We start from the raw sequence: 144179 nt of genomic DNA on the forward strand, positions 1-144179 counted from the left end.
TAGTTCTCATCTATCTCTAGGGCCTTGATGAAGGGTTCCATGTGGTGAAGAGAGAACTTCTTTGCTTTGAATGGTGGGACGCTTTGACGCTGGAACTTCGTTGCCTTCCTGAATGCTGTGCTGAGGTTCTCCGGTACATCGAGACAGGATCGATGGGTGGAAGAATAAGTGTATCAAAGTCCTCGTTTGACATCATATACGTGAATGCTTCATTATCCTCTTGAAAGGTGATGCAAGTTCCAATCAATTTGCCATCCAAGATTTGATCTCTGTATCAAGAAAATATGATTCCACCATCATCTTCAGATCTAGAGGCTTCTTGTTCTGGAGATCGTTAGCCGTTGTGTCTCCCTCGTGCATGGAGATCTGTGTGGAGACTTGCGTGGAGACCTTCGTGGAGACCTGCGTGGAGATCTTCGTGGAGATCTGCATGGAGACCTTCGTGGTGATCTGCGTGGAGACCTGCGCGCAGGCGACTGATTCAGATAACTATCCTCCCTGGAGTCTTGAGACGTATCTCTGTGCCTTCGTAAAGGTGTAGATTCTCTTCTATGGTGGTATGTAGGGTGCCTGCACGCAGGCTCCTGATGGCTGTCTGTATCTGAGGAGGAGGCTCTCATGAAGATGTCGTGGAACATCGTCGAGTGTGTGATCCTTCACGTAAGGTTTCCTCCTTCATGCAGGTTACTATCTTTAACGGGATGCGATATGCAGGCTGCTTGTCCTTCATGAAGGCTCGTCGTAGATGGGGCCTTCGTCACAGCTCTCCTGCAAGAACCTCCGTTCCATCAGGTCCAACATCTGCTGAGTAAACTGCTGCATGAAGATGCCGGGTTGAAACTCTCGCGACGATGACTGCTGCAATGAGGACGACGCATCTGGGAGAGTACTGAGGCTGCTCCCAAGGACTGCTGCACTTGTTAAGATCTGCCATCTCTATCTGATGTCTGCGTTGATAGAACGTCCGACTGCGCTGAGAGATGACTGCTGATGTTACTGTAGACGAAGACCTCGTCTTCTTCTTCACTGCTACTTCAGGAATGAGGATGCGTTGCTCGTCGTATACGTCTACTTCCGTCTGAAGGGATGATCTCTGCGGCGAAGGACCCTCGTCTTGTGTGCTGCCCCATGGGAAGACTTCCAGAATCTTATCTGCAGACGACTTGTTCTTCTGAGAAGACGATGTCCTAGTCTTCTTAGACTGCGACGTGGTTATAGTTGATGTTGACGACCTCTTCCTGGAGCCGGAGCTACCATCAGCCACAGCAACATGCTCCGTAGTAGCAACCGGTAAAGCACTGGAATGGTGAATGTCAGCTGACAGCAATAAACGGTTATCAGCACAATCACTCGGTTTAGACATGACTTGTAAAGCCGTCTGAACCTGTCCTTGGCACGTCTAAGAATGGAATATAAATATTTATTAAATTCAATTTCAGATAAATGCTGACAAAGTTGACAGCGAAAGCTTGAAGAACATGTAGAAATACAATTAGGACATAATAAATGCGGATCAGCAACCGACAAACGGTATCTGCAACGAATGCAAGATTTCATAAAATTGTAAACAAGATGAAAAATCATAAACAACGTGAATAAACAGATAATTTAGACCAAATTTTCAAATCATATTGCTGGTATATCAACCCTAAATGCCGTATACAGCAAATTTAGTGGTAAAGGCCTAAATATAAAAGGATATAACGCCGTATAGGGGACCCAGGCGCTCCCACAACCGTCCTCTAGGCGAAGAAGGACAGAGTGAAGAGCATGTGGGGTCATGTGGCGGATTTCCCGCCAAAACATGTAAACGGAGATAACACTGGGTGAGTGATTTTACGTCCGCTTTTTTTAAGAGAGCTTCAAAAAGGGGATTGAAGTGTTCCGCTATGATTTGCAAGAAGGAGACAAGCAATTAAGCAGGAGTCAGGATAAGGAAAAATTGTATTTATTGTCAGAAAAAGTCACTTTCTTAATGGGTTATATTTCAAAAAGAAAATTAATCTGTCTATTTTCACTAATAAACCAGTTTTTTAATGGACTACACTTTGTGAAAAACAAGTGTTTGAGAGTCTGCAAGGACTATAGAAAATAGGTGACATTTCAGTTAACAACAACCACATACCAGGTTATCAGCATCTGAAGCTGTCACTCTGAGAGCCACGTCTCCAAATGGCCTGGTCTCCAGAATGGTCTCTTCATAGGTGACGGGGTTGAAGATGGGTGGGTTCAGGTTCCGGTTGATGGTGAGTTCAACAAGGACAATGTCGTACAGTTTGGGAATGCCATTGTCCTCAGCTCGAACATAAATCTGTAAGGTTGCACATCATAATACAGTCAGTCAAAATAGAATGCAAATATGTGAAATGCATAATACCTCTTGAAATAAAAATGATTAAATTTTATAGTGTTCAAAATAAGGATACTCCTACAGATCTCAACTAAGTCTTGAAGCATAAGCACACATCCTGCAGCTGCAACTCATCCAGCACAGTTTCATAGAGACAATTGGAGATGGAGCCTTATATTGAAGCTTGATTATCCCAATAATCTAAAGAACTAAAGAACCCACATCTGCAAACTGTGAATGAAATCTGATGCCTGTATGATTTATTCCATGTCTTCATGTAAATGGATAGAAGGTTAACAAATACCTTATAATTTGTCTCTGAGGCACTGTTGATAGCAGCAGGGTTTGTTGGTTGGATATTTCCTGACCCATCAATTGTAAACAGAGTCAGAGCATTTGCTGGACCCTCGATGGAATATGAGATCTGGTTGAATTCCGTCTGTGAAGGAAACATGGCATATGACGTATGACAGGATAAACCTAATTTGGACAAAACTCACATAGTAGGAAAACATTACGAGACTTGAAGAAGTGATATATAAGTATTCCAGGTAAATTCTTTTCTTCCATCTTTAATATCTTTATTTGTATTAGTTTCAATATAATTTTGTCTCATCGATATAATTTAAGTGGACAAACACAGTGAATTATCTCAGAATTAATACATATAATGAAATTTTACCTAATGATTTTATTAAAACGGTTCATCATAACCTATCATAGTTGTCAAAGGATAAGTCTTTCATCATGGCAATGCAAAACAGCTATTTGGTGCCTAACTCTGAGGGTGTGGGTTCGAACCCCGGATGGGACTCAACCCAACAAAAGTACTAGAATCTATACTTTACTAAGAAAGTGTAATCCCAAATATAACATATGTTACATTTGACCACTTGCTAAATGGCATTATGTAATCATAGCTTTCGGCCGTAAGCCGTGCCAATTTACACTTATCAGAGTGGTACACAAAGACGGAAGTCTAGACTACCCGTTGTCCGACTTCTATTTTTGTGAAGTCGCGGTAGCTGGGCGGGTTAGGCGGCTGACTTTGTGTGCTGGCGATTAGGTGCCTGTCTCTGAGGGGGTAGATTCAAATCCTGGATGGGACTCAACCCAACTATAATCATTACTTTACTAAAACACTGTAATCGAAAAAAATATCATAGGTTACATATGACCTCTTTTCTTAAAGGCATTGTGTAATCTTATCAGTAGTTGCTAAATAATCATAGTGATTTTTACTTACAGAAGGGTCATCATCAACTGCCCTGACAGAGATGACCGTGCCACTGCCCAGGCCCTGAGCTACTGTAATGGAGTAGGGATCCTGGATAAACCGAGGGGCGTTGTTGTTTCTGAACACTGATATTGTCACAGAGGCATTGATTGCAGCAGTGAGAGGAGGGCTGCCTTGATCTCGAGCGATCACAACAAACTGAAACAAACAAGTTCAGATTCTTCAAAAGCCTATAATGCAACATAAGTATGTAGGGGTATGACTTTGAGGACAATTCTCTGTGATCTCATTTAATTATACCAAGATTAATGGAAAGGAACACCAGAATAATAACATGATGGTCCACAAATACAACTCACATCAAACTGACTTCTTCTGTTTGTATCGGAAGTAAGTGGACGCCTTGGGCGAATATCACCAGTGGAACTAACAATCTCAAAGTAATAGAGTTGAACAGCATTTCCTACAAGCTCATACGTCACTTCATTGTTGGGGGGCTGAAATGTAAGAAGTGATGTTTGTAATGCTGTTTAAAACTAGATGAAGCAATGTTTCAACTGTTAACACATTTGTGAGACACCTTTGTGATTTGGATGATTTCAAGGGAGGAAATCAATACCTGGGCATCTCTATCTGTGGCTGTGACACTCAGGATATTCTCAAGCACTGGGGCAGTCTCTGGGATGTTGGTAGCATACCTTGCAGAACTCCATACTGGGCGTTCAAAATTTCGTGTAATCTTTAAGTACAGCAAAGCTGTGGAACTCCAGGGAGGGGAGCTGCCATCTTGTACCTCAATACGGACCTGAATTCGTTAGAAGCACAATGAGACAAAACAAATATTAACTCCAAATAATATTCAGCTATTTTCCCTTCTTTAGAACACCGATCTCAGCAGCAATTGTCAGTGAAGTTATACATAACCTTGACCTACAATACAAAACCTGGATACTGGAACACTGACTACAAACGGAAACCCTGTCATTCTTTATGCACTTTGAAATCCCGTTTACAAGAAATGGCAACGCAATCTGCCTTCCAAGCTGACCAAAACAGAGCATGAGGTGTACAGGTTAGGTGACGAAATACTAGTTCCTACAGCTCTTTCAGCTTGACCTGAGCTTCGCTACATATGCATGACCCGGATGATCAAATGGCACAAACGGCAGGTCGAGTTAACGTCATTAAACAGGGGAGCAGTGAATGTTATTAATGTTGCTGCTCGCTGCCTAAACGCCCGAATCGGAAACATTGAACCATATGTAGCTTCTTTTTTAAGTTTAAAGAAAGTTAGGACATTGCTGGCGATTTCTCGACACTGAGATGTCAAAAGGCGACCTTGTCTCGGCTGTTCGGACATGTTGACAATAAACTGTCAAAGCTGTACCCCTTCACAGTAATAGACCCAACCAGTTGTGACACGGTCACGCAATGCATTAGCATTCACTTGATCAGGTCAAGCTGAACAGGCTGTACTTACAGTGAAGTCAACGATGGATGTGTTTGTCAGGCTGGTTTTCAAAGAAACTATTCCTGTGTCCTTTTCTATTCCAAAATACGATGCAGCAGAACCATCGCCGGTGATGCTGTACGTCAGGCTTCCAAAGTTACACTGTAATGTTTAAAAAGGCATACTCAGCAGAGTCATGTCAGCCTAAATACAAGAGTACCTATCAGGTATATGATGGCGTGTACAGTCATGATAACAGCTAAATATTTTGCTCTCCAAATGGAATCTTTCTGATTCTAGTCAAGGCAGTATTCTTAATATTCTTTTGACTATAATGAGGAACAGAATTCATCGGAACGCTGATGAACCGAGTATTGCCTTTATGAAACTAGAGCAGAACAATCATGTCATTCTACTCTCGACTAAAAACTTTCGCCCTGACATGATACAAACCAAAGTGTCCTTATCCGAAGCGCTCAGTGTTGCGACGCTGGCGTCTATAGGCAATGTTTCTGGTATGGTCTGTTGCACCTCGGAATTAATGAAGACTGGGGCATAGAGGTTGTCTCCAGCTGGAATGGAAGACGTACGGTAAAGACTCATATATTTTATCAATACTGCCATAATCACTTGTCAGGTCTCATCGGTGTGTTATGTATACATACACCAATACATCATACCCACATTTCCACAGCTGTTCTTCTTGACAAGTAAGTCCATGTCAGCAACTGACATCATCACAGTAACCTAACCATGATTAAACGGCGAGGTTCTTTACTTTGTGTGGGGAGAAATATGAACCAAGGCCTACTTATGTACAAGGGATCGTTGAAAGGAATACTTACGTTTACAAGGCTGTAACGAAGCACTGATTAAAATTTCAGATTCTTTACTTTGTTTTAGAAATACGAACAAAGGCCTACTTATGTACAAGGGATCGTTGAAAGGAATACTTACGTTTACTAGGCTGTAACGAAGCACTAATTAAACGGTGAGATTATTTACTCTGTTTTAGAAATACGAACATAGGCCTACTTATGTACAAGGGATCGTTGAAAAGAATACGTACGGTTACAAGGCGGAGGGGTGACTTGTGTCGTCAGCTTTACGTAGACCAGCAGCACACAGGTCAGTTTGGTCAAAGTCGGAACTGGCGGCCTTGCAGCCATCACGTGAATCTGTTTGGGAGCTAAGTGAAGTGATAACTTTCAATATTCAGACCATGAGAAGACAGCTTGTCACATGCCAAGCAATAATGGTAAATATTCAGCATCGGAGCGAATGCATGGTACCTTTCTTCAGATTGTATGCTTCAGTGCCTGACACAATGTGTTCCATGTCAAGGATAACAATAACACTTCATTTCATTTGATTATATCCCTGGTATAATTTCATTTTTCATAGTTTGCATTTCTAATTTGAATACCTATGGCATCGGGATATGACAGACATGTTTTATGTCGTAAGCATATGCAAAGTATAAATGCTTCAGTAATTGATAAATCACACCTGTTGTTAAACTATTCACGTGTAAGTCATTATGGTAGTATTGGCGCATTCCACGGTAACACGCTATTATCAGATAGCATACTGACTGACTGACAGAGTTTGGTTTTACGCCGCTTTTAGCAATATTCCAGCAACATCACGGCGGGGGACACCAGAAATGGGCTTCACAAAATTGTACCCATGTGGGGATTCGAACCCGGGTCTTCGGCGTGACGAGCCAACGCTTTAACCACTAGGCAACCCCACCACCCCATCAAATAGCATACAATGCATGTTGATCATTTGAAATCCAAATAACCAACAGGTGCTGCTTGTATTCGTTCGGACTAATGCTCTTCTTATAATGCAAGCCCATATAGATACCATGACGACACAAATATATTTTCGAACTAGCATTTTGACTGTCATGTCAGGTGTTTTTTTCAAAATCAAATACCTTATATTCAATTATGTATAGGAATATGTATACTTCGTTGTTGCTAGGGGGCATGTAGGACATATTATGTTCGCTACATATGAAGAAGATGTTTAGAGTTTCAGTGCTAACGAATGAACGGGCAGACCGACAGACGAAAACCCATTTTTAGCCTCTTACAGACGATATGAAGACTACATGTAGGTAAATTATGTATTTACCATAGGAAATCACGCTTGACCTATAATCTCTATACAAGGCAATCGATATGGCAAACAGTCTTCTGGTGTATGACGAGACTCATTCGTCATTCTGAACACTCACAAACTTGTGTATTTTGAAGTGACACATATACACTGTTTAATCTTAATCTTAATTCAAACGTACAATTTCTCACCTTCACGCCAACGCCCAGGTAGAGGTGCACACAGCTAACATGAGTGAATGTTGGGGGTCTATGTGGTGGTGGCTTGTCCTATCAGGATGTATAATATTATCTTTCAATTCAATGGGGAGCGGTTATATAGTCGCTCTTGAAGAACCGGTTTGGTATTGTAATGGGATTGAATGACCGTCATTGAATGAGGGGTTAGCTGGAGGGTTGGGGGTGCACATTCCACAAGTACAGTAGAGTGTGGAAACAAAAACAACACAGTTTGTTGTTTTCTCAACGTGACTGCCTATTCAGCCTTCAGCCAAATAGTCGTGCAAGACAGTTAAAAACACATGGAAAAAGGTATCAGTATCAGAGTGACAGCTACTGTTAGGCCGTAGCGCAGCGCTCCAAGCGCGCAAGGGGGCGCAACTCCAGGAATGTTCCCCATTGAAAGTTCAGAATAGAGTGTTTAACTGTTACATTAAGGACTTTTCAATTACCAGACAATAATATTATCATCAACAGTTTACTGTTTTGTTTTCGTTGGCATTTACATGATAGTTATGTATCGCGAATGGTTGAATTAAGTGTCTGGCCTAAGAAATGATATAGTCAATCATTTATTCAATAGAAAGGCCATACGCCAACGTATAATACATTTCAAACAACTTTTTGTCGGGACATTTTGATACACTCTATATGAATTTACATATCGAGCTGTAATTTCCTCTGTAGAAGTGATTCCTTGATAAACATAGCACAATTGTGAAGTATAAATGATGAACAGAAACCCAACAAATTTATATATTTCTGAACACTGACATTTGTGCAATAATAACGAGGGAGATATTTTAATCTTATGCTTTTGTATAAGGGGCATATAAGGAGGAAATGATATTCATCTTCAATTTCCTGTAATTCACACACTTGACAGATCCTTTCTTCAGGCAGCAACCCTTCCCATCTTCTTGTGTTGATTTTTAGCTGTAATTCGGATGAACGTGAAAGAAACAATAATCTTCTTAATTCTTTATTTTTGACAGTTGATAGATAAACCTCTGTATTTAGAACGAATTTAAAATCTTTGTAATAGGTAATTTTTCTTGATGTTGATAACGCCTCTCTCCATTCTTGTTGATAGTAATCTTTAATCCTTTGTTTAAATGTATTCATGAAGTTTGGAATATCGCCGACATCCTGTGACATCCAAACGAATCCAAAACCGGACTGCAAAAGAAATTCTCTTATATGACTGGCCCATGTTCTTCTGTTGCTTGAATCCAGATTAAACATCATGGTATGAACCTGTTTCGGGTGTCTGTTTAACGGTAGCCGTAGTATCATGCACCAGTATTTAATACATCTTGTGAGGTAGTCGACGTACAATGCATAGCGTCCACAGCCGCCTAGAGCCGCAACGTTAGGGACGTGGTTTCCGTGGTTCCTTGGATGCTGGTACATCAATAGCCTTGCTCCATGATAACTTCGATGAAAACATCAGACCTAGATAATTGTAATAAGAAGAGATCTTTACGTCAACTTCGCCGTATTTCCATTTTTCTGCTCCTTTAACTATACCTCCATTTCTGAGTTTACCTTTAGTCCCCACTTGAAAGAAAAATTCTTTATGACGTCAATCTTCCGTTGCATTCCTATTACTGTATCATCAAAAATACACACATCATCGGCAAACAATAATAAAAGAATTTCCAAAAGGTCTTGTCCAACAAATATCCCTTCTCAGTTCCGAATCCTGTATCATGTGTTCCAAGTCCACAACGTATAACGAGAACAGGATCGGACTTAGATGGCAGCCTTGTCTCACTCCACTCACTCTGTCAAAATAGTCAGTAATAGATGAATTAGTCATCTTAACAGCAGATTTTACTTTTTGAATATATATCCTGTAAAATATTAAAGAATTTTCCGTTCTTCAGTATCATACACCATAACAACTTTCTGTTCACACAGTCAAATGCCTTGCGAAAATCTACACAGAGACAATAGAATCGTCCTTTACGTTTCGATAGGTATTTCTGTGCTAAACCCTGGAGACAAAACATGTAATCCACTGTACTGTAACCTGACTGAAATCCAGCCTGTGATTCTGGAATCTTCTGATATATTTCACAAAATGCTTGTAAACGTTTATTCAATATATGCGTAAATAACTTTCCCAATATGTCCATCAAGGAAGTTCCTCTGTAATTATTTACATCTTGAGTGTTTCCTTTCTTGTGGAGAGGTTTAATGAGTGCTTGTAACCATTTATCTGGAAACGTTCCTGAATGCAATATTCTATTAAAAAGTACTGACAGGTATCGGAGTAGTATAGTTTTGCAACTCTTGATCATTTCCGGGAGTATCCGGTCAGGTCCAGCTGATTTTCTGTCCTTTAAACTTGACATTGCTTGTAATATCTCCTCGTCGGTTATATCATTATTCAAAATGCTATTCACCTCCTCATCATTGCAAACCTCACACAATAAATCATCATGGTTCTTCCCAAACTCTTCGCAGAATTCCAGATTTTCATTTTCAAGTTTCTGTCAAATTGAGAATGCGTTTGAAATAATCTTCCGCATCCAATGCTGAAATAGTTTCTGCTATTTTTGTTTTCTTCTTTGTGATCAGTTTTAACTGTTTCCAGAAGTGTTTGGAGTCATCAAGTTGTGAAGTAAGCATACGTAATTGATCTTCAGTCTCTTCAGTTTTCCTATCTCTGCATAACTTCCAATAATTATTCCATAAGTGTCTAAATTCTGCCAAATCACTGTCCGACCAGTAATCCGCACTTTATCTAAAGCCCTGTATTTAATTTGTTTCATCATTATACATTCTTCATCATACCACGTCTTGGTTAAGGATGGTTTAGATCGATTGGTTCTATAAGGTTCCACACATATCGGCTGAGAACGTTAATATATAGCACAACTTATCTGAAGCAACGTTGATGTTCGTGTTAACATCTCCTGTGAATTGTACAATGTCATAATCTACCATTCTCTCATGCACTGTACCAATATATATGTCTGTTGATCCTCCATATCAACATTTGACATTTTCGAATTTTCACCCTTTCCATCAATTAAATCTGGTTTTGATATGTTCATAGAACATTGGATTGGTAAATGATCGGATTCACAGCGTGTTAGAACACTGAAATCAATAGCGAATTTAAACAATTCTGAAGTGCAAAGACACCTCCCCTGAATAGCACGTGAAATCACCCAGTGGGTCACCGATGCTTCTCCCATTCATCGTGTGTAAACAGAAGGTTTTACATAGTAAGGTCAATTCCATATGTATTTGTCACACAATCTTTGCTATCTCTTGGTATATTAAACATATCTTCGACGTAGTCCATATCTTCAAGTGATGGTATATGGTCTGAACTGTCATTTTCTATGTAATCTTGTATATTTCCACATCTAGCATTCAGATCTCACAAAATTATCATTGATGGACTACTGACAGATGTGTCTGATAAAAAAGGATAAAAAGCAGCTTTCTAGGAAATCAATTCCTTTTTGCGGTCTGGTATCACTTTTCACTGATGAATTGAGGTGGTGTATATGCACAAATCCAAGAAGTATATGCTGTGATGTGTCCATAAAATCTTTAGCAATGAGAAGAAATATGCAATCAGAGAACTCCAAATATACTTCCATGACTGCTTTGTGAATCTTGTTACTGACACAAACTGCACCTCCTCCACGATTATTATAATCTCTATAGTTGGTATACCTTTTATGACTCGGAAAACAACTTTCAATATCAACATCATTACAATAATTCCTAATCTCAACAAAACCAAACACATCAAATTTCTTACAAAATGTTACAAAATCAGTATCTGCCAATTTCGGTTTCAAACCACACACATTCCACATAATGAAATTTAATGTCTTATGATGTTATTCCTGGGCCTGGCCAACTTGCTAGACGGCAGGTTCGATGACACCAGGTTTCAGGCCTTGTTTTATTGTAACAAGGGAGTCAGTAGTGACGTCATACGTATATATGTTGTCTTCCACAAACAGTTTGTCATAACGCAAGTCCGACAGACGATCACCTTCCCTTGATTTAATCATGTATGGTACAAGGAACTTTCTTTTCTGTCGCACAATAGTAGAAAAATCCTCACTAACGATAATCTGTGTCCCCCTTCAGTTCCTTGGCTGCTTTCAGTATATCATACTTATCACTATCATTGGTAAGTTTCACTATGATGCTCTTCCCCCGCATCACTCTGTGAGCTCGCTGGATGTGGTTGTCTGCGTCGTCCATGTCCATCTTGTCCCTCAGCGCTGACCGCACAATCTTCTCACAGTCACCCCAGGATTCTTTACCCTGGGCTCTGGGGACTCCATAAAATTTCAAGCTATTTCTTCTGCTTTGATTTTCAATATAATCAAGTTTGTCCTCTAACTTGTCCACAACTTGTCTGAGTGCAAGGTTTTCTGCTTCCAAACTATGACAGCGTTCATTTACATCTGAAAGCTGGTCACACACCTTGGTCAATGTTGACTCCATATACACTATCTTCTCTGTCATAGTTACATGCGAAGCCTGCAGATTATCCATTTTGTTGACATATTTTTAAGCTCATCGAGAATAGTTTGCATATTTTTGCCATTCACCTGTGTAGTTAATTTCAACTGTTTATCACCTCCTTTACCACCACTATTTGCTCTGGTCTGTACTCGCTCCTCTGTATCAGGGCCGGGATTCGGCTCCACACCCGCTCGTAACAGCAGCGCAAGCAACAAGAGATAGCCATATTGTGATTCCTGTATTTTATGGATGACATTGACGGTAACATTAGGAAAAGTCTCTGATATACATTGCATGTTTAACAAGGTAACCACAAACCACAAGAATCAATCTCGAAGGAACCAGTACGCCAGAGTTAAGCAGTGTTGCTTGATCTGCAACAAATGGAAGGGTGTCATATAACTTTTCCTAATGCCCTCTGCAACAAGGGAACACGAATTATTGATGTCAAATGTAAATTGGTAGACACAAGGAGGACGAGAAGCACTTGTAAAAAATTCGCGAATTGCCAGTTGACAGTTTAGCGCGCGCACACACAGACACACACTCATATATATGTTGCTATTGGGGACGATTTGACAGTCCTGGAGGCAGATGTCGCGTGATCTACCTGTGTAGAGGAATATCCTCAGTTGTCCCAGTATGTACATGCCAAGTAGCATACCCATGAGTCAGATACCACATACGGTACAAGTTACATCGAACATTTAGTCGCTGAACCACGAACATTAGATCACGGATACTTTCTGACACCGTGAATATTGTAGCCTGGATCAAACAACCTCTGAAAAAGAGTCGTATGACCTCTTTGAAAATGTATTGGTGATTACGATTCTCGTAGATACAGAGACTGGATTGTATAGTTGCTGACCCCAGAAATACATCTCTCTTTTAAGGGTCTTTGGACAATACATCACTTTTTTAAGAATCTTTGAAGACCAGCAAAGAAGAGGAGCCTTATGATTCGTATCGAAAGTCGCATACTGACCTTACTTGTTTTCTGGTATGTCACTCATACCAAGTTCTTTGATCAAACAGTATTAATGAAGTAATGTCCACATATGACGGTAATGTTAGGATGGAGTGACTTTTAAAATAGAAATCTTGGTAGAAACACTTGGAAGCATTTCTGATGTCTAATTCCTGCTGCTGAATCCTGTCGATACTGTTGTGTCTCCCCAACATGAACCAGTTCACTAAGGGTCCATTCGATTCCATAGATGATTGTTTAAATTTGACACGTTTTTATAAAGGTTTTGTGCAAAATGTCTTAGGTGCAAAGTCAGATTTGAATTCAGGATCAGTTATGAAAATAGGACAAATATTACAGTTTGTGTGCCAAATGAACAAATACCGCATTTAGGAATGTGTTCTTCACATTGGTTTACTGATATATTTCTCACTGAAACATTTTCAGATATAATGCTTTAAAACAAGGCTTACCACATAAATGACATCAGGATGTGGGTTGAGAGTCAGGTTAGCCCGAGCTGTGATGGCATGTGTGACATTATTTAGATCAAAGTAGGTTTGTCCAGGTTCGTACCCCTCAAGTTGGCAAACAATGGTTCCCTGTGTATAAAAGATTCAAATGATGGAAACAGTATATAATGCAAACATTCACATATTAAATCATACTGTAGCAAATCAGATTACTAAGTACATAAGTAAATCGAATGTGCATTTCACAGGAAAGTGGAACACACTTTGAATTAACTAGACAAAATATACATTAAGCAACTTCGGTACAAACAGTTGAAATGTTAAGTCATGACTGATTTGTGAACATACCACGCGATCAGGATCATTGACGGAGAGCGAGAGTACACGAGTTCCAACAGGCTGTGTGACTGGGATTCTAGTTTCATATGGTGTATTGCTGAACACAGGTGGGCCACTGTTCTTTGTCACTGTTATCCTCACAATAGCATCACCAGTTTTTCCACGACCGTCAGAAACTTGCACTGGGATCTGTAATGAGCATTAATGTGAGGCTGGATGGAAGCATTTCATTTGTTAAATTATCCTTAATTATTTTTAACAGATCGTTTCAATCAATGACAAGCTTTCCAACATCAAAAGACCATGTAACTCCTGTTTGTATATAACTGAACTGGACCTGACCAACAAGTGATTGATATTTGACTGACTGACTGACTGAGTTGGGTTTTACGCCGCTTTTAGCAATATTCCAGCAACATCACGGCGGGGGGACACCAGAAATGGGCTTCACACATTGTACCCATGTGGGGATTCGAACCCGGGTCTTCAGCGTGACGAGCCAACGCTTTAACCACTAGGCTACCCAACCGCCCCGACTGATATTTGAAGCATATCAGGTTACCATAACTTGCACTGGGATCTGTAATGAGCAAATTCAAATGGTAAAAGACCTGGACTGTGTACTTTAAAAAAGTAATAAAACAACAAAATCATAATGTTCAAGTTAACATGAACTTTCCTCACTCATGTGAGGCTGGATCGAAGCATTTCATTTGTTAAATTATCCTTAATTATTTTAAACACATCACTTCAATCAATCACAAGCTTTCCAAAATTAAAAGTCGAGGTAACTCATGCTTGTTTATAACTGAACTGGACCTGACCAACAAGCGATTGATAATTGAAGCACATAGCATAATCGGTGGTTACGATGATGAGTCTGATCAAATGATCGTATTAGTTGTCTCTTAAGGCAAGAGTTACTTAGGTAACTTGGGACCAGTTACATTCTGGAATTTACACAATAATGAAATCTGATAATATTCCTAATAAAATCCTCATACATCAAAACATGACTCTCTAAACATGACAAAAAGTCAAACAGATTCATCACCTAACCAAGAGTTTCTAACATCATCCTACCTCAAATGATGTGCGGTCAGTCGATCTCAAGTCTTTCAGCAACACAACACCAGTTGTTGGGTTCACATAGTAAAAGCTCTTGTCTGTGTTGGTACCTTGGTTGCTGAAGGTTACAGAATCCTAGAAGAAACAATACCACATTGTAACACTTCTAACTTTCACAGGTTCTTTTCTCAGGTGATTTAACTAAATTTAATAAAATCTGCAGACATTTCTAAATCTCCGAGTCAAACTCACCCCATCTGGGTCCTGTCCAGAGAGTTGAAGAACGATGCTGCCCGGGAGGCTTGATGCACTCGATTTGGCGTTGAAACATCGAATTTTCATCTCGGGATGTACCGGGGCCACGTCAGGTAGACTTGCCGCAAGGCTTGTTTTTTAAGCCAAGCTTTAGCGACGTCACAACTTTGGCGAGTTCAGGGATGGCGCCCACAAAGCTTCCAGTATTCGGCGGGCTGTAGTAACTTTTCTCCATATTTGATTATTGTTTCATTATTATTTAATACGTGTGTGTCTGTATGAGTAAGTCGTGACGCCATCATCGGCAATCCTCTTTTCGTGTCCACAGGCGACAGTGACATCTTGTTGATTCTCAGACCGTATATTGTGTGTTTGTCACTTCTCAGCATGTTCATTTGGTGTTTGAAGGTCCGTGTCTCGAACAGGGCCTCTTTGAATCGATCGTGCCTGATATGTTGTTTCACCACATATTTCTTTACGCCTTTCACCTTTCTGATTTCGGTGGCGGCAGCTTTCTTGATCGAATACATTTTGGGTCTCATGCCGACATATTCCGCGATCAGCATGCCTGTGCAGTCGTCCTTCATCTTTCCAAGCACCTTTTTGTTCACTTGACTGTACAGCAGATGGTCTTTGGGATAATCGCTCATGTTGTACAGGTGCATGTGTTTCGCCATGTCCTCGTACACGTCCTCGGTGCAGATTTCAGCGAAACCGTGTCCGTGTACAGCACCTCGCACCGATCACAGTACAGGCCGGTTGAATTTGATCTGGCTTTTGTTCATGTGCAGCGCTGCAAAGTGCCCGGAGAATATTTTGCTTTGGTTAAAAGCTGGGCTGGCTATCAGTTTCCTGATTTTTTCTTTCTCCTGAGCTCAGACCAGCCTCACGTCGACTCGCGTTCGCAGATATTCCATACTTTTGGCGAACACCAAGTTGTTCATGAGTTTGTAGAAAAGTTTTGGTGGCCAGTTTTTGCAAACCCGTGTTCATTCGGATGTACGGCACGAGTTTTTGTATGTCGGCCAGTTTGACTTTTTCGCCCATCAAGTGTCACTGGTAGTCAGACAGCCAGACTCGGTTCACCGCCAACCTCTCGGGAACCAGCGGGTACCTGTTGTGTTGCCGATGCAACTCGGCGGGATAATCCAAGTCGACTTCAAGTATGTAGCCGACGTTCGAATCCGGAGCGATGCTCGTGACATCAATTGCCACCATGTTGGTCACCCACTCGAATCAGCCAGTGGGAAAAGGTTGGCTCATGCCCCAGCCGTACAGGTTGTTGGCGTAGAGGTAGAGTATGTGTTTGGTCGTAGCTGTCCAGTGCTTGTTGTTGGCTTTGACAGAGTGCCTGATGGACATCGAAATCCCGCCTCGCAAACCTTGTTCGATGAACAGGTGCATGTCATAGTTGGTCAGCAGTTCCAATTCCATGCCAGACTTTTCCAACATGGCACCCCAGGAGAGACCGGGATTGGTGTAATACCAGGCGGGATCCAGGTCGTATTGTTTCAGGCAGTTTTTTCTCAATGTTTCAAAGACGTCGGCGAGCAGCAGCGCGTCCGTTTTCAAGCAGATATCATGGTAGTGGCCTAAAGTCTTGCAGCCCAGTTTGTCCCACATGTTTATCAGGTGCGAGTAATCATCCTTGCTGATGCCGAGTCGGTCAAGTGACTGTAAAAACTGTCCATGGAAGGTAATTGCGTTTCGTCGAGCCTGGTTATGTAGAACACTTCGGGGTCATTCACCAGGTTCTCCAGCGAGGAGAGCAAGAACTGATAGTCTGTCTAGAGAGAATGATATGTATTTGTCCATGTTGTTCGGGATGCATTTATTCTGCCTTGCATTTTAGAGATGGCTTGCATGATGAGGTGTGATTCGTTTCCGCGAAGGTTGTGCAGCACCTCGGGGATGGGTATGATTTTGGGATTGATTTTCAGTTTCAAGTTGCACTCTTAATCCCGACGTAGTGATATTTTTCGTTTTTATGTGTCAGGAACATGTTGAGCCTGCGGCGCACGTTTTTCGTCATGTCGCTTATTCTGTGCACGATGGTTTTATTCCCTTCGTGGCCGAACATGTTGATAGCTAAATCGTTTGGGGTTTTTTTCAACTTTGGCGATCTGCAAGATTGGCGTGTGTTTGTCTATGCCGTCCCATTTGAGACCGTCGTCTGTGGGATAGTTTGAAGGTCGAAGGCAGTTGCCGGGAATAAGAGAGATAGCAACGACCACCTCAAACAATCATCGTGTTCAGGTTTGACGTTGGTCATGGCCTGTTTTTTCTTGAAGTACGGGGGCAAGTCCAGGTACGAGTCGCCTTTGAGTGGTACGTAGTTTGCTATGTCCAAATAAATGGTTGTTATGCTGCCCACCGCCCACCCGGAATCCATGTGCATGAATCGTCAGGTTGGAGCATGACTTCCTGCTTCCTTCTGTTTAACTTGCAACCCCCCTGATTGACTATTAAGGTACAAAAGCGAATTTCTGACCCCCATTCTGTTTTAATTTTTTGCTCCATATCTCTTGTGAAATGAGTATCTTGGATGCAATAAATATGTCCATTTTTCTCTTTATAATTTCTAAACACATCTATTCTTTTGTTTTCATTATTTAACCCTTGACAATTTAAACATAATATTCTTACTCTATCTACCATTGCGAAGTATTTATATATTTCTTCCCCGTGACTTTACTTAGTCTATGTACAAAGTTATGACCCAATTTTCTTTTGTAAACATGACAGAGAGTGAAAAACAAAGTGATTCTATAAGTGTAAAACATGAAACAAAACAAAGGAAAGAACGCTTCTTCCGATACCAACCTTAGTGGTAGCATCCCGGGCTTTTCAGCCAACCCACAGTATATTTATTGACTAAAGATAAACTTCTTTAACAATTCTAAAAACAATGTTAAGGAATTAAACAAAGTATGCACGAGGACTATACTTTAACAAGCATTATTTACAACCTGTGTTGTTTGTGTCCTCATAATCCGGCAAGAATCCTAATCACAAGATTTCACATAACGTTTTGTATCCATCGAACGCGCCATTGTTAACCCTTATGCCTTCAATACGAATGGTGAAACACGTGGATAGGTGTGCACGAGGGATACGGAGTGTTTGTGATACTACCTGTTGATTAACTACATTTGAATAGTTCCATAAAAAACAGTTTACAGGCATTATGGGGGAAAAGCTTAGATAAGCTAAATAGAATTTTAGATTCTAAATGCTGTGTTTTACTGTGCAGAAACAAAAACATACCTTTATAACTATTTTGCGGCGTCGCCATTTTCATAGTAAACCAGTATCGTCACGAAAACAGTAATGTTTTAATATTGGAAATATGAAAAACCAACAAATGATTTGTTGTTATGATTAGAATTAATCGTATTTTTTTCATGCTGAAGTGGGGTTGTGAGGTTCCTCCAGAACAACCCCAATCCCTACAACACGTAACGTAGTAGTGCTTCGGATACCAACCTTATTGGTAGCATCGGCCAGCCTACAGTATATTAACCAACAGCACACTGTGTCTACGATTATATGGAGAGTGTTATGAAATTTACCAAAATATTCAAGAGGACAACAGGTGAAAAAACGCGTTACTTACAGTTAAATATGTGTTGTTTGTGTCCTCATAATCCGACATGAATCCCAGTCACAATCCCAGTCACAATCACAAGATTTCACATTACGTTTTGTGTACATCGAGCGCAACGCAGTGTTAACCCTTATGTCTCCAATGTGGGTGATCGAAAACACTTGGTTACACGTGCACGAGGGACAAGGAGTGTTTATGATACTACCTACCGGATAACTACATATGAACAGTTCAATAAAAAAAGGAAGTTTATATTCATTTCGGGGAAAAAACTAAATTAAACAAACATTTAGATTCTGAATGCTATGTTTTACTGTTCTAAGGTAAAAACAATACCTTTGGAAGTATTTAGCGGCGTCACCAGTTTCCTCGTAAACCATTATCGTCACGTAAACAGTATTGTCTCAATACTGGAAATATGAAAACAAAACATTTGATTTGTTGTTATGATTGGAGTTACTCATACTTTTTCCATGCTGAAGCGGGATCGTGAGGTTCCTTAACCTCTAGAACAACCTCGATCCCAGCAACAAGCACACGGGTCCAGAGCTTCTTCTCCTCACGTATCTCGTTTGCTTGGCGACTTAAAATGTCTCGACGTTTCTTCATCATCAGTGGTAAGTCGGACTGTATGCTTATCCCAGTACCTTTGAGCATCTTCCGTGCCTCGAAAATGTCGTCCCTGTCCGACATCTTAATAAATGTTGCTATGATACTCGGTAGCGCAGTTGGACAATGTTGACGTTGATAGTCGGATTTAGACAATCTGTGTACTGTTTTCAAGAGAATGTTGTCGGCGCATTGTTTTTAAAACTTTAGCTGGTCTGTGAGAAAGGTCCTCAAAACATCCTCAGTATTTACCTGAGGCGTCTCCGGTAGGCCATAGAATAAGAGATTTGGCTTCCTGTCATGGATACCTTTAATACACACCGTCGTTCTAGAAGAGAGAAAGCACGTTCAATATCCCCCATTTCTGTCCGACTTCAAAACTGCTCTGTGAACCGCGACGTCGTGTTCCACGTTGTCAAGTTTAATCCTCATATCTGTGAGCTCCTCTTTGACATCACTGATGGAGGTTTGCAGGTCTGTTTTCATTTCAAACATGAATTCCTTTAGTCTTTTTTGGACGCTCTGACTATCTCCTCCATCATGTCTGTGTTCGCTGTGGAGTTTGTTTTCTGTCAGTATAGGTACAAATATTGAAAATTATTTGTCTTTTTACTCAATACTGAAGAATATCAACCATGCAATAAGGCTGTAGATGGTTTTGTTATTTTTTTCAATTCATAAGTTGAAGATTGATTGGATTGCTATTGGGTTAGCGAGAGCTTCGTGCTAACACGTCTTAACTGTACTCATGCACAACCGGAAGTCCTCATCAACCAACCCTAACTGGTTGTATTACTTGTACAAACAGACCCGTAAACCCCATTGGCTTCTACATGTATCTCTTGTCACTGGCTTCTACTTGTAATCCCTTGTCATCACACTGTTACTGTACATCCCAATTCACGTCCTTGTTGTTTTAGTGAATTACTGAACAGCAAAAGAAACGCAAGTCTGGCTTTTTGTTAAGTTTTTGAATAGAAGACAACCAAAATCATGTCTAATCATTTATTCTATAGAAAACACTGTCAATTTAACAGCTTAAAGTTGCTGTTGACATTGAATTGCAATAAGTTCAAATTGATCACAGTCCGTCAAATGGAGATACCCCTGAACGCGAAAAGTGACAGTCTCTTTAGTAGCGCGTATAATCACCTTGAGCTTGTACACAAGCCGTGCAACGTGGCCTCATTGAGGTCACTTGAGTCTGAAAGGATGCCTGAGGCAACTGGTTCCGCCCAAACTCCAATCTCTATTCCAACTGTGCAAGTGTGAGTGGCTGTCTACCTGTCCCAATCCTCCATCCAATTTCGTCCCAGAATGTTCAATGGGAGCCATATCCGGGAAAGAGACGGCCTTGGCAAAATGTTAATGTTGTTCTGAGCCAGACAATCCATCGACACCCTTGCTGGCGTTGTTGACGTGCCAAAATTGGCCCCACACATATGGCCTTCGGCAGTGGATTCCGAAGACGACGCCTTATCATATCGCTGGACACTGCTCCCCTTGACCCAAAAACTAAGGCTGCTGTTACTGTTGCTGCTTGAGTTCGGTTCCTTAGATGAGTGACCCGGATGAACCGATCTTGCGTATGAGTTGTCACTCGTTGCAGTCCGGTACAGGGACGATCAGCAGCAACCCCGGTTTGCTGATGACTGACTGACTGACTGAGTTTGGTTTTACGCCGCTTTTAGCAATATTCCAGCAACATCACGGCGGGGGACACCAGAAATTGGTTTCACACATTGTACCCGTGTGGGGATTCGAACCCAGGTCTTCGGCGTGACGAGCCAACGCTTTAACGACTAGGTTACCCCACCGCCCCGTTTGCTGATGACGTTGAGCAAGTCGTGTTATGGTCGTAAAATGATTGCCCAATTGTCTAGCGACAGCGGTTGCAGAGCTACCTACGTGCAATTTTCCAATGGCCATTCCCCCTCTGCTCAGTCGTTAGTCTAGGCGTCGTTTGTTTGGCGTGTACACCTCCAAGGGTCAATGCTGAACTGTTTTTTCATAAAGGATACCTCAGAGTGAAATGCTTTCCATCCAAAACCGTCGATGCACGTGCTAAAATTATGGTTTTGCTGCACTGTGGTTGTGTTTGTGCCACCAAGATTGTTGATCCAGGAGGTGTTGCTTCAGTTGGTTTGCTACAACACGCTCTATCAATTTGGAAATGAATGGCAGATTTGAAACTGGACGATAGTTCTTAAAGACATTTGGTTCCAATATTGGGACCTGAGCCCGTGCCACCATCCCCTATGCTCCCTAGTCACAAGCATAGGGAGAATAAACTCAAGATAATTGAAAGCTCAAAAATGCCTGGCTGGGATGGACTTTTGACTGAAGTTACTTTTTCAGATTTGAAAAATATAAACTCTCTACATAGTTCTGGATGACATGTGAGTGGTACTGTAACCCTCTTAGAAAACATCCAACTACATCCTTTTTAGAGAAAGATGAAAGGATGCGGTTCAGGGAGATAGTCTTGAAACTACTAAAAATGGAGTGCATTGCAAACAAAGTCTACATTTATAAGCTTTTAAATGTCTTGTAAAGATGACATTTACGTGACATTTACAATTAGTAAAGATGAGGTGTACAAGATTTTGTAAACATTCGCAAAGGGAGATAACTGGTGTGTGAAAGTTTACAATCTAATACTTTCTGTACATTGGTTTAAAGATTTGTGCTATTTGTTGATCCTACTCTCCTACTCTCCTCCAATAGTCCGCAACTTGCTCAATTACCTGTTGTTGTTGTTTCTGCTGCTGCTGCTGCTAATGTTAATGTACTGCTTGGCATACATACAATGCATATATACTTCTCATCATCTAGTGTAGTAACCTTCATCTTTATAATGATGTAAGAATAAACGTGGTAACGCCCCTTTGTGTATCAAAAAGAAAGTATTATTTGTAAAGTCGTAATTTACTAATGCCGATCAAACGATTGGCGTCGTGTTCTCAATGTTTGTTTTTTACATTTTCTAAACATGTTCAGTTTGCTTCATATGGGGTGTGACTATAGAGACAGACGTATTTTAAATTGATGCATAAAAAGATGAATGTGTAGACGTCGTTTCAAGCCGTTTTATGCCCGCAGTAAATAGCAGGCAACTCCAGATTTAAACATTCTTCTTGAACTATTGTGATGTAAGTAGTAATAATTCCTGGGCATTAGAGATGACATGGGCTTGCTTATTGGGAATTTAATGCTTTTCCTGAACTTGAATACCCGACAAAGGTTCCCATTTAGCATTTCTCGTGTCTTGAGTAAAAAACTCAACATTGTAAATTAAGGCAGATGTGGCAAATGTATAACATGCATTCTAATATGCGCATATAGTGCAGCAAGCGGAGTACCGCATTATATAGACTTGGTTTCTAGTTAATCACAGAGGACTGCGAATAGAAAGCCACTTACATTAAACATTATCCCAACTTATAAAAATGTATGCAAGTTTATGTAACTCGTAAACATCAGACATTAGAGACATACAAATACAATTTGGGTAATGTTTGTGTCGCTTTTGTTGTTGCTCATAAGGCTGAACCGTAATGAATAGGATCGCCACAATAGTCCCGGTGAGATGTGCAGTCTATTTTTCTCTATTGTTCAACAGTTTACAAAGTCGAGGTCATCCAGCCCTACCAGAAGGACACGCAACAAACCTTGTCCTCGGCCCAAAGCAAGAACAGTGCATACCATATAAAATCTCTCAGCAGCAGTAAAAGTGTCAGCCAAAATTCAGTATGACACCTACCACCCTCCAAAAATTCTTGCCGCTTTGGAACTAGCTACAGACTGTCCAGGCTACTAACAACAAACAACGTTCACCCCACTGCTTGGCTCCCACAGCCCACGTCTAAGATATGAGGACGTAGGTTACAAGTATCCATATTGAGATGAACAGTATTAATTGCATGACCAATGAAACTGGTACAAATTATATATTTACTGTACACAAACAAAAGGGCAGGGTTCAAAGCACGCACTTGAACATGGACATTGGAATGATACACACTGTTGATATACATAGACATACTATATGACGTTCAAGAGAGAAGATATATATTTCCTTTGAATGAACATATTAAATATGTAGCTGATACAACAACTTGTTAATTACTTGTCTATCCTGATAACCCCGTACGTCTTTCCCGTACTGTTAGTAATTGTTTTTTTGTAACTGTCAAAGAGCTTTGGATATTTATAGGATAACCTTTTGATAGCAAATAGGGCTTTGGTTGCTTTCGCACCAAGTGTCTCCGTTCAATTAGTCCATGCCAGTCGAGTTGATAACAGTAATCCGCCAAGATAATTATAATATGTTGAGCATTTTATATGTGATCCTTGTAAATACCATTTACCACAATTTCTTAAGAAGTCTCCTTTCAGAAAGACAAGGATTTCGGTTTTGTTCATGTAAAATAGTAGTTGTGTAGAATGTCAATTTTCCTAAGCCGCTGAGCCACTGTGCTGACAAACTGCATGGCTATTACTCCACTGGTCTAATGGAGGGTGACATGATATGTTCCACATGTCCAAGATATGCAGTGTGGATGATAAGGTCTAGTATGTCATCAAAGGATCAAAAGCCGGATAGTACACCACTGAAATATATGCAAACATTGTAGGAAACACATGTTTCGAGGTGTTTCCTAATTAGTAGTTATACTAACGTATAAACTTGGTTCCTAGCTAATCACAGAGGACGACGAATAGAAAAACACTTACTTTAAACTTGTATTGAATGTATTGAAAGACAATATGTATACTATCTCTCCACGCGTCAAATGCAGTTGCATTGATACGGCCTGTTCCTGCAGTTCTCATGTATACATATGCCACATGTAAGAAACACTGTGTATATCAACAATATGAAGTCAAATAGAACAAAAGATGCGTGAAATAGTCTAAACACTCCTCCTGACACAAACATTGAAGAGGCATTGACACAGGGGATCCTTGTGAAAAGGAGAAACTGAAAGAAGTAGTGATATAATCTTTCCTAAATTTACTCAAATTTACAAGCTTTGTAAATATCATCTTTACGAAATGTGTATTGTTTGTAAATATGAACTTTACAATATTTTGTAAATGTTTGTAAATCACTATTTTGTTTCCTGTGTTGTCCATATGGGCTCCCTATCCTATATTTTATGTAAACAGTTGATGCCCGGGATTTGCTAGGGGAAAACCGTTCATCCCATGATCTCTTTGATTAGACCAATGGAGATTCAGTACTCTGAATGTTTGGATGAGATAGTCTAAGGGTTGAAATCTCTCTGATTATTGATCCAATTCTTCTGAGAAGGGCGTAATCTTCCTTAACATGTGATACCATGAAGGGAAGTGAGATAGAGACATCCACCAATAGCTCCAAGTGGGAAGGGAGGATACTGTATTAAACACGTGAAGAGTCTTCTATATCGAGCCTCTGGTTTGGGGAGCAGAGACTTCTGAGATGAAGTAGGAATCTGGCCACACTGTAAACACTGTAGAAATTGCACGGTGCGTGAAGAAACCCGATAAGATATATCAGGAAGATCGTATTCCGCTGCAATTGTGATCTGTCTCAATCTGGTGCCAAAATTGTCTTGCAAGTTGTACACTTGACAATTAAAGCTGTACGTCCGGTGAATAGACAGGGTGACATTCATATTCCAAATAAAAAGTCTTGGAAGAGGCTTGGTTTAAGATCTTGATATGTATTATCATCCTCATCTTCACATGGGAACAAGGAACATTAGAGAGTAAAAGCCCTTCCTGACATCTGTCTCTGGAAGTACCTCTAAAGACTTCTTTTCTGGTAGGTTCCGAAAGGCTAGATATGCTGCAAGGAGTTTGTTTCCTTTCACACAGAATAATTTCAGCCTGGATGTTTTGCTGTTGGAGGAATAGGGTCAGAAACATGGAACAATGAGCACGCAGATTATCAGTTTGAAAGATAACAGTTTGTCCAAACACGTTGTGCAGACTTTACGTTTATTCATACTAACAGTTGTAGCGTTATTGATTATGTCATTGGATGAATTTATGGGGAAATACTATCTTTTGACATCCTCTCAAAACCTGTTTCTGAACACCTGCAAATTTTATTTTCATTACAGACCACCCGGGGTTTTGCTAATCTTGCTGATAATAGCACTGTTACTACAGATTCATGCTTCACCAAGTACAGGGGTTAACATGTTTACTGACGTACTATAGATGTCAGCAGATAGTATGAAGCGGGTACTTATATCGTAGCCGCAAGGCACAGACTTGGTTTAACAATACGTGTGAATCTTTAAAACACAAGCGTTCTCATTTCTTGAACAAATTTTGTTGTAAATACAAAGATCAGGCTTATCTGGTAGCTTTTGTAACAAGTGGAAAGGCATACAAATCGGCTAGTAAGAACTCCAAGCGCAATCAAGATGATAAAAAACTACTTGATTTGAATGATGCTATGGGTGATCCTGAACGTTCCGGCAAAAACTAAAAAGCCTAACTGGTCGTGTTTCATCATTGAGTATATCCCCAGAGACTTGGTCTAGCTATTTTAGAGACTTGTTTTCTGAAAACCTGAATCAGTGAAATACATGCCAGTATTACCAAACTTAACGTAAATATAGTGGCTGGGAATGATTACATAACTGACGATATGTTTAAATCTTCAGGAAATATTCTCCTACCTTTTCTGGAAACATTATTCAATTCTCTTTATGATAAAGGCGAGTTCCCTATGTCCTGGTCGAAAGCTATTATTGTCCCATGTTATAAAATTGGAGATAAAACCTTACCTGGAAATTAACGTGCTATATCACTTGTCAGTGTTTGTTTGTTTTCTTGCAAACAATATACCAATGATTTAAGCAACAGACTTGTATTCTGGACAGAGTGCTGTGTTAGAATGAAAGAGCAGGCTGGCTTCAGAACAGTATACTCTACCATTGATAATATCTTTACCTTACAGGCTCTTATCAGTAAATATTTCTCAAAGGGTGGAAAACATTTTGATTCTATCAACAGACAAATATTTGGTGTTTATTAAAAAAGAACGGACTTGAATCAAACATTGATAAAGTGCCTGTGTACATCGGATAATGTAAACACAGAAGGTTTTCAATGTCCTCTTGGGGTACGGCAAGGTTATGTTCTTAGGCCGTTTCTGTTCTCATTTTTCATTAATCAATTGGTCAATTCTACAGCATGTTGCGACATGTATAATGGGTGAGTGGTACGAGCACGTTTACGTTTACAGTGCATGGTGTATAAACGTAAACGTGCTTGTACCACTCACCCATTATAACCGTTTTTGCTTTTACTACGGGCCTCTCAGCAAATGTACTGTAAGTCCCCATGGTCCCTAGTATGGTGATCTACCTTGAGTTGTTGGCAGTCTATAGACTGTTTTCATATTGTATCGTCTTCTATAGTTAAAATGTTTTAAGTGTAATTTTTAGTTTTTTAAATTTGCATCTGTGATAAACTAGCTGTTTTACTGTCTTTCGCTGACAGACTTTTATAATTAATATGTAATTATAATAAATATATACTGAACCGCAAAAGAAATGCAAGTTACTATTTTCAAAACATACGTTCCAAATGCATTCCTTTTAGGACAACAAAGTATACCATGATAGAGCCAAGCATTCGAAGATGGTTTTGCCGTTGTTATTCTTGACCATATTGCCCAAACGCAATCATTTTCATGTTTTTCGTGTTTTTTGCATGAAGTTTTTGTGTTTCACATAAAAATGCGTGCATTTCACTCCAATTTGAAGCTGTATAAGGCAGGTCATTCAAAAAACACCATAGAACACAAAATTGACTGTGACAACGCGGAGAAAACATGTCACGTCTAACTGAACAGCAACGAGGAATCGCAGTTGGAATGTTGCAGACCGGATCCACACCAACTGCAGTGGCCAGGCACTTCAGATGTCACGTGACAACAATCACAAGACTATCCGCAAGGTATCGTCAAACCGGTAATGTTCGAGACCGACCACGTTCAGGACGTCCCAGGGTAACAACGCCAGCGCAAGATCGTCACATCCGGGTTACTAATCTGCGTAACCGACAGCAACGAGCAACACAGACAGCTGCAACCATTTAAGGGCCACAACGTCACATCTCTGCAGACACTGTTCGTCGTCGTTTGAGGGCAGCAGGGATCAGATGTCGCCGTCCTTACGTCGGACCGATTCTGACGCAACGTCACCGCCAAAATCGTTTACAGTGGGCGCGACAACACCAGCGTTGGCGACGTCAACAATGGCAACAAGTGTTGTTTTCTGATGAGTCCACATTCAACTTGTCCCACGCCGATGGCCGATTACGTGTATGGAGGCGACGTAATGAACGTTACGCCAACTGTTGTGTTGTGGAAGCTGACTGCTGGGGAGGTAAAAGTCTCATGGTATGGGGTGGCTTCAGCTACCACCACAGAACACGTTTACACGTGTTTCGTCAACGTGTGACTGCAGTAGTCTACAGAGAGGTCCTTCAACACCACGTTGTACCGCTATTCCAGGCCCACCCTCAGCTCCAGACGTTCCAGCAGGATAATACTCGTCCTCACACTGCACGAGTCTATATGGATTTTCTCAGAGGGAACAACATTGCTGTACTGCCCTGGCCCTCTCTGTCCCCGGATATGGCACCAATCGAGCATGTGTTGGATGAAATTGGTAGACGGATACAGACAGCTGCTCAACCTCAAAACCTTAGAGATTTGGAAGCCAGATTGGTCAGGGAATGGAATCAAATTCCCCAAGCCCTCTTTCAGACACTTGTTGACTCGATGAGACGTCGTTGTGCTGCCTGCATTGCAGCCAATGGAGGTCACACGCGCTACTGATTGACACACTGTTTCGTGACGTTTTTGGTGTGTGAGGGTGGAGTGATAACATATGCTTTTACAATAAACCTGGGTGTTGTTTTCACCAGAGATCACGACTCATTTCTTTAACAATCACTTGTCTGTTGTTTTTTCGTAGTGTTAAGATTGTTTGTTCCACAGATTCAGAAATTTTGACATTTCTATATTAACTTTCGTTTCTTAATATAGTCACAATATGGCTGAATACTGCCGATGTGACTTAAAACTTTAAGTCACTCACTCACACACTCACTACGGGTTCTCTCTGGCCTACAGTTCAGAAAATATAAGAATGAAAGAACTTTGTGCAGATGCTACCCATGCCATTATGGACCCAACCCTAAAACCTTTATGCTGGACGTCTCCAAACAGGATTCTTTCGGCAATTGAATTCGACAGTGAACCTCGATTCGTCAGGAAACGTGACATTATCCCAGCATCGACCATCCCAGTGCTGACGTTCCGATCCCTGAACCATTGGCGTCTCTGATTCAAATGGCTGGCATATAACTTGTGGGATATCACGTGGCCGTAATGTACGGAGTGCCATCTGCGCAGACGATTTCGCACACCGTCTGGACATGTAATTTGTTGCAAACGGCATCTTTTCTTAGTGGCAGTTGATGATCAACCGTCGAATGATCAATGCTCTCTGAATGCCAATGGTAAATTTGGCACACAATCTCTTGCAAAAGCTGTCAGATGTTACGTAGTTCAGGACTGAAACAATGTTGTGTTTGAAAATGTTCTTGCCATATAAATCACTTTCATTGTCACAAAAACAAAAAACCAAAAAGTATCGATGGTCATGACGTCAATCACTGGATTGTCTGTCAGACTCCATTATTTGCACACTGCCATAATAAAACTGAGATGTTACTGAGTGTGGAATTACACCAAACAACAAGATATATATCTGACAAAATAAACGAGCCGACAGGCAGCTGGCGACCTTGACATCACCTGCTGCAAATGAATTGCACCGCTGAAAACTGCGGAATCTGAAAAATGCTTCTCTTTTCAGATATCAAATAGCTGATGAATGAGACGTTAATGTTCCAGTAAGATGGGCCGTTATGAAAGAATGTGTCTTTGGTGCGGCGTGTATTCGCAAAAAAACAGAATGTCCCAAAGATATACCGTGCAGTAAACTTGGACAAAGCACTGTGACTATGTGTCCTAGTCCACCCAGCTGTGAATGATGGGAAAGCCAAATTAAGTTGGTGCGCCTAGCTGCTGCAAGAGTTATATGATCCCCAGGGAGTTGATAATACGATGTGCCGTTGAGTTTGACATCCAATGATAGGGGGAAAAACAACAGAAGCGCTTTAAGAATGCATGTAGAAGGGATGGACTATAGCGTTATATAAATACCTGTGTTGCTCGGTAACCTCTCGTCAGTCATATAATCATCAGCAGTCACAACTTCCGGTTTTCTAGCATGTCAACTGACGCTCAATACGCTCAAGTGAGCTACGAAGCAGCATACGTGTGACGTCAGTCAATACGTCGATAAGGAGATGGACATGTACATGACGCACATTTTGGCATCTGCATATTGACACGTGCAAATATATTCATCAATCCCTGTAAAATATTCTCCCGCCAGGATGTTTGTTGACACTGCCATCACCATTGATCCTGTTAGGAAGTACGTCGTCATATGAGCGAAATATTCTCACGCACGACGTTAAACCCAATTTCACCTCACCTCACCTGTTAGGGTGTGATCTGTGTATTGTCGCTATTGGAGAGGTATATTAAACGTTGAAATGAGGTGGATAATGGTTGTATCATCATGGATGAAAGAGTTTCAGTCGGAGTAAACACTCTATCTCCTCTATTCTATATTGCCTGAAGCATTGAACTCGGCCATTTAGAACAAATACATACATATAATTAACGGTGATTCAATCCTCGTGTTCGCGAATCCTGCCCAACTGGTGTTACTAGTCATATGCTCTTGTAAAAGAAGATTAACTGTTCACCTGTAAAAACACGGGTACAAGTTAAGTAGGGAATTGCATCGATAATTATTTGGTCACAAATGTTTCTGACATCCGTGAATGTTGTAACCAGGATCAAATAACCTCTGAGAAGGAGATGTATGAGTTCATTGCACACTTCCTTGATTGTATTGGTGATTCGTGGAGACATTCGTGACCAACTCGTGTTATTCCGGGACAAGCCGAATAGCGACTCGTGCCCCTCTGGAAGAATTTCATATTGGCGCATGAACATCAGAACTACTTTGAACAAGAACAATAACTCTATTCCTGTTTGATTCCAATGGTACTTAATATCACCGAAGCACTCGTACATTGTATAGCTGTTTTTGTTTGTACTTATATTATTGATTTTAAAGAATTAAACCTCTTTGATACAGATGCCTTGAATGGCATTTTAGAAGATGATATTTGATGAACATAGAGATTTTTTCTGGGTTACATCTTCTTTTTATTCTCGAGTACAACGTTTCAGGGCTTGGTCTGGCCCCATCATCAGGTAAAACTGAACAGTAACTGTTAACTCTGGCCGTGACGTCACAATGCTATGACGACGCAATACATGTGGTGGTCAATAGATACAGATGACATGGCTAATAGAATACATGTTATTATTAATATAAAGATGTCGTTTACTGCAAAATTAATGAATCAATTTAGAACTGTGCAGATACTTATACAAAATTGTTGATTGATTTAGAAATGTATAGAATGTAAAGTAATAGCAGTGTATACATAGAAATTATGCTTTATACATGGGAACAGTGACGAGGGTAGGGTATTGTCTTATTGTTTTATGTACCATGCATTTGGGAGGTAGACACCCTGATCCCTGTTTATTGCTGGTTTTGTGCGTTTGATGAAGATAGCTTCAATCAACTTGAATTTCCGCCAGTCACTGATGTTTTTTGCGAGGACTTCAGTTTCCCAGTCAATTTCATGATCGGGATTATTCATAATGTCTACCTCCCAAATGCATGGTACATAAAACAATAAGACAATACCCTACCCTCGTCACTGTTCCCTTGTATAAAGCATAATTTCTATGTATACACTGCTATTACTTTACATTCTATACATTTATAAATACGTCTCTGTACATTTCTAAATCAATCAACAATTTTGTATAAGTATCTGCACAGTTCTAAATTGATCCATTAATTTTGCAGTAAACGACATATTATATATTCATAATAACATGTATTCTATTAGCCATGTCATCTGTATCTATTGACCACCACATGTATTGCGTCGTCATAGCGTTGTGACGTCATAAGCATTGTGACGTCACGGCCAGAGTTAACAGTTACTGTTCAGTTTTACCTGATGATGGGGCCAGAACAAGCCCTGAAACGTTGTACTCGAGAATAAAAAGAAGATGTAACCCAGAAGAAATCTCTATGCTTTTGATACAGCTAAAAGAAGGGGAAAAACATATTTGTTGAAGACATATTGTAACCTTAATATTACCAGCTCTTCAACTTATATTTCCAAATATAAATTTCTAAATACGGTCTAAAAATCACAAATGGGATTTGTTTTATTGAACATGCAAATGAAATCATCTTTTTTTCAGCTACAGTAAATCCAAGAGCAGATACTCAAAAATGACTTTATAAAATTCATCTCAAAATGAGCATTCATGTAATACTTCAGGTGGAACTTTTGAAAGAGAACGACCCCCCCCCCCTCAAAAGTCAGACTAACGATAAAGATTAAATTAGTTATATATAGATGTAATAGTATTGTTTTTAAAGTAGCGATTTATAATTATATTTCCTAAAATGTTAGAAGCGCACGTACTATCTCCAAAACAAACCCGCAAGATCATCAGAAGTACACTCAAATGAACCCATAAGATCCGTTATGCAAACAAACGCACATGTATGTATTTCAATTTTTCACCACCCATTATTAAAGACTGCCAGAGGCAACACAATTTTTGTTAGCTAAGCTCTTTGTACTTTCAATGTGATGATAGAGGGGCGGTGGGGTAGCCTAATGGTTAAAGCGTTCGCTCGTCACGCCGAAGACCCGGGTTCGAATCCCCACATGAGTACAATGTGTGAAGCCCATTTCTGGTGTCCCCTGTCGTGATGTTGCTGGAATATTGCTAAAAGCGGCGTAAAACTAGTCAGCCAGTCAGTCAGACAATATGATGATATACATTTTTCATCATTTCTTAAACAATGACACAGTGCCACAAACGATTTAAGTACTCGGGATTATATTTACCAATGCGCCAAAATCATTACTCGTGTTCTGATTGGCTTGACGCACAAACATCGAGACGGGGACGAGTGGAGACGAATGTCGAGGAGAAAGAGGTTAGGTTGAAGGACCAGCAATACATCTCTCTTTCAAGGAGCTTTGGAATCCTGTACAAAAGAGTCATGGGCATAACACCTAAGGAGTTGTATCGAAAGTTAACAGTATTGATGTACAGTTTTGTCAGATTTCTTCCTCAGCTGGATACTGACCTGGCATGTTACGACGTGTGATCAAACAATATTAATGAAGTGAGGCTTACATATAACTGTTATGTTAGGATGGAGTGATTTTCAGAGTTGAATGCAGTTGAAAAAGTTGGATGCATTTCTGCCGATGTCCGATCATGTCGATAATTCCTGTTGTGTCTCTCCAGCGTGAAACATGACTTTTTTAAGTTTGACACATTTTCAAAATGTTTTGTGAAAATTTGTTTTGCTGAAAACTTAAGTAGAATACAGGATCAGTTATGAAAGTAGGACAAACATTGCCACGTGTGTGCCAAGTGAACAAATACCGCATTGAAATTGGTTGAAAAGGAAATCAAATCTTGTTGAATGCAATGACTATATTCTGAATGAATTTTTTGTATATTATAGAAGTTGGGTTTATGTTGAACATTATATGAAATCCGAGGTCACTATACATTGAATTCGACAGTTACGAGGGTGACATGTGTGTTCTAGGGTTATGGTAATGGTATTCCTGAGATTAAATAGCTGTCATCAATATAGGAATTACCTGATATTTACAGACAACAAGCAATAACATAACTACAATTGTTTATTTTGTTACAACTTTGTTCATTCATTTTTGTGATGACCAATGTACAATAGATCTGAGTTTGTACATAGTCATTGTCATCTCTTTCGTGGCGACCTCTAAACAAACAAATCTGGACTAGACAAACACGTGACTGAAGGCATGAGCAACTACACACTTTGACAGACACATGATGAGTCAGGTCACACAATCAGCAAGGCCATGTGATCAGTTAGGTCACATGATCACCAAGGCCACATGATCAACTAGGTCACGTGAACAGCCAGGCTACATGTTCAGCCAGGCCACATGATCAACTAGGTCACATGATCAGCCAGGTCATGTACAAATTCAATCCGCTTCTCTTAAGTCGACTTTTATGTCAAGTGTTTGATGCAAGGGACGCTGCATGGAGAGTGGGCACTTTGAATATTGGTAAGGCCTCCAGCTTTTTCAGGAAACAGGTATGCCGAATCCTTTCGATGCGTCACGGCTGTCCTGCACAAAATAGAAAACATAGTGTAAAACGTTTCATGAAGTATCAAAAACATTAAAGTTGAGACTGAAAGATTTAAGCTCTGAATTATTCCCGACAATCATCCATGAAAGTAATATTGCATCATGCATATTCATCTTGGTTGCGAGTGTCCCGCTCAGTATTCCGAACATTCTATTCTAGATAAATGTATTTCAAAATGTTCTCAAGCCTTGATTGTTGGGACTTACTCTTGAGTATAATACATCTTTAAGAAATAAAAACATTTTTTTCTTAAGCAAAGAAGTGATATCAACACACTGCACAACAACCGCTTACCAGGTTATCAGCATCTGAAGCTGTCACTCTGACAACCACGTGTCAAATTGGCCTGGTCTCGAGAATGGTCTCTTCACAGGTGACGGGGTTGAAGATGGGTGGGTTCAGGTTCCGGTTGATGGTGAGTTCAACAAGTTCCTCATTCGACATAAATCAGTAATTGTTTCCATAGTTCTTATATATACGCAGGAGACTGCAGAACAGATATTTTAAAACAATAACTCTCGTCACTAGAAAGTTTAAATGTATTTGCTTTGCATGTCATTTTCAGATTGGTTACTGACTGAACTACAGTTACCTGACAGAACAAGCATTACATAAGCTTGATTTACCCCAATACTGTATATACATGTCTGTATCATAAATCGTAACTATACTAGGCACATAAAGAAACTGTGCATACACAAATTTAAAATCTAAATTTATCAAACCTGTGTAGACACATAAGGATTCAAACACAGAGATTAGTGACATGTATCCAACATGCATGCACGTGCCATGTTCCGTGACGTCAGTGGGTTCGTCCTTGAGACGTGCAATACGTTGTTGCACGTGCATTCCGGGAAAGAGAAACAGAGCAAATGAATGCCACACAATACTGTCACTTTGGAAAGCTCAACCCCTGCCCTTGCGATCGTTCAAAAAATTAAACGGCTATTGAACATAGCATGCCAAGGCTCACGTCTGCACAATGTCATGAGGCCATCGGGATGGTCCGTGGGGGAATGTCTCAACGACAAGTGGCTGCACAGTTCCACTGCCACCGGAACATAATTTCTGCACTGGTGAGACGCTACCAGAACACAAATGACGTCATCGATCGGCCACGTTCTGGACGTCCACGTGTAACAACGCCAAGACAGGACAGATGGATAAGGGTGACCCATCTTCGCCACAGGTTTCAGACTGCAGTGATGACTGCCCGAACCATCCCAGGACTTCGCCGTATACACCCCAACACAGTTCGACAACGTTTACGTCATCTCGGGATCAGACCACGACGTCCCGCCATACGGCCTATCCTGACACAACGTCATCGACAAGCTCGCCGAATGTGGTGCCGAAATCATGTCCGCTGTTTTGGTGGAGAAATGTTGTTTTTACAGATGAGTCCAGGTTTAACATTTCCCATAGTGATGGACGTCAACGTGCCTATAGACGCGTGGGAGAACGTTATGCACAGGCCTGTGTCTTGGAGAGGAATCGCTTTGGTGGTGGTTCCGTGATGATTTGGGGTGGAATAACAGCACGCCAAAGAACTCCTTTGGTAATTGTTCAGGGCAACTTAACTGGTGTGGGCTACATGGATCAGATTCTTCGACCTGTGGCAATTCCTTTTCTGCAACGTCATGGCCCTGGGTTAACATTCTAACAGGACAATTCCCGCCCTCATACGGCAAGTGTTGCTATGGATTTCTTGCAACACCACAACGTTGACTTACTGCCTTGGCCTGCAAATTCACCGGATCTCTCCCCGATAGAGTATGTTTGGGACGAGATGGATCGACGTCTACGCCGTCTTCCTCATCCGCCAGATAACGTCCTTGACCTTGCAACAGAACTTGAGAGAATCTGGCATGACATCCAACAAGCCTTCCTTGCACGTTTGACAGGCTCTATGCGTCGTCGATGCACTACTGTTCTCAATGCCGATGGTGGACATACCCGTTATTGAGCTTGTGACACGGTCGTTTGACCCCTGTCCCGCTTGTGGACTCGTGATGTCATTGTGATTTACTTTTCAATTGCAATTCTCCCGACTTGTTATGGTCTCATGATCCTTCCATTAAAGTTTATATGTGCCTTTGACATTTTTATCGTACTTATCAACTGGGATAATATTTTTACAATGCACAGTTTCTTTATGTGGCTAGTATATGTATATATGTGACAAATAGCTGTCTGTTTTAACATTTGGTGTTATGACTTTTCTATATGTAAATAATACTGTAATGAAGATATAACTCCTTTATACTTTGTAATTAAAGTGCGTATGTACGCATATTTGGTATGGTCGCTATATGCCTGAAACAATGCCGATGCAACGTAAAACATCAACTAAAATCAACTCAATATATATGTCAATAACCCTTGCTTCTTAATAGTATTTAAACTAACAAAAGAAATGTACTATACGCTCTTCCTTGTTGATGTAATGTACGTCTTTAGTTTCATCATATTGGGATATATGATACCCAACTTATACGTTCCAACTCACCTTGATATTTGATGAGTAGACTCTTTGACTTAGACGCCATTACAAGTACTTATACCAGTAGGGGGCGTTATTTCCATTGTTTCCGTGTGTTTTTGCATATCCTTGGCTCACATTTATGCTTACCTGTGAGATTTTATTGACTTACCTGACACATGGATATTGTACCAGAAAAGGTTTAATGCAATTAATTGAAGAAAAAACTAGTATGAACAAAATTATAGTTTGTGTCTCTCTATAAAGAAATGCTAGTATCTGTAAATTGAGAAAATGCTTGGATTAGTAATTAACAACAAAACAATGATCTGTGAAACATTCAAACTGTGTCAAAAGCTACAATGGATACTGATATCAACCCACTCAAGCTGGCAGAATGAGTTTTGGATGTCGTTTTACTTGATGATGAACGGGTATAAAAAAGGGGATGTGGAGAATCCCAGGACTCCCTAGCTTCAGGATCACTGAGTTTTGTTTAAAGTGCAGTGTACATGTAAAACAATGATGAAGCAGAAGATTTGTCCAGGAACGCTAGGATTAATTTAAAAACAGTGAAAATGTTAACAATATAGATAGGCAGAATTAGTGTTTGGTGTCGTTTCACCTGATGATGAACGGGTATAGGGGATATGGAGAAACTCAGGAGTCCTTCATTCAGGATCACTTAGGTAGTTAAATGTGCCGTGTATAAATTAAGAAGTGACCAAGCGCATGATTTGTTCAGGAGCAGTAGGATTGGTATAAAAAAGTGAAAATGTAAAACTGACAGTAAACAATGCAAAAGCCACATTGATCAAGCGCAGAATTCGTTCAGGATCACAAGTGTTAGGTAAAAGTACATAGTATATGTAAAAAAGAAAGCAATTCAACCTCATAATTCGTAGTTGACAGCGCAGTGCTTCCTTCATTGATCCTTGTTTTGTCATAGCCTACATACACATAATATCATTCCGCCAGTGCAGACATTAATGTATGACTGCACTAACAGTCTATGGCAGGGCACACATCGCGTAAAACAAAACTACTGTAAAAAGTATCGTAAATGATAGTGCTGAAAATTTTTGTTTTCCTGAAAATAAATGTGTATTTGTTATTCACATCATAATATTATTGTTGCGCAAGAGAAATACGAACGATACATGTGTTAAAAACAAAAAGGTAAATATATATCCGCACTCACACACTTCCATCCAATTCATTCATTGACATGTACCGGACCAGAGGAACGGGGAGGGACATGAAAATGAACTTCAAAAGTCGTACTGCACATGGTAAAGGTCTATCCCGTATAGGAGATATTCAAACAACAAAAAATAATTTCATAATCATTAGAAAGCAATATTAAAGCGTCTGCATAACAATATGTTCAGCTAGAATGCAAATATAGACAAATATATACAGGATATATTTGGCAATTTATTTGGCGTTGAGACTTTCATCTTCATGGAAATCCGCCATATAACCCAATAGGTACACATTTAAATCAGATAGTATTGAGCATTGAAGTATTTTTAATACTGACTGTATAAATTACACTTTTGAACATTAATCCCGAAAACCCTTGAGGCGATTACTCCAGTACTCAAACGATATATAGTATGACCAGAAATTATTGAGAATTTTAGGAATATGTTTAATTGGATTTCTAGTATAAACAACCATGACCAGCTATCAAGTGCTTGGTTTCATTCAAGAGAGACAACTCCGTTTATCCTTTTTCATTAGTTTTTGAAGAGTTATCCCCCTTTGTTTACTTGCTAGCAGACGACATTTTCAGTGATCCTCAGTATGGATGATTTAGAGAAGAGGAAGTATTATAACAAGGACATCAGATCAGCTAAAGTGATTTCAAGTAGAACAGGCATCCCTTTGTCCTCTGTTTATCGTGTTTTGAAAAATATTGCAAATGGATATGGCATTGAGCACTAGGGAGGCGCAGGTAGGCCCAGAAAATTGACTGTCAGTGACAGGAGGCGGCTTGGTATTCTTGTTTCTAAAAACAAATAAAGGAGTTTAGAAAACTTAAGGCTGGATATGATTGATAGAGGAACTGTGGCTGTCTGTAAGGAGACAATTAGAACTGAGCTGCATGCAATGGGTTGGCAGAAAAGTCGAGAAATTCCATCACCGATCATGAAACCTAAACAAAAGGAGCGAAGGTTGAACTGGTGCTTACAGCATAGAAATTTTAACTGGGACAATGTGATTTTCTCAGATGAAAGTTCTGTGTGGCTGTATCCTAATACACTGAAATTCTGGACCAAACAAACTGAAAAACCTTTGTATCAGCGCCCAAAGTAAAGTCCAAAATTTAACGTGTGGGGTTGCATATCTGTGTTAAGGGCAACGCCCCTCTGTGTATTTGAACGGAATATGAACAGTGAGCGGTACACAGATATTCTCGAGGGGCATTTACTTCCATCTGCTCACGTGTTTGGATTTTCCAGCAGGACAACGACCCAAAACATCGTTAAAAGCATTCACAGGCCTGGTTCCGGACCCAAAATATGACATTATTAGATTGGCCAAGCTATAGCCCTGACCTAAATCCAATAGAAAATGTTTGGGGACTTGAAAGTCAGGAAAGTGTCAATAAGAAAAATCTGACAAATATTGCTGAAATGAAAGAAGATGTGGTCTGATATTGGGACAGCATGGACCATGACTTTCTAACTTCTTTGATCAGTAGTATGCCCCGCCGCATTCCTGCCCATGGTGACTTGACAAAATACTAACTGTTCACCTGTCTTTGAATCTGGAGTTATGTTCGGCTAATATTCACATTTAATACGTGAGTAATGAGTGAAAAAAATATAAAAAATTACAATCTTAAATTCTCAATAATTTCTGGTTGTACTGTTCATCAAGTGATGTAAGTCTTACTGTTTCCACCCCAGTACGGTAGCAGAGGTTCCTGGCAACAGAGGAATGCTGTGGGTGACATGGAATTGGTATCATTGGGTGGCCGCAGCGTTGAATTTCTGTCCACGGTGATTTCAACTTTGGCAGGCGGATTAGCCCTTAGTCCGCCTCCATCTACTGCATCAACAACAATCTGGAGAAAATGAAAAACATAAAATTGCTATAATGCTGCCTTTAACCTTACAGCTGTTTTTTGTTGTTGCAAATTCCACGAACTGATGGGTATCAGCTAGTTATGTACCTGGCAAGCATGGAAATGGTGGTTCCTTTACAGTAGCATATATGTGGAGGCGATGCAATTCAGTTGGTTAATATTGTTTATGAAGCAATTCCCAGGTATATTAACTAACATACCATAACCGACCACGAAGAGGTGATATGGATCCTTGAATACATGATCTCTTAATCATACACTGATATTCAGAATTTGTGACATGATATTTATTTCTCACACTCCTGGGCCTAGACTTTCGAAGCTCTCTTAGCGCTAAGATAGTCGTAAGTGCCATACATTAGCATTAACTGACGAATGTCTTAGCGCTAAGAGAGCTTCGAAAATCTAGGCCCTGTTTCTTCCAGCTTTTCATCCATGTTGAATGATTCAACTCACCGCGTATACTCCAGTGTAGCTTGTGTCCGATTCCAGAAAGCACCTGAGGCTGACTGCGCCAGTGTTCAAGTCCACCATGAAGTACAGCCGTCCAGAAGTACTTGAAAGAAGGTTGTTGACCTCATACTGCACAGTGTTGTACGGGGCCTGGGTGCAGAAAGAGATGGAAATGTAAATACCTCCAATGTGCACATTTACATATTGATGTCTATGTCACAACACAAATGGTAACAAAGAAAATTCTTACTTCTACACTCACGAATCAATGTGTAGTTATGACATTATCTGTGAAGGAAAGCAAATTGCATTCAATGCCTACTTGGATCATGGCTAAACATTCGAATGTCAAGGTGAAGGTCATCTTTCCTCAATATCCTGTATGGTCTCCGTGAAAGTCCAGGACAACCTGGCATCGTCGCAAGATGGAACCAATCAGATCTGTGACATGTGAAATGTTCATCCACGCTTCATTCAGTGTTTGTGCCAACTGTTGTAGGTTCTGTCTCGGTTGTTGACGTGATCGCAGAGTCTGATCAAAGGCATCCCATAAACATTCTATGGGGTGCAGATATGGAGACCTTGGGGTCATGGCAGTACTTGGATGTTGTGTTCCTCAAAAAGACGTTCGTCTTGCCGTGTGAGGTCGGGCGTTGTCGTGTTGAAAACTGACATTTGTCTGTTGCATAATGGGAAGGATTTGTGGCCGAATAATTTCATCTGTTAACGTTGTGACGTAAATTGCACTGCACGTGTACCAGGTGGGAGATGGCGGTCCACATCTTTACATTCCACCAACTAAACCTGTATGTAGTTGCGAGCATAATGTTCCTAACGAGGTCTGTAAACACGAAATTCGTACTCGTCACTGGTCCAAATCACTCCCGATGCATGCTGACAAAGGAAATTTATATTTAGCATTTATTGTTGATGAAAATCAGCAAAACTCCAATGAGATGTTTCTAAATTTTACACTTGTGTGGGTGCCACTCATACATTCTCCATCTTTAGTGTTCGGCGACCTGATCTTCTCTGTTTGCTCTGTGTAGATTCAACGTTTGGTAGAAAGTGACAATATCTGTACAGAAACATCGAATGGACTTGTGCCAGGTACTAATGCAAATGACGCTCATTAAGAGCATTTGGAATGGTCTTCCCGAATCCATCTGAGATGTATGTCCGATGAGTCTGCGAAGGACACCCCTGCCAATCTTACTTTCAATATGATCCCCATTAGTTTTCCCAGTCTCATGACTGGCACCAAAATGAAGATACTCTAAAACCAGATGCCCTTTCTGACTATCCGCATGTTTCCCATTGCACAATGTAGAGTCATAGGGAAACTGAACAAAGCTGATATAGCTTGTCATACAGTTTCAGAACCGCTAAAATTTTCTAAACCGTTGAAAACAGCGAACAACGACCCCGACCCTGACTGGCGTGTCTTCGTCTGACTAGTGGCACACGTGTCTTAGCTCTGCGACTGTACCTCGAGCTTGATGTCGTCGGTTACGATCCATGCGATGTTTAGGTAAGTGAGTATATACATATTGTTATGCACTTGTTCCACAATATTCACAAAATATGAACATGGAAATGGAATCTGGACATTCGGCGTGACCACCAGACTGACACATTGTCCAATGCGAAGGTTCAGAAAGAGTTGCAAGTTACACTTGTGTGTGTTGTAGAAAAATCCTCCGATGCCAATATACTATCCAGATCCTGGCATTCCAAATGACCTTGCAAAATTAAACTATTGTCAGAAAAAATCAGTTTCTGTACAAGTCATATTTCAACATGATGGGTTTTACGTTAATATAAACAAGAGATCGCGAGTCTGCAAGGATTATCAGTGTAGTGTTATAGGTTACAACTACCACATACCAGGTTATCAGCATCTGAAGCTGTCACTCTGAGAACCACGTCTCCAATTGGCCAGGTCTCCAGAATGGTCTCTTCATAGGTGACGGGGTTGAAGATGGGTGGGTTCAGGTTCCGGTTGATGGTGAGTTCAACAAGGGCAATGTCGTATAGTCTGGGACTGCCATTGTCCTCAGCTCGAACATAAATCTGTAAGGTTGCACATCATAATACAGTCAGCCAAAATAATGCAAATATGTGAAATGCATAATACCTCTTGAAATATAACTGTTGACTTTTAAAAGTGTTCAAACAAGGATAATCCTACAGAATTTATGTAAGTCACAGTGCATTAGCAGACTTCTTACAGCAAGACTGACTGACTCATGGTTTTACACCGCTTTTAGCAATATTCCAACAAAATCACGGCGGGGGACACCAGAAATGGGCTTCACACATTTGTATCAAAGGGAGCATTCGAAACCGGGCGTTCGGCGTGACGAACAAACGCTTTAACCACTAGCATACCCTACCGCCCCTCTTACAATAAGGACCGCCTCCGTGGTGTAGTGGTTAGAGCGTCCGCCCGAAGGGCGGAAGGTCGCGGGTTCGATCCCCGATCGCGTCATACCAAAAGATGTTAAAATATGGTACTTGTTGGTCCATGCCTGGCGCTCGGCATTAATGGGTACAACAAGGACTGGTCGGCTTGGAGTCAGCATAATGTGTCTGAGTGGGATATTCATGCTTCACTGCGGCATGGTATCTCAGTGGGCTAGCACTATATAACCAGCTTAAGTCTGGGCTAGTACAAGCAGCCGCACATACACATACACACGCATGCACGCTGTCATATGAGCGAAATATTCTCAAGCACGACGTTAAACCCAATTTCACCTCTTACACTGACTGACGGAGTTTGGTTTTACGCCGCTTTTAGCAATATTCCAGCAACATCACGGCGGGGATTCGAACCCGTGTCTTCGGCGTGACGAGCCAACGCTTTAACCACTAGGCTACCCCACCGCCCTCACCTCTTACAAAAAGAGGTAGTGTGTTATTGAAGCCAAGACCCTCAGTGTTCGACAGCTGCAACCTATGAAATGAGTCTGACACCTGTTTGATATATAACATGTTTCTATCTACAAATACATGGATAGACGTTTTCACAAATACCTTATAATTTGTCTCTGAGGCACTGTTGATAGCTGCAGGGTTTGTTGCCTGAATATTGCCTAACCCATCAATTGTAAACAGAGCCAGAGCATTTGCTGGACCCTTAATGGAATATGAGATCTGGTTGAATTCCGTCTGTGAAGAAAATATGGAATATGTGTGACAGCGTAAATCTCTTTTGACAAAACTTAGATGTACGAAAGCATTATTATTTCAGCTGCATAGTGATGGGATTTCTTTTAGAAAGTTAATATTGATTTATAACTAAATGAGGGGAATTCTTCTCTTCTTTTTTAATCAATATCACTTAGAATACAGGCCTGTCAAAATAAAAGAATTTTTCCCAGAGAAAACATAACCAAACATTTCTCAATAATCCTATGGCCGAGCTTCATCACAGAATAGCACTGTTGCCTATCAAAGCAAGTCAGTAGCGCTTAATATCCAGGCAATTTCCTGCTCAGTGGCGCTTTACAGAAAAATTACACAATGATAAAAAACAGTGATGCCTAAAAAGACAGTAAAAGCTAAGATGATGAAGGGGTGTGATTCAAAGCTGAAGTATTGTCTGAATAGGTGTGTTTTAAGTTTTCTTTGGAATGAATCCCTCGATTTTGCACTTTTCAGTTCAGCTGGAAGTTCATTCCACAACGCTGGGGCTGCAACTGTAAAACACCCTTCCCCCATTTTAGTGGTGGTTCTGGGGATGGCAAGATCATTCAAAGCACTGCTGGATCGAAGAGTTCTATTTGAAGTTTTGTATGAAATTAGGCGTCTTAGATACTGGGGAGCAGTGGGATCATTCAGGACTGAATATGTAAGAAAAAGCAGCTTATAGGTGACTCGTTGCTGTACAGGAAGCCAATGTAGCTCCCGCAGGATTGGTGTGATTTCACAGTGCTTCCTGGAACCCGTGATGAGCTTGATGTTTGAGCTTGATGTTCCATAAAGCAGCGAGTTACAGTAATCAAGGCGGGATGTGATACTAGCTTGCACAAGAGTTTTCAGACAGTCCACAGTCAGATATTTCTTGATGTTGCTGATATTGTAGAGACAGAAAGAGATAGAGCGATAGAGGGATCTCACGTGGGGTTGAAAAGATAAGGATGGATCAAACATCACACCGACATTCCGTATAGATGAGCTGGGACTGACAGAGCCGTCGCCAATGGTGATGCTGAGGGGTGGGACTTTCAGTCGTTGTTGCATAATCATGAATTCGTTTTTTTCGTCATTCATTTTCAGAAAATTGGACTTAACCCAGGAGCGCACCTCTGCGATACAGATCTCTAGCTGGGTTTTCCGATCAATTAATTGGGATGCTTTTGCAGTGATGTACACTTGGCTGTCATCTGCGTAAGTTTGAAAGGAATGGAATGGCTCCTGATGACGTTACCGAGGGGAAGTGTGTACACAGTAAACAACATGGGTCCCAGAACCGAGCCTTGCGGGACACCGAATTGCATCTTGGACACAGGTGATCGATGGCCATCGACTTGCACTTGCAGATGACGATTTCCTAAGTATGATCGGAACCACTAAAGAGCGGTACCCGTAATGCCTAGTGTGTGCTCCATCCTCCGAAGAAGGATATTGTGGTCCACTGTATCAAAAGCAGGGACATGTCCAATAACACCAGCAGTAACAGTTCTTGGTTGTCTAGGCTTTTGGCAATGTCATTTTGCACACACAGAAGGGCGGTCTCAGTGCTGTGTTTCTGTTTGTAAGCAGACTGAAATACTTCCAGCAGTTCATTGTCTTTAAGATGTTGTTGAAGCCTGGATGCAATGATGTTTTCGAGGACTTTAGATAGGAAAGGGAGATTAGAAATAGGTCTGTAATTCATCATTACAGTGCTATCTAGAGACGGCTTCTTTAAAAGCGGAGTTACCAGAGCCAACTTGAACTTGTCAGGCACAACACCGTCGCGGAAGCAGGAGTTAAGAAGGTAGGTAACAGCTGGGGCCAGAGAATCACAGCAGGATTTAAACAGTGATGTCGGCACGGTGTCAAGAGCACAGGACTTTGTAGGTGATTTCCTGATGATGTTTGAACACTCAGACACTGTAAGGGGACGGAAACGACAAAGCTCGGTGCCAGTGAACTGGTGGTCATGATCCAGTGCCGTGAAATCCGAGGATGATAAAGAGAGAGATTCCCGAAGGGTTTGGACTTTATTCAGAAAAAAGGAAGCGAAGTTGCCGGCCCTTACATCACACTCAGCAGCGGAAGGAAAGGATATGTGACAACGAGGCTTTAGTAACTTGTTTGCAATTTTGAAAAGTTCTTTTGGAATGTGTTTATTGTCAGTTATTTTAGTGTTGATGTCACTTCTTTTGGCCTCTCTGATATGATCTGTGGGTTTGTTTCTTTTCTGTTTGTAGATTTGACGACTGATCTCAAGTCTATCGTTCCTCCATCTCATCTCTGCCTTGCGCTTTTCATGCTTAGCAGCCTGGATTTCCGGAGACATCCACTTTGTGTTAGGCCTCATAACAACTCGCTTCTTGGTTAAAGCAGCTTGAATGTCTAACAGTGAAGTAACGATGGAATCAAACTCATCAACCATAACATTTACAGATTGACAACATGCTATTTTTCCACCGACATTAGAGTCGGCAACATCAACATCAAACTGGGCAATATCAACTTGTGTTAGTTTCCTGTATATAATATCTTTGTAGACAGTGTTTGGTCTCTCACACGTCAAAGCAACAAAGAGAGAATGGTGATCGGATATCATGTGATCTTCTGTCCACACTGAACGTATCAGATCATCTGTTTCCTTAGTGATTATCATATTATCAGTTTCAGTCCAAAAGCATACAGCATTTCCATGAATTGCACTGCCTGCTTGTTTGTAGTATCATCAACATGAATGTTAAAATCTCCTGCTATCATCATTTGACCACTGCAGTTTGAAGCAGATTCTAACAGATCAGAGAAATCTGTTATGAATGTAGAGAAAGTAATGTTGTTTTTAGATGTAGGAGGTGGTCTGTACACAGCCACAACACGTACCATTTCATAGTTATTGGTAAAAGAGTTACATCCAAAGCCTGGAAACTTTTATAACGATGAGACGTAACTTTTTGGGAATAGAGATAGCTTTTGTAGACGATGGCGACTCCACCGCCAGATCGCCCTTTCCGGTTGAAAGTTTCCATGTTAAAACCCTAGGGCAAGAGTTCATTGATACATGCTCATTAATTGTGGTGATTCCACTTACAGAAAGGTCATCATCAACTGCCCTGACAGAGATGACCGTGCCACTGCCCAGGCCCTGAGATACTGTAATGGAGTAGGGATCCTGGATGAACCGAGGGGCGTTGTTGTTTCTGAACACTGATATTGTCACAGAGGCATTGAATGCAGCAGTGAGAGGAGGGCTGCCTTTATCTCGAGCGATCACAACAAACTGAAACAAACAAGTTCAGGCTCTTCAAAAGCCTATGCAATATAAGTATGTGGGGATATGACTTTGAGATCTTTGTGATCTCACTTAATCATACCAAGAATAATTGTAAGGAAAACTAGAAAAAAAATCATGATGGTACACAAAAACAACTCACATTAAACTGACTTCTTCTTTTTGTATCGGAAGTAAGTGGACGCCTCGGGCGGATATCACCAGTGGAACTGACAATCTCAAAGTAATAGAGTTGTACAGCATCTCCTACAAGCTCATACGTCACTTCATTGTTGGGGGGCTGAAATGTAAGATGTGATGTTTGTAATGATGTTCAAAACTAGATGAAGCAATGTTTCAACTGTTAACACATTTGTGAAACACCTGAGTGATTTGGATGTTTACAAGGGAGGTAATCAATACCTGGGCATCGCTATCTCTTGCTGTAAGACGCAGGATATTCTCAAGCACTGGGGTTGTCTCCGGGATCTCGATGGTATACGCTGCAGAACTCCACACTGGACGTTGAAAATTTCTTGTAACTGTTACATACAGCAGTGCTATGGCAGACCGCGGAGGGGTTCCGCCATCTTGTGCCACAACACGGACCTGGAATCAATCACAGTGAGACCACAGAACTAACAAGAAAGCCATCCCTTCTTCATGTCTTCTGCAAGCAAGTAAATACCTTCATACAAATTCATTATTTTCGCAATCGAGCTATTAATATGTATCACCAGGAATGGCAATCACGTTTGAATAATAGCACACGCTATGATTGTTATAGGACATTTAAAACTTTACTACAACCAGAAAAATATTTATCTGTACTTAGATGCAACGATTTAAGGTATACGTTTATAAAATTCAGACTAGGTTTGCTAAATTTAATGGTAAATGAAGGAAGAAAAATGTCCATCGAGAGGAATAAAAGAATCTGTCCATTATGCAAAGAAGCAGTAGAAAACGAAATTCACTTCACCTTTATCTGTAAATCTTATGCTGACATTAGAAAGAAATATATACCGGAGTATTACCTGTCAAAAAACCCCGATGTAGCTTTTAAATCACTATTATGTTCTTGCAATGAACAAAATATTAGAAATCTGTCATTGTTTATAAAACACTCCAGTAAGTTAAGAGATGAATTGTTGAAACATTAGTTACAACTTACTTGTAAAAAATACTTATGTACAACTCTGTAAACTGTATATGGGCCGGAGGCCTTGAATACAATAAAATTCTTGTCTTGTCTTGTCTTGTCTTGTCTACAAAGTCTTTTCATACTTATCCAAACACCATATACTCTCAATGAATGCTGCTACTCCATACTTACTGTGAAGTCATTGATGGGTGTGTTTGTCAGGCTAGTTCTCACTGACACAATTCCACTGTTCTGATTTATTTGGAAATAAGTATCAGCTGTGACATCTCCAATAATGCTGTATCTCAGAGTACCAAAGTTTCCCTGTAATGTCAAACGAAAAGCAACCTTTAAACAGTATTTGATTTTTGACTTGCAATCTTTTACCTCTACTGAGAAGCACTTTCAAAACTTGATCATTGGTTTACTTTCTACATATAACATTGACAATTGTAGCCATTTATTTGGACCAAATCATGTCTCTCTTCATCTGATACTCTGGTGTTGAAACTTTACTTTACAGAGATAACATAATCTTCAAGTATCCTCATGTTATGGGTTTCGGGACACTTAAGAACACACATTGCTTTCATGATCATAGCACAAACAATTATAGACAATTTATCTTAAAAACAATCCTTCAACAGAGTATTTACAATGTCTGTCACTATATAGCCAAAGTTAACACTGTTGTCCAATACTCCAATGATATACAAGAATTCATAACTTATTAATGATGTTTGTCTTAATAATATTCTAATAATACCACTCAACTCAGTCGATCAACATATACCATCATATAGTGGTTAGTTTGTAATGAAATGGATCTAGTCATTTGAACATTGGTTTACTAAATTCCATCGTCTATTGTTCACACCATCAGCCAATGAATAAAGTTCCTGGAAATACAACTACCTGTGAGTCAGCATCTGCAGCTGTGACTGTTTCCACAAACTGGCCTATTGTTGTGTTTTCAGGTATGACCCTGTTGTACTCTCTTGTGAAAAAGATGGGTGGGTTGGCATTGCGTATCACATTGATGGTGACAAAGACTGGGTTTGGATTTGCTGGCCTGCTGGTTGGAAGGCCTTGGTCACGGACATCAACGATCATCTGAAACAAAGGAAGGTGATTACTTCTGTACCATACACTTGCACCATTCATCACCAGCAGACATGATTTTTGTATATAAGTACTGTGTTGTAGCATTGAGTACACAGTAGTTGTGAAGGACAAACATCGTTGTTAGACACGTCATTATAATCAAGTAGCCACTTAATAAAGACTTTTAGGGCTATGTAGCTCCAGATAGCTTGAAGCAGAACTCACATTAAATCTGCTAATGGCTTGGTTTTCGGCAGGAGATCTAATAAGGTAGATTTCACCTCGATTGTTGACAGCAAAGAACTGCTGAGCAGTGGCATCCCCAGTTATACTGTAAGACAGCTCATTGTGAGGGGGCTGTAAAACAAAATGCATTCAACGAGAAATTGTCAGGTACAGATGAATAACAACAGAATCATAACATGATCGCATAATAAACAAGGTGCTGAATAATAAAATGAAAGAATGTAAACAGTTTTATTCTCTACCTGTCTGTCAGCGTCATTAGCCCTGATTGTAGTAATAACAGATCCCAAAGCACGGTTCTCAAAGATGGTCTCAGTGTAGTTCTGTTGACTCAGTGTGGGTGCATTGAGGTTCTTGTTCACAGTGAGATCAATCCGCAAATCAGCAAACAGTCCTCCACCATCAGTTGCTCGAACACGCAGCTTTTGGAGTACATAGTGGGACATGTTAACAGTGTGATTCATATATTACATTGTTCTACACATGTAATGTTTACAATGTGTTCCACTGTGTTACTCCATACATAGCTATGAAATAGAAGGGTAATCTTCAATACAGTAAACTATGGATATAATGAACATCAAAGGGAACACTAATGTTTGTTCATTATAACCATTGATAATTTATAACCATTGATCATTCACTAAATATACAGTAAGTGGCCTGACCAAAAACAATTAATTATATCCTTCATTTTGTTTATAAGGGTTTAGTTATAAACATTGTTAACTGTACCTATTTTTGCTATTACCAATAATAGAAATAATTCTGCACAATTTGTTTCTTCTTACTAAACTTACAGTGAATGATCTATCAGTAGTTGAAGACAGTAAGGCTCTGGTTTGAATTTCTCCACTGGCAGAGTTGATTTGGAAATAATCAAGAGCAGGTCCATCACCACGCAGTGTGTAGGTCAGCACATTGAAGGGGCTCTGAAAGAAGTGACAGGTTAAATGGTTAGTCTCAGAAATTTCAATCTTAACTAAATCATATCATTGTGTGTATATTTTTTCCAGATATATGTATCTGCACTGTTTGTAACACTGTACAATAAAGATTTCTGTAAGAATATCTTAATTTAGATATAATTACATACTGCATTGAGTCCGATATAATCAACAACAAAATTGTATAGGAAAGTACTTACGACAGTGTCCACGTCAGTGGCAGTGGCTGTGATGACTGAAACAACCTGATTGATGCTGTTCTCATCAATATTAGCCGGGAGAGTGGTAGGGTTGAACACAGGTGCCGTGTTCCTGATCACATTTACTGTCAGGGTGAGAACTCCAGCTCGAAAAGGGGATCCTTCATTGGTGCCTAAGATGGTGACCTAAATCAAAGTTACATAGACCAAGATTACTTGATGGACTGACACCTGTAAAGGATGTGTTTGTGATTGTGTTTGTACATGAGAAGCAAAACAAGTAGCCAAGAACCTCACCGTATATGTTGGAACACCAGGATCATCAGTGAATGGATTCCGCAGCACCAGTTGTCCTGTGGTAGGGTTGATAAAGAACAGTTGTGTGCCAGAGGGGGGGTGACACGTTGCTGATACTGAATGTCACACGGCTGTTAGGAGTGTTCTGATGCATTAAAAAAAATAAGGTTACACATAGAAAACAAAGGTTACAGGGTAAAAATTATATTGGTTTCTTTCACAACTCCTTCAATCAATAGCTTTAAAGTTATTGGCTGAGCATAAATGTCTTCGGATGGGCGAGTGGACAAAATTCCAGAGTTTAACTATATACCCTGATCTTTTTAAATCAGGATATGATAATGCATTCCCCCAAAGTACTACATTTAAACATGCCAACAATATCATGTTTAACATTGCACTAAATCTTCCTGCAATTTCTGCTTACCGGTGGGTCATTATCTGCTGCATTAATATCTACCAGCTCTTCACTGATACCCAGATTCTCCAATACTGAGATGGTGTCAACCAAAGTGCTTGTTGTTAGCACTGGGGTGAAGTCATTTTGGTCCTGAAATACAGAAGTCAAGTAGGCCATCAATTTCCTACTTATTTAACAACGACTTTGTGAACATCCACAACTGTGTAACTGATATGTGAACAGATCTGATAGCTATGAACAAATAAGTTTAATTCTCATCACAAAGTTCAACATCTTCCTGATGAATATTAGTTCCTGATTATCATCGTTAAAACAAACAGTAAACACTAGGTTCTACTTACAATAACACTGATGGTGACAGTGGCAGTGGAGGAGACAGCATTTGTGTTCACCCCATCCGATGTTGTCACGGTGAACAAGTACCGATTCTTAACTTCATAGTCTAGTGGTATGACAGTGCTGATAACACCAGTTGTTGGGTTTATCGAAAATGATTGGAACTCTCCACCAGCAAACTGGTAGACTATGTTGTCTGTCTGGTCGGCATCGACTGCCTGAAAATCACAAAAATGTATGATGCACACCTGTTTATCTTGATGAATGCATTCATGATATAGGGGGAAGCTTTAAAGATGTTTATGTGTTCACAGAGGTCATAGAGCCATCTGGCTTGAGGAATATCTAATGGTGTAACTGATCATTTCAATGTGCTCAAAGACAGACAAACATATTTCAGCAGAGGTGAAATGAATCACAGTAGTAATTTACCGAAACTGTGAGAACAGATGTTCCGTTGAGATTTTCTTGTATGGATCCTTCGTAGTCAACGCTAACAAACAATGGTATGCTGTCCTGTGTATCGATGACACTGACAACAACAGTGGCTACATTGGCCCTGGGTGAAGCCCCCGAGTCAATGGCCCTCACTGTGAACTCATGCTGTTGCTGGGTCTCATAGTCGAGTGGAACAAGTGTGGTGATTCGCCGGTCTGACCATCAATACGGAAGCTGGGAAGTCAATGAAAACTTTTGGTCATTAAATCCTAAACATGTTAACTGTACAATAGAATTATAATCCTGAGGTAAGATAAAATAGGATTTGATGTCCATTCAAGTTGATTGCACTTATGAGAAATGCATATACATTTGTGTCTCTGAGACTGTCTGTGTGGTGGCTTGTAATAGTTCCAGACAATGACAGTTCTGCAGTGCTAGCCCTCTGAGATATTCAACCTTAGTTAAAAAATGAACACCCCAATCATACTGACTCTGAGCTGACCAGTTCTAGTTTTAATCCAAGAATGCCAAGTGCCAAGCCGAGTTACTGCAAGCACCATGCTTCCATGTCTTTTTGCATGACATGGCCAGAGAGGAATCAAGACGCCACCCTCTCTCTATCCACAAGACCATGGATATGGTTAAAAACAACATTTTGTTTTTCTCATTGCTGAACATATCAACTAATCAACAAATTCAACCATCAAAGTACCTTTCACATTTCAACATGTTTCAGACAATCCTTATAAAAGTTGCAAACATATTTCAGAATTTCATGACATTATTTTCATAAGATTATTGATCCCATATTTTACATAGGTACCGGTTTTGGGATTCATATGAAAGTAAAATAACATTCAGTAAATAAATGAGAACACATGTCTACAGTTCTCTGCAATGAACTAATTTCATCCAAGAACTTTGACATACAATGTGTTTGGTCCAACCATGTCATATATGACAGTCGCCTGGGGTGTACCACTCTGATCACCATCCACAGCCTGGAATCATAACAAAGAAATTCATTAAATATGCCCAGCTTGAATTACAACAATTCAGTATGTTAAGAATTATGATAAAATATCTAGAGCAATCAATCACTTCCACACTCCTTAAAACTGGACTGATATATTAACTAGCTCAACTCTATCTGGAAGTGCTACAATTCTATTTGTTTGGAATCATGTTAAAACATTGATCACTTCCACACTCCTTCACCCTGGACCAACATATTCATAAGTCTAATACTCTAGCTACAGAGAAATACATACAGCAACACTTCCAACTGTAGCAGGGGGTGTTTGACCTTCTTGGACATTGAAGAAATATCTGTTGTTGACACTGTTGAGGAAGACTGGAGAGTTGTCATTGACATCGGTGACAATGACTCTCAACACAGTGGATGCTGGCTGTAACAGTAACATTTTCACACATTCAAGTCAAACTTTATTTAAGTGAAATTGCATGAAATTGTTAGAGACATGATAATTAGCAATTTATCTGAAGTTGTGAGTGATACTTACAGAAGTTCCGAGATCTGAAGCAGTGATGGTGAGGTTGTACTCTGGTACTGTCTCTCGATTAAGTGTCACTCGGTTGCTCACAACGCCATTACTGAAGAAAAACATCAATATCATCATCAATCCTCTTACAATATAAATACCATCGTCAAATATTTGACATTCCCAGCATCACTGGTGAACCACTGATGCTGTTAAAAACAGTAGGTATTTCTTATTCTATTGGCAGCATACAATGCTATCAGCACTATTGAACATTCTTCTTATAACCCTTCTGTACCTATACCTCCAACCCTACATATGTTTAACAAGCACAAGCTACTCCAAAAGCATTACCTCAACATTTCAAATTTAAAGAAGGGACACACACTTACTTGTTTATAACGAATGTATTGCCATTATTTCCATTAATGATGGAAAAGGTAAGAGCCTGGTTATCTGGATCTGTTGCCTGGAAAAGATGTTACCAAATTGTCAAAAAAAAATTCAGAATAATCAACATGATTAGAAACAGACATTAATAATCTCATATTCTCTTTGTTTTCACATCATATAAACAGAATATAAAATGTGTTTCACTACTAAGTAGAATGCATATTCTCCAATCAACCTATCTACCTGCATTGTCAACAATCTATCAGATGCCAACATTCCAATATAAAAACTCAATATTACACACGATAAAATAACATTACTGATAAATGTGATTCATAAATCCAAATTACAAAAGTTAATACAGTAAAAACTGCTGTTCATACATACAAGCATCTGAAACCATTATTAAAACATTTTACACAGAAAAAGTGTACTTAATGATTGAATGTTACAATAATTAGTATCAACAGATGAAACAAACCGGTATTGTGAAGATATCTCTGTTGACATCAATGCCTTCACTGACATAGACTGTATAGAGACCTGCTGGTATCTGGGGGTCTTTGTTGCCAGAGGAAGTTATTGTGACATACACAAGTACTGAGGCACTGCAACAAGAGCAATACAAGTCACAATTACCATAAGGGACAAACATCTGTTAAGCAATCTGTTTCACAAGAACCTCTTTAGTAGAAATACATTACAACATTTATTTCACTGATTTGATTGAAATTTACAGCAATTAAACTTTGGCCGATCTAGTGTCCAAATTCAAGTCTACTGAACAAAAGGCACTTCTGAGGTGATACACTCAAAACATTTAACATAATGGGAAAGCAGACATAACGAAAGTTTTCAGCAATGTATCGACTGAACAACCATCGAATCAAATAAATAAAAAACCAGCAATACACTTATGGCTAGTTATGAGGGATTATTTCGCTAAAGTGTTTGAGTTTGAAAGTGTTTCAAAACAATGAAATACCTCCTTCTTGGTACGGTGCTGTCAGTAGCATTGACAATGATCGTGTACTCTTCACCAACTTGCACTACGGCCCGAAGAAGCAACTGCCCATTGGTATTACTAATTGTAAACTTGCCAGCACCTCCATCAGAGACGCTCTGAATCTGATAAGTAATACTTGTGTCCACTGAGTCACGGTCCTGGGCTTGTACCTATATGAGTAAAACCGGCAATGTATCACATCTGTGAATCAGCAGCTTCATGTTTAAGAGCCACAAAGATGTATTCTTAGAGTAGACATATGATTTCATACATAAGCTGACTTATACACCAAAGTAATTAGTATGAGTATAAGACAAAATATTATGGACGTCAACTTCTTCTTCATTCTTTACACCTGACGAAGGGGCAAGGAATAGCCCAGAAACGTTGTGTATAGAATAAAGAATTCAAAGAAGTTGATGTCCATAATATTTTGTCTTATACTTGTATACCAACTTCTTTATGCCTCTCAAGAACCTAATTAGTATGAGTCAGTATAAGGACAAGTTATATCTGTACACTTTCTTAATTATTACATTAAATAACTTTTAACTAACGACATGTGCCGCCATCCAGAAAGGGTACCATTTGGAGAGTTTGAGGATCAAGCATCTAGCTCAACACACGTCCGTAAATCACATTATAGGTCTCATTGATTGCAGGAATCACTTTTAATGATACAATTTCCCACTGCCAAAAAGCAACAACCCACCTGGACAATAAATTCTCCAGCCCCTTGTGTGTAGTCTCCTTCAGGCAGAGATCTTCTGTAGGGGGTTCCAACAAAGAATGGAGTGTTGTCATTGATATCCACAACATTGACTGTCAGACTGATGCTTCCTGACCGCTGCTCTGCTGTACCCTGCTCCCGTACAATCACCTAAATCGAGACATATGATCAGAACCATGTAACAAACTGACTACTCTGCAAATATATTAGATCAGATGTCATTGGAGACATATTGTTATATATAATCTTGAGCACTTATTTCCCACTGTTAAAAGATTTCTGTGAGTGTTAGAAATTCTTTGATGTCTTCTCATTCAAGAGATACTCACATTGAATGTGTACTGTTGTACAGATTCATAATCCAGGGTCCAGCTGTTAATCGAAGGTAATTGTTGCTGTCAATATAGAATGGACTTGCTGGTGTAACTTCAAATGTATACTGCTGGGGTGGGTCTCCAGGAGCCTGAAACAACATGACACAAGGAACTGTTTAGACATGTATAACCTTCTCCATACCACACCAAAACACAAAGCAGTTTACCCATCAACTTATTACAGTGTTTACCTAGTAGAAGTCCCTTGGAAAGAGACTACATTGGACTAGGTGAAGAGGGTTGGTGACATGCCTGATTTTGTGTCATTGCACCCCAAGAGCCAATGCTCATGTTATTAACCTCGTGCTTACCAGTTCAAATCCGATTATATACAAGTCACTGTAACATAACTTATGTTTCAGCATTACACAATATTAACTCCCTCACAATATCTGAGCTGTATCACATATTATCTGTCAACTTACAATATCTGCATCTGTAATTATAAGCTGCAGAGGATTTTGAAGCTGCTGGTCCTTAATATATGCTCCAGTCAGGTCATTTTCTCGGATGTAGCCAATCTGAGAGCCGATGGATGTTGACACAGAGGGTGGGTTATTGTTTGCTGCGGTCACAGTCAGATACAAAATAGCACGGTTGTATCTCTGATTGGGAGAATTTTCTTGAATCTGTGAAACAAAAAACAATGATAGGATAACAATGCCTTCATATATACATATATGTATACAGGTTTTCATTCAACATTCATTTGAAATTTTGCAAAAGGATTTTATCAGTCAAATCTAGCACAAGTAATGCAGTCATGTATGCAGAACTTGGCAAGTTTCCACTTTTTATCAGTCAGATTGTTGAACTTTTGGTTTAAACTACAAGCTATGCCCAGTGATAGATATCCAAAAGCATGTTATTCAATGCTTTGTGGTCTGGACAGTGCAGGGAGAAAATCATGGGCCTCTTCTATTAGATGTTTGCTCTTTTCTTATGGTTTTGGTATCGTGTGGGAAAACCAGGGAGTTGGAGACAAGTCACTGTTTTTAACCATTTTCAAGCAGAGAGTTATTGACTGTTGGAGACAAAATTGGTCAGTAAACATTAAGGAAAGTAACAAGTTATCTCTTTATTGCCAGTATAAATCTTCACTTGAAATGGAGTCATATTTTAATGTGGTGCAAATAGACAGATATAGAATAGCTCTAACCAGATTTAGATGTACAAATCATGATCTTGCTACTGAAACAGGGAGATGGTTAGGAATTATTAGAGATGAGTGAGTGTGTAAATACTGTTTGTCTATGTCCAAAAGTTGTGTACTTGAGGATGAAATTCATTTTCTTATTACTTGCTCTCAATATCATGATCTTCGATCCCAACTGTTGAATATTCCCCATTATCTCTCCAACGAAAAGAAATGTATCCACATCATGAAGTGCGAGAATCAGTCACTATTAGCAGAATACATATTCAAGGCCTCAGCTGTGAGACAGAAGTTCCTCAATACCTGATGCAAGCGAGACAACTCAATCATTTTCCGCATAACATCTTGTCAACCTTCAACTATGGTTTAATTGTTTGACTTGTAACCATTACAAATTAGTGTGCTCATTCATCACTATATACATATACAATTTGATATGCTCTTCCTCAGACTTTTGTACCAAACTGCAAGGGAGTTAACCTTATCAACTTTTGCATTATCATATTGTCAACCTCTAATTATTATTGTTCAATTGTACAATGTATCTGCTTGTATAATTATGCCATTTACGCTCTTATGTAAGAGCCACCAAAAACATATGGCCCCTATTACCGAAATGAATTGAACTGGAACTTGATATGTATACAGGTGTAGTTAGTAGTTACAAAAAGTAAGACTATATTATCTTAAGCAGCAGTGCATCAACAATGGCAAAAAAACATCTGTGTCCCAGTTAACATACTTGTTGACAATTAACAAGATTTTCATTGGAAAAATAGTTATGGCAAATGTTGAAGAGTTACAAGACAAAATGTGAATTCAGACACAAGTGTCGACTGAATCCAATTTCCACTTCTTCTCATGGAATATTACAATAACAGGAACAGGGGCAGTCATTATATGAACTGAGGAAGGCAAGCGGTTCACCTAGATAATGCTCCACACTTGTGAAGGGTCCACTATGAATGAGTCGTGTTTTGGTGAGGTGTTATGTGGCCAGGAACATGAAGGATACACAGTGCTGCAGCCAGGATTTCCTTGGAAGTGGCCAGTTGGCCCCTGCCTTTAGAAAATGTGGGCCAATAACCAAAAGTGAACAAATCTGTAATCCTTCTCTTTGACAGCCGAAAAGATTGCAGAGCTCAGGAAGCCTTGTTCTGAATTCCGGAAGTTTTCAATATTTTGATTTTGATTTCCGAATGTTTGACATCGCTTTGAAAGAAAATAGTCGTATTTTGAAATTAATTACATGCCCAATATATAAAAACACATGATAAATTATAAATTTGTGCTATTGGCACATACATTTATAAATAAAGCGCCATGGTGAATACAATTAGTGGGGATCCCACAATTACGCTGTCTGGCTGCAGCATGTGATACACATTCTAAATTTTGTTTTCATCCAGTGCTGAGACTTTACAGACATTACACATATCTGTCACTGGATGTCATGTTATCCATTTGGATATTCCATGTCATTCAATTCCTTCTTTCAATCAACAGCTTTTACTGTGCTAATGTCCTTGCCTACAACCAATAAAGTAACTGACAATTGTCACAACAGAATCTTGATTTTCTTCATAATGTTTACACCTGAGAGCCTCAAGTCAAATGGACATAAAAGTAACTTTAACTTTTAACATTCTTTAACTACAATTGAAATTAACTTTATAAGAAGTGGTCATGTGCATGAAGCCAGCATAATAACACTGAGATAGGAGAAAGTTAATTCTGAATTTTTACCCGGATGATGACTCTCAGTTCTCCAACTACACTCCTGTCAATGGGTTGTAGCAACTGAAGACGTCCCCTGTAGGTGCTGGTACCTGACACTTGCTCACTCGTCACTTGAAATCGGTTCTCGTATCCACGAGGTTCAGCTGTCAAAAAAGCACATCTTTTGTTCTATTTCATTTTTAGATTACCACTTATTGAAACAAACTTGTTGCAATCATACTGATTTTTTCTACTATACCTCTGATGTTTTTGAAATTATATTATGCAATCAGAAATATATCATGTGTTTACCAAAGCCTATAGCTGACTTTAATTTCTTAAAATCACACTGTACAAGTACCAATATACATGTATTAACATAGCACCATGCTTCTTTGAGTACTTGTTCAGTTACATATTATGTTTCTCTTAGTTATATCACATGATGCAGATCTTAGTTGTTTCAATACAAAGAATCCATAAGCATATTTCACTTGGTAACATGTCAATAAACCTGTGTTTCTAATCAGTAAGCATCTGTGATTTCTGCTTGAATCCTGGCACTCATGACAGCAATTCACATCAGCATTTTATTATAGGTTAATTTGTGCATGATACGTGTAGTAGGAAATTGAGACTGAAGGAAAGTACCGACAAATGCTACAGAAATGTAGACAATTGCAGCGATTTTGAACAAGGGAATGATCAGTGATATTTATGTGTAGGTGACATAATGCTTACTCAATTCCACTGAGAAGATAATTGGGTTGTTTAGAGTGTCCTGATCCCTGGCTAGGATGTTGACAGGAACATTTGGGTTGGCAGCAGGATACGGGAAAACAGAAATCTCGCCAGGCTGGAACAAAGATTACAATATTTGTCGTTAATGGTCTCACACATGTTCCATACAGTAATCTGAAGCAAACCTCACAAACCAACGTATTTCACACACATAACCAAATGTACCCAATATTCAGCTGCATCTTCTGCATACTGGTAACTCCACGAATTAGCATCAATGTGTTTTCTCTGTTTTAAATCAGTCCCCTCTTTATCACATCAGACATGTACGTCAAAGACACTTGTATGTAAACCCAAGGTGAACACAAGATAACCTGGTAGTTTAGATAGACTTACCAACTGTCCTGATACCATGGATGCAGTGTACGTTGGGTTGAAACATCTATTTTGACTATCAGTGTAACATGTTGGATACACAAAGATGGGCTTCTGGTCGTCTCCATCTGTTATTGTGACATTCAGGGTGGTTATAGCAGTTCTTTTAACCTCAGGTGGTTGGGCAGAATCCTACAGAAGGGAAGAAATTGGTTAAAACGGTATTGCAATGAAGTACTTTGTTTAGACAACTGGAATTTATAGCATATTCTGTGATGCAAACATACCATTGCTCTGATTGACAGGAGGTAGTTGGTGTTCCCAGCTGAGTTCAGGCTTTCAAAGTCCAGAGTATTTTTCACTGTCACATATCCCAAAGATGGGATGTCAATAGCAAATTTATCTGATCCTGCACCCTGTAAGAGAAAGTCAAAATAATTATTATCGATCATGACAACAGACAACTAATTCCTTTACAAAGAACTAAAAAAGCTACAAAAATAGTTATAATAACGAAGAAAGTTGTTTTTCTTTACACTAGTTGGCACTATAAAAGAACATTAGTTATGTATAAAGCAGCTCTTACATCAATGATATCAAACACAATGTTCTTGTTGAAATCGAAGTCCAGGTCAGTGGCTGTAACACCTCGAAACACTGTTGTACCAATTGGAGTTAACTGGAACAAAAGACAGTCAGATTTAGGGAAGTGGGGTTTCACATATCACAGAAATGAACTTTAGATGAATAGTAACAAAATTCATCAAAATCTTAATTGGGAGAAATCTATCAACTTTTTGCAAGCTAGATCTAAGACTTGCAAGCAAGTAAAACCATCCAGCTTCAGAACACATCCAGCTATCGCTGGCGAATTTACAGGTAAACCATATATAGATCAAAGCCCCATGATCAGAGTGAACTATCTATGTTTTACCTCTCTATATCTAGTAAGCATTAGCAACTTACCTCATTGACAGATACAGCATATGGATCATTTTGGAACACAGGACTGTTGTCATTGACATCTATAATCTGAACCCTCAGCAACATTAAGAAAGCCTAACAAGACAAAAAAGACAATTAAAACCTGTATGATATTCACATCTCGATGACACAGACACCTGCCCAAGGGACAGAAATGGCTTGGAAAAGTTAAGTAAGAGCAATGGATCTGTAGAGCACTCAACACTTGTCACAAAATAAGACAAAAATGATACATCATTTGTCTATCAAAAAAGGAAGGAAACTTACATCAGACATTTGGTGATGTAACATAATCTTGTAAATAGGAATTCTGTAGCATTTGAAAATGTCATATACAATGGACCTACATTATTTGAGCTGAAGACAAAAGTGCCATACAATATACATATGATGTGTTTCACTTTATGTATGTAGTATTCTGTAATTACATAGCTCCACAGTATTCAATCACACTGATCTACTAACATTATACTAGAATTTGCATAAACCCTGTTCTACATGTTTCAAAGAAACTAAATGCAGTTTTAACACAAAACATATATTATACATTAGTGTAGTCGTGGTCATATTTGTGCATTTGTAATTTAAGATATGTAATACTTATTTCTATAAAATATGGATAAAAGTGATCTAATTCTTATACTTAATGATAAAAAAATAAACAAAAATAAATGCATCTAACTGAATAATCATCTTAAAGAAAATGGGTCAGAATGAAAATCTTATAAAGACCTAATTGAGCATGTCAAGCAAATGAAAGCATGAAAAAAATCAGCAGCATTAAGTTGAGCATTCAGCAATAACAGCATGTTACTCACTTCATACTGCTTCACTGCAAGTAATGCAAACTGAAAACGTCAAAAAATAAATTCAAAAGATGTCACACTCGTATGTTATCTGATACAATAGAAATGGTGAAAAATGAAAAAGAAGAAGAGAATACTGTGAGACTAAAAGTCAAAACTTGTATTTCAGCATCACTTACGACTGTTGTTAATTTAATATTTACTATTTCAATGTGAACTCCAGACCTATTGTTTTGAGACTTTTATGTCACATAAGCTGAGCCATAAAAATTTAAAAAAAAAACAATATCTAAATATGAGTTGGAATAAAATTTCTGGTTAGCTGTTGAAAATAGCAACTACATTATTACAAGTAGGTATGTCAAAAGTAAGGATTTCTTCAATCAAATACAAACTTCATCACACATTTGCTGACACTTCCAAAGATTTGACCAGACTAAACAAGAAGATAGATGATCTGGGATTAATGGAAGGTTAAACATGCTAAAGTTGTGGATAATAAGAAATATGGTAAAATATTTTCAAGTGAAGTAGTTTTTACTGTTTCAACCGCTTCAAGTTTAGCAAAAAATATTTACAAAACAATGAAAGCAAAGAAAATATAAGGAAGCCTCAGTTCAGAAATATACAAACTTGTCCACTCTGTAATGCAAAGAAAAAATGATATAAATAATGCTGTAAATCATAGACAAAAGTAACTTATAATTCAGATCCCTGAAACACGAAACTACCTCCCATACCTGTATCTGTGTGTTAGGCACCCCTGAAGAGCAACCTCCTCGTGGTGGGTGCTGGGTAATGCTAATGGATACCCACAATTCCTCATCTGATGAGAGTACGCCCACTCGACCTGACTACTGGCCACGCTTCCTAATCATCGAAACTTGTTACAAACAACCTTTACAACTAAATCCATTTGCAATCTCCAAAGGTATTGCTGGTATCTGCGGAGTTGCAAATGTCACAAAGCTCAGATCCGGTTCTCTCCTAGTAGAATGTGCTAGGAGACAGCAATCCCTTAATCTTCTCAAGATACAAGAATTTGTCAATGTCAAGGTTGCTCTCTCAGTGCACAAAACACTAATCACGTGTAGAGGCATTGTCCGTGACAGAGCTCGATGCCTGTCTGACAAGACTGAGGAACAGATTTTCCAGGAACTTTCTCAGCAGTCTGCCACAGCTGTGAAGCGATTCACTATTAAAAAGGATGGAGTGGTTCAACCCACAAACACCTATCTCTTTACGTTCGCCCGAGCAATGATTCCCGACTCTATTAGAGCTGGCTATTGTAGTATCGGAGTGGAGGTGTACATACCCAACCCAGTCCGGTGCTATAGCTGCCAAAACTTTGGACATGGATCCAAGTCCTGTTGTTCCTCTGTTGTTTGTTACCGCTGTGGTGACAAACATGAGAGCAATGACTGTACTAAGGAAGTGAAGTGTCCAATCTGCGGTGTTAACCATATGGCCTCCTCCAAATCTTGCCCTGTATGGCAGCGTGAATCAGAGATCATAAAGATCAAACATGAACAGAACATCTCCTTTCATGAAGCTAAAAAGAGGGTTATCAGGAGACCTTATAAGTACAGTGGCCCGGAAAAACCAATCATTCAAGTTGAATGATGTCAAGCACATTGTCAACACTGCTATATGTGACATTGACATTGCACGCTGACATGCATGTGTTGAACATGTCAAGAAGGTGGAGAAAGAGTACTGGCTCAAAGATGGCTTGAAGGAGCAAACAGTTAATCCAGTTGTCATTCGTCTGGACACTGATGACTCCTCTGTGGAAGAATGGAGTGAACTTGATGAAGTTTAATTCTGTTATTATATTTACAGATGATAATAGTATCCAGCCAGATATTCTCAAAGAAATATAACTTCTTTTAACAATGACAGCACTCACTAATTCAAATGACTTATAGTGTAACGTGAAACACTCATTTCACATAAAAGTATCATGAAAATAGAAATATTAACTATATATATGCTTAAAGCTATTAGAAATGCATTGCTTAATTTGGAATGTGAACGACATCAAAACATAACACTTTTGTCTTCATTCTATATTTTCTTAAGTGAGTGTGCATGATTGTGTGTGCTTGTGTCCGAGGGAACGGGGCTTTAACAGTTGTTGAGTTCTAACCATAGGTGGTCCGATTAATGATTTAGTGTAAATATACTTTCTGTGTTCTTTAAATGCAATTCCACTTAGGTACTGCATAAACAAAATATGACATTAACATTACAAATTTAAAGATTTTAACCTACAGAATAATTCTCACTAATGGGTTTTGTGGTTAATGTTGAACAACTCAGAAACAAACTCCGTATGATGGTTAACAGTTGGCACCCACCTTACCCTATTCACGACCTGTGACACCTCTTCATACCTGTCACGTGCATAGCTGACATACATTAACGAACGTTGACCTTTATTACCCAACACTGCCGCTGTTACAGGTCATTGGCTCCCTCCCCCTGCAAGCAGTCTGCGTTCTGCTGTTTATTTATGCAGATTCTTTAATACAAATGCATAAAATCGGTGATTTCCAATGTGATTAGGTTGTCTGACAAAACAGCCACTTGCACAGTTTGAGATCGATAGGGTCATTGGATGAAGAGATATTTACAAAAAAAAACGGGTCCCCATGCATTTCATGCCAAACTATACTTGGGTTGTCAATTAAGACGTGATGAGGTAATTTTACGACGATGTCGTATTGGTCACAGTCGGTTTACTCATGACTATCTGCTGAAAACGGATGGGGATGGACCTCCCATGTTTGTCTCTCTTGCGATGAAGTGTTCACCATCAAGCATATTCTGCTTGACTGTGCGGACTTTTCGACTGCAAGGGTTGCACATTATGATGCGAGAAATCTGAAGATCTGTTTTTTCCCGCGTAAGCGGGCATCTGATTGTAAACTACCTGAGGGAAGTTGACCTGTATCATAAATTGTAACTTTGTAAAGAGAATAACAAATTGCTTGCTTTTGTATTTGGTGCTATGACATTTTCTGTTTTGAAATAGAAATGTAATAAATATATATGTTTTTAAAATATAACTCTTTGGACCTTGGACTTAAAATGGTAATGAATGGAAACTTGATCTCGTCACTATATTGCTGGAATAATACCCATGTGGCGTAAAGCCCAACTCAACTCAACTCAACTCAACTGTATCTGTGTATTAACTTAAATGTCAGTAAGAATCAATTCAAAAGATTTACACACATGTGTTATCTGATGCAATGACAATAGTGAAAATGAAAAAGAAGACGAGGATACTGTGAGTGTAAAAGCCTGAACTTGTGTTTCAGTATCACTTTCGACTGTTGTTAATTTGATAATGTAATTTTTAAAGTAATTTAAATACTTAATTAAATATTTTATACTTATCCTGACTCATGCTTATATGCTCATCTCCTTCCTCTATGCGAATGGTAGTGGAACACTTGAATCACATGAAGTTCCCAAAGTTCACTCACCCACGAGTTGCCTCCCTTTTCCCGCGCAAACAGTCATGTGACCTGCCATGCTTGTCACTCTCTCCTGAATAAGCCCTAGCACCTGAGTTTACTGTGAAACTCGAAGTGTCTTCAGCGGGGAGGTTGGGAGGGCTTGATCTCATGAGTCAGGATAAGTATATAATATCAATTTTACTTTAAAAATTACATATTTTTCCTTATCCTGACTCATGCTTATATGCTTACAGAATCCGACGGAATCGGTGGTGGGTCAAGCCACGAAGTGGATTCATCATTTAGTGGATTCATCAGCTGTCCTTAGATACGCGGTGTATTCCCCTCCCCCACCCCTCCCCACCCAGGAACTGCGTTATGGCACTTCCTGGATCCTATTCTTCCAACTTCCGTTATCAACTCGAGGGGACAAATTCTTGTTATAATTCTCTAAGACAAATGAATCTCTTAGATTCATGTGGATTTTTATACCTTTTTATTAGTTGTCTATAAACAACCCATGGATTATGATAAGATTGTTACAATAAATGAGTTGCGACCCCTTAACGTATGGGTAAGATCGTGCTAGTGCGCATGGACTCTCCAGAGTGAGGATTATCAACAAGTAAACGTGATAAAGGGTGCGAGTTCCAACTCAGCGCCTTTGTGGAACCATTAGTTGTAGTGCTACAACAAGTGGCCCAAACTGGTGAATGCCGGAGACGTCTTCAGTGGCGATGTCTCTGAGGTAATGGTTGGCAAACACCGTGTCTGACTTCCAAAAGCATACAGAGCGAGAGTGGTCGCCAGTGCTCTGACTTCGTGTGGGTTTGAAGCTCTTGGAGGTTCTAGTCCTGCTGCTTAGTAGGCCCTCAGTATAACGGCTCTCATCCAAAATGATATTGTCATTCTTGAGACTTCTGTAGACGTCTCTGGTAACAAAGGGATGAATACGTTTGAATTTTCTTCTCCTTGTTTTAGTCTTTTGAAGATATATTTTCAGGGCTCTGACAGGACACAAGGATAAGTCCTGGGTGTCATCTGGTCCGAGGATCGTAGATAGCGCTGGGACGTGGAATTGTCTATCTGGTTAGCCAGGTAACTGATTCTATGCAATAAAGTCCCATCTAAGTCCTAGATGTACTGCAGCACGGTCTCCCGTATTTCTGACATTCGAGCTGCCATGGCTAAGGCGAGGAGGAAAAGAGTTTTCTGTGTGAGTAGCTCGAAGTTAGTCTACTCTAGTCGTTCGTAGGCATCACTCGTGAGATGTTGTAGACCTATGTTCAGATCCCAGGCTGGTGCTATGAATTTCTTTTGCTGGTCTTCCAGCTTACAAGAGCGTCGTAGAGCAAGTAGTTCTGGCACTTTCATCAGCTTGATGCCTGTCTTCGTCGTGACGACTGTACTGATAGCTGCCAGGTATGTAGATAGTGTCGAACCTTTCAATCGCCTTGTAGACTTAAGTGACAAATATTCCGACACTTGAGGATGCGTCGCTTTCATTCCTGTAAAGACTTTCTGCACTGCATATTGTTCAAATCTCTGCCACTTGTCGTTGTTCAGGTTGCGAGTTGATCTGCGTAGAGCTAGAGTTACTGCTTTTGCTGCTCTGGCGGAGTACCCTCTTTTCTTTAAGCAAGTCTTGATATGGTCCATACGTGTAGTTGGAACGTTAGCGGGTTTCTATGTGCTTGCTTGGTGTGCGGATGTATGAGGAGGTTCGGCCACTCTGGTAGTTTCAGGGTTGGACTTCCGAGTTCTTGTATTAGATCTGGGAACCAGACTCTCGCTGGCCAGTAGGGCGCGACCAAAGTCAGTTGTAGTACTTGGGTCTGCTTAATCTTCACTAATACTTGTGGTCGTAGAACTGGAGGCAGAAACGCGTATGCGTTTAGTCCTTCCCATGAAATGCTCAGTGCGTCTGTTGCCCATGCTTGGGGATCTGGTAGTGGTGAGATGAATGTCTGTAGTTGTTTGTTGAACCTTGTGGCTAACAGGTCTGTGGAGGGAGATCCTATTTCCCTTATGATGAGCCAGAATGCCTCTGGGTGGAGCATCCATTACGTGGGTGACGTGTGAAGTGGGCGACTACATTCTTGGCTCCCGGAAAATGACACACCTTTAGCCAGATGTTTAATTCGTCTATGATTTTGAACAGCTGGAATTTGAGCTGAAGCAGGCTTGGTGATCTTGTTGATCCCTGCCTACTTATGTAGAATGCCACTGTTGAATTGTCTCTGCGAGGCAGCATGCAGTTGATCAGTGGGCTTGACCAGTGTTGAATGTCTTGATCATAGCTTTCATTTCGAGTAGGTTGATGTGAAGATGTTGTTCTTGTTTAAACAACTTCCCTGATGCCACTTCATTGTCATGATGCACTTCCCATCCTTGTAGTGAGGCATCTACATAGAGGTGTGTGTTAGAGACCAGCTCTTGCAAAGAGGTCCTTTCGCAGACATTTGATTTTTAAGTCCACCATAGCAGGTATGTCCTGAGATTGTCTGGAATGGAGATCAAGTCCGTGCTGTCCAGATGTCCTGCCAGGAATCGTAGTTGTAGTCTTCCTCTGCGAGTCAGATCCTGCACTGAGGTGAGTAGACCGAGACACTGCCATGTTCGTAGTGGTAACGGAGAGATGACTGCTATTGGAATCATGGTTTGAATCTTGCCCCAACAATCTTCTGGGACCACAATACGATTCTGTGTTGTGATGACTCTTATTCCCAGAAACTGATGATCTTGTTTTGGTTCCAACTTTGACTTCATCAAGTTTACTAGCCATCCAAGTTGTGTGAGCAGTTTGATGGTAAAGTCTAGTTTGCTGTCTGAGTTGATTGGCTTCTTGATGAACTTGTATCCCATCGTCCAGATAAAAGGCACTGCGTAGACCTCGACGATGTAGATAGATGACAATGGGTTTGGTCACTCGTGTGAATAACCATGGAGCCGACGATATTCCGAACAGTAGGACGCTCCTTTGGTAGTGAAGACCTTTGAATAGGAATCTTAGAATAGGTGAATAGGTGGAACCGTCCAGTCAGTCCGAACATCAATTTCAATATTTTGAACCTCTGGGCCTCTGGGAGTACGTCCTCTCCCAAAGTTGCCTCTACTGTTTCCGGATGAGAGACAAAAAGAGACTCTTCTGCCTCTGGAGTTGGAGTATTTCTTTTCCTTTGCCTTCAGTTGGTGGAATCGTGAGGGTTTCGAAATCATCATTCCACATCTTGTATGTGAATGCAGCATCTGGTTCATTGGAGGGGGAGTCTTAGTCCAAACCATTAGCAATCCACGATGTAACCTCTGCTTCTGAGAAGACGAAGTGGCCCTCTTCCTCAGATAGCTCCAGGTTCGGTGAACCTTCCTTCCATGAATCTTCCTTCCGTGAACCTACGTTCGGTGAACCTTCCTTCCATGAATCTCTCTTCCTTGAACCTATGTTCGGCGAACCTTGCTTCCGTGAACGTTCATACGAACGTGACGACGTTGATCTGTGTGTATGAGTGCTGCGGGATACTGATGTAGAACGACTGGATCTCGAGAGGGATCTTCCTCCTTCTGACGTTCTCAAGCATTGAGGGTTCACTTTGTAGACTTAGGGACGTTCGCCGAACCTCTTGTAGATTCAGGGACGTTTGCCGCACCTTCTACTTCCAAGATGACTAGGTCCACCGAACGTGGACATTCGCTGACGTTGTCTTCAGCCACAGAGATGTGGGAGCAGACTCTCGTAGGGCCAAGGTTCGCCGAACGTTGTCTGACATCATAGGGTTCTGCCGTGCAGCTCTCTCTTTGGCGAACCTCTGCTCCATCATCACCATCATCTCCATTGTAAACTGCCTCTTAAAGTCACCTGGGTCGAAGTACTGCAGTGTAGGCCGGAACTGATGCGGTGTAGATGAAGCGTTTGAGAACACTGAGGTGTTAAGTGCGTCTAATTGTAACTGCAACGATGCTTCGCTATTGTTGTTTATGTTGACAGACGTCTGCGTTGCTGATGGCTGATCATCAAATAGTTGAACGGCTGCCGAGGTTGCAGGAGACGATCGTCTCACCGTGGAGGTAGACTACGCCGATGATCTTACTGGTACTTCAGGTAGCAGTATCGGGGGGTCAGCAAAAACGTCTGCTTCCTCGGTCGGCACAATGTCTTCATTAAACGATCTCTGCGTTGTTCTTCTTCGTCGTCGCAGACGCTGAGGATATCTTTTTCTTTCTCCCCGCTGGCGTCATCTCAGTTGAAGCAGGCACCCGTGAAGAGCCATCTCCTCGTGGTGGGTGCTGGGTAATGCTAAGCGCTCTTCAACCCCCCGTGTGGACCCGGGGGCATATTTGGTCCACCAACCTGTTTGCGCCCCTGTGTCAGTGGATGATGGGAGTCTGTTGGTTGAGGGCACTTGTTCCAGGAACAATGTTCCTTTGCCCAACACACCACTTCGCCCCTTACTTCACCTAGACGGATGGTAGAACTGGCCCGGTTCTATCAATCGGCTGGTCACGCCGTATAAACTGTATAATGTTGCACAAAATTTTGAGAATTATTACATGATGTGTTTAAGTCTTGGCGAATTTTTTAACTCAAAATGAGTACAATTTCATGTATGTTTTTGCCTAGAGTCGTATGCCCAGAAGGCGGTGGCTCATGGGCCAATCTGGAGGAATCATTAATCTTTTAATTTTTCTGCTGGAGTATATCATCTGGGTATCCTTGGTGCTGCAAGTCGGAGATTGTTTTTAGTATTGTCCTTGTGATACACCATGGTGGGTGGGGAGCTCGGATGATGAACCATTTAACATTAACCATGGCTTACGAAACACCCCTTAAGAGAACGAAATGTCCACTAGATATTGATCGTGATGATAATGACGCAGACCGACCCAATCAATTGATTACTGGCCACGCTTTATAGTGATTGAGACTTATGATAAGACGCTACTGAAGTTGAACCCTTTTGCGGTATCAAAGGCTATTCAAGGCATTGCAGGTGATGTCAAAAACGTTAAACGCTTGCGTTCAGGAGCTCTTCTCATTGAATGTAGTAAACGGCAGCAAGCTACAAACCTGGTGTCTCGAAAACGGTTTCAACTTTTCAAAATCAAATGTAAATTGTATCCACTTTTGCCGAAAATATATACTTCACAGAGACCCGGTATTAATTTTAGACGGTACTCCTATTAAAATTGTAAAAGAGGCCAAGTTCCTGGGTCTAATTTTTGATCAACATTTGACCTTTCGGCCCCATATAAAATCTTTGAAAAATAAATGCCTGAAGGCTCTAGATATATTGAAAGTTGTTTCCAACTCGAAGTGGGGAGGGATCAGAAAACCCTCCTCCAACTGTATCGAGCACTTATACGATCCAAACTGGATTATGGCTCCATCGTCTATGGTGGAGCCTGCAAAGGCAACCTTAAACGTTTAGATTCTAACCAACATCAAGGTCTGAGACTATGTCTTGGATCTTTCCGAACTTTTCCTTTGACAGTCTCTATGTCGAGGCCGATGAGCCTTCTCCACACCAACGGCGTATAAAATTATCTTTACAATATATTACAAAACTATATTCTAACAAATCTAACCCTGCATGTAATTGTGTCTTTAATCCATTCTATGAGGATTTGTTCAACCAAAGGTCTTCTCTTGTTCCGCCTCTTGGACTAAGAATTAAACCATTCATTTCTGCTGCCGGCATTGAGCTGGACAATATATCTCCTTCCCGTCTTCATTCTTCTCCTCCTTGGCAATTGGTTAGGCCCCAAGTTTACCTAACATTGACCACATTTAAAAATAAAAAACTAATGAATTACAGTATAAACAAGAATTTCGTCAATTAAGAAATAAATATAATACATATAAATCCTTATTTACAGATGGAGCCAAGGATGGTGGCGCTGTAGCTTGTGTCACTGTCATTGGGATTCAGAACAATATCTTCTCGATTGCCTGATAACAGCTCTATTTTCACAGCTGAAGCTAACGCCATATTAACAGCCTTAAAATACATTAATACATACCCTAAGTATAAACAATATATAATCTTTTCTGACTCTGTTTCTTGCCTTCAGGCGATTAAAAATCTTTCTTGCAAACATCCACTTTTAATAGAAATTATTGAATTGTATAATGATCTTGCTACTGGCCAATACGACATCGTCCTCTGTTGGTTACCTAGCCACATTGGCATTTCTGGGAACACAATGGCCGATCTGCTGCCAAGGCAGCACTCAACAAATCTGTGACACCACTTCTTATACCGTACTCTGATTATATTGAATTCTCCATCTCAAGGGATAAATATCTTAATATCAAAACAGTAATGTTAATTATCATTTAATCATTGATTTCTTAAAGGAGATAGATTTTTTAAATGAATTTTGATATATGTTTTGTAATAGAGCAAGTTTTATAATATTGGTAGTTCAGATTATGACCTTAGATTGTTTGTGGCTATATCATCAAAGGTGGTTGAAGTAGCGTAAAATTATTGTCCTCCTGAGAGGATACGTAAGTCCAAAAAACTTTCCAAGTCAATTTCGCGCAACCATACTTTTTAATCGTTGTAATTTTGTTATTATAAATTTCGGCTAAATCTTCCTACCATCGCCAGCGGCCGAACGGGTGGTGTAAATCCAGCTAGGGTCCGTGCAGGTAGCAAAAGTAATGTTAGTCCCCATGGTTCCTAGTATGGTGATCCAACTTCAGTTGTTGGCGATCAATAGCCCGTGCTTTATATTGTATTGTCTGCTTTAATGTAAATGTTTTAGTTTTCCAAGCTAGTTTTATATCCATATCTGTGATACTCTAGTTATTTTACAGTCCGTCGATGACTGTTTTTTTTTACCTACTTGTATTTATTGTGTATGCCCAACATTTCTCGTCACTATATGGCTGAAATATTGCCGAGGTGACGTTAAATTTTAACTCACTCACTCACTCACAGTAGAAGCAGATCTCTTCTTTTACCCAGCTGAGCCCCGACTAGTCACAGCCGACTGCACCTGAAACATACTCGGCGAATCACCTGCGTTATGAATTACAGCAATAGCTAACAACATACGGTTACCGGCGTTATCTCCGGATTTATCACCAGTGACTTGAGATGATTTCCTCACCCGATCCATGGCACGTTTAAAAACGTAATACAAATAACGATTAAATTGCCAATCTAGTAAATTAATGCAACATTTGCAACGCAAGCTGGAAGAACATGGATTAATACATGACGGACATTTGGGGTGAAGATCAGCTGATAATAACCGGTACCTGCAATCACTGCAAGGTTTCATCAAATGTAAACAAACTACATTATGATGAGAAAAAGTGACAAAATATGAATCTTTTTTTCAAAATAGTGGTGTACAATTAAGTTAAATACAACCAGAAACAATACACAACTTAATTTGGATAAAAGGATCTAAATATTAAAGGATATGGTGCCGTATACGGGACTCCAGTGCTCGCCCAACCATCCGCTTGGGCGATGAAGGAGTGACAAGCAAGGTAGGTCACATAACTGTTTGAGCGGGAAAAGGGAGGCAACTCGTGGGTGAGTGAACTTTTACGTCCTCTTCGGGAACTTCAAGGCATTCAAGTGTTCCACTACCATTTGCAAGGGGAAGGAGATAAGCATATAAGCATGAGTCGGGATAAGGAAAAATTTTACTATTTCAATGTAAACTCCAGACCTATTGTTGTGAAACTTTCATGTCACATAAGCTGAGCAACAAAAATTTAAAAAGAAATACTGTCTGAGATAATATCTAAATATAAGTTGAGATACAATTTCTGGCTAGCTGTTGAAATTAGCAGCTACATTATCAAATGTAGGTATTGACAGGATTTCTTCAATCAAATACAAACTTCATCACGCACTTGCTGACACTTCCAAAGATTTGACTAGACTAAACAAGAAAAAATGAAACACGTAACTATCTCTTAAACCCTTAACTGTATCGGGATCCAACAATAAATATAATACTACCAGAAAATAACACTAGCTTTAGCAGTAACAGGTAACATCATACGATATTTTTATATTTTTAGGAGTAATAATAAAGAGTATTGTGAGTGATTAATTTAAGGTATTGTCATCAGTATTCCAGCCACACAATGACAGCCTGTAAATAATCATGTCTGGATATGCAAAAGAGTGGTTAATAGTATGAGCAACTATCCATGCAGTCAGGGTTTGAATGGCACATACCTAGGTAGATCACATGATATAAAAAAAACTATATTCATTTTAATTGTTTCTTACAAACATAAGATAGTGGGATATTCGATTATGATCAATATATACTCTCCCCAAAAAGAAACGCATATAGAAATTTCAACTGTATTTTTATGTTTATTTTGAAACATCTTGTAGGCTTTATGAGTCAATTAAATATAGCGAAATGGCACACTGGGAATGCAGACTTATCCGTCTTTGGCACCAACTCGAGGAAAGTCAGTTTGAGTGTCACATGGAGACGTGTAGTGGCGCTGAAGTCAATACCTCGTGTGACCACCGTGGGCATCCAGAACTGCACGGCATCGCCTCGGCATCGAACGAATAAGTCTCAGAATCTCGTGTTGTCCTATCGCAGCCCACTCTGCCTGTAATGCCTGTGCGAGTTGCTGAAGTGTCTGGGGCTGAGGGTTACGGCGTCGCACCCGTCTGTCCAGGGCATCCCACAGATGTTCGATCGGGTTTAAGTCCGGTGATCTTGAGGGCCAGGGGAGCACATTGATGTTGTGCTTCTGGAGGAAGTCTCTAGTGTGACGTGCTGTGTGGGGCCTGGCATTGTCCTGTTGAAACAACTCCCTCTGGCGATCTATGATTGGAAGGAGGTGTGGGCGTAGGATTTCGTCACAGTACCGTTGAGCTGTCAGGTTGCCCTGGATCATCACCAAATCACTTCTCCTACGGCAGGTGATCTCTCCCTACATCATAACACTGTCCCGGCCGAATCTGTCCACCTGGGGAACGCAAGCGTCGGCGAAACGTTCACGTCGACGTCTGTACACCCGCATTCTTCCATCGTGTCGTTCCAATAGAAATCGTGATTCATCACTGAACCAGATTCTACGCCAATTCGGTAGATTCCAGGCCTGAACGTTGGTGCACCATTGAACTCGATGTCGACGATGTTGTTGTCGAAGCACAGGGCCAAAATAAGGTCTTCTGGCACGTAAACCAGCCTCTCTCAACCTGTTCCTGACGGTCTGTGCAGAAAGCCTCCTCCTCAATCCGGGTATTTGTGGAGCGGTACTGGTCGCCGTAGCTGTTCGATGACGCAGGTGATGTACCCGGATGTAGCGAGTGGTCGCTGGAGGTCGCCCACTACGAGGGGCATCTGCTACCGCATTCTGCATATATATATATTCACCATATTCCGCATATCTCTCCCAGAGCCGTGAAATGGTGCTTTGGTGAACATTCATGCGTCGGGCAACTGCACGTTGAGATTGGCCAGCTTCAAGCAAACCAATGGCGATATGACGGTCGGCTTTTAAATGTGGCATTTTGCGTTCGTCAACAATATTCCAAATACAGTGACTAATCGACAGCTAGCGATCAACCTTTTATACCCATCATTGAGACTATCTGATCTCCAGCTTTCACGTGCACTGCATGTGAATTGTGTATTCTGTGAAACTACACGCCGAAATTGAAAATCATGCTGTTAAATATGGGTATTTTACGGATGGTGCGTTTTGTTGTGATGTTTCAAAACATAAACACCATAGGACTCATAAACTGAGCAAAACCTTTTGCAAAATGAATCACGTTTTAATTCATAGCTACATGAAATTGTTATTTTCATGATGCGTTTCTTTTTTGGGAGAGTATAGTTGAAGTCAGATGTGAGAGAGGTACTGTGATGTGCCAGAAGTATTGCAACAATCACAGCTGCAAATATAAACAAAGTGACATTGGGACGACATATTTTGTCCAAATATATTTTTGGATGTGCTTCATCACTTGACGAAACTTTGATGACTTCACATGCTGTGTATACAGTTCTGTGCGTAACAGATGACTCAATGGGGTGTTTGTCGGTTATAACTTGTACCAGTTGAAGGCAATATTAACTGAACAAAGTATATTGACATACTTGAGTCAAGTTTTGAGGCCTTTTGTTGTCAAAGAATTTTGGGACTGAGTCCTGGAATCAATGTCATGGTCAGATGAAGAAGGTGTCACCATCAATGACGAGGTCAGATGGAGAAGGTGTCACCATCAATGACGAGGTCAGATGAAGAAGATGTCACCATCAATGACGAGGTCAGATGGAGAAGGTGTCACCATCAATGACGAGGTCAGATGAAGAAGATGTCACCATCAATGACGAGGTCAGATGGAGAAGGTGTCACCATCAATGACGAGGTCAGATGAAGAAGGTGTCACCATCAATGACGAGGTCATATGAAGAAGGTGTCACCATCAATGACGAGGTCAGATGAAGAAGGTGTCACCATCAATGACGAGGTCAGATGAAGAAGGTGTCACCATCAATGACGAGGTCAGATGAAGAAGGTGTCACCATCAATGACGAGGTCAGATTAAGAAGGTGTCACCATCAATGACGAGGTCAGATGAAGAAAGTGTCACCATCAATGACGAGGTCGGATGGAGAATGTGTCACCATCAATGACGAGGCCAGATGGAGAAGGTGTCACCATCAATGACGAGGTCAGATGGAGAAGGTGTCACCATCAATGACGAAGTCAGATGGAACAAAGATTCCAATATTTATCATTAATGGTCTCACACATGTTCTATAAAGTTATCTGAAGAAACCATCACAAACCAATGTATTTAACAAACATTACCATTAAAAACAATGATGTTGCCTGTTAAATGTACCCAAGTTCAGCAGGCCCTAGAGCATACTGGTAACCCCACGAATTTATATCAATGTGTTTTCCTGTTTTAAATCAGTCCCCCATGCATCATATCAGATATGTATGTCAGACAGATCTACATCATTTGAGCAAAGACAGGACAAACGTACCATCCAATATGCCTATGTGACCATATCAAACTGTCGATGTTAATGTCAGGATCGCATGAAAACTACTTTCAGGGTTCAAGTCATGAAAAAAGTGTCCAAACTGTCAAGGTCACATGATGATTGTGTCACCATCAATGACGAGGTCCTATGAAGATGTGGTCCACATTTGCTACAGTGATGTCCTGATGGCCGACTCAGCATCAATATTGAGGTCAGCCAGTAAGTCTCATTATCAATGCATGCGTCAAAAACACACTTAACATACTTGTGCAGGTCCAGAAGGTACCATCAATGTAATTGTCAAGTTTGGTTTTATTGATGATATCAGTCAGACTGTATGAAAACTTGTGAAAGTGTCTTGAGAAAAGATAATGAAGGTCTTAAAGACTGTGTTAAAACGTGAGGTCGTATATGTTTCACATCTTGAATATGTTTGTTGGTTAGGAGAAAATTTCATAATCAATAGAGAGTGTAGGCTGACTTGTAAAGTCAAATACTGGTACTAAAATCTGGGGGAAAAGTATATCAACATGGTGTCAAGTTTTACCAATAGATATATATTAAAGATACGTGAATAATCAATTCATCCATATATGACTAAATTTAAGCAAGATTTGAACTACTTACTCTGTTTATGGTGAGATCTGTACACTGGAGGGTATACTCAAACACAGTATTGTCGTCAAGTGAGTCTGGACGATCACCCTAAAGTCAAGAATATATATCATATATAACACCTGTTCTTGTTCTCCAAAGCACTGTTAGTTATAGAATGGTCACAAATCGATGTTAAAGTATTACTGCAATACTATATCTGTGAAAATCAGAGACTCAAACAATGAGAACATGAAATCTTCATGTGACCAATGGACAACTGAGATAAGTCCAAGAGAAACATGTGATTTGTGCCTTAAATTCACTAGTACATGTTGTAGTAACAAAAAGGTTTCTCATTTTTCAAAATGAACAATAATTACTGCACACACAAAAATATTAGCGCTGGAAATACAGAAGGTGAAAGTCACAACATACATCTCTGTCAATGGGTTTCTTCAGCCTCAGGAACCATTCCCTTCCAGTTACGCTGCCACTTCGAGGACCAGACTCCAGAGCAAAGTACTCCGCAGGAGGAAGCTGAGCATTATTATTAGCATCAAACTGAAGCCCAATGCTCTGTGTAGTGCCTGCCAGTCCAAGTCCAGCTCTGTATTCATTTGGTGAAGCTGAAATAAAAACAATGTTTGCTACCTCAATCTTGTTTTAAGGTTACGTTTTTTGACTCTGTGTTTATGAAACAGATTCTCCCCTTTTTCTATGTAAGGAAATAGTGATTTTGTTTTATTATATAGTGGATGTTCATAGTCAGAGTACAAATCATATTAAACAAGCACACAATCATCTTATACTACTACTGGGTTTATGTACAACTTACCATCAATTGTTGCCTTATTATCTACTTCATTTATAGACACCCTCAAGGTTCCCACAGCAGATGCATCTTGGCAAGTGTCTACAAACAAATAATACACATATCACTCACATTATCACAACGTACTTGCATCCATTCCTACCATTTATATTCCTTACATAAATTTTAAATATATAATCTAATACCATGAATGTCCTTGCCATTCATCAATGAGGCATTGTTCCAATTCCTCCTCCAAAGTTGACTGGAGGCACAGGGTGATTTCTGAGTTGGCAATCGAGATGGTCCCATAAGTGTTCGATTTGGTTCATATCCGGTGAATAAGCTGCCAATGGTAAAACCTGACTGTTGGCGTTGGCGAGGAAGTTCTGAGTCAGCCTTGCCGTATGTGGTCTCGCATTATCGTGCTGATTCCACGAGGCTGTTGTTGAATGAATTCCCCACAAGTGTTGTACAATTTCATCTCGATAACGCTGTGCATTCAGGTTTCCCCGAATAACAACAAGCTTCGTTTTGGCGTCACCGCAGATTCCACCCCAAACCATTAAACCTCCGCCTCCAAATGGCCGGACTTGATGAATGCAATTCTGTTACAAACGTTCACCAATTCTTCGGTACACACGCTGTCGACCATCGCCCCTGAAGATGCAAAATCTGCTCTCGTCGAAAACCCGTGCCCAGTCCAAGTTGTCTGGCCCATACTAGTCTGTTGGCTATTGTTGTTGAGGTGTCAGGAACGCTCCGAGGTAGGGACGGCGTGCTTGGATACCATGTGCCTGCAACCTCCTGTACACGGTTTGTCGAACTTATCACTTGTCCCAGTGCCGCCGCGCAATGAAACGGTTCAGGAAATGAAGTACTCGGATGTGACGGTCTTCAATAGGCGTGGTCACCCGTTGTCTCCCGCTTCCTGGCCTATCTCTTGTCCAACCTGTTTGACGCAACCGCTGGCGCATCCTAACCGTCTCGTGATCTCGGTGTGCGTTGCTCCTGGTTGGACCATTCCAACATCCAATGCAGACAGCCAAGATCTTCAAGATGCACATTATGTAGTCTCAGAACAGCAAACTGTGTATGTTCCAAACAGTTTATAAGTCAATAATCAACACCAAGAAACCATATCTATGGATTACAAAATCACCAACTACAGTAATGATGTTATGCATTGGAACAAAACAATGATTAATGTTCGATGGTAAATTTCAAGCCAATTGCCAGAACTAGTTTCGAACATCTTTCTCGGTGTAAAATTCCTTTCTTTCTTCTGTACTTTTCGATCTATAGAATCTAATCTCAGAAGCTGCTCTAGGGCAAATCTGATTAATCCGTATCTTATAAAACCAAGGTATATTGAAGTACTGCACTAATATTAATAGTATACTTACTGTAAAAATTGACTTCGTAAAAACAGATTATTTCACCTAACTTCTCGCAACTACAGTGATGATGTTATGTGTTGGAACAAAACAATGACTAAAGGTCATTGCCAGCACTATTATCAAACATCTTTCTCGGTGTAAATTTTTTTTCTTTCTTCTGTACTTTCTAATCTATAGAAACTAATTTCAGAAGCTGCTCTAGGGCAAATCTGATTAATCCGTATCTTATAAAACCAAGGTATATTGAAGTACTGCACGAATATTAATAGTATACTTACTGTAAAAATTGACTTGCTGTTGTGATATTTGTATACATGTCAGCAGGATTAGGACACAGGTCAGCATAACCGGTGCCTGTGCTGACGGCGTTGTCGCCATCTTGTGTGTCTCCCTTGGAGCTGAGGTGGAGGTAGCTGCAACAGATTCTATAATACAATTCCTGATCCTATTTCATGGTCTGTCATGTGGTAAATAAACCAATATCTGGATAAACAAATTTGTACGTAACATAATGTCTTTCGCTGAATCATGATATTGGTTTATCTGAAAAGCATCTACAATACCTGCAAAGTGATCTAAATAGTCAAGTAAGGTAGACATGCTATTCACATTAGATTATTTCGTTTCACGCCAAATTACATAAATATCCAACTATCTATTAACATACTAAGGTTAGAGTGGTAAACGCAGTGAATGATATAAAGAATATACAAGGTATTGTGTCTACTGTTATCAAATCCTTCAAAAGGGACCTATCTATGTCCTTTCTAAGCTCAAAATCACTATGTATATTTTCACAATATTCTAAACAATGAGATAATGTAATAACCGATTTAAGTCATCGTTTTAGCAAAATACCCCAATCCTTGCGTGCATTCTGATTGGTTTGTCGTGTTTTCGCGCATAACATTCATCGATCGGGGTGCGATCGGGGTATACTGAAGTCTGACGCTTCTGGGGATCTTCATATTTTATCAGCCTATTCATTATAAAATTGTCCACGGGTATAGAGTCAAAGTTACATGCCAGTTCTGACTAGTTGTAGGCACAAAGTACACTAAATCATGATTGGACTCTCCACGAATTCTTAAGTTTCATATATATTTTTAAGTAATTTCTGTGGATCTATTTTGAGACTTATTACAGCTTTTCATAGCCTGTTCATGAAAACAGTCCTATTTGCGATTCTTGTATCGTATTCAGCTGGAAATAATTACATGAGAACATGTTTTACACGAATAATTGTCGGGTTGAAATCTTTTAAAGCTGCATTATTCTTTTTTACTGTTGGAATTAATTAGAAATGGATTCTTCGTTCTTGTTTGAAGTAGTTCTAATGTTAATACGGCAATATGAAATCCTTCCACACATTCGTCACCACTTGCCCTTATCGATGCTTGCTATGTGCGAAAATACGACAAACCAATCAGAACGCGCGTAATGCTTTGATAAAAATAATCCCGACTACTTAAATCGTTTATGGCATTATGCCATTGTTTAAAAAGTCATGGAAAATATATATCGTCATACTGAAAGTACAAAGAACATGGCCAACAGGCTTTTGCTGCCTATTATGAAGTTTTTAATAAGAATCATGCGATTGACGGTGAGAGAGATTCAAATACACGCGCGTGCGTTTGTTGACATAACGGCTCTCACTGGTCCAACTGAGCGTATTTCTGGTGATCTTGCGGGCTTGGTATGGAGATTGTACGTGCGCTTCCAACAATTTTAGGAAACGTAATTATAAATTGCTTCGAGTTTCAAAATAATAATATTATATTTGTATGTAACTAATCAACTTTAATCTCTAACATTGGGCGTGTGTTTCACTTTTCTGGGGATGTGTTAGTCTGACTTTGTTTGGTCAGTCATGTTTTTTTCCACCAGGGGTGTGACAGCAAGGTTACACGAATGTTCAGTTTGAGAAACATCTGCTTTGGGACTTGATGTCGATGAAAAAAAAAAATTATATATTATTAGTATATTCAGTATAACAATACCCATTTGTGATTATTAAACCCTATTTTGAAAATTAATATGCCTGGAAATATAAGGTGAACATAATTACATTAGAATATGTCTTTAATAAATATGTTTTTCAGAAACTTTGTTAGTAAGTCTATTACCAGTCTCATGTCTGATACAGGTGAAATCATCACTGATGGAAAACGTATATTAGATAAACAAAAGGCCTTTATCAGGATTTATTTTCTGAACAAGATTGTATCGATGACCATAAAGGTGCACAGACGTTATCAGACATGAACACCCCCTGTCCTTCCAAAACCTTTACAAATTCAACTGGAAAAGCCTATTAATACCAGTGAAATTCTTAAAGCAGTTAAATCAATGAAAAATAAGTCCAGACATTGACGGCTATTCAGTAGAGCTCTTTAAAAGATTTTGGCTGGATTTGGGAAAGTGAATTCTTCGATACATAAATCAATCATTTCAAAATGATCACTTGACTTTGACTATGAATAGGGGTGTCATAACTTGCATACCTAAACAAGGAAATGATAAAAAAATATTTGAAGAACTGGCGCCCTATATCTTTGTTAAATGCCATTTATAAGATTATAAGTACATGTATCACTAATAGACTGAAAGTTACACTTGACCATCTGATACAGGAAAATCAAAGAGGCTTCATTCCTGGTAGATGTATCAGTGAAAATATAAGACTGTTATATGATATCATGTTTGAAACTAGAAAACAAAAAAAGAATGGCCTTTTACTATGAATTGATTTTGAAAAAGGTTTTGACACAGTTTCAAAAACATTTGTTAGCAAGGTTTTACAAAAGTTTGGATTTGGTCCATACATGCTGAAATGGATATCTATACTAACGAAAAATGCTACCTCCTGCATTATCCAAAATGGACATCTATCCGAATTCTTTCCTAATAATAGAGGCTGTGGGCAGGGGGACCCCATCTCGCCATATCTATTTTTGTTTGTAGCAGAGATCCTAGGTATCATGATTCGTGCAAATGTAAGTGTTAAGGTTATTATCTTGAATAGCAAGGATTATAAGCTAGGTCAATATGCTGACGACACCCAGCTCTTTCTGGAGGGCTCCGATGTCAGCCTGAAGGCTGCTATGGATACTCTCTCTCTCTCTTCTATCGCATGTCAGGATTAAAAATAAATATAGACAAGACAAAAGCCCTGTGGATTGGAGCTATGGCTAACAGTACAGATATAATATGTAGTGCATATGGCCTGGACTGGCACTTAGGGAACTTTGAGGTTTTGGGTATTGTTTTAAATGCTGATTTGAATGGCCTGTGGCTGATCAACACCAGGAAAAGGCTATAAGTTATATCAAACATTCTTGGGATTTGGCGAAAAAGGAAGTTGACTATTACTGGGAAGATAACTGTAATTAAGACCTTGGCTGTTACTACTTTAGTACACATTTTCACATCACTCCCTAATCCTAAGATGAAATTGATTGACAAAAATATTTGTACATTTTGCAAATCAGAACCAGAGGATATTATCCATGTTTTTGTATCGTGTGAACATGTACAGATGTTCTGGAGTGAACTAAGGATTTTTATTAAAAACACTTTTAGCATTGACATTGTACTCTCAGATTTCACAATCCTGTTGGGACTTAACACTGGCTATGATTTTATTAACAACATTATTCTCGCTGGGAAACGATTCATATATATCTCAAGTATAAACAACAGACGGCTGCAAATGTCAGGATTTCTGAAAATAATACAGACTATTGTATTTGTCGAAAAATACATAGCTAAGAAAAACAACAGGCTTAACAAATTTCACAAAAAAAGGCTTCATAGCTTTATTTCGAACTTTGAAAATCTGCAAGTCTCTGGGCCAATAAATAATTCGCTCCAACATGCCTACGACCGATGAGTTTGTTGCTGGAGGTTTGCACTTGGTCTTTCTATACCAATCCTTGCAAACTTTGAAATTAATAATTCTGTTGTCAGCGATAACCAGGTTTTAACATCTTATAAATATCCTATAATAATAATAAGAAGAAGAAGAAGAACAACAACAACAACGATAAGAATATTAATTACTCAACATGCAGGTAACCCATGAGCTTGTCGCTGCAGTCATGTACTCCCCGACTTATGTACCTATACTTTCACGCTCTGAAAATTTGTAACTTGTTGTTGCCAATGTATAACCAGCTCCAAGTGCCTTACCTATGGAGTTTGCAACTGGAATAGTGTACTCCCTGATTTTGTATACCTTTATTATCACACTTTGAAAATTTGAACTCTTTGTTGCTGATGTATAACCAGCTCTTACATGCCCATAACCCAGAGAGTCTGTTGCTGGAGTGATGCACTCCCTGACTTTGTGTACCTATGTTTTCATACTTCGAAAGTAGTAAACCTTTGTTGCTGGTGTATGACTAGCCAGAACATGCCTGTAACCCGTGGAGTCGGTTGCTTGAGTGGTTCGCTCCCTGACTTTATGTACCTATGTTTTCATACTTCGAAATAAGTAACTTTGTTGCGGATGTATAACTAGCTAGAACATGCCTGTAACCCATGGAATCTGTTGCTGGAGTGGTGCACTGCCTGACATTGTGTACCTATGTTTTCATACTTCGAAATTAGTAAATCTTGTTGCTGATGTATAATTAGCTAGAACATGCCTGTAACCCGTGGAGTCTGTTGCTGGAGTGGTGCACACTCTGACTTTGTGTACCTATGTTTCCACACTTCGAAATTGCTAAATCTTTGTTGCTGATGTATAACTAACTAGAACATGCCTGTAACCCATGAAGTTTGCTGCTGGAGTTATGCACTCCCTGACTTTGTATACTAGTAACTATATTTTCCTACTTTGAAAATTTGTAACTCTTTGTTGCCAAAATGTATCCAGCCCTAACATTGAGTTGTGTACCCCCTGTGTTTGTATACCTATCTGAAATGAATAAAAATATTGAAAAAATATATATATATATGTTGTTTCAAAGAAGTTTGATTCTTTAAAATAAATTTGTAAAAACAACAAAATATCAAACAACAACAATCATACAATGTACGAGTACTTTGGTGATATTAAGAAACACTGGAATCAAACACGCATAGAGTTATCGTTCTTGTTTAAAGTAGTTCTGATGTTCCTACGCCAATAAGAAATCCTTCCAGAGGAGCACGAGTCGCTATTCGGTATTTTCCCATAAGACAGACCGCTTAAAACAACACATTTTATGGTTGGTTGCATAAGGCTAAATTAAGCTGTACCCTTGATAACAATGGTATGTGCCCAGATGAAAAAGACAACATTAGGTATTGATTATAGTTTTATCAATTCATGTGATGTATTTTTAAATTCAGACATATTGCATCAACATATATGTACATCAACATATATTTGCACATTTGCTTGTGAATATTATCAAAACAAATAATTTATATACATGTACCTTATCAAACATATGAGACCAAGCACCATATTATTTTACATCACATGTTTGTCAGTGCACAGATAACACTTAGAAAGTCACTTGAACATCATCATTTTATCCTTTCACTTTGTTCTTGGCATAGAAGTAGCCATCTAGAAGGGTGATCGGAAAAAAGTCTTAGGAAATAAGTCATGTGAAAAAATAACTAATATATTATAAAACATCCTGTTCTCCAGTTATATACTTTGTGTATACTGAATTTTATAAATACTATTTCACCTTCATCTTCAAATCATCTTAAGTAATAAAAACATCCTGTTCTCCAGTTATATACTTTGTGTATACTGAATTTTATAAATACTATTTCACCTTCATCTTCAAATCATCTTAAGTAATAAAAACATCCTGTTCTCCAGTTATATACTTTGTGTATACTGAATTTTATAAATACTATTTCACCTTCATCTTCAAATCATCTTAAGTAATAAAAACATCCTGTTCTCCAGTTATTTGCAAAAACTAATTTAACAACTGTTAAAAAATCAATTTCTTCCCCAATATTTCTGTAAACATCCTACTATTGAAAACATTGTTTCTCTAATGAAATGTGATTATTCACCACTTAACTCTAAAGTTGCCAAATTTATCAAAACTGGACTTTGTTCAATGTTTTAATATGGATCAATATGCTGTATGTTCTCTGTGTCACTAATATCTTACTATACTCTGTAGTGACTCTGGGTCAGCTCATTAATTAAATAGGGATGGACAGCATGGCTCAGCTTATTAGTGTGCTCATTGAGTCTGTCTTATGAGTGGTCTGTCTTTTGGGAGGTCTGTCTTTTGGGAGTGAACCCGCTATTCGGCTTGTCCCGGATTAACACGAGTTAGTCACGAATGCCTTCCTCAGAGGCACGAGTCGCTCGCTATTCGGCTTGTGGCGGAATAACACGAGTGGGTCACGAATGGGAAATATGTCGAGCAAAACATGTGACGGTGCGATGTAATTTCCATTATGACCATCACTTTAATGTTTCAAATTACACAATAATTACTTCATTTATTGCAAGGAAGACTCTCATGAACCTCCACGCATAGCGTGTACGCGATATAGCCAATAATGTGTGGGGATATGTTTATTTCCTTGTTGCCAGGGACGACCAGCAGGAGAGGGTTGAGGGGGAGAGTGGATGATGATTTTTATGGAGAAGCATGTGTTATCGTGCTAAAATTAAGCAAATATATATAAAATATATTTGATTAATTTAGCTTTATTGTAAATATACTGAGTCAAAAAAGAAACTTCACATTCTTTCTTCAGGGCACTATAAAAGAACAAGAGATGGTAAGATGGTTAAATTGTTATTATTTCATTGCTGAGATCTGTGTGATGTACTCGATACACTGACAGTGCCATAATCAGTACCATTAGGCTACACCGCCGTTCCAAAACATGGGTATACAGAATGTCAAGTCACAATATGGACGTCGAGAATGGAGACTGACAGCCCGCAACCGATTTCGAGTGGTCTGTGAGGACAGTCGACCTCTAAACATCTCAGCCCTGGTTCGTGTAGCCGGCAGAAATCTGTCACGTAGGTGACGTAGGACGATTTTGACGGTCTTCTGCTCGTGACGTCACACGTGGACGACCCGACCTTGGGCGATCAGAAGTGGTGCCAGTTTGTTGTAGACGACCTCGCAAGTCATACACAGTACGACGGCTGCATCCCATTGCTCTTGCGACGTCAATAACTAATCTTCCCACTTGCAACATGCCAACGGCACGTTCACGTTGCACATTTGACAATCGTGGCATTTCAAGTACCGTTAGAACTGTGGTTTAAAAGTGTTTTTTCAATTCTTGAGGCCAATGCAAACACGTGCATATGAAGAAAACTTCGATGCGAAGATCACGTGATCGACTGCACGTGCAAAACCTGATTTGGCACTAACGAATAGATGGGTTTGAGTGGGTTTTGCTAACGTTTTTCTAGAGTCGAAAGATAGGGATCCCATTTCGGATACATAGATGTATCATCAGAGAAAAATTATTCTTTATTTTTCAAATTACATTTTGTGAAGTTTCTTTTCACAATCCAGTGATCAACAGCATGCGCATCGATCTGCGCAATTGGGAACCGATGACATGTGTCAACCAAGTCAGCGAAACTGACCACCCGATCCCGTTAGTCGCCTCTTACGACAAGCATAGTCGCCTTTTATGGCAAGCACATGGGTTGCTTAAGACCTATTCTACCCCGGATCTTCACGGGTCTTGTACGCAGTGATCGCTTTGATCGCTTTAGGCAAACATGTCACTGCACAGAAAATCTATGCTTGCACTGCGGTGCAATAAAATGTGAAAAGTCAGCGGGGCTATTGTGCACAGGTAACTCTTCCCTCCGGTCATCACTGTCTATACAATGGACATAGGCAGTTAAAACAATGCGAGCTGGTCATCTTGAATGGAAACTGTGTGCGTGGCACGAGATAACAAATCACTGTGTTCCGGGTTAAGGGGTATATATGGAGGGCAGGTGTAGGTCCTAACCATCACTTGCACTCCAGAAATAAACGGATCACGTCACAATTCTGTGCTCACGGTTTCCTTCTCTATTCAAGGTAAGCAGCTCACTAATTCTTATTGATGTATACATGTGCTTTGTTATATGCAATACTGGTGTATTATTGTAATTAGTGATTTTATTATAATGTAACATAAGCGTTACTTTGACCAATGTGTACAAGGTGTATTACCAGTTTTGTATGCAATGTTTAGGTCAATTACGTTAAGCTATATTGTAAACTACAACATAGAATTTTTATGACAAATAGTATTTTATAAAAGTAATCATTGTATCGCCCTTTGCGGCTGATATGTTAAGACATGACGTTGTCTCCCTTCATTACAAGCGACGTATCTGCAAAATGATTACCACCCTTTAGAATAAATATAATGTGTCAGATTTGTAGAGTTCATAATGTAATGTATATGGTGTAATGTGTTGTTTGATTTAATTATCAAGTCATTAATGGACAATGTTAAACTATAGGCTAGGTGCAGCGTATCACGCAAACTACCTTTCACATATGTAAACCTGGAGCTAATTGAGATGTTTCGTGGATCATTGCTTTCAGTAGCCTCCGGCCACACTCGTAATCTCTATCCACCAGGAGCCCCTTTGTCTACATTGTGTACCATTAACCTGTACTCATGTATAATTGTCTTTATGTCACATGTGTTTCATTGTATGAGTTTATTGTGAATAAGAAAACATGTGACACCATACTTACTGTAAAATGTTGTTAAGCCATTACCGCAATAATTCTAAAATATGGAATGTTTAAAATTACTTACTGTTTATGAATATCTTAGATTATCAAACTTCCGTTTCATTTATTTTATACATTGCACGGTATATGAGTTCTTATAAATATTATGTTATTATATAATCTTATTGATTGTTTTGTAACGATCACTTGCACTCCAGAAATAAACGGATCACGTCACAATTCTGTGCTCACGGTTTCCTTCTCTATTCAAGGTTCCCCAACAACACAATTCCCCATCTTAAAGTGAGGTCTCTACTTCTCAACAAGGAGAAAGGCCTCACAAAATTATCAACTAGACGAAGTCGTGTATTAAGACCAGAAACCACACGATTTCACATGTACAATGTTCTCGCCCCCCACCCACCCCTCCAACATTTATGTACAAAGTAAGTGACTCCTTGCATGTCATGTAGAAATTCAATGTCCCACTTCCCCTTCCCATATTTTTAAGCATAATATTTTCATATTCTTACGTACCCCCTAGCCATAAATTATGAACGGTCCCTGACACAGTCCGTAACGGCGGTTATCAACACTACTTAAATTATATATTTACGTTACTACAATCTACATATACCTGCTCCAATGGATATGGTAAATTGTGAGATTCATTCGTGTTGCTGTACACTCTCAAACATGAGTTTGTGTATTTTGAGGTGAGACATCTAATACACCTATTTCATCTTCTAAACAAGTACAATTTCTTACCTTCACGTCAACGCCCAGGTATTGGTGGACACAGCTAACGTGAGCGAGTGTTAGGGTTTAATGTTGAAGCAGCTGGTTACATCGGGAAGTATATTCTATTTCAATAGGCGGCGATTGTAGAGCCGGTTTGCTATTGTAATGACGTACCATGTCAGGTGAGGGATGGGCTTCGGGTGCACATTCCATAACCCTATAACCCTTTTTCTCTATACATGACAGCACTATCACGGAAACTATGGACGCGTGTATTAGTGGTACAGTCTAAAACGAATTATGTACGCAGTAGATGCTTTCATCTACGTACTGTATACTCATATACTCAAAGGCAAAAGTTACTGTATCACCCAACAAACGGACTCAGTGTTAAATCTTTACAGTCTGAAAAGTTATGTCTGAATGTTAGTCTGAGTACGATATCACGGCTTGCAGCTCGTTACAGCCAAACAGGTATAACAAATGATCGTCCCCGTACAGGAAGACCTCGAGTCACCACTGCAGCCCAAGATCGGTACATCCGGGTACTACATTTGCGTGATTGTACTGCCACGGGTGAGAGCACAGCAGCAAGGGGGTCTCTAATTTGGAGGATATCCGGTCAAACTGTTCGGAACAGGTTGAGAGAGATTGGACTGAGAGCCAGGAGACCCGACGTCGGGACCGTGCTACGTCGTCACCATCGCGCTCAACGACGGTAGTATCTATGTCGTCATCTGGAGCTAGTATGACGTTACAGTTATTATCACTAACCGTACATATGAACATTTTCATGATCAACGTAGATGGTACTTACATTTACCTATGAGATATATCAATCTACTTAGAAGAAGCCATCATCTAGTATCAAATTATCAATTGGTAATCAGATACTGAGGGAAACAAATAAGGGAACACCGCTGCGGTATTCAAAAAAATTGATGAAACCTGGAAAATATTGAAGGAATGCTTGAATTGTCCTGTGTTCCTATATATCTCAATATATTTTGTCAAGTAATCCACTACATTTATTGGTCTAAACATCTCAATATCACGGTCTGATTATGACAGCATGTGTCCTATGCGTGGATGATTTATGGCATGAATGCGCTTCTACGAGAAACAAAAAAACAACACAGTGGGCTGACAGGCGATATTTTCTCAAAACAACTGCCTCTTCAATCCTACGCAAAATCGGAATCACAAATGATCATTGTGTATTTCACAAATGATCAGTCAAAAATATTCCTAGTGTGGGGATCTACCTTCGGTTGCTGGCGATCTATATCCCGTATTTTATAATGTACTGTCATAATTTGAATCCAGTTTTAGAGATAGATATTAGTTTTATTTCTAGTGTCTGTGATATTCTAGATGGGTTTACTGTCCTTCTTCGACAAGCTTTTAGTGATTTACATGTATTTATGATGAAGTTAAAAACTTGTTTTAGTCACGATGTGGCTGAAATATTGCCGATGTGACTTTAAATTTTAACTCACTTACTCACTCACCGATCCGTTAAATGCAATGTACACTAGAACCGAACAGAGCCAAAATAACAAAGGTTGATGTGATAAGAAGAGAGAGAGGACTGAAATGTATACTACTGGTGAAATTATGAACTGACTGGTACGGGGGATGGATGAAATGTTCTTAGTACAACTAGGTAACCTACGTCACTGACATTATTAAGTTTAATACGTTCAATGATTATTGGTTGCATTTGAATACAATATACAGCCAGGCAACATATATATATCATATAGGTTCATCACATAATGGACTTGGTCGATATAAACACTGTCAGCACATTTGTGGAATGTAGTCTTGTGCCAATAACGTAGGTACTACTACTGCCATGTTCTAGACTTATACCTAGCACCTGATCACTCTCGGGCGTATCTAGTATTGACACTCTGCACCAGTCACCTTTACGGACAAAAACACATATGCCGCCTGAGCCTCTGTGTTGGGTTGTTGCGACAGGGCTACACTTACAGTAGACATCGAAATCGTCATTAATTCCGTTTACGAATGATGAATTGTGTTCATTGAGCCAATGTTCAGTGACGAAGAAGATATCTGTGTTATCCAGCCTTGTACATAGTTCACGGGTTCCATGCATTATACCTCTGATGTTCCAGGCTGCAATACGAAGCATGATAAGTAAGAGGGTAGTATATGACATGTTTGTCATTATCATGAGTTTTCGTTTTCAGCTCCTAATCTGTCGTTTGAGTACCATGCACGGTTTGGCACCCATTCCCTGCAATGCACATTAGTATGCCAGAACGTTTCATCCGATAGTACTACTTTAGCACTTTGCGTTGGGACATTCAGTCGGATAGTGTGAGTTGGGTTTCGTCCTTCCCAATGCTTTAAAAGGTTCATGTAGCTAATTCTTACTCCCCTTTCAGATGAATAGTCCTTGATTGCATCTTTCACAATATCAAAAGGCTGTTCCGCCTTTACGTAAGATAGCACGAGTCTTTTGTGTCGGAAGTGTGAGGCTCCCAAGAAAGCCTTTCGCCACTATTCTTTAAATTTAACCGTCCTTGTATGTTTGTCTTTACTTGAGATTTCACATGTTGCGTCATTATTCACGTCATTGTTTTAATCTGGTCAGGTGACATCTCCTGTTTCAAATGTTGCGGGCTAATTAACGAGTTCTCGCCGTCACTTGGTTGGCTATCTGAAATGCTGATTGCTTTAACAATGAACCGTCGCTTGTGTTGTAATTCTGTTTCTCGGTGTTCTGTTCACGTCATCGTATAGCATGGACTTTTCACCGCTTCAGAGTACAAAAGCTTGTTTCTTGTGTTTATACAGTCAAGCTTCCCATCAATAGCACACGTTCTCTTGTCAATAGCCATTATGTTTTAGTCTATGGGTTGTATCAATGGGTTGTATCACCATGTAGGTGCTTGAACCTGCCACGTGCTCACTCATGATTTGAAATCTGTTCTCGTGCCCAGGAGGTTCAGCTGTCAAAAAACACATCTTCCGTTCTATTTAATTTTTAGACTAACACTTACTGAAACATACTTGTTACAATAATACTCATTTGAAATTAGATTACACATTCTGAAATATATTATGTGTGAGAACACATGACAAGAACATGGCAATTAAGTTTCTTTAAAATCACACTGTACCAATATTCGTGTGATACACACACACACACACACACACACACACACACACACACATAACTTAGCACAATGCTCCTTTGGGTACGTTCTCATACGTTACATATTATATATGACATGATGCAGATCTTTCACTTGGTAACATGTCGATGAACCTGTGTTCCAAACGAGTAAGCATCTGACACCCATGACAGCAAAAGCATTGTATGATTAATTAGTAATTGTTAATTTGTGCCTATATGATAAATGTAGTAGGAAATTGAGACAGAAGGGAAGTACCGACAAATCCTTCAGAAATGTTAACAACTGCAGAGATCTTGAACATGGACACCACAGTGTGGTTATAAAATGATTAGTGATGTTTATGTGTAAGTTATTTAATGCTCACACAATTCCACTGAGAAGATAATTGGGGTGTTTAAGGTGTCCTGATCCCTGGCTAGGATGCTGGCAGCAACATTTGGGTCGCCAGGCTGGAACAAAGATTCCAATATTTATCATTAATGGTCTCACACATGTTCTATAAAGTTATCTGAAGCAACCTTCACAATCCAATGTATTTAACAAACATAACCATTAAAAACAATGATGTTGCCTGTTAAATGTACCCAAGTTCAGCAGGCCCTAGAGCATACTGGTAACCCCACGAATTTGTATCAATGTGTTTTCCTGTTTTAAATCAGTCCCCCATGTATCACATCAGATATGTATGTCAGACAGACCTACATCATTTGAGCAAAGACGGGGCAAACGTACCATCCAATATACCTATATGACCATATCAAACTGTAAATGTTAATTAGGGCTCTCACGAGTACTCGGGTACTCGGGGCCGAGTCGGGTAAAGCAGGACTCGAGTCCAATTGAATGGACTCGAGAACTCGCAGGGGAGATAACTCTAAACGCCTCACGCAATCAAGATGGATGATCGTGAGAAGAAATCCAATGTCTGGACGCATTTTGATCTTGATGTAGTGGCCAAAAAGACGAAATGCCGTCTTTGTGGTGTTTCCCTTAGTTACGCAGGTAGTACAACAAGTTCCATGCGCAAGCATTTTTCCTGTAAGCACCCGCAAATAAGCACTGTCGAGAGAAAACCAGCTCAGCAAACAACGCTGGGGCAGTTTGGTAATTTTGTTAGCAAAAGTCACAAGCCTGTTGACAGGAAATGGTATGAAGGTATTACGCAAAAAGCAATGCTTATGTGCGTTAAAGATATGCGACCAATAAGCCTTGTTAAAGGGGAGGGTTTCAGGGCTTTCTGTGAAGCTTTGAACCCAAATTACCAGGTTCCATGTGCCGCGACAATTCACAATTACCTCATGAAGTCGTATGAAGATTGCAAGGAGAACATAATATCAGTACTCAAAACAGTACCTGCCGTTGCCCTAACTACGGACATGTGGACAAGCGTAGCCACTCACGGCTATATCACTGTCACTGCCCACTACTTATCAGATTAGAATTTAAAGTCATGCATCCTTGTAACACGACGTGTAGAGGAGAGGCACACCGGTGCAAATATTGCCACAAATCTGAAATCAATTCAGGAGGAATTTGGTATCAATACAGTGGCTGGCATTACAACTGACAATGCTTCAAACATGTCAGTTGCAGCAAAAACGGCTGGTTATCCCAATGTCCGCTGTTTTGCCCACACACTGCAACTTGCTGTTCATGATGGGCTCAAGGTACCTGACATTGAAGACATGCTAATGCATGCACGCAAACTTGTGGCCTTCTTTTCAAAGTCGACAATGGCAACACAGTTTCTCGAAAGTCATCAGAAAAAAACTAGGAAAAACCCCAAAACATGTCATCACCGATGTTGTGACGCGTTGGAATTCCGTCTACTTTCTGCTTGACCGGCTGTCCCTCTTGCATGGTGACATTGTTGCATTGCTTTGCGATCCCCTTCTCAAAAAACACAAACACATAGACCTAAAGGACAACCACTGGACGTTGGTGGACCAGCTTGTCATAGCACTGAAACCTCTTGTTCAGCAACAGAAGTTCTGTGTGGTGAGGAATTTCCAACGGCATCTGGCGTCTACCCTTTAGTCACTGCACTTGTTGACAATCACCTTGTAGTGAGAGATCTTGACACCAACATCATCGGTGATATGAAAGCGAGAATCTCCGCCGGTCTTTCTTCACGCCTCTTTCAGGACGGATTCCTACAATCCCCTACCCTGATAGCGTCAGCACTTGACCCATGCTACAAAAAACCTGAAGTGTCTTAAGCCCGAACAGAGAACTGAAGTCCAGGATGCAGTTATTGACCTCATCACTCAGGCAGCAGATGATCAGCCGCGTACCGACGTTGACCTACCTACGGCTGTAAGTGTGAAAGAAGAGCCAGGATCTCCTTTCGAGCCAGCTCAGCCAACTGTGAAGAAATTCAAATTCTGTGAATCAGGAGATGCGATGTCGTTCCTGCTCAGTGACATCATCGAAATATCAGACGACATCGAAGACAAACGAGACATCAGAACAGAATACACTGAGTTCCTGAACGCACAAACACGAGTGAGAGAAAGGTCTACTTTGAAGTCTCTATCGCTATCTTGGTAGCGTGAGAATGAGAACCTGTTCCTACGTATAGCACCACTTGCCAAGAGGTATCTCTGTATACCTGGAACCAGTGTTCCATCTGAACGCGCGTTTTCTGCTGCCGGACTCACCATTACTAAACAACGGGCTGCCTTGAGTCCGGAGACTGCAGACGCAATCATATTCCTAACCAAGAATCTACGAGACGCATTAAAAGAGGAAGAACCCCCTTCAGGCTCAAGCTTGAACCCTGTTATTAAGAAAGAAACTCCTGACGACACTAGAACAGAGATCCCCCTTGCCGCTCCCACAGAGACCCCTCACCAAGCTCCTTTGCCTGCGTTACCCGCTTTCCCCGACATTACAAACTGATGGACTATATACATGTACAAGAACAGTGTCGACAAAAACGTTAAAGTTAATGTTTCATTTTCAGTATCAGTATAAGTTCATGCTGTTTCAGACTTCAAATTTGTTTGGTTTAAAGTAAATATGTTAGCCATATTGTTAGGCTATATGTGAAAGCATACGGGTGTGTATTCATATTATTTTTTTCATGAAGTTGTGTTATTGACTTGTTGTTTCGTGATAAAGTTATGTCACTTTTAACGGCAAATTCTAAAGCAAAAATGAAAGATTATTTTCTGTCGTGTTTCAATAATAAGCTATGTTCTTTAAAGCTTGGCCTTGTGTTCTTGCCTTCTTGCATTAAGTTCATTAAACAAACAATTTGATACAATTAGTCCTCACTCTTGTTGTCTTGTTCTTATTCAGCGTATTTCAGTGTTCAATAATCAACACATACATACCCATCTAAAATAACATTCACACTTGGAGACCTAAATCCTGAAATAGTTAAAGTTTTATTCACAATAAATACCACTGACCTGATCTCCGTTCAGTAGAGTTTCGGAAGAAGAAATTCAGTGTAGTGTTACTCAATAAATGCTTAGTCTTTAGTTTGAAACCAAAACGTTTTCACTATAAGAAGTCTCAAATAAACATCAATCCTGTTTTACATATTATATTTTTTAAGTCTCATAGTCGATACATTTTTACAAGATATCCAATGCAGCACCAATCAATGAATGCTTTGTCTAAATATCAGTTTGCGCACGTGTTTTGCCGCAATTTAACCATGATTAAGGTTAATTGATTATGTGACTTATCGTCTAGGTGAATGTTTAAAAGTCGCTAATATGTCGTAACTGCAACGACACATTAATATTAAATAATCTTGAAAGCGCAGTCAAACCTATAACCAAGAGAAAAAAGAAGTACATTGATTGGTTTCTTTTGATCACATTATTGATCGCATACAACTTGGTCACAGTGACACTTACGCTGCCTTCACGTGCAATAATAAAAAGGTAATATATACTTCCATTGACATTGAATATCAAATCTCAATTCAAGAACGTTTAGATTCACATATACATGTTGCATTATTCGTAGATTGGAAGTTGGAACAGCCACGTGTATGCCTGAATGTTGGTTTTAGATAAGCATCCAAATTGTCGGGTACTCGGGTCCGAGTCGGGTCTGACCCCTCGAGTACTCGAGTCCCAAATTTTGGACTCGTGAGAGCCCTAATGTTAATGTCAGGATCACATGAAGACTACTACCAGGGTTCAAGTCATGAAAATAGTGTCAAAACTGTCAAGGTCACATGATGATTGTGTCACCATCAATGACGAGGTCCTATGAAGATGTGGTCAACATCTGCTGCAGTGGAGTCCTCATGGCAGTGTCAGCATCAATACTGAGGTCAGCCAGTCAGTGCCATTATCAATTCAGGTGTCAAGAATACACTTACCATACTTGTGCAGGTCCAGAAGGTACCATCAATGTAATTGTCAGGTTTTATGTTATTGATGATGACAGGGATACAGTCAGTCAGACTGCAAGAAAACTTTTGAAGGTGTCTTGAGAAAGATCACGAAGGACTGAAAGACTATGTTGAACCGTGAGGTGACATATCTTGAGGTGAGGTGAAAATGCCTGTAGGTTAGAACATTTCATTATCAATAGAGAAGTCAAATACCGGTTCTAATGTCTGGACAAAATGTACCAACATGCTTAAATGTCAAGATATGTCGAGGGAGATAAATTCAAGATGTGTCAATGATCAATTCACCTATACATGACTACATTTAAGCAAGATTTGGGACTACTTACTGTGTTTATGGTGAGATCTGTACACTGGAGGGTATACTCAAACACAGTACTGTCGTCAAGTGAGTCTGGACGATCACCCGAAAGTCAAGAATATATGTTATTTATAAAACACCTGTTCTTGTTCTCGAAGCACTGTTATTTTTTTTTAATGAACACAGATACAACTTAAGGTATTATTACCATCCCTGTGAAAAACAGAAACAAACAATGAGAGCATAAATTGTTCATGTGACCAATGGGTTGTTGAGATATTTCCAAGATAATCAGGTGATCTGTGCCTTAAAGTCACTGGTACATGTTGTATTAACAAGAGGTTTTCATGTTTTACAAAATGACCAATACATACTGCACACACAATAGACGCACCAGTGCTGGAAATATCCAAAGTGTAAATAGGAGCGACAAAACCCTTTCACATTCATAATAATGTTGATTCTACAATTGTGACTATATAATGAGCAAATATTTGTTTCAGCAGTATTACAGTTTACGATGTTGTTTGTAAGAAAATCGAGTCTGGACCAGACAATCCAGTGATTGTCAACATACATCTCTGTCAATGGGTTTCTTCAGCCTCAGGAACCATTCCCTTCCAGTTACGCTGCCACTTCGAGGACCAGACTCCAGTGCAAGGACACTTCGCAGGAGGAAGCGGAACATTATTATAAGCATCAAACTGAAGCCCAATGCTCTGTGTATTGCCTGCCAGTCCAAGTCCAGCTCTATTCAGATTCTCCCCTTTTTCTATGTAAGGAAATAGTTATTTTGTGTGACTATGAACATCCACTATATAATATGAGTACATATTAAACAAACACACAATCATCTTATACTACTACTGGGTTTATATACAACTTACCATCAATTGTTGCCTGATTATCTACTTCATGTACAGATACCCTCAAGGTTCCCTCAGCAGATGCATCTTGGCAAGCGTCTACAAACAAACAATACACATATCACTCACATTATCACAACGAACTTGCATCCACTCCCAAAAAGCTTTTCGTTTTTGCTTAGCATGAACACATGGTCTTCATAATCCCTTACAATAATTGTGAATACCATGAATGTCCTGTCAAAAACCATTGCCATGAACGCAATGAAACTTACATATTTTCTACTGACATATACTAAATGAATGAGTAAAATAACCTTTACATTGTATTTCTTCATTAACAGGAATGTTTTGGGAGATACAAACATATAGCATTATTAAATCTGATCTAAAAATTTGCCTTTGAATATGATGAACGCAGGAAATATTTTGTATCGCAAATACATTTATTATGTGAAAGTTGATTGTACTTGTTTAAGGAACCACTGCAATAACATTCTATGGCATTCTTGGTAAAAGCGCATGCTAATTGCCTTGAAACAATGCTTCATTGAACTTTGCATGCAAAAGAGGTATTTCAGAAAGTGTAACAAGCAGTAGTGCAAAATATATGCTAATCATGCCAATCCATAGGTAAAATTCATATGTTTGAACATATTGAAACAGGTTAAATTCACGCATATTTGGACAAACGAAGATCATAAACTTTTAGGACCAATATGAAAGAAATGCATTAGGCAAATTCTTGAAATACATCTTTCCATCATCCTATGCAGGCAGCCAAGATCTTCCAGATGCACGTTATGTAGTCTCAGAACGCAAACTTGTATGTTCCAAACAGTTTACATATCCATCAACACCAAGCACAGAAACCATTTCCATGGATCAGAAAATGCAGGCTTGGTGTACCTAAACCTTTCATGGAACAATCTTTCTCATCTGACCCGTCAGGACACTGTACAATCCCATCACATTTACAATATCGAGCAACACAGGTGCCATCAGCACACAGGAACGTGTTGGGGTCATATAGATACTGATACTCAGAATAGTGCCCAAATATCTCGTGATCCAAGTTGTAGTCTGAGTTCCAAACTTGGTCCAACTGGTGGGAATAGCTGTCCACCAATGCCCAAGACTTGTCTAAATGCGAGAGACAAACATCAGGAAGTCTTTCAATGCTCACATTCTGTACACAGACCTCCTAAACTAACATGTAAATACACATAATTAACGATATCATACAATATGAAACAAATCATAATCCAACTCGGACAAATGATTATCACCTGCAGATGAAAATCAACTTAAGTAAAAGTAGGAAAACGTGGGATCTTTTACAATCCGTCTTATCATACCTAAATTTTGCTATTAAAAGGGGGTCAATACATATCACAGTGTGCACTTTCTGTTATATTGGAAACTATATTTGTGCACTGTACTATTAACATGACGGTGGTTTTATACTGTTCTTTAATCTAAAAGTAGTTATACACTCATCCACAAGTTCATTGTACAAAACATTATGTTTGTTATTTCTCAATGCGATTTTTTATGATTTCAAATATTCATTACATTCGTAAAAACAGATTATTTCACCTAACTTCTCGCAACTACAGTGATGATGTTATGTGTTGGAACAAAACAATGACAAAAGGTCATTGCCAGCACTATTATCAAACATCTTTCTCGGTAGTAAAATATATTTCTTTCTTCTGTACTTTCTAATCTATAGAATGTAATCACAGAAGCTGCTCTAGGGCAAATCTGACTAATCCATATCTTATAAAACCAAGGTATATTGAAGTACTGCACTAATATTAATAGTATACTTACTGTAAAAGTTGACTTGCTGTTGTGATATTTGTATACATGTCAGCAGGATTAGGACACAGGTCAGCATAACCGGTGCCTGTGCTGACGGCGTTGTCGCCATCTTGTGTGTCTCCCTTGGAGCTGAGGTGGACGTAGCTGCAACAGATTCTATAATACAAATCTTGATCTTATTTCATTGTCTGTCATGTGGTAAATAAATACTGATACGCATTCATTTATATCTCGGGAAGCGACTTCACAAGACAATATTGCAGTCTAGTAAATGATACGCACGATTATAATATCATGTATGGAGATAATGGATTATGTAAGTAGTAAGTTAATATCTCCTACTAAGGTGATGTATTTGTTTCAGACAGTGACACTAATACGCTTCCCTCGGAAGCAAAAAGAACATTGTGGACTGACAGACGCTGACAAGCTACTGCCTCTTCGGTCATACACCGAAAATCGGATTCACAAATGCTCAGTCAAATGTAATATACACTAGAATTGAACAGAGCCAAAATAACAGAGGTTGATGTGATAGTATGGAAGACAGAGTACTGAAATATACACTTCTGGTGAAATTATGAACTGACTGGTACGGGGGATGGACTAAATGTTCTTGTGTTGGAAATAGACAAAAACAGCTGTAGGCTGTTACTCTGTATCCCTACAATTTACACAATTGCAAACAGCATATGTTGAAATAACCAACATCGGTCTAACTGGGCCTTAAGTGGAATGCGTAATCGGATTTCAAGAAAAGCATGTTTACTCGTAAAATCGGGCAAAACTTGGAACAAAATACCGATAGCTGCTGTAAACAATAGATCAGACTGGCAATGAGGTCGCTCAGCCAGGTATGATGACGGACCATCGACTCACCTGGCATGAAATGCATGTGCTGCCTACGGGCTCAAGGAGTCAGCTCAAAGATATTTTATGCTTTCTCATGCTGAATATGTCTGATCTATTGATTTGTAATCTTACGTGTCTTTCTTTCATAAGGATTATGTTGAGATATGTAAAAGAGTATGCTACCCATAGAAAAGCTTAAATCAGCCATCGTATGAAATGTCTCAAAATATATAGGTGGCATGACCACCCGATGAGAGACAGGACTGGATATTATTTGTAAATTGTTATGACATGCCGTTTGCTTCCCCAGTTTATTTCCCTTAAAGGATTATCTTGCCTCAGCTGATATCACTATCCCCCAGCCCGACCCCTACCACCGTCTGTGACACCTGTCCTGACACACCGTTTGAGACGACCCCTCCTACCTGTTTCTTTTTATAGTGATAGTGAGACTCCATGGTAGCTACATCCTTAATAGTTTCAGTAACAAAGTGTCATTGTGTACTACCATGATGTGTCCTGTTGTATAATGTGATAATGTGTAACAATGTGTCATTGTGTACTTCCATGCTGTGTCCTGTTGTATTATGTGATAATGTTTAACAATGTGGCATTGTGTACTACCATGTTGTGTCCTGTTGTATTATGTGATAATGTGTAACAATGTGGCATTGTGTACTACCATGTTATGTCCTGTTGTATTATGTGATAATGTGTAACAATGTGGCATTGTGTACTTCCATGTTGTGTCCTGTTGTATTATGTGATAATGTATAACAATGTGGCATTGTGTACTACCATGTTGTGTCCTGTTGTATTATGTGATAATGTGTAAAAATGTGGCATTGTGTACTTCCATGTTGTATTATGTGATAATGTGTAACAATGTGTCATTGTGTACTTCCATGTTGTATTATGTGATAATGTTTAACAATGTGGCATTGTGTACTATTTATCATGTACACACCATGATGTGTCCTGTTGTATTATGTGATAATGTGTAACAATGTGGCATTGTGTACTCAGCAATATCCATGTTGTATTAGCAGAAACATGATGTGATAATGTATAACAATGTGGCATTGTGTACTACCATGTTAAATGTCCTGTTGTATTATGTGATATACATCAAATGTGTAACAAAAGTAAATGTGGCATTGATGCCGAGGTCAAGGTCAAACACTGTACTGACAACTCAAAACCCTTCAGATGTAAATGTACTGTTTTACTTAGTCAAAATATTTTTGATAGTGTTATCTTTTATGTTGTATTATGAGTTTATATTCTCCATTGAAACCCATAATGTATAAACAATGTGGCAACAAACTTGCATGTTAAACAACCATAATATTTTATTGTACAGAAAGTTGTTTGTAATTTACCATGTTGTGTCCAGATGTTTTGGAAAATATGTTGAAATATTATGTGTTTATATATATTTTCTTAATAATAATGCCACAGAATATGTATTACCATGTCCAAATATGCCTATGTTTAATCATAAGTTTAATTGATTTTTTATTTTCTTTAAAATGTTTGATCTCCAATCTCCAACATGGCATTGTCAGGAGAAGTGAAACTAAGTACAAGGGTTTGAACACTCCATGTTGTATTATGTGATAATGTTGAGACTACTGAACTCAACAATGTGTCATTGTGTGCAAGAGACCGTTCTTCCATGTTGTATTATGTGATAATGAAACATTAAGAACACAGCCTTTTAACAATGTGGCATTGTGTATGCTGCTATCTGCTTACTGGGATCTCACCCTACAGTCTGAAGCATTTTAAACGCCGCCTCCTTTAGTATTTTTGGATCACAGGATCACTATTGCAGAAGTAGAGGGGAGACCAAGCGTTGTGACCTTGATAGACATGAATCATGAATCATCCATGATGTGTCCTGTTGTATTATGTGATAATGTGTAGAGCATTAAGAACACAGCCTTCCAGTTCATGGTGTGAGCTGCTGCCAGAAAGGTATGCAGAATGGAGCTGTACACTCTACAGTAGCTGTTGGATCTGTATGCTGCTGATCTGCTTACTGGGATCTCACCCTAGTCTGAAGCATTTTAAACGCCGCCTCCTTTAGTATTTTGGATCAAGGATCACTATTGCAGAAGTAGAGGGAGACCAAGCGTTGTGACCTTGATGAATCACAAGTTGGAACCATGCAGTTACATCTGAAAGCAACCCAACAGCTGTGGAGTTCATGCATGTTACCCCTGTTTGCAGCATCTGGACACAACAACTATGCCGAATTCTGCACATTGTATCTTCAGGATTGTTTACTGTGCTTGTCAATGACACTTAAGGAGAGACATAGTCATAGAGCAATGTCTAATCAGAGCAGGCAAAATTCAAGGAGACTTAATCAACATCACCCACAAGGATTCAGCATGAACCAAATAACTGCTGTCTGCACAAATATGACAGGGATGACATTTGGAAAGGTGTTGAAGAAGGCATCACAAGTAGTCACATTTGATTTACCACCATGAAGAAGTGTGTCCGCCTATGATGTCATCAATGGAGCTGTGTCAGCGATTACTATCAATAACTCTTGTGAATGGTCCTCCATGTGATAATGTATAACAATGTGGATCCATGAGAAAATGCCCAAGTCTGTCCTGGCCAGATATCTGCTTACACATTACCGGTACCACAAAGAAGAAGAAAACACACAACACCAGGCGTAGTCGTTGGATGTGCACTTCTCCAGCATATACCATGGCCAAGGATTGGTACCATTGCTGACATATGCAAGATCTATGTTGATAGTGTCATGCACAGAACAACAAAGAAGTGGATGTAGATGTCTTCGTGGCACTGATTTATCACAGCAAACATGTGAAGTCACAGTAACAACTTATATCTATAAATAGTTGGCTGCAATGGGCGAGCGATCTAAGACTAGGCTAGTGATCCAGCGAGCTTAAGGTGCCATCGAGCCCACCTGGAGTCAACTTTGTGTACAGACTCTTTCAGTGTTGTCACAACCCCTAGTGTACAGTACACAACCCTGTACTCTTAAAAGAACCCACGAATCTGTTGGTATATGACCAGATGGTGTCCGCATGAATACGTGCAAACACCAAGTTGCGGGTGCAGCAACATGCACTAAACTTGGACAACGTACTGTGACTATGTGTCCCAGTCCACCCACCTGTGAATGGGTTTTCGTTGCGGCTAAATGGCTGCAAAGTTGTATGGTCCTCAGGGAGTTGAGGGTTGAATAATATGATGTGCCATTGAGATTGACATCCTGTGATCGAGGAAAAACAACGCGCATTTGAGCTAAGCTGGATATTGGCGCTATGTACATGGACATTACTTGTATGATTTTGCATTGCTGCTTTGTTATTTCATCTCTGTATATCTTCAATTGCTGGTATTTATGTTCTGTGACTTCTGTTGTAATAATGCGGCCAACTCAGACCACAAGACAACTGGCAGTTACCGTTATAATGTGTACCTGTGTTTGTTTTCTTTTTTATGTCATAACAATCACTGTTGGTATCAACAACGAGACGGTAATTTTACTCAAAATGTTAAAAGAATGTTTCTATTAGCTGCAGTGAAATCGTGTGTCCCTCAGATATTTATAACTTCAGCCCGCATTCACAGCAATCACTATCATATTCTGTCTACTCACGCCTCGAAATAAAGTGTAACTGACAGAAAATGGATACGTATACATATGTCATAATTAATGGAGCTTGCATTGACGACCATGTTATGTACTGTCAAAATATTCAGTGTATTATGAGATGTCAGTCAGGTACAACAATGTATTTGATGATTAAGCAAACTGATGTCAAGAAAGGCAAACAGTTTTTGCATCTTGCTCCATTTCCTTCACCAGGTTTTGATCCAAAAACTCATTCAAACATTGCAAAAAAGATTGATGTCAGTGAATGTTTCTTATTGTGATAATGTGAAATATAACAAAATTGTGAAACCATAAACCATTCACGACCTCATGACAGTAGAGTCAATGGAAGCTGATGTTGATTCTGATATGGCGGCCATCTTGAATTAAAATGGCGGCCATTTTAAATTCAAGATGGGCATGTAAATAATTAAAATATTGCAATTTTCAAAGCAGCACCATGATACTACCATGTGACACCAATGTATAACTATGACAAGCATTCAGCATCATGTGCTACCTCTTGACAAATAATGCTACTAAGTGGGATGTTCTTGTTTTTAGTATTGTCAGGTTGCAACATTGTTGCAACAAGTGGTTACTTTAGGTAATGCAACAATGTGTTGTCCCAAGTGCTGAAGCCATGTGACCACTAAGGGTCTTGTTTAAGCAACATTGTTGCAACAAGTGGTTACATGTCCCAAGTGCTGAAGCCATGTGACCAAGGGTCAAGCCATGACACATTATGTCAATGTTCATCACACATTTTCTTGCATTGTGTAAATGCTCAAGTTTATTAATGAGTTAAGAAAGGGACTCTGAACACAAGTCTGATCTTGGAGATTCAATCCGATGTAAGCCGTCAAAGTAGTTGATAGATAATACTTTAACAGTGAGATTAAACCAACAGTCTTCACTTCCTTAAAACAATACCACAATTTTCAGAAAACCACCTTTAAATGAGTTTGACAATATAAGATCAACCTAAACCAGAAATTATTTTTAATGCCTTTCAAGAAAAAAGAAACTGAAATGTGATCACTTGATATTAAATTGAAAAAAATAATTTTCAAGACAATGTTTTCTTGCTAACCGATTTTGCACATTTCAAGTGTCATAGATGAGTTTTAAAGTATTTATATAATTTTCACCACTATCTGACTTCTTATGCCATGTGGAATCTGTCCTGACAGTGGGTATTGTCTAGCACTGTCTTGACATACTGACTGACAACTCTACCCTTTAAAACTAAATGCAACTGTACCCTTTAAAATGAAATGCAACTGAACAGTGTATACATCAGAGTAATCAAACAGTTTTCTCACGGACTACACCTATTGTCTGATGTTTGGTTGTACAGATTTTTCATGCACATAATCATGATAATGGCTTATATGAGGTAAGGCTGTCTTCAATGTGAGATGTATATCATCATTTCACAACACACAAACTTATCAATAACCTCTTGTTCCAGTTCTGTAGATGTACAATCTGATTTTTCTTATCCACTAATCCATCAAAGAACAGCTGGAAATATTATTTTCCTTACACATGCTAATGTTCTGGGTATTTTTCTGCTTCAGTCAGTCAAAACTAGCCAGTAATCAGCTGAGAAGTACAAGTATCATCAGTTGACAATAAGAGTACAGCACACCTGACCTTCTCACACAGGTGATATACGACATATTACACACAGCAATATAATGCAATGATACAGTTTCTGAAGAGATTCCAGTAAACAAGTCCAGTGTGTTGTGGAGTTCAAGCAGGTGTTTGTTGAGTGACAGCAGCTTGTGCCAGTTGCAACCAGCTAGTAGGATGTGTACTGTCTGCCATCACAATAAACTTGGTAACATGTAAGCCATATATCCGTCTTGGGTCACATTCACATCTAGTTGGTGATGTGATGCAGCGAGCATGCTGTAAGTGTGTGTACCAATACATCTGCCTTTGTTCCATGCATAACAAGTGATCTTAAACAACTGCCATATCGCAGGGTGGAGTGAGTGGTGATACAACGGATCTGCCCAGTGCTGTAACTGAAGTGACATGACACGTGGTAGTAGGTGATAACCATCATAACTTCCCATCATGTCCCACAGTTGAGGTGGGGATTATATCATGCTATAAACTGCCACTCATGTCATGAACTGCACACCACACATTATCCTGGGATAACCATGCTGACAAACATACTTGGATAGTTAAAGATTAAAATGATAATAGTCATAACTAACAAACTATATTTGTACTGTGTTATCTGTATATCTACGTGTACATATTGTCTGAATCAATTATGTTTAATTAACAACTGCTGTCACAATCATGCTACTATTTATGATTTTAGATCCACAATGTAAGTCTATCTACAAGTCTTGCATTGTCTTTGTCAGGATAGAAAGAGAGAAGGTCCTAACATGGTCTATGGGGGCTTTTACACTGTCAACCACACCTGGCACAGATCACTTGTACATACCTTCATCTAGGTACACAGGCGCTACTCCACCACACACCTGTCACAGATCACCTGTACATACCTTCAGCTGGGTACACGGGTGCTTCTTGCATCAGTGAACCACCACACACCACTCAGATCACCTGTGTATACCTTCAGCTAGGTACACAGGTGCTACTCCACCACACACTTGTCATAGATCACCTGTACATACCTTCAGCTAGGTACACAGGTGCTACTCCACCACACACTTGTCATAGATCACCTGTACATACCTTCAGCTAGGTACACAGGTGCTACTCCGCCACACTCTTGTCATAGATCACCTGTACATACCTTCAGCTAGGTACACAGGTGCTACTCCACCACACACCTGTCATAGATCACCTGTACATACCTTCAGCTAGGTACACAGGTGCTTCTTGCTTCAGTGAACCACCACACACCACTCATATCACCTGTGTATACCTTCAGCTGAGCACACAGGTGCTACTCCATCACACACCTGTCACAGATCACCTGTATATACCTTCAGCTGGGCACACAGGTGCTACTCCATCACACACATGTCACACATCACCTGTGTATACCTTCAGCTGGACACATAGGTGCTGCTCCATCACACACTTGTCATAGATCACCTGTATATACCTTCATCTGGGCACACAAGTGCTACTAGAGTCAGTGGTCCACCACACACACACAGGGTTGTCTCTACAATATAGCCTAGTTAAATCAAATGTGGCTCTGTCAACACAATACATCTTGTGACATAGTGATTCACAGTTCCAGCTGCTTTATCAGAGAGTGACTTAAGGCACAGTAGAAGGAAGATCCTGCACACTGGAAGCCAAAGAGATATAAAGGACCAATATACAAGTAACCACATCAACAGAATAAATCAACATTCAACAAAGAGTAATGAAAATGAGCAAATCATATGCAAAAGTACGAAAAAATGTCAAAGACAAATTTCACTTTCTCTGAATGCGCACTAGGTTTCAGGCAGGTCATGTATTGTACAGATAAGTACTTGAAATCATGGTTACATGGTAACACGAGAGATATGTGTATCTAATCATGGTTACACAGCGATGTCATACAAGTAAGTGTAGGTAACCATGGTTACATGATGGTACATCTTGAGCTAGCTACCTCTCTATGAAGGTACTATTGACTTCCTGTTGGCATGCCACAATCTCCGACTGGATATATACAAATGGTGGTATATATTACAAAGTCTGTTTTCTGGCCAGTTAATATCAGTACTGGTCTTCTAGAATACATATAAGTAACATCATAATTATTTAGTTCCCTCCCCTGAATAGCACGTGAAATCACCAAGTGCTTCTCCCATTCATCATGTGTAAACAGAAGGTTTTACATAGTTCAATAAGGTCGATTCCATATTTATTTGTCACATAATCTTTGCTATCTCTTGGTATATTAAACATATCTTCGACGTAGTCCATATCTGCAAGTGATGGTATATGGTTTGAACTATCATTTTCTATGTAATCTTGTATATTTCCACATCTAGCATTCAGATCTCCCAAAATTATCATTGATGGACTACTGACAGATGTGTCTGATAAAATGGATAACAAGAAGCTTTCTAGGAAATCAATTCCTTTTTGTGGTCTGGTATCACTTTTCACTGATGAATTGAAGGGGTGTATATGCACAAATCCAAGAAGTATATGCTGTGATGTGCCCGTGAGATCTTTATCAATGAGAAGAAATATGCAATCAGAGAACTCCAAATATCCCTTCATGACTGCTTTGTGAATCTTGTAACTGACACACACTGCAACTCCTCCACGATTATTATAATCTCTATAGTTGGTATACACGTTATGACACGGAAAACAACTTTCAATATCAACATCATTGCAATATTTCCAAATCTCAACAAAACCAAACACATCAAATTTCTTACAACGTGTTACAAAATCAGTATCTTCCAATTTCGGTTTCAAACCACACACATTCCACATAATGAAATTTAATGTCTCATGATGTTGTTCCTGGGCCGGGCCAACTTGCTAGACGGCAGGTTCGACGACACCAGGTTTCAGGCCTTGTTTTATTGTAACAAGGGAGTCAGTTGTGACGTCATACGTATATATGTTGTCTTCCACAAACAGTTTGTCATAACGCAAGTCCGACAGACGATCACCTTCCCTTGATTTAATCATGTATGGTACAAGGAACTTTCTTTTCTGTCGCACAATAGTAGAAAAATCCTCACTAACGAAAATCGGTGTCCCCTTCAGTTCCTTGGCTGCTTTCAGTATATCATACTTATCACTATCATTGGTAAGTTTCACTATGATGCTCTTCCCCCGCATCACTCTGTGAGCTCGCTGGATGTGGTTGTCTGCGTCGTCCATGTCCATCTTGTCCCTCAGCGCTGACCGCACAATCTTCTCACAGTCACCCCAGGATTCTTTACCCTGGGCTCTGGGGACTCCATGAAATTTCAAGCTATTTCTTCTGCTTTGATTTTCAATATAATCAATTTTGTCCTCTAACTTGTCCACAACTTGTCTGAGTGCAAGGCTTTCTGCTTCCAAACTATGACAGCGTTCATTTACATCTGAAAGTCGGTCACACACCTTGGTCAATGTTGACTCCATACACATTATCTTCTCTGTCATAGTTGCATGCGAAGCCTGCAGATTATCCATTTTGTTGACATATTTTTAAGCTCATCGAGAATAGTTTGCATATTTTTGCCATTCACCTGTGTAGTTAATGTCAACTGTTTATCACCTCCTTTAGCACCACTGTTTGCTCTGGTCTGTACTCGCTCCTCTGTATCAGGGCCGGGATTCGGCTCAACACCCGCTCGTAACAGCAGCGCAAGCAACAAGATATAGCCATATTGTGATTCCTGTATTTTATGGATGACATTGACGGTAACATTAGGAAAAGTCTCTGATATACATTGCATGTTTAACAAGGTAACCACAAACCACAAGAATCAATCTCGAAGGAACCAGTACGCCAGAGTTAAGCGGTGTTGCTTGATCTGCAACAAATGGAAGGGTGTCATATAACTTTTCCTAATGCCCTCTGCAACAAGGGAACACGAATTATTGATGTCAAATGTAAATTGGTAGACACAAGGAGGACGAGAAGCACTTGTAAAAAATACGCAAACTGCCAGTTGACATTTTAGCGCGCGCACACACAGACTCAAACACACACTCATATGTATGTTGCTATTGGGGACGATTTGACAGTCATGGAGGCAGATGTCGCGTGATCTACCTGTGTAGAGGAATATCCTCAGTTGTCCCAGTATGTACAGGCCAAGTAGCATACCCATGAGTCAGATACCACATACGGTACAAGTTACATCGAACATTTAGTCGCTGAACCATGAACATTAGATCACTGATACTTTCTTACACCGTGAATATTGTAGCCTGGATCAAACAACCTCTGAAAAAGAGTCGTATGACCTCTTTGAAAATGTATTGGTGATTACGATTCTCGTAGATACAGAGACTGGATTGTATAGTTGCTGACCCCAGAAATACATCTCTCTTTTAAGGGTCTTTGGACAATACATCACTTTTTTAAGAATCTTTGAAGTCCAGTAAAGAAGAGGAGTCTTATGAGTCGTATCGAAAGTCGCATACTGACCTTACTTGTTTTCTGGTATGTCACTCATACCAAGTTCTTTGATCAAACAGTATTAATGAAGTAATGTCCACATATGACGGTAATGTTAGGATGGAGTGACTTTTAAAATAGAAATCTTGGTAGAAACACTTGGAAGCATTTCTGATGTCTAATTTGTGCTGCTGAATCCTGTCGATACTGTTGTGTCTCCCCAACATGAACCAGTTCACGAAGGGTCCATTCGATTCCATAGATGATTGTTTAAGTTTGACATGTTTTTATAAAGGTTTTGTGCAAAATGTTTTAGGTGCAAAGTCAGATTTGAATTTTGGATCAGTTATGAAAACAGGACAAATATTTAGTTTGTGTGCCAAATGAACAAATACCGCATTTAGGAATGTGTTCTTCACATTGGTTTACTGATATATTTCTCAGTGAAACATTTTCAGATATAATGCTTTAAAACAAGGCTTACCACATAAATGACATCAGGATGTGGGTTGAGAGTCAGGTTGGCCCGAACTGTGATGGCATGTGTGACATTATTTAGATCACAGTTGGTTTGTCCAGGTTCGTACCCCTCAAGTTGGCAAACAATGGTTCCCTGTGTATAAAAGATTCAAATGATGGAAACAGTTTATATTGCAAACATTCACATAATAAAACATACTGTAGCAAATCAGATTACTAAATACATAAGTAAATCGAATGTGCATTTCACAGGAAAGTAGAACACATTAACTAGACAAAATATACATTAAACAACTTCGGTACAAACAGTTGAAATGTTAAGTCATGACTGATTTGTGAACATACCACGCGATCAGGATCATTGACGGAGAGCGAGAGTACACGAGTTCCAACAGGCTGTATGACTGGGATTCTAGTTTCATATGGTGTATTGCTGAACACAGGTGGGCCACTGTTCTTTGTCACTGTTATCCTCACAATGGCATCACCAGTTTTTCCACGACCGTCAGAAACTTGCACTGGGATCTGTAATGAGCACTAATGTGAGGCTGGACGGAAGCATTTCATTTGTTACATTATCCTTAATTATTTTTTAACAGATCGTTTCAATCAATGACAAGCTTTCATCATCAAAAGACCATGTAACTCCTGTTTGTATATAACTGAACTGGACCTGACCAACAAGTGATTGATATTTGACTGACTGACTGACTAAGGTTTGGTTTTACGCCGCTTTTAGCAATATTCCTGCAACATCACGGCAGGGGACACCAGAAATGGGCTTCTCACATTGTACCCATGTGGGGATTCGAACCCGGGTCTTTGGCGTGATGAGCCAACGCTTTAACCACTAGGCTACCCCACCGCCCCGTCTGATATTTGAAGCACATCAGGTTACCATAACTTGCACTGGGATCTGTAATGAGCAAATTCAAATGGTAAAAGACCTGGACTGTGTACTTTAAAAAGTAATAAAACAACAAAATCACAATGTTTAGGTTAACATGAACTTTCCTCACTCATGTGAGGATGGATCGAAGCATTTCATTTGTTAAATTAGCCTTAATTCTTTTAAACACATCACTTCAATCAATCACAAGCTTTCCAAAATAAAAAGTCCATGTAACTCATGCTTGTTTATAACTGAACTGGACCTGATCAACAAGCGATTGATAATTGAAGCACATAGCATAATCGGAGGTTACGATGATGAATCTGATCAAATGATCGTATTAGTTGTCTCTTAAGGCAAGAGTTACTTAGGTAACTTGGGACCAGTTAGATTCTGGAATTTACACAATAATGAAATCTGATAATATTCCTAATAAAATCCTCATACATCAAAACATGACTCTCTAAACATGACAAAAAGTCAAACAGATTCATCACCTAACCAAGAGTTTCTAACATCATCCTACCACAAATGATGTGTGGTCAGTCGATCTCAAGTCTTTCAGCAACACAACAACACCATTTGTTGGGTTCACAAAGTAAAAGCTCTTGTCTGTGCCTTGCTTGCTGAAGGTTACAGAATCCTAGAAGAAACAATACCACATTGTAACACTTCTAACTTTCACAGGTTCCTTTCTCAGATGATTTAACTAAATTTAATAAAATCTGCAGACATTTCTAAATCTCCGAGTCAAACTCACCCCATCTGGGTCCTGTCCAGAGAGTTGAAGAACGGTGCTGCCCGGGAGGCTTGATGCACTCGATTAGGCGTTGAAACATCGAATTTTCATCTCGGGATGTACCGGGGCGACGGCAGGTAGACTTGCCACAAGGCTTGTTTTTTAAGCCAAGCTTTAGCGACGTCAAAACTTTGGCGAGTTCAGGGATGGCGCCCACAAAGCTTCCAGTATCTGCGCGGGCTGTAGTAAATTTTCTCCATATTTGATTATTGTTTCATTATTATTTAATACGTGTGTGTCTGTATGCGTAAGTCGTGACGCCATCATTGGCAATCCTCTTTTCGTGTCCACGGGCGACAGTGACGTCTTGTTGATTCTCAGACCGCATATGGTGTGTTTGTCACTTCTCAGCATGTTCATTTGGTGTTTGAAGGTCCGTTTCTCGAAAAGGGCCTCTTTGAATCGATCGTGCCTGATATGTTGTTTCACCACATATTTTTTTACGCCTTTCACCTTTCTGATTTCGGTGGCGGCGGCTTTCTTGATCGAATACATTTTGGGTCTCAGGCCGACATATTCCGCGATCGGCGTGCCTGTGCAGTCGTCCTTCATCTTTCCAAGCACCTTTTTGTTCACTTGACTGTACAGCAGATGGTCTTTAGGATAATCGCTCATGTTGTACAGGTGAAACCGTGTCCGTGTACAGCACCTCGCACCGATCACAGTACAGGCCGGTTGAATTTGATCTGGCTTTTGTTCATGTGCAGTGCTGCCAAGTGCCCGGAGAATATCTTGCTTTGGTTAAAATGCTGGGCTGGCTGTCAGTTTCCTGATTTTTTCTTTCTCGTGAGCTCAGACCAGCCTCACGTCGACTCGCGTTCTCAGATATTCCATACTTTTGGCGAACACCAAGTTGTTCATGAGTTTGTAGAAAATTTTTGGTGGCCAGTTTTCGCAAACCCGTGTTCATTCGGATGTACGGCACGAGTTTTCGTATGTCGGACAGTTTCACTTTTTCGCCCATCAAGTGTCACTGGTAGTCAGACAGCCAGACTCAGTTCACCGCCAATCTCTCGGGAACCAGCGGGTACCTGTTGTGCTGCCGATGCAACTCGGCGGGATAATCCAAGTCGACTTCAAGTATGTAGCCTACGTTCGAATCCGGAGCGATGCTCGTGACATCAATTGCCACCGTGTTGGTCACCCACTCGAATCCGCCGGTGGGAAAAGGTTGGCTCATGCCCCAGCCGTACAGGTTGTTGGCATAGAGGTAGAGTATGTGTTTGGTCGTAGCTGTCCAGTGCTTGTTGTTGGCTTTGACAGAGTGCCTGATGGACATCGAAATCCCGCCTCGCAAACCTTGTTCGATGAACAGGTGCATGTCATTGTCAGTCGGCAGTTCCAATTCCATGCCAGTCTTTTCCAACATGGCACCCCAGGAGAGACCGGGATTGGTGTAATACCAGGCGGGATCCAGGTCGTATTGTTTCAGGCAGGTTTTTCTCAATGTTTCAAAGACGTCGGCGAGCAGCAGCGCGTCCGTTTTCAAGCAGATATCATGGTAGTGGCCTAAAGTCTTGCAGACCAGTTTGTCCCACATGTTTATCATGTGCGAGTAATCATCCTTGCTGATGCCGAGTCGGTCAAGTGACTGTAAAAACTGTCCATGGAAGGTAATTGCGTTTCATCAAGCCTGGTTATGTAGAAGGCTTCGGGGTCATTCACCAGGTTCTCCAGCGAGGAGAGCAAGAACTGATAGCTGTCAATGAATTTCAGTCTGTCTAGGGAGAATGATATGTATTTGTCCATGTTGTTCGGGATGCATTTATTCTCCCTTGCATCTTCGAGATGGCTTGCATGATGAGGTGTGATTCGTATCCGCGAAGGTTGTGCAGCACTTAGGGGATGGGTATGATTTTGGGATTGATTTTCAGTTTCAAGTTGCACTCTTAATCCCGACGTAGTGATATTTTTCGTTTTTATGTGTCAGGAACATGTTGAGCCTGCGGCGCACGTTTTTCTTCATGTCGCTTATTCTGTGCACGATGGTTTTATTACCTTCGTGGCCGGACATGTTGATGGCCAAATCGTTTGGGTGTTTTTTCAACTTTGGCGATCTGCAAGATTGGCGTGGGTTTGTCTATGCCGTCCCAGTTGAGACCGTCGTCTGTGGGATAGTTTGAAGGTCTAACCGAATTAGCAGTTGTCGGGAATAAGAGAGATAGCAACGACCACCTCAAACAATCATCGTGTTCAGTTTTGACGTTGGTCATGGCCTGTTTTTTTCTTGAAGTACAGGGGCAAGTCCAGGTACGAGTCGCCTTTGAGTGGTACGTAGTTTGCTATGTCCAAATAAATGGTTGTTATGCTGCCCACCGCCCACCCGGAATCCATGTGCGTGAATCGTCAGGTTGGAGCATGACTTCCTGCTTCCTTCTGTTTAACTTGCAACCCCCTTGATTGACTACTAAAGCAACAAAAGCAAATTTCTGACCCCCATTCTGTTTTAATTTTTTGCTCCATATCTCTTGTGAAATGAGTATCTTGGATGCAATAAATATGTCCATGTTTCTCTTTATAATTTCTAAACACATCTATTCTTTTGTTTTCATTATTTAACCCTTGACAATCTAAACATAATATTCTTACTCTATCTACCATTGCGAAGAATTTATATATTTCTTCCCCGTGACTTTACTTAGTCTATGTACAAAGTTATGACCCAATTTTCTTTTGTAAACATGACAGAGAGTGAAAAACAAAGTGATCCTATAAGTGTAAAACATGAAACAAAACATAAGAAAGAACGTTTCTTCCGATACCAACCTTAGTGGTAGCATCCCGGGCTTTTCAGCCAACCCACAGTATATTTATTGACTAAAGATAAACTTCTTTAACAATTCTAAAAACAATGTTAAGGAATTAAACAAAGTATGTACGAGGTCTATACTTTAACAAACATTATTTACAACCTGTGTTGTTTGTGTCCTCATAATCCGGCAAGAATCCCAATCACAAGATTTCACATAACGTTTTGTATCCATCGAACGCGCCATCGTTAATCCTTATGCCTTCAATACGAGTGGTGAAACACGTGGATAGGTGTTCACGAGGGATACGGAGTGTTTGTGATACTACCTGTTGATTAACTACATTTGAATAGTTCCATAAAAAACAGTTTACAGGCATTATGGGGGAAAAGCTTAGATAAGCTAAATAGAATTTTAGATTCAAAATGCTGTGGTTTACTGTTCAGAAACAAAAACATACCTTTATAACTATTTTGCGGCGTCACCATTTTCATAGTAAACCATTATCGTCACGAAAACAGTAATGTTTTAATATTGGAAATATGAAAAACCAGCAAATGATTGGTTGTTATGATTAAAATTAATCGTATTCTTTTCATGCTGAAGTAGGGTTGTGAGGTTCCTCCAGAACAACCCGAATCCCTACAACACGTAACGTAGTAGTGCTTCGGATACCAACCCTATTGGTAGCATCGGCCAGCCTACAGTATATTAACCAACAGCACACTCTGTCTGCGATTATATGGAGAGTGTTATGAAATTAACCAAAATATTCAAGAGGACAACAGGTTTTAAAAAACGCGTTACTTACAGTTAAATATGTGTTGTTTGTGTCCTCATAATCTGACATGAATCCCAGTCACAATCCCAGTCACAATCACAATCACAAGATTTCACATTACGTTTTGTATCCATCGTGCGCCCAACCCGTATGTCTCCAATGTGGGTGATCGAAAACACTTGGTTACACGTGATACTACCTGCCGGATAACTACATATGAACAGTTCAATAAAAAAAAAACAGTTCATATTCATTTCGGGGAAAAACTAAATTAAACAAACTTTTAAATTCTGAATGCTATGTTTTACTGTTCAAAGGTAAAAAACAATACCTTTGGAAGTATTTAGCGGCGTCACCAGTTTCCTCGTAAACCATTATCGTCACGTAAACGGTATTGTCTCAATACTGGAAATATGAAAACAAAACATTTGATTTGTTGTTATGATTGGAGTTACTCATACTGTTTCCATGCTGAAGCGGGATCGTGAGGTCCCTTAACCTCTAGAACAACCTCGATCCCAACAACACGCACACGAGTCCAGAGCTTCTTTTCCTCACGTATCTCGTTTGCTTGGCAACTTAGAATGGCTCGACGTTTCTTCATCATCGGTGGTAAGTCGGACTGTATGCTTATCCCAGTACCTTTGAGCATCTTCCGTGCCTCGAAAATGTCGTCCCTGTCCGACATCTTAATAAATGTTGCTATGAAACTCAGTAGCGCAGTTGGACAATGTTGACGTTGATAGTCGGATTTAGGCAATCTGTGTACTGTTTTCAAGAGAATGTTGTCGGCGCGTTGTTTTTCAAACTTTAGCTGGTTTGTGAGAAAGGTCCTCAGAACATCCTCAGTATTTTCCTTAGGCGTCTCCGGTAGGCCATAGAATAAGAGATTTGGCCTCCTGTCATGGATATCCTTTAATACACACCGTCGTTCTAGAATAGAGAATGCACGTTCCATATCTGCCATTTCTGTCTGACTTCAAATCTTCTCCGTGGGCCGCGACGTCGTGTTCCACACTGTCCCTTATATCTGTGAGCTCCTCTTTGACATCACTGATGGAGGTTTGCAGGTCTGTTTTCATTTCAAGCATGAATTCCTTAAGTCTTTTTTCTGACGCTCTGACTATCTCCTCCGTCATGTCTGTGTTCGCTGTGGAAGCATGCGTCGATGTCATTTTCTTCGGAGTTTATTTTCTGTCAGTTTAGGTACAAATATTGAAAATTATTTGTCTTCTTACTCAATACTGAAGAATATGAACCATGCAATAAGGCTGTAGATGGTTTTGTTAAAGTTTTCAATTCATAAGTTGAAGATTGATTGGATTGCTAGTGGGTTAGCGAGACTTCACTGTATTCATGCGCAACCGGAAGTCCTCATCAACCAACCCTAACTGGTTGTATTATTTGTACAAACAGACCCGTAAACCCCATTGGCTTCTACATGTATCCCTTGTCACTGGCTTCTACTTGTAATCCCTTGTCATCACACTGTTACTGTACATCCAAATTCACGTCCTTGTTGTTTTAGTGAATTATTTACTGTAGATATAGTCCCCTGTTTTCTACCTTACTCATACTTGCTTGACAACGATGCAAGAATCTGTATCGAAACGTCGCATCTACCGAATAAATAAAATACACTGCTCATGTGCGCTTAGTCGAATGCTCGTGTGAAGAGGATGGTTTTGAGACAAGATCAGAAAATGTTGATATTTTCCGATTTTCTGACATTTTCAGGTAATCAGCACCAGCTCTGCTAAATGTTCTGTCCCCGTATGTTGTGGTTCGGACAGATGGAACATCTAAGCTTTGCTGACCAGCTGATCTGAGTGACCTTCCAGGCTTGTGAATGTTGACTAGCTCCTGGAGATAGAATGGAGCAAGCCCATTAATGTACTTGTAAACAAACACAAGAAGTTTGAATACAACTCTGTCTTTTACACGGAGCCAGCGTAAGTCCTTCAGGACTGGTGTTCTGTGCACATACATATGTGTGCGTGTTATGAGCCTGGCAGCTGTGTGGTCAGTGACACAGGATGGAGATCCGACCAAAAGGCTGTTACAATAGTCCATACGAGATGTGTCTAGGCTGAGGCAGAGTAGTATAGTGAGTGAGTTAATATTTAACGTCACATCGGCAATATTTCAGCCATATAGTGACGAGAAATGTTTTATACAAATAATAAATTAAAGTTGCTAAAGAATCAGTCAGCGAAGGACTGTAAAATAACTAGAGTATCACAGATGGAGTCTAAAACTAGCATGAACATGTAAAACTATTTTATTTATGAAGACAATACAATATAAAAACAGGCTGTAGATTGCTAACGACTGAAGGTAGATCACCATACTAGGGACCATGGGGACTTACAGTACATTTGCTTCCTGCATGGACCCTAGCTGGATTTACACCATCCCTTCAGCCGTCAGCAAGTTTAGACAAATTAGCCATAAGTTAAAATAACACATATTCTACGATTAAAACTAATGGTATGTTTAAATTTAGTTTGAATGTTTTGGGACTTACGTACCCCCTCAGGAGGACAATAATTTTACAGTGCTTCAACCCCCTGTGAGGATACAGCCACTAACAATCCAAGCTGCTCCATTAAACTACCAATTATAAAATATTTATCCATTTACAATTCATTCAACAAATCTAATTCTTTTAACAATGCAATAACTAAATGAGAACTGATATTATTAAAAAGATCCTTCATCGTTCGTGATTTGAAATAGTTATCCCTTGTGATGGAATATTCAACACAGTCAAGCAGGACATGCTTCTTTCATCACAAGGGATACAAAACGGAGGATCTTCGCCTTTCAATAAATATTCCTGAGTATATCTGGTATGGCCAATGCGACATCGTCGCATAATGACCTCTTCAAATCTGGACTGACAACCCAAGTAGGTGTAACCAATGTAGGGTTTTATTGCATGTAATTTATTAATACCTACTTGGGTGTCCCACTTCTTCTGCATTAGATCGCGGATGTATGTTCTAATGCTGGCTTTGTAATCAGAGTATGGAATTAGAAGTGGTGTCACAGATTTGTTGAGTGCTGCCTTAGCAGCAAGATCGGCCATTGTATTCCTAGAAATGCCAACGTGGCTGGGTAACCAACAAAAGACGATGTCGCATTGGCCAGTAGCAAGTTCATTGTACAATTCAATAATTTCTAGTAAAAGTGGATGTTTGCAAGAAAGATTTTTAATAGCCTGAAGACACGAAAGAGAATCTGAAAAGATGATATATTGTTTATATTTACGATGTTTATTAATATATTTAAGAGCTGTTAAGATGGCGTTTGCTTCTGCTGTGAAAATAGAGCTGTTATTTGGTAGTCGAGAAGATATTGTTTTGGATCCCAATGACAGTGGCACATGCCACCGCGCCACCATCCTTGGACCCATCTGTAAATAAGGCTTTGTGTGTAATATATTTATTTCTTAATTGACTAAATTCTTGTTTATATTGTAATTCATTTGTTTCAGATTTTTTAAAGGTTGTCAGTGTAAGGTCAACGTGTGGCCTCACCAATTGCCAAGGAGGAGAAGAAATAAGACGGGAAGGAGCTATATGTTCTAGCTCAATGCCAGCAGCAGAAAGGAAAGGTTTCACTCGTATACCAAGAGGCGGAACCAGAGAAGGCTTCTTATTATACAGATCTTCATATAGTGGATTAAAGACACAGTTATATGCAGGGTTTGACTCATTGGAATAAAGTTTTGTCATATATTGTAAAGTTAATTTTATACGACGTTGGGTAAGTGATGGCTCATCAGCCTCAACATAGAGACTGTCAATAGGAGAAGTTCTAAAAGACCCAAGACAAAGTCTTAGGCCTTGGTGGTGAACTGAATCTAATAGTTTGAGGTTGCTGATGCAGGCTCCACCATATACGATGGAGCCATAATCAAGTTTGGAGCGGACTAGTGACCTATATAGGTGTAAGAGGGTAGTTTGATCCCCTTCCCACTTTGAATTAGAAACTACTTTCATTAAATCCAGTGCCTTCATGCATTTATTTTTAAGGGATTTAATATGCGGTAAAAATGTTAAATGGGAGTCGAAAAGTACACCCAAGAACTTGGCCTCTTTGACAACTTTGATTGGAGTGCCATTTAAATTTAGTTCTGGGTCCTTATGTGGCTTATATTTTCTACAGAAGTGTATACAATTAGTTTTTGACTTAGAAAATTTAAAGCCGTTTTCAAGACACCATTTATTTATTTTGTTTAAACACAATTGCAGTTGCCGTTCAATAGTATGCATGTTTTTACCACGACAAGACATATTAAAATCATCCACAAACAGCGACCCATCGATTGAATCATTTAAAACTTTGGACAAACTATTTATCTTTATGCTAAAAAGTGTGACAGACAAAATACTGCCTTGTGGGACACCCTGATCCTGATTGTAATGATCAGACAGGGTAGAACCCACGCGGACTTTAAATTGCCTGTCAGTTAAGGCTATTGTGAGAAGAATCATGGAAAAGTTCCAGGAGTACCTTGAAAATCCATTAAAAGTTACTTATTTAAGGTAAAAAAACTTACCCCAAGTTATATTATTGCTCGCCATCATCAAGATATATGTTGGGTTTTATTAGATTAGAGACGTCATTAATGCAAAATACAATTAATTCGTTTCTTGTTCACCATTGGGTAAATCTAGCATATAATTATTTCATTGTCAGGTATCTAGTACTAGCAGTAGAACTGACATAGCATACTATTATGTAGTGCATAATTGCTGCATAATCATGTCTGTCATGTTAATAGAAAACTTCTCACACCCTCGCAGTAATGCATATACATGTAGTTGATATACCACAATTACTTATTACTTGGTTTGATACATGATAATAATCAAACTTATGAATGTTTGTGTCGGATTGTAATAATCTATTATTGGACGAAAGAAAATTAATTCATTTGCTTTTCTTAATAGAAACCTTTTGGATAATCTGGAGGAGCAAGACGGACGATCGACGTCGGCAGATTACAGGAAAGAAAAACACAGGAAAGATGCTAAAAGAAACAAAAAATCTGATCTGTAAGTTCCTGAAACTGGATTATATAATATCATTTGTACCGGTATATACACTTCCTGACACCAGTTTAAAACACCATGAGTCACTGACATGATGTGCTACATATTATCACATCGCTATATACCTGTAATAGAATAACTTTCCTTATCACATGTCATTACCCATCACCGTAATGTGCCATTATCTAATTAGAACAAGTACCGCTCTCAAGAATAAATGTTGGACATAACTTTCGCAGTGCAAGAATTTCATTTTTCCACCCAGAAACTCCAACAGCTCCTGAAGAATCTAGCTGGGCAGAGAAAAGAACACAGAAGGTGGCTGCAGTCCTAACCCCAGAATTGACATCGCCAGTGGTGTCTGAAGCTCCAGCGGCAAAAATGAAGAACTTGCGACACCATCCTACAAGGTGCTTTCCAACCACCTAAAGGTCTTAGGAATAGGATGGAATGTCTAAATGTACATTCAATTATCTCCTGTAGTCACCCTGTTTAGGACAAGTACATTTAAATTTGTTGTTTCTGAGACTAAGATTAAAAATTAATGTCCCTCATATTAAAAAATGCCAACCCCTCCATAATATTTATTTGAACAAACTACTACTCAGACAAACACCATTCTCTCTCTCTCTCTCTACTCTCTCTCTCTCTCTCTCTCTCTCTCTCTCTCTCTCTCTCTCTCTCTCTCTCTCTCTCTCTCTCTCTCTCTCTCTCTCTCTCTCTCTCTCTCTCTCTCTCTCTCTCTCTCTGTGCTTTGTGACAATGTTTAATTGTAACATTGAAACATAGATATGATATGTTTATGATGAATAAAGAGAAATCGACTGACATGCCTGATTTTGTATTTATTTATTTCTATGTCCATGTGGTGTTGAGGTAACTGTAGTTGAAATAAGTTTATTTCATATTTCAATGTATCATGAATAAAATATATGACCTAATACATTCAAATATATAATACACTCATTTCAACTACAGTTAATATAGTTGAATAATCATAATTTAATATGGACATATGGTAATCACTGAATACTAATGATTGAAACCAAATGTAGCCATACAGATTCTGATTTACCGAAACTTATGGAACATGGTAAATGTGATTAATAGAAACGAAATTCACAGGGAATCATAATTGAACTAAGTAAATACAATGTATATGAAACCATCTGAAAAGTAGAGGATAAGGAAACCCAATGGAACCTCATAGGAATCTGCGTAACGGAAACGCACTGGAACCATACAGGAATCTGGGTAACGGAAACGCACTGGAGCCCTACAGGAAACAGGGTAACGGAAACGCACTGGAGCTTTGCTGGAATCTGGGTAACGGAAACGCACTGGAGCCTTACTGGAAACTGGGTAACGGAAACGCACTGGAGCCTTACTGGAAACTGGGTAACGGAAACGCACTGGAGCCATGCCGGTTTCTGGGTAACGGAAACGCACTGGAGCCATGCCGGTTTCTGGGTAATTTGTAAGTTTCCGTTTTCCGGAAACTTGAAGGAAATGTAGAGAAACGTTCCGGAAACCTAGTTGAAACTTAAGTTTCCATTTTGTTTCCGTTAGGTTTCCGGGGTCCGGAAACCAAGTTATTTTTGCTGTGGATCATGATCTGGCTCTGGCTCTGGTTGACTGTCGGACCTGTCAGGAAGTGATTCTACTGTTTGAATTGATATTGCAGTGGAGAAAATCTGTGGAGAAGTGGTTTTCACCCAAGTCAAATTTGTTTGGCAGCTTGAAGATGATGTAGTTACTTTAAGTGTTGCCTCAGATGGAGTCCTGGTTTTGGAGGCATACGTTTCTTTTAATTCAGATCTTTGGACAAGCTGTTTGGCTTCGGCAAAACTAATATTTTGAGTGAATTTGATCTTATTGATCTCCATCTGTAGCTTCCAAATTGGGCAGTCTTTAGAGAAAGAGGAATGGTCTCCAGAACAATTTGTGCATTTCTTATAATTACTTGCACAATCTTCTGTCGTGTGTGTCTTCTCACCACAGTGAGCACACACAACAGACAATGTGCAAATATTGACACCATGGCCATATTTCTGGCGCTGAAACATCTCAGTGGATTCGGAATGTACGTATCCACTTTGATTTGACAGTAACCAGCCTTTATGGAAGTAGGAGCAGTTGGAGTGGAGAATGAAAACAATTAGGTGTTCGTTTGTTGGATCTCATTGTTTTTTCGGACAGTGAAACGTTTGACGTAGAGCACACCTTGTTCCTTCATCTCTGATGCAATGTCAATTTCTAGCATATCAGCAAACAGTCGGTCTCGGTCGCTCACAATACCCTTGCTGGTGTTAAGCGTTCGGTGAGCCGAGACTGTTATGGGAATGCCGACAAAAGATTTAGTTGACAGAAGGTTGTTTGCCTGATGTCTCTTACTGCATTCAACAAGTAGAGAACCTGCCCGTAAATGTTTGACCTGTTTGACATCACCTGCAATGCCTTATATGCCTTTTGAAACAGCAAAAGGGTTCAGTTTTCTTGTCAACAGTCTCAAGCACTATAAAACGTGCCCAGTATTCAATAGACGTGGTCGGTCGATGGTCATTAACCTCAGGATCTGTGTCAAGAGGACGTTTCTTTTTGGTAATAGGGGTTTCGGTAGCCATGGTTAGTGTTTAAGGGTTCATCATCCGAGCTCCCCACCCACCATGGAGTATCATGAAGACAATGCTAAAACAAGTGGGTTTCCAACTTGCAGCACCAAGGATACTCGGATGATATACTCCAGCAGAAGGAAGTAAAAGATTTATTCCTCCACCAGATTGGCCCATGAGCCACCGCCTTCTGGGCATACGACTCTAGGCAAAAACATACATGAAATAGTGTATTTGAAATTATGAGATCAAAAATTGGCCAAGACTTAAAAATATCATTACATAAATCCCAAAATTTTGTGTTACAATTCACAATTGTAGTACACACAGGGCTTGGCGTGACCAACCGATTGGTTGAACCGGGCCAGTTCAACCACCCGTCCACGTGAAGTAAGGGGCGAAGTGGTGTGTTGGGCAAAGGAACACTGTTCCTCGAACCAGTGCCCTCAACCACCAGCCTCCCGTCCTCCACCGACACAGGGGCGCAACCCACGGCAAACGGGTTGGTGGACCAAATATTCCCCCGGGTCCACAACGGGGGTTGAAGGGCTCTTAGCGTTACCCAGCACCCACCACGAGGAGGTGGCCCTTCATGGGTGCCATAGAGTAGTATAAACAATGGGGGTACTGGACCAGCCTATATAAGGCAAGGAATCAATAAGTATCTATTCCTCAATTTGTAAACCCATAAGATCACATCAATTTAAAATATTGACTTCAGCAAAACAATTTAACGTGAATCTTCTATGATGTCTTTGGTTTTCGTAATAAATGCTTGTTGGGCTTGTTGTATCCCTTGGTTTATGTAATTTTTTTTTTCGTTCTCGCCGACAGCAGAACTTTTTGATAAAACTTTGATCGAATCTCTTCATTCATTTTTTTTGTATTTTTCGAGTTCACATAGGATCAAACGAAACTCTTCCTCTGAGATTTTATTATCATTGAGTGCGGTGGAAATATGGTCTTCTATCGTGTTTAACTTTGCTTCAGCAAAATTCTAATTTCATCGTGTTTCTTAAGCTTTACGATTCAATTTGCGAGATACAAATTTAAACACTGACCCAGCTATTCCTGTCACTACAGCTGTTATTTCAAGGCCTAACACCACTGGTGCGGCTACGATGGTGGTCAACAATCCAACTCCTACTGCTCCTAATCCAATGCTAGTTGTCATAAGAGTGGTATCAACCCCATCCATGTAGTTTAAAGCTCTATTGTATTTTTTGTGTAGCGATGCCCGAATATATCGGTCTTGTTCTAGCTGACGTTTTATTTCACATATCTGTTTAAGTCGAAACCCTTCTACACTTCCCTTTATATTTCCTTCTTCATCTATGGCTGGGTATAGCCCCATTTTATGTGTTTATAATATATTTTATAAATTATTTTTTAATTATATGTCATTTAATTTTTGATTAATATATTTGAGGCTTATAAGGTTTTTAGATTATTGTACAGGTAAATGGGTGAGACATTAATAGGTATGTTTTGGTCTAAAATACTAACCCTATCTAGGTTTATTAATGGTTTACAACCTTGTCTTATTATGATTCGGTAACGTTTATTCTCGTGTCTTTTGAACCAAATTATTCTCAGGCCGTCTGCGAGATATACGTCTATAACTAGCGTGGTGTGTGATTTCATACCATAATTTGAATCTGAAAAAAATCACGTTGGTAATCGTAAATGCTGCGAATGAATAAACTGGCATTCAAGCCGACTGGAGCTAACATGTTACCAGTGTGCCCTGGTATTCGTAATACTTGAACAGTACTTTCTTTGAAGGGATTAAAGGACGTGAGAAGAATCCCGTTGTTTGTAATTTTGGAAACGAAATCATTTTGATTAAAAAAGATTTAAGGTGAGGTTAGTGTTATTTCAATTAACCATTCAAGCTCTGAAAAATCTGCTAGTGGCATTCGTTCGTATACGTCGTCTTTATAGTATAGTAGGTACGGGGTGTCTTCCTCACCAGGTAAATTTGAAATCTTTGTGTCTCCTAGATCACCGAGTGTTACATTGGGGTGATGACTTACCATTGTTTATATAACTATTATAAAATAGTTTCCAATTGTTTTTCTGATAATTTCTCAGGCGTTAACTTCAATTCCATAAAATGTATGTTCTCGGATAGAAAAATACTGGCTAGAGATATAGTGTCTTACACGTTAACGGTGACACCCTGCAGACTGGTTTGTGAATCGTCTCCTACCCACACGTAAATAGAGCAAACGCGATACTGGTGTTTTTAGCCCACTGGAGTTTGATTCCCTTCACGATCTCAATCTCACTCTGCATTGGTTGGCCTAGGTAGACTTGGATGAACAGCGTGGAATTCTCCGGTAGATTTGGCAAGATGTTGAGCACGCCGTCGAATTCAGACACCAACTTCAATACCGCGTTTTTCTCCCCTGGTTTAACCGATAGCATGTGGGCTTACATAGTCGAGAGTGGGCTGATGATTACACTGCGTCTCTCTGATGGGACGTAAGCCACGATTAGGGTTCCGTTGTTAACGACTTTGTTTAGTAAGTGGTCTTTGTTTTCCGTGAATACGTATGGGGAACTTAGTGTGATGTTGAGAAACCAGTTGATTCGAGATGGTAACATCATCCACTTGTTATCGTTAGTGAGCATTAGATAGTACGGTTTGCTTTGATCAATGTTCGTTCTGTCAAGTCTTCTAAATCGAACAATTTTACCACCGAACGATGGGTATATTCTCCATTCATCCTCGTCGTTGCGAACTTTATATCATATCGAGTGTTGCTGGCAGATCTTGATGTGTCTGGGTTAAAAGTACTACCAGATCCACCGACGACTGGAACTTCAACTCGTTTGTAAATGCTGTTTACAAGCTTAAAAGCGTATATTTTACCATCTATTCCTGAGTCATCAAACCCCTAAGTATCACCTAGGGTCTGATAATCCTACATTACTGCATCTTTTTACTCGCATTCCTGGGCCTTGATTGCTAGCCATTATTGTATATGTAGTGTTACGCTGAGGTATCCTATATTTATATTATTATTTTTTGTATCTAAATTGATATTTTTAATTCAGAAATATTACCATTTATCAATTTTTATACTGTCGTGATGAAAACGACTCGGTGCGTCCGTCAATGTATTTTCTGTTTTAACCGGGACAGCCCTCAACAACGTGGAAGGACGTTCACTTTGTACATTATCTGTTCATTGCTAAGCTGATCGAGATGAACGCAAAAGCTCGGCGGTATGGAACTAGCCCCTGGTAACTTCCTGCACCAGCAACGGTAATCCTGAGGGTTTATTTCTTCTGGTGGCAGGCCTAGTATCTTCGCCAACTGTAGACCGAGTCTCAGATTTGTTTGCACTGTTGTTAATAAACCTCACTGTTCCGTTTGGAGTCATTTATTTTGAGTTCAGCTCCTAAGAGGTTTGAAAACTTCATCATTGAGAGAACACACGTTGTAGTATCCATCTGTTATTTTACGTAGGAATCCACCAAAGAACACATTATTATTATTGCTGTTGATGTTTTGTCCATCGCCGGTAGTAGGTATTATATCACATGGTGCTATTTCGAGTTGACCAGACGTGTTATCAATAGCGTGCATAAGTTGAACGGCCTCACCGCTCGTTACATCCGGAAGTGTAATGTACATATTTATATATATTTATATATTATATAATAATATGTATAAACCCGAAGTACGTTACCCAAAAAACGACAACATAAAGGCTTATGACTTCACACACATGAAAATAGTGATTGACACGGCTGGTTCGTACTTCAAAACCCAGTTTATAGACTTTTCGGTCACTAATGTTAAAACGGTTCACGATTGGTTTCGCAACCCTATGCAGTTCTGGCAGAATCAATTCAATTTTGCCTTGTGGTGTGCGACAACTGGATGTGGTTTGACATTGACAGACACTAGGCGTACTGAGCTAAGTAAATCCGTTTTCACTTTTCACGTGTATTACCAGGTAAAGGCGTATCCTCAAAAAATCAGCGCCCTGGTCCCACAGGACAAGGCATGGGATACGGGATTAAACAATCCGTACGATCGACGTGCGTATGAACAAGATTTTGTAATGAATTCGAACTAGACCCAAAGACGGACTGGCGTTTGACGGGCCCGAACCATGGGTTGGGGTATCCCTATCGTTCACAACATGCCCCTCGTTGAAGCTTAGCAAAGAAGCTAAAGAATGGGGTGGTAAAATGCAATATGCAATGCTTACGTCACGGTAACGAGTAGAGATGATCTCATGTCTTTCGACGACATGTAAGGATTACCGGTATGGAGGTTCGAGCAGGGTCCGAATGACTGGAAAATATTTATGCTGGACACGTCGAAGGGGTTTTACTCGTGCTGGAATTGTTATCAGATTGGAACGATTCGATTCAGACGTACGTGTGTGCTATTCTAGGGTCTCAAATCACAGACGCGTTCTAATATTATAGGTAAGGGAACGGCTTTACGATTCTCAAAACAGTTCGTGGCTAATACTGAGGACGATATCTCATCGCCAGCAGATTTACCTAGTGCTATAAAACGATAGCCAGGATACGTTGCAATACGCCAGGTCAAAAGTCGACTACGTGTTCGGTGTTGGATTGTACATGGCTCCGAGTGATACGCGTCTGGAGAACCTAACAAAATAACAGGCTTTAACAATGAAATCTTCGCCCAGCCGACCAAAATTGGGAATTGTTAACGCCGACGTCAACGTCTCCCATGTACCACCACCCACGCATACTGGTGAAACTGGTATAGTGGCATCACCCCAGAGTCTAGGTTAAGTCCACACCACCACAACCCCAGCCACCACACGTGCACGTGTGTCTAATCAGCAGCAGCACGACCGTAAAACAGCGCTGGTGGTCATTGTTGGGATCTGGCGTTGGCTTGGTTCCATCTGGTTAAAATTCCTTAGCGGCTACGTACACCAACCCGGCAACGGTGACGATGAACGCCCACAGGTTTTGACCTGAGCCACGTGACTGTTTCCAAGAGAGCGCTAAGCAACCACGAGACTATGCTGCACCAAGGATACCTGGCAGGGCTTCAGCGGCTTTACGGGCGAGTTTAGAACAGAGCTTCCCCTAGTGATTTCTAGATGTTTTATTATCCAGTCTCGACGTCACCACCACTCGGTGGTCAGCGATACGACCAGGGTCGATATGATGAAGCCAAATGCTGTAAGAACGCCTGCAATGGTGATGCCTTGCTCTCGGAACAATATTCTGATCCTCTCAGCCAGCGTGGTATCCTCGTTCAGTACTCGATCGATGGTTTCCGCGCGGCTGATCTGAGATCGAAGCTGTTCTCGATTCTAGGAAGCGGATTCCAATCAGGTCTGTCTCTCATCTTGTCAATTATGTAGTCGTTCTGTGATTACGACGCTTCATATCATTGTCTCTCAGTTGGCTCGGTGAGTTTGGTTTTTCACTTGCGATGCCTGTCGAGTTCGTTCCAGTTTACCCATGTTGTTTACGAGTTCTCCACGTACATGTTTCAAGGGCTTCATCTAACCCTTCTTCAGTTCCCTCATTGGAAATTTAAAACCAGGCAATGGTTTGTCCCAGTACGCGTGCCCAACAGTTTTTCGATGCTGTCTGACGCTTCTGTAGCACGCTGTGTCATGTCACCACCACTACTGAGTTCGGACCTGGTAGCTTGCAGATCCTTGATCTACCTTCGGAGGAATCTTTAGGTTTTGCACCACCATAATCCTGCATGTTTAGTTTATTACGGATAAATTCGGTACCATGGCGACTGGTTAGCATTGACAAGGCAACTGGTCTTCTAGTGCACGTGTTCATGATATCAACCTCCGGTTTATCCTTAAGGCGTAGAATGCCCATATCATCTATGGTAAACTTCGAATAGTCTCTTTGTAATTGGAGGCTCGACGTAGTTTCTATCGTTTTTAATCCATCGTAATAATCGTCTACCGTTGTTTTGAAGTAGTTGGCTGCTCAATGATGAGGTTAGTAAACGAAATGTCTTCCATCGTAATCAACATCAGCAGAGCCCATAGATCCAAAATCATCCATCGGAATATCGTCCATATTTTTGAAATGATATTATATTAATATAAATATATAACAATGTCATATGGTAGAAAACTAAATCCTTTTCGAAGATTAAGAGATCCACTAGGCGTCAAAGCCGTGCGTCAGTCGGTGACTATTACAAACAACCCCAGCAAGATAGGGCCAGAACCAAGTACTGTTGGTTAGATTCCCCAACTTGGGGAGAACAACGTCATAGTACCAGGTACGGTACGATTGGCACTTTAACATCAGGTTGAAACTGGCGACAAACGACAAACGTGAGCTAGTGAATAATATGGGCCGTGCTATAGTCGGAAGAGGACCTCCATAAAATTTAAGTGGTAACGAGGTGCTTAGCATAGACGCACAGCGATGTATATTACTGTTACATAGACCCTATGGAAAAGTGAGGAGAACGACATTGTACCAGGGAATCAGTAAATTGACTAGGTTACGTATCGGGTACGCCTTCACACAAGACGAGACAGCCAAACTATCGAATAGTGAAAAAGCCATCGCCGAAGCTATTATGGAAACAGGCCTTGCATCCCGCGCTAGACTTTGAGTTGCTAACGGGTCACGCACCATCTTTAGCCGCCGCATTAGGTGACAGGTTGAATATGAACTCACGTTCTATGATTACAGCAAAGTCGTGTATACGCCGAACGGTGAAGAGGGTAGTTGCACGATCGATAACATCTGGTTGAGTTCGATTATGGTGACTAATCCTGATCTCGCCCGGCAGGGATTCGAAATCAGTACTCTGGGAAAATAACCATCCTGTATGATAGGATACTGCGAGCATAGAATGATATTACGTGACAAGAGCGACACTGGAATATCAACATGAACGTGCCGGCTCGATCGGATGAAAGGTATATTAATCATACCCGTGGAGGAATACGTGATCCATTCGAAAGAGACAGCGGAGAAATTTTTCAACCCAGGGATCACCAAAGTGGAAGTGTGACCATAGAGGGAGGCCTATTCAGCTATTTAGCTCATGGAATGAAGGCATATCAGCAGTGGGATGAAATAATGGAGCTACCGGTTATCAAACGAAACTCAATGAGTCAACAACGTAGTCAATGACCTGGATCTTATCCTCCATTGCATATCGGGGATTACCTAACCATAAAGTACGCGTTATGGTTGGATAAGTGAGATCCGACAGATGACGACACTCTTCACGGTGGCAGTATCGTCGTCGCATCGACAACGGAAGCGAGGGTATAACCATTCAAATAATGAAGAAGGCTCAACCAACTGGTAAATTAAAATTATATTTATATGTAATTATGGACGCGACCAATAATATAGAGAATGGGAGACGTCGGTGCAAGCCATTTATTACTTACTACGAGATCCGCACTGCGCCATAATATAATGGGCAGACAGGTTGTGAGTAAAGACAGTTTTCGTACTGGATTTGCTGGAGGGGTAATTACTATAAAGACGTATTTGACAATATATCATTATCTTAATGTCCTACTATAAATATGAACAAGACTTACGGATAGATCTTGGTTGATGAAGGATCCTGATGCATATCAAATCGATCCGGGAACACACCCGCAGGACTATTCTGAAAGTTTATCAACAAATAAATTTAAAGGGAAGCTGACGCGCTATTCATTCTGGATGACCGCAGCGCTAATAGAGAGATAACGAAAAAGAGATATGGTCCTACCCAGCGTTTTCAGAAGGTCGACACGAACAGAACATAGCGTCTGGCGTGCGACACAAAAATTTACGTGATTGCCGCGAACAGACGCTATGTGAAGCTCTATTTCACTGCAAGGACAGGGATTCGTTCGAGGAATGCTTGAGAGAGAACGATGTGATGAGTAAACTAGGATCCGGAATGGGTTAAGAAACAGCTCGCCAAAGGAAACTAAACATGCTAAGCTCGTGTTGAAACCACCGCCAACCAGTGGATTGTTCAAGTAATAGTTTAGGTAATTTTTAGTAAATTTTAGTAATGTTTTAGTAATTTTGTAAATTTTAGTAATGTTTTAGTAATTTAGTAAGTTTTAGTATATAAATGTCGGTTTTTTGAAGTTATAGTCGTAACCTAACCTTTATCTCTCTGTGATTTTAGTGTGGGTTGGATTTAATGTTTTAAAAAATTAAACCAGATTACCATATTATAAAAAATGGATTGTGATGAATTACTAGAACAGATGTTAGTTTCGGATTTACAAAAGGACGACAAGCAGCTTAGGACAGACCGGTAACACTAGTTGTGGGTGGTAAGGGAAAACAATATTTTAGGAGATAACATAACTGCTGATAAAATTCAGAAAATGTCAGAAGAGGAAATAAATAAATGATACGCCAGGTATGAGTCACAACTCGGGGGCTGAGATGACAAAAAGTTATAGGTTCTACTATTACCCAGATTTACACAGGTATAGCGTCATTATTTTACCCATCCCACCGGAACGTCGACTCTATTTAATGGGAGGACCTAGAGAAAGACCCGTTTATTGAACACACCTTGAGCTCTATCAGCTGCATGCTGTACCACAAATACATGGATGTTTTAGCCCCGGTGATGGCGGCTGATTATCACAGCAAAGCATTGTCAGTTAAAAGAGGAAAAAAATAATAATAATAATATACAAGATGGATACTACCCAGGAAGAAATAACCAAGATTCCAGAGGAGGAAACACCGAAGACTGGAGCCAGTGACGACATGTCACAAAGAAGAACAAAAAAGAGTTGAAGCTGGTAGAAAAACGCCTTAGCCAGGCACTATAAAAATAATTACACATTGTGTTTTACCGTAGATGGTGTAGTAGCCACTGCTGTTGTTTCATTATTTATGTTTATTTTAAACCAAAACAAACACAACCACAGCCATCACCACACACCCCAGAGGAGATCAACCCCTCATATTATGTTATAATTAAAATTATATTTCTATTAATATATATTATGTCTGAGGAAAAAACATTCGTCAATGATGCATACCACGCCTTAGTGGTTTCCGGATTAAAGCGATAGGATACGCTCTGGTTGATCAAAAAATGATTATAAAAACAACTATAAAACTCGACTTCGACCTGCAGGATATTGCTATGTACTTACTATGAATATTGGTATGGCGATGGATAGCACCAAGGACGTTTTGATAAAACAAGGTATTATACCTGAAAATATTTTAAAGTAATATATATAATATGGCCACGATAGCAATGATGGTTGGTGGAGCTCTTGTGAATTCCCTAACATCTTTCCGGGAGTAATTATCTATTTTCTAAATTACGAGACGATATAGATGTAGAAAAACTGCAGACCGCACAGGCTGAATACGCTAAGAGACGCATGAAGAGATTAGATTTTATCAATAATCAACTACAACGCGAAAATCATTCTGTTAGAACTTTCAAGGACGTCGACGAAGCTACGAAAGAATATACGTGCTAACAGGTAAACAACTAGAACCATTAGGCAATACACCAACGATTTCTCACAGTATTACACTCCTTCCGATGGGCAAAAATATCGAGTTGGTATTCGTGGCACTGGGTTTAGCATCGACAGTGTTAATTGTGAAACAATTAGACTAATTACACAAATTATTATATCAAAAAATGATACGCACCATATCTTTGGGTCAATAGGTTCAACTATGGGGAAAACTGGAAATTCCGTAATAAAGCCGCATTGAGGGTTATTGTTGTTTCACCGTAAAGGTTATACTAACTATACGTGTTCGGTGTGTGGTATAGGAGTTAAAGGTCATTACAGATTATGTAAAGCTCACGGCGCGGATAAATTACGATTTAAACTTTTATTTATGATAAGAAAAAAGACTACATCTTCGAAGTTAAACGTTTGTTAAAGATAATGGTATAAGTATATATATATTTTTATCACTGTGGTATGATTTGTAATTCTCACGCACGAATCCTCTACGTGGTCCGTCTTTCAAGAACTATAGGTTATGTTCCCCGTCTTTGACATCCATGGAAGACTGATATTGTACGTTTTCGCCAAACCATATAGGATCTTGTAGCACGTTTACGGGCGTCTCCTCGTATTCACCTGGTTGATACAAATATCTAACTGAAGCGCGCGATCTGGATTTTTCCCTTTTACGACGGGGTGCTGCTGCTCTCTGATACAACGGATTTCATACGGATTGCTTCGACTGGTCTCTTTATCAGGTAGTCTTGTTATTTCATGATTCATGAAGTCAACCACCCGTGGAAGTCGTTCCACCCATTCAGTGTTTCTGTTATTGGGATCCGATAAATCACGTGAATATTCGTGTGAAAACAAACGTTCGGCTCTGGAGCAATTGAATCTCTACTATAGCTTGACTTCGATGGGCTCCCACCACCGGGCGTCTAAATTCTACATTATGCTTTGGTTAGCAGTTTCGACCCGATCCCATGAATTCCTGGCCTGGATCGACTTGCAAAAAATCAGGCCATGTAAGCTGACTACGCTTGTATATTCGCTTAAACGCTTGTGCTACTTGATCCGATTCTTTCGTGTTTAATGGTTCAGCTTCCTCGTAGCGGCTGGCTACGTCTACAACTGTCAGGGCGTACTTATAGGTTTTACCTCTCACTCTGTCGTGTGGAAGAAACAAACAGGTCGGCCTGGTGAACTTGATTAGGTGTATGTATACCGAATTTTCTCCTCGGTATATATTTTTGAGATTGCCGGTAAGTATATTTGCCATATAGCTTGTTTTTGTAACCAGGCTTTGGCTTTTCTTCCGAAACACGTGCGGCTTTAGATAATTTTGTAATAAGCGTCTACCCTTTCCAATATCCTCGCGGGCTGTAGTAAATTTTCCATTATATATTTAAATTTAATTTTTTATGACCGTAAGCATAGGTTTTGACACCATCTGAAGCTATCCATCGTTTTGTATCCATTGGTGATAGAGACGTCTTATTTATAGTCATCCCGTATATCTTGTGCCCGTCACTACGAAGTATGTTCATCTGGTCTTTGAACGTTTTCTTCTCGAACAGGGTCTGTTTGTAGAGGGTATGTTTAATATGTCGTTTCACCACGTTCTTTTCACACCTAAGCCTTTCTTATTTCAGCGTTGTTCGCTTTTTGATAGAATACATCTTAGGTCTCAATCCGACGTATTCGGTGATTGGTGTGCCAGCACATTCATCCTTCATCTTACCTAACACCTTTTGTTGACTTACTATGCATGGGGTGGTCTTTTGGGTAATCGCTGGTATCGTATAGGTGTATATTGTTTTTAATATCCTCGTACACGTCCTCGGTTTGAATTTCCATGAGTAATGAATCCGTATCCGTGTACAACACCCTCACATCCTTCACCGTATTGTTTCTTGAGCTCGTTATAGTAGAGTCATACATATGAGATGTTTGAATAGGTCTAGAATGCTCATACCAACATAAACCGGTCGATTAAAGTATAATGTGGCTCTTTTCAGGTATCGCTGGAAAGTCATCACCGAATATAATACTTCTATTGTATGCCGGGCCGGATATCAATTTCCTGAGTTTGTTTTCCTCACTCGACCGGACCAGCTTCACGTTAACGCGTTTTCGTAAATTCTCCATCGTTTTGCCAAATACAGAGTTGTTCGCGAGTTTGTACAGGTTTTTCTCGAAGTCGCTGGTGTCTATCTTACGCAAACTCCGTGTTCATTCCTGATGTATGGTTCCATCCACTTGCTTTGATTGAATTTTTAGTACCCCTATGTATTTTAATCAGCTTCATACCCAGCGACAGATATAGTTGTAAATTGTGATAGTGAATGATGTACTCGGTTTTATTCATTAAGTTAGGTACGAGGGTTTCAACGTTTACCACCCGTCCTGTAGGACCCAGCAAATTTCTGTTGGTAGTCAGACATCCATTCCATGTTATTCACCTTCAAACGCTCTGGAGCCAGGAGATAACTGTTGTGTGAGGTTTTGTAACTCCTCCGGGTATTCTAAATCCACTTCGAGTATATAACCCTTGTTCGAATCCGGGTGCGATGCTCATAACATCATCGATCTCAGATGTCCACTGAAACCACAGGTAGGTAGATACTGGCTCATGGCCCAGCCGTACAGGTTGTTGGCATCTAGATAGAGTAGATAGTTTGTAGGTTTTTTATGGTTGTAGCCTTTCACATACTGTTGTTAGCTTTGGCATAACGTTTTGATACCATGGAAATACCACTGCGTAACCCTTTCTCTATAAACAGATGCATATCGTAATCGGTGAATAATTCTAATTTCACACCGGTTCTCTTCAGTAGGGCATCCCGACGAGAGCCCAGGACTTGAATAATACCATGCCGGGTCCAACCCGTATTGCTTCGAACACGTTTTTCTGAATATCTCGAAACATCAGCCAGCCAGCAATAACACATCTGTTTTCAAATACAAATCGTGATAATTGCCTAGATTGACACCCCAGTTTTTCCCATACTTTTCGCGTGTTCGTAATCGTCTTGTGTGATAGACGTGTCGGACAGCTTGCTATAGCAGCTGTCAATTGGAGGTAACTGTGTCTCATTAAACTTAGACCAGTCATCCATATATTCATACGGGTAGATACCCTTACGTACAAAGCAAAGCTCGAGTTTCCTCTTCTGTGTAACGATTAGTTGCAGCTAAGTCGTTCTGGTTATTAGCCTTGACCAAGCTGTCTAGAGACGACAACAGAAACTGAACACTATCTATGAATCTCAACCCATTTAGCGAAAAGGATATATATCTTTCCATATTGTTTGGGGATACAGGATATGTTGCCTTTACCTTTGAAATAGCTTGCATAATCAATTGTGAATCATACCCGCGAAGATTGTGAAACACCACTGGTATATGAATAAGTTTAGGATTTATTCTTAGCTTCAAGTTACATTCATTGTGAGCCGCACCTCTGTATTTACCAGTAATGTGACAGTGATCTCTAACTGAATCACCATTCAGAGGTTTACAGCACATGCGACAATGTGCTTTTGTTGTGAAATTCCCGGTCTGTTTGGGTCATACGCATTGGTGTTTTGTTGTATAGTTTTTTAATAATCTTTTTCTCTTTGTGTTTTAAACACTTTAGAAATTCTTCAGCCGCGTCTGGTCCTCTATAAACAACGGGAGGGTTAGTTTGACCATCACAACGAACGACCACATACCCGAACCCACCCGCTTCGTGCTCTTGTACTTTTTGTGTGAAACTTTGATTAGTGGATTGAGCTACTGTATCGATTGGTTTAATGATAGCTTCGAAGTCGGCGTAGATAATATATGGTACTGGCATTTGATTTTTTTGTGGTTGATAAATTTCAAGATGTTTTTCTCTCGGCATATCTATTCGTACGGCTGTCTCCCTACACCTAGGCAATCAACCCTGTGTGCGAATCTAGCAGATCAGCCCTAGAAAACCCGTGAAGGCACCTTTCACAAAAAAGTGTTTCTTTTCCCTGTGTTTCGATTGATTGTACAACAGTCGACTGAAATTCTTTATCCATGTGTAGTGATATTTTTCACCTTGTTGGATCATAAATATATTGATCATTTTACGACAATCCTTATACAATAAAGGACTTATCCTGTGTACTATTACGTTTTTTACCTTCGTGTCCGAAAACGTTTATGGCTAAGTCTTGATTCTGTTGTTTTATTTTTTGGATCTGAGAGATGGTGGTGGGTTCGTCTATACCTTCCCAATTGAGTCCGTCATCTTCTGGATAACTGGAAATTCTATCGGAATGTTTTTCGACTGGAGTGAGTGAGTGAGTGAGTTTAGTTTTACGCCGCACTCAGCAATATTCCAGCTATATGGCGGCGGTCTGTAAATAATCGAGTCTGGACCAGACAATCCAGTGATCAACAGCATGAGCATCGATCTGCGCAATTGGGAACCGATGACATGTGTCAACCAAGTCAGTGAAACTGACCACCCGATCCCGTTAGTCGCCTCTTACGACAAGATAGTCGCCTTTTTATGGCAAGCACATGGGTTGCTGAAGACCTATTCTACCCCGGATCTTCACGGGTCTTTTCGACTGGAAATTTAGCGGATCTTATAGCTATCCTCATACAATTGTTGCCTCGGTTTTTAACGTTAACCATAGCTTGTTTTTTCTTGAAATACTCAGACAGGGGTAAGTACGATCCACCTTTCAACGGTATATAGTTTGCTATATCCAGGTAGACCATGTTAATCTTGTCAACAATCCAACCAGAATCCATATTAGTGTAACGTTCTAGTGTTTCTCGCATTTTTTCTAATGATCTGTCTATAGAAGAGTTGATAGTGTCTGGTTGCGTTGTAACTTCTTGATTACCCCTGAAGTAAACAGTGGTGTATTCAGTTGTTTCATTCGACTGTTGTTTCTCTAGTGTCATGTTTAACGTGAGTTGAAATTTAATACCTCTTAAATCTTTCAGTTCTTCGTTTACTTTGTCAAATACCAATGGTTTTATGTCTTCAACATCTATGTTTCTTTGAACTTCCATCTTCCAACCTCTCAAATATTTACCTACAGCATGCTCAGTAGGCGTGAATTGTAATTCTATAGGTTTTTGTCCTTTCAGTAATTCAATCAGCTCAGATTTCCTGATACGAGAATAACCTCGCATTCAACGTTCACGAGATTGCTTTGTTAGTTCTTTCACAGTAGGTGTTTTTTGATACTTAAAATCTAATAAATCTAGTAATTCATGTTTTCTCATACGAGAATAACCTCGAAGTCCACGGTCTCGTGCTTGCTTTTTCAATTCATGTACTGTAAACATATCATAAAGTTACAAACACAGTGTTGATATTACATGTGAAAACAATTCTCTAAATAGACAAACATCCTTCATGTTAAACATAAGATGATGTTATAGATATAGGATTGTGTAATCTAACCCGTAACATACACCTTTCATACATCGAGGGACTTGATACCATTTGGCTTCATGAAATGTGACACTCTCATGGTGAGAGAAAAACATAAACACAGTCTTCCTCGGGAGATAAAAAGTTATAGGTTTACAAATTAATAGGATACTTATTGATTCCATGCCCCGTACAAAATAGTCTTCCTCTTTTGAGTAAGACTATAGCTACTTTTTTTTTACAGGTGAGGTGAAAAGTAGTTATGTTATGGAATAGATACTTATTGATTGCTTGCCTTATATAGGATGACCCCATACACCATAGTCTTACTCTTGCTAATATTGTGAAGATGGAAGTAACATACTTGACGTGTTCTGTCATACTTAGATCTTGATCGATGACAACACCCAGATCATTGAAAGAGGAATGGTTGCTCCACAGACAGACACACATTAGTTATGTCACACTGCTTGCGTTTTCCTGCCTGTCCCAGAAGAATGGACTCTGTTTTCTCTTAATTTAATTTCAAGACATTTGATGGCATCCATGAATATCTTCTGGCAACAGTCTGATGTCTGATGGAGAGACGCTACAGCTGACTCTGTGTTTGGTTGAAATAACTTTCCACAGCTGCGTGTCATCTGCGTAGAATTGGTCAAGATTGTGGTCTTCTACAACAGAGCCAAGTGGAACAGTGTAGAGGTTGAAGAGGATCGGACCAAGCACGGATCCTTGAGGGACTCCGCACTCAAGTGAGTGAGTGAGTGAGTTAAGATTTTAAGTCACATCGGCAATATTTCAGCCATATCGTGACTAAAGCAAGTTATAAATATATCAACAATTTAAGTGAAATTATAAAATTCTGCCAACGAAGGACAGTAAAATAACTAGACCATCACAGATATAGATATAAAACTAGCAACTAAATCTAAAACATTTGAACTATACAAGACGATACAATATAAAAACAGGCTATTGATCGCCAACAACTGAAGGTAGATCACCATACTAGGGACCATGGGGACTTACAGTACATTTGCTTCCTGCATGGACCCTAGCTGGATTTACACCATCCCTTCAGCCATTGGCGACAGAAGAGAAACCTAGCCATAAATTAAAAACACACTTATTCTACGATTAAAAAGCAGGTACACTTAGATTGACTAAATGTTTTGGGACTTACGTACCCTCTCAGGAGGACAATAATTTTACAATACTTCAACCCCCTTTGAGGATACAGCCACTAACAATCTCAGTTGCTAATCTAAACTACCAATAATAAAATATATATATATTTACAAATCACTCAACAAATCTAATTTTTTTAAAAATGCAATAATTAAATGAGAACTGACATTATTAAAAAGATCCTTCAGAGTTTTGGATTTGAAATAGATATCCCTTGTGATGGAATATTCAATGCAGTCAAGCAAGACATGCTTGACTGTGATTCTTTCATCACAAGGGATGCAAAACGGAGGATCTTCGCATTTAAGCAAATATTCATGGGTATATCTCGTATGGCCAATGCGACATCGCCGCATAATGACCTCTTCAAATCTGGACTGACAACCCAAGTAGGTATAACCAATGTAGGGTTTTATTGCATGTAATTTATTAATACCTACTTGGGTGTCCCACTTCTTCTGCATTAGATCGCGGATGTATGCTCTAATGCTGGCTTTGTAATCAGAGTAAGGAATAAGAAGTGGTGTCACAGATTTGTTGAGTGCTGCCTTAGCAGCAAGATCGGCCATTGTATTCCCAGAAATGCCAACGTGGCTGGGTAACCAACAAAAGACGATGTCGCATTGGCCAGTTGCAAGCTCATTATACAATTCAATGTTTACAAGAAATATTTTTAATAGCCTGAAGGCAAGAAAGTGAGTCAGAAAAGATGATATATTGTTGATATTTAGGGTGTTTTTTAATATATTTTAAGGCTGTTAATATGGCGTTTGCTTCTGCTGTAAAAATAGAGCTGTTATCTGGTAAACGAGAAGAGATGGTTCTGGATCCAATGACAGTGGCACATGCCACCGCGCCACCATCCTTGGATCCATCTGTAAATAAGGATTTATATGTATTATATATACTTTTTAATTGATGATATTCTTGTTTATATTGTAATTCATTAGTTTCTGCTTTTTTAAATGCTGTTAACGTTAGGTCAACTTGTGGCCTAACCAATTGCCAAGGAGGAGAAGAAAGAAGACGGGAAGGAGCTATATTTTCCAGCTCAATGCCGGAAGCAGCAATAAATGGCTTAATTCTGTGCCCAAGAGGCTGAACAAGAGAAGGTTTTTTGTTATACAAATCCTCATAAAGGGGATTAAAGACACAGTGAAATGCAGGATTAGTCTCGTTAGAATATAATTTCGTAATATATTGTAAAGATAATTTTATACGGCGTTGGTTAAGAGAAGGTTCATCTGCCTCGACGTAAAGACTGTCAACAGGAGAGGTTCTAAAAGACCCAAGACAAAGTCTTAGGCCTTGGTGATGGACAGAATCCAGTAGTTTTAGGTTGCTTTTGCAGGCTCCACCATATACGATGGAGCCATAATCGAGTTTCGAGCGGACCAATGAGCGATATAGGTGGAGGAGGGTAGCTTGATCTCCTCCCCACTTTGAGTTGGAAACAACTTTCAACAAATCGAGGGCCTTCAGGCATTTAGCTTTAAGGGATTTAATATGCGGCAAAAAGGTTAAATGGGAGTCAAAGATTAGACCCAAGAACTTGGCCTCCTTCACAACTTTGATGGGAGTGCCATTTAAAGATAGATCAGGGTCTTTATGCGGCTTATATTTTCTACAAAAGTGTAGACAATTAGTTTTGGACTTGGAAAATTTAAAGCCGTTTTCAAGACACCATTTATTTATTTTATTTAAAGACAACTGCAATTGCCGTTCAATAGTATGCATATTTTTACCACGACAAGAAATATTAAAATCATCCACAAAAAGTGATCCATCAATGGAATCGTTTAAAACCTTGGATAAACTGTTGATCTTGATACTAAATAAAGTGACAGACAAAATACTGCCTTGAGGGACACCCTGATCCTGATTATAATGATCAGACAGGGTTGAACCCACTCGGACTTGAAATTGTCTGTTTTTAAAACTGTGATGATATAAAGAGAGGCAAACGGCCTCTCAAACCGAAATCATGTAAATCCTTCAAAATGCCATGCTTCCAGGTCGTATCATAAGCTTTCTCAAGATCAAAGAAAATTGATACAGCATGTTGTTTATTAATTATAGCATTCTTGACAAAGGATTCTAAACGTACCAAATGATCAATGGTACTACGATTTTTCCGGAAACCACATTGAATATTTGTTATCAGGTTATTGGTTTCAAGATACCAAGTTAATCTATTATTCACCATACGTTCCATGGTTTTACAGACACAGCTAGTTAGAGATATTGGTCTGTAATTTGACGGATCAGTATGATCCTTGCCAGGTTTTGATATGGGGACAACAATGGCATTACGCCACGAGGGAGGAAAATTTCCAGACGTCCATATTTTGTCAAATATATCTAAAAGTGTGACCAGACATGGTTCAGGTAAATGTTTCAGTAGCTGATAATGAATATTGTCATCACCCGCTGCAGTGTCATGAGCTTGCTCATGAGCTGTATATAGCTCATGTAATGAAAACAGTTCATTATAATCTTCACCATTATTTGATTCAAAATTAACTTTTGTCTTTTCCTGTTGTTTCTGATATCTCTGAAACTCAGGGACATAATTTGCCGATGAAGAATTTTTGGCAAGAGTTTTGCCAATTTTATCTGCAATTTTAGACTTGTCAGTTATTAAATTATCGCCATCTTTAAGATGGTGAACAGCAGATTTTGAACCTTTACCTTTAATTCTTTGAACCATGTTCCATACTCTGGACATTGGCGTACGTGAATTGATTTTGGAGACATAGTTCCTCCAAGATTGCCGTTTGTTTTGTTTGAAGGTACGACGTGCCTTCGCATTGAGCATTTTAAATTTATTTAAGTTATGGACAGTTGGGTGATGGCGGAAATAGTTCTCTGCCTTTTTCCTCGCTTTTCTGGCTTGCCTACAATCTGTATTAAACCATGGTTTCCGTACATGTGGAGTTGTAGAGGACTTTGGTATACACTCATCCGCTATTTCATGTAAAACGTCAGAATAAACCTCAATAGGATCAGTTATATATCACTGAAATATTCAGTTTTTAGTTTAGATGTGCACAAAGTTTGAAATAAGAGCCAGTCCGCCTTGGAAAAGTTCCATCTTGTATAAGATGTAGAATCAGATGGATAGATTTCTGAGAGGATAGTTGGAAAGTGGTCACTTCCACAGAGGTCATTGTGGACTGACCAGTCAAATTCATTGAGGAGGTTAGAGTCTGCAAGAGACAAATCTAGAGAAGAGTACGTGCCAGTTGCAGGATGCAGATAAGTGCTTGAATCGTCATTATATACACAAGTCATTATTGGATATAAAATCTTCCAGTATTTTACCTTTAGTGTTAGTGCTTGTACCACCCCAGATCGGGTGAGATCACCCATTATAATACAAGGTTTAGGAAGTTGGTCATAGAGAGCTTGAAGTTCAGACTGCTGGGGTGTTGAAGAAGGCGGAATATATAAAGAGCACAGTGTAAAGGTAATGTGAAGAGTTAGTCTCACAGCAACAGCTTGGAGACTAGTTGTGAGTGTTACAGGACTATGGATAACGTCCTGCTTTACAAGGATTGAAGACCCTCCAGTGGCCCTGTCACCCGGAGGTGAAAAATAATTATATGCAACAAACTGACGTAAAATAAAAGTATCTGTCTGCTTCAGATAGGTTTCCTGCAGACAGAAAGCTGATGGTGCCAAATCTTGGACTAATAGCTGTAACTCATTAAAATTGGTCCTTAATCCTCTACAGTTCCACTGCACTATATTTTTGGAATGGACTATCTTTTAGGTGGAAGGATTGGGATTCTACCCCTCACTCTTTTATTGGTCGACAAGCTATGTGCCCTTGCATGGGAGTGGTCGGACACTTCCATGTCCTCAAGTGAACCATATTTATTATAGAGTTGAACTTGGTTGTCTGATCCCTTTGAGACTCTCCCACTTTGAAGTTTTTTATTTGAATCTGGCCTTGGTTTCGTTTTGTTTTTAACGACTTGTTGGACTTTTGCAGTTGATTGAGAAGTTGATTGATCCTGTGGTACAGATCTTTCACGATTATCCTGAGACTCAGATTGGATTTGGGAGGAAATTACAACTGTTGTTTGAGTGGATTGTTCTGGTGAAAACTGCTCGGGAGTAGTAGTTTTCACCCATGTCAAATCTGTTTGACAGGTTACTGACGTTGTTTAGACTTGGGACTGTTTTGGGGTTGTATCAGAGATTGTTCTGGTGATTGACGCGTATGTTTCCTGTCCTGGGGTTTGTACGAGTTTTTTAGCTTCTGCAAAACTGATGTTTTTAGTGAATTTAATTTTATTAATCTCCATCTGCTGTTTCCACATCGGGCATTCCTTAGAGAAGAAGAGTGTGTTCCAAAGCAGTTGGCGCACTTTTTGAAGTTGCTGTCACAATCTTCCGTAACATGCGTCTTCTCACTGCAGTGAGCGCATGTAACAGACAATGTGCAGGTGTTCATACCGTGACCGAACTTCTGACATTTGAAACATCTGAGAGGGTTGGGAATGTATGTGTCAACCCTGATATTGCAGTAACCTGCCTTTATTGATTGAGGAGCATTTGGAGACGAAAATGAAAAGAGGTAGGTGTTTGTTTGATGGATTTCTGAGTTTTTACGGGTGGTAAACCGTTTTACAAAGGTGACACCTTGATCTTTCATTTCTGAGACTATCTCCAGCTCTGTCATGTCAGCGAACAATCGATCCCGATCTCGTACAATACCTTTGCTGGTGTTAAGAGTACGGTGCGCAGAAACTGAAACGGGTATACCAACAAGTGAGTCAAGGGAAAGGAGGTTGGATGCTTGGTGTCGTTTGCTACATTCGATTAACAAAGCACCTGAACGCAAGCGTTTAATGTTTTTCACCTCTCCTGCAATGCCATGAATGCCTTTAGAGACTGCAAACGGATTTAATTTCAGAGGCATTTTATCAATAGTCTCAATCACTATAAACCGTGGCCAGTAATCAATAGACTGTGAAGGTCGCTGTTCTTCATCATTGTCAAGTGGACGTTTAGTTTTTTGGGGGGGAGTTTCGTGAGCCATATTGAATGTATATTGTTTCATCATCCGAGCTCCCCACCCACCACGGAGTATCATAAAGACAGTGCTAATTACAAGTGGATCTCCAACTTGCAGCACCAGGATACCGGATGATATACTCCAGCAGAAAGATTAAACAAGTAATCAGTCTACAAGATTGGCCCATGAGCCATCGCCTTCTGGCACCAGCATCTAGGCAAATTTTATCAAATTTGAAAATTCATATTTCATACAATATATATACAAAACCAAACATGTCAATATTGTGGCCAAATAAATCCAAGCCTAATAGTTTTAGAGCAACGAAATTTAGTGCTCAGGGCTCGGCATGACCAGCCGATTGGTTGAACCGGGCCCATTCAACCACTCGTCTAGGTGAAGTAAGAGGCGAAGTGGTGTGTTGGGCAAAGGAACACTGTTCCTGGAACCAGTGCCCTCAACCAACAGCCTCCCGTCCTCCACCGACACAGGGGCGCAACCCACGGCAAACGGGTTGGTGGACCTAATATCCCCCCGGGTCCACAACGGGGGATTGAAGGGCGCTTAGCGTTACCCAGCACCCACCACGAGGAGGTGGCCCTTCATGGGTGCCTCCGCACTCAAGCCTAGATGCGGTTGACACAGACTCACCAACAGCAACGGTTTGAGTCCTGTCCTGTAGATAACATGCCAGCCAGGATAAAGCTGAATCCAAGTTTTGTATCAAGTCTCTTGAGGAGTCTCTTTGTGATCAATCGTGTCAAAGGCACTGCTTAGGTCAAGTAATGTGAGCAGGGCCACTTGTCCTTTGTCAATACCACATCG

At 39.8% G+C, this 144179-nt stretch overlaps 4 protein-coding genes and 4 long non-coding RNA genes across 12 annotated transcripts; 1 reads left to right on the plus strand and 7 right to left on the minus strand.

Annotated features, from left to right (window-relative positions):
* Window positions 1–2096: 2096 nt before the first annotated feature.
* Window positions 2097–7458, minus strand: LOC124269792 (protocadherin gamma-B2-like). Of its 3 annotated transcripts, none has more exons than XM_046704834.1 (9): window positions 7359–7458; window positions 6107–6215; window positions 5491–5609; window positions 5068–5199; window positions 4207–4392; window positions 3947–4084; window positions 3597–3785; window positions 2655–2789; window positions 2097–2311 (listed from the first exon to the last, which is right to left on the minus strand). In XM_046704834.1, the coding sequence occupies exons 2-9, from the start codon at window positions 6204–6206 to the stop codon at window positions 2108–2110; spliced, it is 1203 nt and encodes a 400-aa protein (XP_046560790.1). In that variant the 5' UTR covers window positions 6207–6215; window positions 7359–7458; the 3' UTR covers window positions 2097–2107. The 3 variants fall into 3 exon arrangements, with proteins under 3 accessions (XP_046560790.1, XP_046560788.1, XP_046560789.1); XM_046704832.1 differs by having other exon boundaries at window positions 6107–6230; window positions 7359–7448; XM_046704833.1 differs by having other exon boundaries at window positions 6107–6226; window positions 7359–7447.
* On the plus strand, window positions 4399–17926 carry LOC124269797. Its single transcript, XR_006896613.1, has 3 exons — window positions 4399–4659; window positions 13977–13981; window positions 17916–17926. It is a non-coding gene; the product is annotated as an uncharacterized LOC124269797 (long non-coding RNA).
* On the minus strand, window positions 13385–15032 carry LOC124269795. Its single transcript, XR_006896611.1, has 4 exons — window positions 14997–15032; window positions 14760–14879; window positions 13686–13865; window positions 13385–13466 (listed from the first exon to the last, which is right to left on the minus strand). It is a non-coding gene; the product is annotated as an uncharacterized LOC124269795 (long non-coding RNA).
* Window positions 17927–33131: 15205 nt separating the features above from the next.
* LOC124269794 lies at window positions 33132–34372 on the minus strand. Its single transcript, XR_006896610.1, has 2 exons — window positions 33938–34372; window positions 33132–33621 (listed from the first exon to the last, which is right to left on the minus strand). It is a non-coding gene; the product is annotated as an uncharacterized LOC124269794 (long non-coding RNA).
* Window positions 34373–38931: 4559 nt separating this feature from the next.
* Window positions 38932–40194, minus strand: LOC124269793. The gene is made up of 3 exons (XM_046704835.1): window positions 40001–40194; window positions 39682–39828; window positions 38932–39204 (listed from the first exon to the last, which is right to left on the minus strand). The coding sequence occupies exons 1-3, from the start codon at window positions 40040–40042 to the stop codon at window positions 39013–39015; spliced, it is 381 nt and encodes a 126-aa protein (XP_046560791.1). The 5' UTR covers window positions 40043–40194; the 3' UTR covers window positions 38932–39012.
* Window positions 40195–40237: 43 nt separating this feature from the next.
* On the minus strand, window positions 40238–54735 carry LOC124269788 (cadherin-related tumor suppressor-like). Its single transcript, XM_046704826.1, has 23 exons — window positions 54721–54735; window positions 54143–54333; window positions 53639–53765; window positions 53157–53233; window positions 52786–52876; window positions 52534–52671; window positions 52242–52263; window positions 51254–51474; window positions 50827–51039; window positions 50542–50614; window positions 50065–50180; window positions 49768–49953; window positions 49421–49552; window positions 48863–49042; window positions 48600–48731; window positions 48186–48383; window positions 47463–47594; window positions 46550–46735; window positions 46290–46427; window positions 45947–46135; window positions 42718–42852; window positions 41566–41751; window positions 40238–41420 (listed from the first exon to the last, which is right to left on the minus strand). Exons 1-23 carry the CDS (start codon window positions 54733–54735, stop codon window positions 41349–41351), a joined length of 3150 nt encoding a protein of 1049 aa, XP_046560782.1. The 3' UTR covers window positions 40238–41348.
* A 195-nt stretch (window positions 54736–54930) lies between these two features.
* Window positions 54931–98442, minus strand: LOC124269790 (cadherin-99C-like). Of its 3 annotated transcripts, none has more exons than XM_046704827.1 (14): window positions 87783–87886; window positions 78606–78740; window positions 76952–77029; window positions 76552–76742; window positions 76147–76224; window positions 60225–60317; window positions 59845–59937; window positions 59546–59674; window positions 59280–59450; window positions 58884–58998; window positions 58170–58306; window positions 55693–55896; window positions 55223–55356; window positions 54931–55043 (listed from the first exon to the last, which is right to left on the minus strand). In XM_046704827.1, exons 2-14 carry the CDS (start codon window positions 78703–78705, stop codon window positions 55040–55042), a joined length of 1527 nt encoding a protein of 508 aa, XP_046560783.1. In that variant the 5' UTR covers window positions 78706–78740; window positions 87783–87886; the 3' UTR covers window positions 54931–55039. The 3 variants fall into 3 exon arrangements, with proteins under 3 accessions (XP_046560783.1, XP_046560784.1, XP_046560785.1); XM_046704828.1 differs by having other exon boundaries at window positions 78606–78725; window positions 87783–87875; XM_046704829.1 differs by lacking the exons at window positions 76952–77029; window positions 78606–78740; window positions 87783–87886 and adding exons at window positions 96495–96572; window positions 98310–98442.
* Window positions 98443–104655: 6213 nt separating this feature from the next.
* On the minus strand, window positions 104656–105950 carry LOC124269796. The gene is made up of 3 exons (XR_006896612.1): window positions 105901–105950; window positions 105728–105839; window positions 104656–105341 (listed from the first exon to the last, which is right to left on the minus strand). It is a non-coding gene; the product is annotated as an uncharacterized LOC124269796 (long non-coding RNA).
* Between the last annotated feature and the right edge of the window lie 38229 nt (window positions 105951–144179).

This window comes from Haliotis rubra, unplaced genomic scaffold (genome assembly GCF_003918875.1).
Source record: "Haliotis rubra isolate DU_JTF1 unplaced genomic scaffold, ASM391887v1 Scf1474, whole genome shotgun sequence".
In the NCBI taxonomy this organism is placed as follows: domain Eukaryota; kingdom Metazoa; phylum Mollusca; class Gastropoda; order Lepetellida; family Haliotidae; genus Haliotis; species Haliotis rubra.

Bases quoted from the DNA above. Each gene is read 5' to 3' on its own strand.
- LOC124269792 (XM_046704834.1), bottom strand. From the start codon at position 6,206: ATGGCTGCAAGGCCGCCAGTTCCGACTTTGACCAAACTGACCTGTGTG. The intron at 2,790-3,596 runs GTAAGTAAAAAT...TTTCCTTCACAG, and splicing joins CAGTTGATGATGACCCTTCT to ACGGAATTCAACCAGATCTC. The intron at 2,312-2,654 runs GTATTTGTTAAC...GCAACCTTACAG, and splicing joins CCTCAGAGACAAATTATAAG to ATTTATGTTCGAGCTGAGGA.
- LOC124269793 (XM_046704835.1), bottom strand. From the start codon at position 40,042: ATGACCTTCACCTTGACATTCGAATGTTTAGCCATGATCCAA. The intron at 39,829-40,000 runs GTAGGCATTGAA...TTCTGCACCCAG, and splicing joins AATGTTTAGCCATGATCCAA to GCCCCGTACAACACTGTGCA. The intron at 39,205-39,681 runs GTGAGTTGAATC...CATTTTCTCCAG, and splicing joins GCTACACTGGAGTATACGCG to ATTGTTGTTGATGCAGTAGA.
- LOC124269788 (XM_046704826.1), bottom strand. The intron at 46,136-46,289 runs GTGAGTTGTTTT...TGTTTGTTTCAG, and splicing joins AAAGAAGAAGTCAGTTTAAT to TTTGTTGTGATCGCTCGAGA. The intron at 42,853-45,946 runs GTAAGTGGAATC...TTTTCTTCACAG, and splicing joins CAGTTGATGATGACCTTTCT to ACGGAATTCAACCAGATCTC.
- LOC124269790 (XM_046704829.1), bottom strand. From the start codon at position 98,409: ATGGCGACAACGCCGTCAGCACAGGCACCGGTTATGCTGACCTGTGTC. The intron at 60,318-76,146 runs GTAAGTAGTTCA...TTGTCTTGTTAG, and splicing joins CAGATCTCACCATAAACAGA to GCTTTCTTAATGTTGCTGAG. The intron at 59,451-59,545 runs GTATGTTTGCAT...TCCCTTCTGTAG, and splicing joins TCCTGTCAATCAGAGCAATG to GATTCTGCCCAACCACCTGA.